The sequence below is a fragment of the Pyrus communis genome, chromosome 13 (assembly GCF_041283825.1).
Source record: "Pyrus communis isolate YQ-2024b chromosome 13, ASM4128382v1, whole genome shotgun sequence".
NCBI lineage: Eukaryota > Viridiplantae > Streptophyta > Magnoliopsida > Rosales > Rosaceae > Pyrus > Pyrus communis.
The window spans coordinates 4,613,972-4,758,150 of NC_142577.1; the positions used below are offsets into that span (position 1 = coordinate 4,613,972).

Consider the following 144,179-nt stretch of genomic DNA (forward strand, 5'->3'; position numbering starts at 1 on the left):
GGCACAAACCTTCTCCTGAACAACTCTCGGAATAGATCCCAATCAGTCTTCTCAGCTGGAGTCAAACGATGAAGTTCCTGCTCCCACTAGGATGCAGAATCCTTACCCAAAAACCAAGATGTCATCTCTACCCACTTCTCAACAGGGAGATTCCCCTGATTATGCAAAACACGAAAGGTCTTCTCAATATGCTCTAGTCACCGCTCCGCACCCTCAAAACCCTCGTTGCCTTCGAACTTATCCAACTTCAGATTATACATAGTCTCTAGAGGAGTCCTCTGGGGAGGGCGGAGCGTCGAATGAATAGCTGTAGCAATAGCTTCCCCCAGCTGGGCTACATCGGGGAAACTAGGCTCAGCAGAGCGACGTGGTTTCCGATGAGGCGGCATAATTCTGACAAAAGACACCAAAACCATTAGAATACTCACAAAAAAATACAGGACTGCGAAACCTAGGCTCTGATACCAAACTGACACACCTCGACCGAGATCAGGGCATGCTGGCCGTCACGTGGAAGTGACGTAACCATGTGCACAATGCGGAAGCTAATAAAATAATAATAAAAGTACGAATAAATAAAAACCAGCTTTACACAAAGTAAGAACATACATGTGCAAGCGTAAGTGTGAAAAACAAAGTTCAGAGCTCGAAAACCTAATGCAGTCCGGGAGAAACAACACTACGTAAACACACCCGAAGGTGGTCCTACACTGGTGATAATCTGTCAGATATGCCGGGGAAATCCTCTGGGGAGCCACGAAAAGTGCTAGCCAACTAGAACCTGGAGGGGCGCAAAACAAAAGCGTGAGTGGGCAAAAACAAAGCTTTTCAAAAACCATTTCAAAAACAAGATTCTAACCCCTCGCCGTAAAACCTGTATACTTCCCAAAAAAGTAGAATATACATATATATAAGTCATGCTCGGGAATATGCCATACCAAATGTCTCTCAATAGAATGCAAGTGCTTAGGAATGTCAAATCAATGTTATGTAATCTGTTAGCCAGAATCACCTAACGTGACCTGTACGGCGGAATCTAGAGCTCAATCTCCATCTCACTAACTATACCTGCACACGAGTCGGAACCACCTAAAGTGGTCTGTACGACAGGACTGGGTGTAATATATATACGCTCAAGTGCTACGATCACGTGAAGGCTGGGCGACGAATCGCGGGTCACCTACGAGTCGGAACCACCTAAAGTGGTCTGTACGACAGGACTGTGCACCTAACTTGGATCCATGATGAGCGTGTGGTGTGGGAGGTGAACATCACGTGAAGGACTGTGCCCAGCTCTGGGCGTGAGCACTAACACCGGGGGTGCAGGTTATGAGCTCTCTATGCATCTCAAATCGCTACTGAACGTAACATAAAACATAACTCACTTGGCACTTACCTGTACGTCCGCAGCACCAAACATATATATATATACAACTAATAATGCGTAAATAAATGGCAACCAATAAATATGGCATATAAACGAATAAACGTTTCAAATCAATTTCTGGGAAAAACATGAGTATATATAGGTATATACGGAAAACCAAAAGCCCACTCACTGGTATGTAGAAGGGTCGTAACCCCCTTGCCTTGTGTGACCGCGCTCGTCCTCAGGATATGTCTCACCTATATGCGAAACAACTATAAAAATGTTAATTTTTCTGACAAGCCCTTTGGTTGAGAATCTCCTCCCAACAGTTGGAAAACATTTCTGGATGTCTCTTTCTCAACTACCCGCATGATACTTCTGTGAACTTCTTATTCCTTTTTCTCTATTCTTCTGATCAATTCTTGATCAATAATAACTCCTGATGCTGGCACTTCTAACTCACATTCACACTGGCACTTGCTACATGACACTAACCCTTTAACTGTGGCTGCTTTGGGTTTCTCAGGCTGCTTCATAGTTCCTTCTATTGGTCTGTCAACTTGCCTTATTTTTGTTTTCACTTCCCAGGTGGCTTTTCCTTTCCCTTTTTCAGCTTAAGTTAAGTTGATCATGTTAATTTGGGCGTCTAAGAAAGGATCCATGTCAATCATCATATTGGCCTGGAGTTTCTCCAAAAGCAACTTTCCCTTGACTATGAAGTCTTGTATCCAATCCCTGAACTGGACACAGTTGGCTATAGAGTGGTTAACAGTGTAATACAGCTTGCAATACTTCTTTCCTCTTAGGTTTCTGGTTTAGGCATCTTTTTGGTGTTATCAGGCATAATCACTCTTGCCCACACGAACTCTTCATAGATCTCCGAGGCATTGGTTAAATCAAAAGAATAACTCTTATATTTAGGGGGCTTCATAGGGACAAATCGACCATCATTCATCACCACTTTCTAATCCTTGATTGGTTTCACTATTAAAGGTTTGAAGGGGGTAGTCATCTCTGCCACACACATGTCTATTCCTTCTCTTCCATGGCCATCATTTTGTTCTGGCTCAGCTCATTCAAACTCCACTTGGTGAATTGCAGCTTTATTTTTGTAAAAATGAGGAACCTTCGATGAGTGCTTCACTTGCTGTTCCTCAAGCAACAGTTTTTTGTACTTCGTGGCAGCAATTACCAACTCTTGTAACTTGTTGAACTATACATCATAGAACTTTTTCCTTAAAGGCAGCCTCAAAGCCTTCTGAGCAATGGATATGAGTTGGGCATGATTAATAGGGAATTGACACCTCATTCTTGTCCTTCTGAACCTCATCATGAAGTCTTCGGTATACTCATGTTCATATTGCTTCACCTCCACTAAGTCATTAAAAGACATCTCGGGCTCTATCCTATAAAACTGTTCATGAAAAGCTATCTCCATTTGCCTTGTGAGATCCCACATTGACCAACGGAGAGGGGGTGATGTGCTTTATATGTGCATGCTTCTGTCCCTATAGCACGAGGCCTTTTGGGAACTCACCAGTTTCGGATTCCATCAGAACTCTGAAATTAAGCGAGTTCGGGGAAGAACAATCCTACAATGTTGTGACCCACTGGGAAGTTCTCATTTGAGTTCCCAGAAACAAATTCGTGAGGGAATGGTAAGCCCAAAGTAGATAATATCGTGCTACGGCGGAGCCTAAACTGGGATGTGACAATTTGGTATCAAAGCCACTTTGTCATTCGGTGCGGATGTGCCAGCGAGGACTCCGGGCTCCCCTTAAGTGGAGTTAATTGTGAGATCCCACATAGACCAACAAAGAAGGGTTGATGTGCCTTATATGTACATGCTCCCCTCCCTATAGCATGAGGCCTTTTAGGAACTCATTGGCTTTGGATTTCATTGGAACTCCAAAGTTAAGCGAGTTCGGGCAAGAGCAATCCTAGGATGGGTGACCCACTGGAAGTTCTCATCTGAGTTCCCATAAACAAATCTGTGAGGGAATGGTAAGCCTAGAGTGGACAATATCATGCTACAGCGGAGCCAAGACTGGGATGTGACATGCCCCCAGTTAGCAATAGAATTAAGGGGCAAAAGAGAGTACCATTGAGATGCTAAAGCCATCAATGAGTTCCCAAACAATCTGAACTTATAATTGGGATTGTCCTCGAATGCCATGCAATGGTTGAAGAACTTGAAAATGTGATCTCTAGAAGACACACTGCCATCTTCTCCAGTAAAAGTGGGGAGCGCGGACATCTTGAAGTTGAGTGGAAAAGGATTCTGCTCATCGATATTTTCTGGGTATGGCTTCTGGTAAGTGATCCTGAATAGTGGGCAAGCCTGAGATTGAGCATTATGGGTCACCATCCTTCTTAATTCAGCTAACATGTCTGAGCTACTGGTTAGCTGTATTGTTGTATGGGGTATGTAGGGCTCCCCATTTCGGGTTGCGATCATTGCCCGATAAGGTTTCCTTCCTTGGGTCAGGCTATCTCCATTTGGCATCCCCTCCCTTATTGGCCAATGGTAGGGGCTTGTACGGAGAAGGCTTTGTCTGCCTTGGCAAGCTCGCCTTTTCCACTGGATTCTCCGATTAACTGGGGCATCCCATGCTTCTTTCTTTCTTGCCCACTCTGCCCCTTACTATTTAGTGAAAATAATAGGAGGTCAGGCAATTCCACTTTTAGGATTTCCTCCAATACTAGCAGACTAGTTCTAGATCCTTTCTTATTTTTTTTCTTTATCCCTCTTCCCTAGCATAACCATTTTTTTGGAGTAGAGTACTCTAGATCTAATCTTCTTTGCAAACTCCCTGTTAAGGAATAGAGTCTGCTTACTTCTCCTTTGGTTTCCAAAGTGATCTTCTCCATACTTTTCAGCACTTGTACAATGGTGGCTTGGAAATCTTCATTGGTTCTCTTCCCTCCTGACTTCTCGAATGAAGTCGGGTTTTCTAGGATAGCTAGTCCTTATAGGGAAGGAAAATCCTCTGGATGATTTGTCATGCTTGATCTTGGTAGACACTGGGGTGGCCCGTATTTTGTGTTCCACTTGTGGGTTTTCTCCTTCCTTCTTGTTCTTGGCATACAAGACTTTGAATATTCCACCGGACATGCCAAAACTATGTTCGGGCAAAGATTTTTCTGGAAAGGGATCCTTAGACCTCAGTATAGTTCCCCAAGGGATTGGCACTTTGGATGTGTAGTCGGGCTCTTGCTTGTTGATGTGCTACAAGAAGAAGATAAAGTTAGTTCTGAAAGGTGCCTTAGTGGGCCTTAGGTGTAGGCCTTAAGGCTCACAATCAAAACAAACTGAGTGCTAGGCATGCCATTGCTATCTCAATGTAGCAGATGTAGAATAAGAGTGTTTTAAGTCGATTACTTACGCCCCAAGTTACTTGGACTTCTTGTTATCAAAGGATTGTCGTGGATGGGTGTTTGGGCCCAAAATATTATGATTGGGCCGAGCAGCAAGATGTGCTCGGCCCAAGGTAATGACATGCTATGGGCCAAATAATGGAACCCGGACCAGCTGGCAGGGTCGGCCAGATCCTATCTTAAGTAGTCCAGATAAATGAGAAAAGGTCAAGGAAATCCTGGTGCGACCAGGATTCTCGACCAGCAAGGGATAAAGCCTCAAAAGGAGGAGAATTCAGAATCCCAGTAGGACGAGGATTGTTCGAGTTAAAGGTAAAACGGGACAAGGATTCCCAGTCCAAATCAGATTGGGATTCAAGGAGCGAGGTGCTATAAATACAAGAAATCACGCAATAGAAAGCCCTTCACAATCAGCATACAATTGCCCTGCGCAAAACCTCTCAAACACCTTGAGATTTTTCCTTTTCTTTTCTTGCCGACACACCTTCAGTTTGGATAAACAGCACTGTGGAAGCAACCGGTGAGCACCTTCAGTTTGGATAAACAGCACTGCTGCCGCAGAATCAGCCGACCGAGAAACACCTTCAGTTTGGATAAACAGCACTGCGTCGAGGTCGACCGATTATCTATCTAAGTCTCGGCCGAGAAGGGTTTTCGAACCTTTGTTGGTGGAGGTCATCTAACTAAGCCTTTTCGGCATAGTTGGGTGTTACGAGTTGCATTGCTCGGCGCATTGGACGTCGAGTGAGTTTATGATTGGATACTCGCAAGTAAGTTTTAGGGTTCGGCATTCCGACGGCCGAACTACGTTTACCATCAAGACGTACATCACATTCGAGTACTTGTGCCCATATAGTTTGGTCTCGATTCGGCGTGCTTATACTCTTACGAATATAATCACAGTGACCGAATCAGGGTCTGACGACCTGTGAACTCCGTAGAATTAGTAGCCTTGTCTTCAGGCTATAGAACCCAGAGACCGAGAGCGTTCCTTCCTCGGTCGCAATCGCAAGATACAGAAGTCGACAGCGCACCCAACGCGACATCACATTTTACTCTTCGCCCGAGCTCGGCCGACGAGTTGGCACGCCCCGCATTCAACCGAAGGACGTAGTTAGCTCATTAGTTACTCGGCCTGCGCGCCACGTAGGTTTTGTAATTTTTGTAGTCAACATTTTGGCACACCCGGTGGGACACAGTGCTAAAACTACGAAGTTCATATGACCGTTGAGACACGGTCTACCAAGAAGAAAACAACCATGGGGAAGTCAACAGCTGACTTACCAGTGCAAGGCCTTGGGCAGGATTCGCACCCAGCAAAAAATCCGATAATTGCCGCGCCGCCCGAGGCTACAAGTGTGACGCGCCGAGAAAACGAAATTTGTCTCGGCGGGCAACCACAAAACACGGCGATCCCGAATCAAACGACAGGTATATTCGTGGAAGGGATAGTGGAAGATTGCGACGACGATGGTGGAGAAGGCTCTGATCCACCAACTAGGTCGTTTCTTCGGAGACGACTTGATGAACAGTATCGTCAGGTCGAGCACTCGATTGGTCAAAGGATGAATGATTTGCTAGAAGCAATACGGAGTAACAATGATACACTTCGAAGATGGCCCGGTTGGCCAACCTCGGCAGCTCTCGACGAATGTTCCCATACCAGCCGAAAGAGGGTCCGCTCGGCCGCAACCAGTTACCTTAGAAAGAAGGGGACCAGGAAACAGATCCGAGGGACCGAGCCAGGGAGAAGAAGCCGCTTCCGTGAACATGACCGAGGTCCAGAGAATGATTGATTCGGCCTTGAAGAAATGGCCGAAGTTTCCAAAATTCATTCATCCATACCCAGCTTACGTAGAAAGGTTTGAATACCCACGAGGGTTTAAGATCCCTGATTTCAGCCTCTTCGCCGGGGAATCGTCTTTGTCCTCATTAGAACATGTGGCTCGTTTCACAGCGCAGTGTGGGGACGTCAATAGCGACTTCTACAAACTACGTTTGTTCAATTTTTCATTGACAGGCTCCGCCTTCGCCTGGTACATTAATCTTCCACCCAATTCTGTGCAGAGTTGGGAAGAGTTGGTCGAAAAATTCCATGAACAATTCTATCGGCCAGGGATGGAGATGTCCGTATCATCCTTGGCCAGGATGGCTCAAGCATCTGACGAATCTCCAATGGAGTACCTAACAAGGTTCAAGTCGGCCAGGAATTGGTGCCGAGTACCACTCCCCGAAGTGGAATTCGTCAGGATTGCTCTCAACGGATTAGACGTGGAGTACAAAAAGAAGTTCTTGGGGGCAAACATTCGCGATATGTACGAACTTGCTCAACACGTCGAACAGTATGATTATCTGCTCCGAGAAGAAAAGATATCAAAGTCGCCTTCACGGGGAACATTGTATAAGAACCCCACGGTTAGCTATGCCTCGGCTGAAAGCGGGGACCATCAGTGTGTTAGTGTGGATGCGGCCGAGATAGTAATAGACAAACCATACGTCTACAAGGCTCTGGCTCAAGTAAATGGCAAAGACACCAAAGCCCATTCGGTCGCTGAGGAAATGAATAAGTCTTCGAAAGTCTATACTTTCGATATTACCAAGGCCGATGCAATTTTTGATCAATTATTGGCAGCAAAGATCATCAAGCTTCGGCCAGGACATATTATCCCTAAGGCCGATGAATTGAAGGGAAAGGTATACTGCAAGTATCATAACTCTAATAAGCATGCGACCAATAATTGTGTCGTATTCCGGGATACAATCCAAAGTTGGATCGAGAAAGGAAAGTTGAAATTTCCAGAAAAGCAGATGGCGGTCGACGTCAATCCCTTCCCGTCAACAACAATTGGCATGGTGGATGCTCATCTTCCAAAAAACAAAGGGAAGGCCGAATACGTCCCGGTGCAGCATATCCGTAAAGGGAGTGGTCGAACAAGGCTAAAAATCGATCTCTTTTCGAATGCACCACCCACAGAACAATCGGGACCACCTGCCTGCGAGCCTACGACGCGGTCAAATACCGACGATTCTCATGGATCAAAGATTTTATGTGACCATTGTAAAACACCAGTTGAGCCGGAGAAGAAAACATCTTCAACATCACCCAAGGCCCTTACCGCGCCAGTGACATCACCAAAGGAAGTTGGTCCGCGACGTCAAGTGTTCGATCGACTCGGCCCACGAGTACGGCCGAAAGACCAGGCCTCAGTCAGGCGGCGTCTTGACTTCGACGTACCTTTCTATAATGAGGATTACTACTCGCACAATACCAACAGTTCCAGCTCGTCAGCCGATCGCAAAACCTTCAAACCACCCAGAACATCGGATCAACGCTGGTACAGTTACAACTCCCCGACTGGTTTATATACAGCGCTGTCTAAGTCCCAAAAACGTCGCCGTCAACGGATTGATTGCATGGCTCGGCGATGAGAAGCGCAGGCCAGCACTGCCAACCAGTGGCAACCAAAGAAGGCCGCGGAAAGCATAAGTGAACGGCCAACCCCAACTATCATGACCGAATTGGCCGAAGGGAAGCAAGTAGCCGCTGCCGGTTTTGAAACCACCGTTGAGGATGCTGAGAAACGTATCAAAATCCTTCTCCGGCCTGGGGAAACGAGAGCTCGTCTAGAACACTTCACACAAGAGGCCGAAAGGAAACTTTCCCCATTACCACCACGCGAACCGTTTATCAAAGTACGGCGCAACCTACATCCCCCATTCCTCGGTGAATCCTTGGAATACATGCGAGAATTTCATAAGAAATACTCCGCCAATGACTTGTACGGACTACCCAAAGCGTGTCAGGAAGCCCTCGACCTCGCTCTCACTTGCCCTAGTTCGCATCAAATTTCTGAAATCATACATTTCCCTAATAACCCTAGCCGCAAAACCCCATCCTTTTTCTCACATCATGCAGCCACAAAACCTATTTTACAATTAAGCCGTGCCTCCCATTTTATTTGATCCTAATATTCAGCCCATATCCCATTTATTGATAGCAGCCGCATATATTCTTCAAAACCGTGCAGATTCCAGGGCCACAATCCCATTCTAGCTTAAAAAACCGTGCAGCCATTCTTTCCAATTATTCAGCCATATTCTTTTATTCCCTCAATTCCCCCCACACCCTTATTCCTCCATTTTAAACCTAATACAATAAAACAGCCGCAAGACATTCATCCCAATTTTATTAAATCTGCCGCAGCCACCAGAATTTCCGAGAACCTGTCCATTTTCCCCATCCAGCCGTGCAGCAACCTAATTATCCATAATTCATCCTTCACGCAGCCACCAAGCCACCATTATTCTCACCAAAACCCGTGCATATCCCCTTAAATTCCAGCCGCCATCTCCACCACATCATCCATCCATCCAGCAGCCACATTCACATATTTTTAACCCATTGCAGCGGCAGCAACCATTTTTCCCAAATTCTGTCTAGCCGTGCCATCTCCACCACTCCCCTTCACAGCCGCAATTTTCCCACACCATTCCACCACCATTGCCGCCCACTTTAACACCCTAAATCCATCCCAAAGTCAGAAAAATCACCCAAATAAACCTAGACTTTCACTGTCGCAGCAAGGAGAAGAAGAAGGAGGGCTTAGACGCGCAGAAATTCAAGTGGATTCATCGTGCGTTCTAGGTGTAATCAATCCTTTGTTCTTTATGTTTAAATTCAATTGTATTTCTCTTTTTGCGAATATGAGAGGCTAAATCCCCCTAGTTAGCTAGGGGGTGATTCGAAACCATGTTTATGCTTGCAATATGAATTGATTATATTTGGTTGGAATTTCATGAATGGTGAATTCAATTTGTTTAACTGCTTGATCGATAACTTATTTATGTATGTTGATTAAGAGTGCACGCTTAATTTTCATGCATGAATATGACGCTAGAATATAAGTGAGTTTCACCTAATAGTTATGAACTTATATTCACAAGTAGTGGAGGTTGCTTATAAACAATCGCGTTAAATGAATTCTTGGCACTAGTTTCATGCTCATCATAGTAACGAATGCCTCGTCAACACTTATAGTTTTCATGTTGCTTAATGATCTTTGATTGTATCTTTATTGTGCCCTACTTGCATCTTTACTACAATTGTCACAAGAGGGTTTTAATTTGTGTGCTTACTTAGTTCGCATCAAATTTTTGGCGCCGTTGCCGGGGATTAGGAGGGATTACTAAATCACTTGGAAACTGACTCAAAAACGTAAAACAAACGTTAAAAAACACTAAACTAGACTCAAAGAATGTAAAACTAAACAATAAAATACTAAAACAAATCAAAGGACTCAAAGAATACAAAACACTTATAAACACAAACTAAGACACTTTCTAACTAAATTAGACACTAAGGTAAAGGGGGATTGAGATTTTGACGAAAACAAATTAAATGCACAAATTGTAATTTAAATGCAGAATTTAAATATGAATGTGATGAAATATGGAATGAATGCTAGCTAGAAGGTTCTTCTCCACACATGTCACACTTGCATACAAAATGATTTTCAGTTGGTCTTTCGATGAATTATGAAACTCAACACCCCGGGTTAATTAGGTCCGCTTAAATTAACCGTCAAGTTTTCCTTAAGTTAATGAATTGGATGGGTTAGCGCAACGCAATTCAAAACATTCTCCAAAAGTCCTTTACGTGAAAAGCACAATAAAGATACAATCAAAGATCATTAAGCAACATGAAAACTATAAGTGTTGACGAGGCATTCGTTACTATGATGAGCATGAAACTAGTGCCAAGAATTCATTTAACGCGATTGTTTATAAGCAACCTCCACTACTTGTGAATATAAGTTCATAACTATTAGGTGAAACTCACTTATATTCTAGCGTCATATTCATGCATGAAAATTAAGCGTGCACTCTCAATCAACATACATAAATAAGTTATCGATCAAGCAGTTAAACAAATTGAATTCACCATTCATGAAATTCCAACCAAATATAATCAATTCATATTGCAAGCATAAACATGGTTTCGAATCACCCCCTAGCTAACTAGGGGGATTTAGCCTCTCATATTCGCAAAAAGAGAAATACAATTGAATTTAAACATAAAGAACAAAGGATGGATTACACCTAGAACGCCCAACGACTCCACTTGAATTTCTGCGCGTCTAAGTCCCTTTTTCCTCTTCTCCTTGCTGCGACAGTGAAGTTAAATGGTGTTTTTGGTTGATTTTCTGGTTTGGGAATGGGTTTAGGGTAGTGTGGTGGTGCGGCAAGGTGGTGGAGTGATGGAGGAAAGGTTGTATGGTGGCTGGAATGGTGGGAAGGCTGCGGACAGGTTTGGAATTTTATGGGATGGTGGTTGCACGGCTGGCCAGTTTTTTTTGGGAAGTCACGGCTTAAGGGGGGCGAATGGATGGAATTATGGAGAGAATATTAGGGTCAAATGGTGGCTGCATGAAGATGGGGGAAGATCATTGGTAGTGCACGGATTAGGGTGGAAAAAATGGGCCAAATGCGGCTAAGAAGAAAATATATAAATATGGTGGCTACGGCTTTTGTTTAAGGGAATTAGGTTTTTTTTTTATGAAATCCATCAATGGCAGCGGCTTAGGTTAGATTAATGGGATAATGGGCTGCACGGATGATGGTAGAAAAATGGGAAAAAGTGGTTGATTAAAAAAATGGACAATGGGAACCCACGGCTTATGAGAAGAATAATGGGATGGTTTAAATGTGGAAGTGGCTGCATGGTAAATAGAATTAGGGAGAATGTGGTTTTGCGGCTAGGGTTAGGAAAATGTATGATTTCAGAAAACTAACCCTAGCTTATTTAAAATTAAATCAAAGGCTTACGAAAATAGGAAATTAAAACATAAATATAAAGGTGCGGCTAGGAAGGGAAATAGGGCTAGGGCCTTGGTTTTGTGTCCTAAAGTGCCTATAAGGCCGTCAAAGTGGCTAGAAAATACGGACGTTTAAGTTTAGGAAAGGTTACCAAAACGGGAAACTTAGGGTTAACTTTCCTAAAATAGGAAACCTTGTTTGAGTAGGATTCCTCGTTTTGGTAAGAATTCATCGTTGGAGTATGATTTCATCGTTTCTTCAAGTCTTCAACTCATTCGTTCCTCTTTCGCTCCAAAAGACTCCAATTTGCATCTTCTTGCACACTTTGGCCTTATAATCTGAAAATACACAAAAGTGGCCTTAAACACTAAAACAACTAAGTAAACACAACATAAATGCACGAGAACAAGCTAATTAAGTCGCATGAATATGCTCCTATCAACGGACTACCCAAAGCGTGTCAGGAAGCCCTCGACCTCGCTCTCACTTGCCCTGATGCCGAGCAAATCATTCAGAAAACTTCCGATCCAGCAATTAAAGCAAGATTCCAACATATACGGGAGGCTCGGGTACTTGGTTTTGAAGTCGATCCCTATACAGATATCGACACCTCCGAATTACCTTTTTCGCTCGATGACCTTCAGCATTTGCGCTATCATTTCGAAGTTTTTTCGGCTGTATCACTCTTCGGCCTCACGGCCGACGAGGAAAAACGGATAGCACGTTTGGATGCATATCTGGACACGAGGAACGCCCGTATTGCCTATGAGGAACGAGCCCGTATAACGAAGGACCAACCTAAGTCTTCAACAGTCCACATGGTCGAGGAAAATAGCCCACCCACACTCGACTTGGTTAATACGTCTCGGATACCGGCTCTTACCGAGGAACTCAAAAGTCTGATCGAGGATGTTCCACCGACCGATACTATGGTTAGTTCCGCAGAAGACGACGACCACGATCCAATGGGTCCCTCGATCCTCGAACAAATGGAGATCAGTATGGTCCACGTCTTACCAGCCGAATTCCAACCAAGTACCCCCTAGTCGAATTTCTTGGATGGGGATGTGGTCGCCGAGGAGGCAACACAAGTCGATTTCGTCGCAAACGACGACGACCGAGAAACCCGAAGCACGGACAACCTTAAGGCGGCTTTGGCCGAGCTATTTCCTCGCTCCCCTTCGGTTAATCTCCAACACCTGAAGCCGTTGTACATCACGGCTCACATCGAAGGATTCCCTATTTCCAAAGTGTTTGTCGACTGTGGAGCCACAGTCAACATTATGCCAATATCTGTCATGAAGGCTTTGTGCCGTTCTGATAATGAACTCATTCCGTCAGGGATCACTATGAGCAGCTTCGTTGGTGACAAGTCTCAGACCAAAGGAGTGCTACCATTGGAAGTTAGCATTGCCGGTCGTCAACACATGACGGCATTCTTCATAATTGATTCCAAGACCGACTATAACGCATTACTCGGCCGAGACTGGATCCACCAAACCAGTTGCATTCCTTCATCACTATACCAAGTTCTCATCTTTTGGGACGGCAAATCGGTCACCGTCCATCCAGCTGATAATCAACCATTTGAGACCAACATGATTCAGGCTCGCTATTATGACGATCACGTCGGCTACATCACCCTCCAAGGCCTTAACGAGGATGGGCGGCCGACGCGAATTTCAGTGCAGAAAGTGATTGAGGTCGGCGCCGAGACTGTCCAACAGGATTCGGCGAGACTTGGCTTGGCAGATTTAGTCACCAATGCCGATGATTGAGCACACCAAGCAAGAACAGCGTCAGGCCGCGGTTTCGTCAACAATGGAACGTCTGCTGGCCCATTGGTACGCCATTACCAAGCAACCACATTCCGGCATAAATTTAATTGAATTTTTGGCCGAAGCAGATGACGGCCCTGTTTTGTCTCTTGATAAAGTTCGGGCTGCACCGGCCGAACTCGAGGACCATCGGCCTCAAGTCAAGGACCCATTAGAAGAAGTTAACGTCGGCACTGCCGATGATCCTCGCATATTGTTTATAAGCGCGTTACTCCCACCGGCCACGAAGGTCGAACTCCATAAGTTACTCCGGGAATTTAAAGATTGTTTCGCATGGAGTTACCATGAAATGCCAGGCCTCGATCGAAACTTGGTCGAACATGAGTTACGCATCAAAGATGGCTGTAAACCATTTCGGCAACCTCCTCGCCGATTTTCGACTGAGGTACAACTCGGCATTAAGGAGGAATTGGTTCGGCTTCTTAAGGCCGGATTTATTAGGACCGCTCGGTACGTCGAATGGTTGGCCAATATCGTCCCCGTGTTGAAGAAGAACGGTGCCCTCCGCATCTGCATCGATTTCCGTAACCTAAATCTGGCTACTCCCAAGGACGAATATACAATGCCAATCTCAGATTTGCTCATTGATGCCGCAGCTAATCATGAACTACTATCTTTTATGGACGGTCATGCGGGATACAACCAGATTTTCATCGCCGAAGCCGACGTCCACAAAACGGCTTTCCGTTGCCCAGGGGCACTCGGCACGTACGAATGGGTAGTCATGCCATTCGGCCTCAAGAATGCCGGCGCCACATACCAACGAGCCATGAATATGATCTTCCACGACTTAATTGGGACCATCGTTGAAGTTTATATCGACGATGTGGTGGTAAAGTCGAAACGCCGCCAAACACACCTGGATGACCTGCGACAAGCGTTCCTTCGCATGCGCAAGAATAATCTCAAGATGAACCCAGCCAAGTGTGCTTTCGGTGTTTCGGCCGGCAATTTCCTAGGGTTTTTGGTGCACCATCGCGGCATCGAAGTCAACGCCAATAAAGCCAGCGCCATCATTAGCGCCCCACCTCCCATAACAAAGAAACAGTTGCAGTCGTTACTCGGGCAGATCAACTTCCTCCGCCGTTTCATCGCCAATTCGGCAGGTAAAATGAAGGCATTCTCCACCCTCCTTAAACTTAAAGATACCGATAAATTTGTTTGGCGCGAAGAACATCAGAGTGCATTCACGCAAATCAAGGTGGCCCTTTCAACCCCACCCGTGCTGGTTCCGCCTTGTCGCACCAAACCCCTTAAATTGTACATTTCGGCAGCCGCCGAATCCATTGGGTGTCTCCTCGCGCAAGACAACACTGTAGGACGTGAACAAGCTGTCTTTTATCTTAGCCGAAATCTGAATTCCCCAGAGCTCAATTATTCACCCGTCGAAAAACTTTGCTTAGCTTTGTTTTTCGCCGCATCTAAGCTTCGGCATTACATGCTCCCATCAGTTACGCAGGTCATTGCTCAAACAGACGTAATTCGGTACATGCTCACTCGACCTATCGTCAAAGGCCGAATCGGGAAATGGACGCTCGCCTTATCCGAGTTCAGCCTACAGTACGTACCCCAAAAGGCCATCAAAGGGCAGGCTCTCGCTGACTTCTTGGCCCAACATCCCTCCCCATACGGTTTTGAAGGAAGCGATGTCGACATCGGTCTAGTCACCATACGCGATAACCATTGGACCATGCATTTCGATGGCTCCAGCACTTCGACTTCGACGGGTGTCGGCATTGCAATTCAGTTGCCCAACCACTGCCGATGGTATTTTTCTCTGAAGTTGGATTTCAGTTGCACGAATAATCAGGCCGAATATGAAGCCCTCATTATCGGCCTACACGTTTTACACGATCTATGGGCCTCTCGTGTTCTTGTCCTCGGTGATTCCAAACTTGTGATTAACCAATTGAACGGCATTTTTCGTTGCATGAGTTGTACTTTAGCGCCTTATCACATGGTCACCACATACCTGGCCGAGTTATTCGAACGGATCACGTTTGAACACATTTCACGAGTCCACAATACCAATGCCGATGAACTCGCCCAGATCGCCTCTGGAGCACAACTCATGGGGGGCAAGCTCGGCCGAATCGCAGCCACAGGCCTGCAATCGGACCCGGCCTTGATCAATCGGCAAACTCTCCAGCGCACACACGTAATACGTACCAGGGTAATGTCGCTCCCATCCCTACTAGAACGAGGAGACCCCGTAGAAATGTGTGCTGTCGAGGTAGAACCAGATGATTGGAGAAAAACGATGTTACGGTACCTCGATAATCCCAACGGGAAACACAACCGGAGAACAAAGGTCCTCGCCACGAATTACGTGTCGTATCAAAATGAATTATATCGCAAGGGCGAGGATGGGTTACTGCTATTGTGCCTCGGCCCAGACGAAGCTGCCCAAGCAATGGCCGAGGTACATGAAGGAATTTGCGGAGCACACCAGTCTGGACGAAAGATGCATTGGTTGCTCCGACGACACGGTTACTTTTGGCCCAATATATTAAAGGATTGCATCGAATATGCACGGAGATGCGTACCATGCCAAATTCATGGACACGTACAGAGAGCCCCGGCCGAATTGCTACATTCGGTCACTAAACCATGGCCGTTCAGAGGTTGGGCAATGGACGTGATTGGCAAAATCACGCCATCATCGGGGGCAGCGAAACACGCGTGGATTATGGTAGCAACTGACTATTTCACTAAGTGGGTCGAGGCAAGATCATATGCCGAATTAACGGCCAAGGAGGTATGCAATTTCGTAGAGGAAAATATTGTGACCAGATTCGGCATGCCAGAAACGATCATAACTGATAATGGCACTATATTCAGGGCTGATAGGTTTAAGGAATACGCGGCAAGTTTGAACATCCGACTCGAGCAATCTACGCCGTACTACCCACAGGCAAACGGGCAGGCCGAGGCAAGCAATAAAGTGTTGATCGACATCCTTGAAAAAATGGTAAAAGAGAAACCTGGGTTGTGGCACTTGAAGTTAAATGAAGCATTATGGACATACCGAACTTCACCCCGATCGGCCACTGGAACCACCCCTTACGCATTAACTTATGGACACGACGCCATGTTACCAGTCGAGTTGAGTATAAGTTCGTTACAAGTGATCGAGCAGAGTGACTTGTTCAGTATTGAATATTGTTAAGCGATGCGGCAAGAATTAGAAGATTTAGAAGAAAGCCGAATCGACGCGGGTAACTTATTGGTAGCGCAAAAGAAAATTGCCGAACGAGCTTATAACCAGCGTGTAAGACAAAAAACGTTCGGTGAAGGAGAATTGGTTTGGCAAACTGTGTTGCCTGTTGGGATTAAAGACCCAAGATTTGGGAAGTGGTCGCTGAATTGGGAAGGGCCATTCGTCGTTCACAAAGTCCTCGGCAAGGGGGCGTATCATCTCAGAGATCGGACGGGTTCAGTTCACAAATTACCGATTAATGGAAAGTTTTTAAAGAAGTACTATCCAATTACATGGGAAATGCAAGAGTAAGACCATTGTATCGATATCAAAACGACCATTGTATTAATATCAAAAAGATTATTACAAGAACAAATACAAATACAATGATAGACCGGCTAAGGGGTCGAGGGGAGAAAAGTCTCAAGGGCAGCTTTTAGCTCCAGCCACTTCGCCTCACCCAGGATGATCTCAGCCTGCCTGGTCTTCTTGTTAAGCTGCAACTGCTAGACATGCCGTGCACCGGCAGCAAAGGCCGTCAGCCGAGCCTTGCTAGCCTCGAAGTCCTTCTCAAGCTCGACAGCGGCAACGGACCTTTGCCGTTGAAGGTCAGAAATTTGACGCTGGAGGTCAAAAATCTGGCGATCAAACTCAGTCAGCTTCGCCTTCTTAGCTTTGAGTGCCTCCATCTCAGCTCGGCCAGCCTCTTGCGCGACCTTGGCAGCCTTCAAGTCATCCTCGGCTTGAAGGGCTCGCTCGAAGATGTAGAAGTGTTGCCGAGTTCGCTCCAGGAGGTCGGTCAGAAAAGAGATACCCTCCGAGCTCAGATGACCACCGCTGGCGAGGTCATTGAGACACTCTCCAACAGAGTCGAGGCCTTTGCACCGGAGAGCTTGGGAGGCAGTCAGAGACAAGACTTCGTGCAGCTTCACGAAGACTTCGGCAGGCGTAGCTCCCGCCGATTCGGCCGGAGCAGCAGAAGAACCGGCCTCACCGGTCGTGCTCTGAAGAAGGGCATCAAGCTCCACTTCCCACGACGGCTGCACATAAAAGGAGAACTTTGTGAAGAAAAGACAGACGTCGTGATATAGTGCATAAAGGAAAAGGGGATTGTTTTAGACCTGCCGAGAGGAGACTTCGGCCATGCCCTCTGGGTCATTGCTCGAACCCAGGGAACTTAATGGCCGAGCCCAGTGCCTTAGACCGTTACGCAATTCACGCGGCCGATGGAGGTTATCTATATTTGATGGCCACGACGGCGGCCAGGAAATATAAACAACACCCCTCGGCGCATAAAATTGCCGGTGAAATGAATGATCGGGCACCTGACATTTTAATAATCTTTTAAGAACATGTGTCATTGGAAAATTAATGCAAAAAAGAGAAGACTTACATAGGCCGAGGTGAATTCCTGCGGAGGAATGGGGAGATCTTCATCCTGGGGGTGGATCGGCGACTCGGCCGTAGCCTCAGGCTCGGCCATGGGTCGCTTGCCGCGATCCGCCGGAGGAGTCGGTCGAGCGGCCGCCTCGACTGTCGGAGGAGGACGGACGGGAGGGGAGCTAACCGGTCGGCGACGACGTTGCAGGGGGATCTCCCCGCTCTCGCTCTCGACATCCTGAACAAAAAGAAAAAACGTTGTGTTACGACCAAAAAAAAAAAAAAAAAAAAAAAAAAAAAAAAAACCTAAAGGAAAAAGGGTAAAGGCAGAATTGTACCTCCAGGATGACCGTTGGAGAAGAAGGTCCCTCGACAGGGGCAGCCGACTTTCCCGTGGCCTCAGGAGGGGAGACGCCCGGAGGAGTCGGGCCACCCGGCAAAGGAGGTGAGCCGGCAGGAGCAGCCGTCCCTGTGGTGTCACTAGGGACGACATGAATTTCCCGGTCGCCCTTCTTCGCCAATTTCTTGACGCGTTTAGAAGGGCGAGGGGCATCAACCTCCGGCTCGGCCGCTCGGTGGGGGCGTTTGGCTGGAACTGCCCGCTCGGCGGCGATGGGCTTCTGCACCTTCTTCGCCTTCGCCACCGCGGCGACCACCTCTACCTTCCTCGGCGCATGACCCCCTGAAATGGCAAAATAATTGTTAAACAAGGGCAAGTTTTTTGAAATAGCAAAGTAATTAGTCAGCAATATACCTTGAGCCGACTCCTTAGGTTGGGTCGAGGGCGCTAACCCGGGCCGATCGCCAAAGACTCTGCTCACCACGTCTTCGACCAAGGCGCCGAAGAAGTCGCCGGTATACTCATCCCACCAATCCCCAAAGGTATCGGTGCCCAAGGATTCCGGAACGGTTGGCCGAAGACGGAATTTCTTGCACCGATCTTGGAATTCTTGCTCCGTCGACCGGCATTCCCTCTCGGAAGAACCAGAAAGACGCCCTCGGCTCAAGAGGGAACGGGAGGTGAGCAAGGGAACCGGGCAACCTTGGAGGTAGCCGAGTTGCCGGGCGACGAAGTGGGGATGGTAGACCTCCCAGCCAGCTCGACGGGCGTCGCAACCAAGGGGAAGGTCGCGAGCCAGTACGATTGACCCCCAGGACTGACGGAGGCCCGCATCCTCGGTCTCGGCCCAAGCTGCCGTCGGGAGCCTGATCGAGGCAGGGTACTCCTGGCGCCGGCACACCAAAAACTCGTCGTCCGAAAGGACGTCGAGGCCAAAAAAGTGCCTAAGGACCTCGTCGGCCCGGTGAGGAGGAGCTGGTCGAGAGGCCAGTTGGGGGCCGAGGGCGGCCGAGCGCTGGAAGGCAGGGACTTCAGGCCGAAGAGTGGAGAAGTAGACCTGCAGCCAGAGTTGGAAGACCCAGAGGGGCCCATTCTGATGCGGGTCAATTTTGTTGATGGTCGTCTCGGCCAAGCAACGGAAAAGGTTGGCGAGAATAGCCGGGCTGAGCGCCAGAGGGTGACCACTAGCCAGAGCCTGGGCCACTGGCATATTCTCGACCAAGCATTTGTTCGATCTGGTACAACAAATAAATTTGTTGTACCAGTAGAAGAGGAAGGCTTCATGTTCCCCCTTCCTGAGACTCTCCTCACCCCGGCTGGCGAAATGGAGGATGAGAGTATTATAATTGAAGAAGTTTTTGTGAAGCTTGTGAACTTCTTCCCTCGAAGGCTCCCGATCACCTCGGCGGAGCGTTTCGACGGCCCGCTCGTCGAAAAGCGCCTTCAGGTCGAGAAGGGAGGGGCGTCCTGAAAGGGCGGCATCGATTGGGAGGCCGGATGGAGAAGTCCCAAGGATTGCCGAAATATCAAGGACCGTTGGGCCGAGGGGGCCGAATGGAAGGATCATAGTGTTGGTGGCCGAACACCAAAGAGTCAAGGCCGCCATAAGCAGCTCCTTGTCCATGGTAATCTCCATGGTCGAGAGCAGGATGGCATCATAGATACCAAGGGCTTTCCACTCCTCGCCGAAGAAAGATCTCATTCGATCCACCCAGGCGGCCCAAGCCGTGGTGGTCGAGGGCCAAGCTCCCTGAGGCCGCGCCAGGGCCCACTTCGACCAATCGAACCCCTGCAGCAAGGGTGTTAGGCACTGCTCCTTGAGCAGGTCGGTGACAGACGACGGCACTGCGTCTCTGAAGAGGGGACCCAGAATTTGGTGGGTGGTGGCCATATCCTCTTTAAATCGCAGCGTCTTGATAGCGTTCCGATCGATGAAATCCTTACACTTATTGATTTCATCAGAAAGCTTCACGATGAAGGAGGCCATTAGAGTAATCTGGAAGAACTGGAAAGATTGCAGAAAGGAAAACTAGAGGGTTTGGTCTGAACAAGCAAGTATGATTAAAAGTTGAGAGTTTGGGATTTCTGAAAGCGTAAGATACAAATAGAGTAAAGTGTGGGTATTTATAGGCTTTTCAGATAGAAGATCAAACGCCTGAATTTCGAAAGGCATTGGAATTCGAAAAGTGTTCGTTCAAAAGTGGGGGGAAATTTAACCGGGAAAGCCTGCAATCATTTCGGATATTTTGGGAACCTGCGAAAATGGGATCGAAGAGTCGAAAATCCAGGACGCACGATGGCGTGCGGCGACATGTTCAATGTATTAATAAGGATAAGACGGTTTAATTAGTGCACGGTTTCGAGGCCCATGATTGAAGCTTTTAAGAGCGGCGGAAGATTGACACATGGCCACGCGTTGGGGGCAACGAGGAAGGTGCAATCATGTCTCATAAATGTGCAGGAATAATGGTCATTAATGAAGTAAGGTCCAACAAAGCAATAAATGTTTTCGCTTCTTCAAGGCCGAGGCTCGACCAAGGGTTGACAGTCGACGACCTCAAAAGCGAGGGGGCAATGTTTGGGCCCAAAATATTATGATTGGGCCGAGCAGCAAGATGTGCTCGGCCCAAGGTAATGACATGCTATGGGCCAAATAATGGAACCCGGACCAACTGGCAGGGTCGGCCAGATCCTATCTTAAGTAGTCCAGATAAATGAGAAAAGGTCAAGGAAATCCTGGTGCGACCAGGATTCTCGACCAGCAAGGGATAAAGCCTCAAAAGGAGGAGAATTCAGAATCCCAGTAGGACGAGGATTGTTCGAGTTAAAGGTAAAACGGGACAAGGATTCCCAGTCCAAATCAGATTGGGATTCAAGGAGCGAGGTGCTATAAATACAAGAAATCACGCAATAGAAAGCCCTTCACAATCAGCATACAATTGCCCTGCGCAAAACCTCTCAAACACCTTGAGATTTTTCCTTTTCTTTTCCTGCCGACACACCTTCAGTTTGGATAAACAGCACTGTGGAAGCAACCGGTGAGCACCTTCAGTTTGGATAAACAGCACTGCTGCCGCAGAATCAGCCGACCGAGAAACACCTTCAGTTTGGATAAACAGCACTGCGTCGAGGTCGACCGATTATCTATCTAAGTCTCGGCCGAGAAGGGTTTTCGAACCTTTGTTGGTGGAGGTCATCTAACTAAGCCTTTTCGGCATAGTTGGGTGTTACGAGTTGCATTGCTCGGCGCATTGGACGTCGAGTGAGTTTATGATTGGATACTCGCAAGTAAGTTTTAGGGTTCGGCATTCCGACAGCCGAACTACGTTTACCATCAAGACGTACATCACATTCGAGTACTTGTGCCCATATAGTTTGGTCTCGATTCGGCGTGCTTATACTCTTACGAATATAATCACAGTGACCGAATCAGGGTCTGACGACCTGTGAACTCCGTAGAATTAGTAGCCTTGTCTTTAGGCTATAGAACCCAGAGACCGAGAGCGTTCCTTCCTCGGTCGCAATCGCAAGATACAGAAGTCGACAGCGCACCCAACGCGACATCACATTTTACTCTTCGGCCGAGCTCGACCGACGAGTTGGCACGCCCCGCATTCAACCGAAGGACGTAGTTAGCTCATTAGTTACTCGGCCTGCGCGCCACGTAGGTTTTGTAATTTTTGTAGTCAACAATGGGTTAAGTCCACATTAAGTTCTTTTTCTTGCCTTGTGAACAAGGAATTTTAGTTCATAGTCTTGTATGTTCGAGTGAAGAGACTCCAGAGCCCTCTAAGTCATTTACTTGGTTCTTGATTGATTATAATGAAGACATATCCATTAAACTAACTAGATCCAGATGCAAATAAGACTCTTAAAGTAGGAAAGCAGGTCGATATGACTTGATACATACTGGAGAATGCATTAAGTAATAGATCTACAAATTTATAAAACAAACAAATAGCCTCGGGCAAGATTTCACCTTGTATGGCAAGGTTGAACTTCTTGCAGTTACTTCTCTTTGAAATTACAGGGTTTATATGTTAAAGAGGGATGGATGGTAAACAAGTTTACACGAGGGAATAGATACTATGATGCTAGAAGGTAGCAGAGCTTTAAACTAGAGAACGATAGGCTTTCGAAGGAAATCTAGACAAGAGATAGCTTGTTGCTAAAAGGATCTGAGATCTAGGCTGATTATAGCTTTTGGATGCAAATCTGGCTTGAGAGCAGAGTTTGTATGTTTGTTTGTTTAATTGGTTAAGTGTCTTTGTCTCTGGGGCCTTTTCCTCATTTTATAGGTAAATCAGCCCAATTACTGTGACTTTGATCTTGCCCGAAAGCCTCTGAAGGGTAGTGAGTCATCAACTTTTTACATGTAATGCCACTGAAAAGTGTTCTTTGGCTAGTAGTAGGTTAGTCTCCATCACTTGTCACTTTAATGGTAAGCATGTGGCTTGCTTTTTGGCTGAGAAGGCTTCAATTTGCTTCTGGGCTTGGTGCTGGGCTTCAGGCAAGTCTCCTTTAATTAGGTATTCTTGGGCTTTTCTTCATCTAAGTTCAATGATAAAATATTAACCCAAACACATCTACCACTCTTCTGCGATGTCCTCTTTCATCATCTAGCACCCTTAAACAGTAATATTAACATGCTCATAAATCTCTATCTGTGTGCTTTCATGTACCCACTGATGTATATTTGAGCCCAAAATTGTGGATAATAGAAATTGTATCCTGCCTTGATGAACCATCCTTTGTGCTACTTAGATCACTGAAAGGTAAAATGTGTGTATTAGGAATTTGGTGAATGGTATGTAATAATTTTCATGGGAGAGAGTGTGAGTGAATGGGTCTAAGTGGAACAGAAGCTTCTCAGTAAACACCCTGTGAGTATTTCTGAACCTCAATTTTGTTCTTGCACTCCAAACTGCCTAATCTCATGAATGTAGAGGAATGGATGATGAATGTGCTGGGGGACTGAATGTTGATTGCACGCCCTTAGTTGGATTTATGCCAAATCAATTCCAAATGCAACCTGCAACCACAAATCAAAACGTAATTAGATAAGTAAAGAAAGATAACAAGAATAAAAAAAACTGCATTTGTTTTTTCAATTTGCTGATTTTTTTTTTCTTGTGATTGAAATAAAAGCAAGAAAATAAAATAAACGAAAATAAAAAGAAAAGAGTTAGAAAAATTGGATTGCCTCCTAATTAGCACTTTAGTTAACGTCTATAATTAGACTGAGTGAAAGGTTGGTGATCACGTCACTTGTTCTTGTAGAGTCAACCAATCTTTAACAACATCATATAACAACAGTAGGCATGGAATGAGTTGATATTTATCAATTATGTGTTTCAGTTCAGTGGTTGAATCTTTTATATTTGCCTTTCTATGTGAATGAATCTTTGTAGTCAAATAAGGTTGTTTCCAGTGAGGTTTATGTTTCCGTCGAGTTGCCTTGAACCTTGTATTTAACACTCATAATCTCTGTATTGGCCGAAATTTCTTGATGAGGAATTTGGCAATCATTAAGCTTTTTCTTCTTCCAGTTGTAAATATTAGCCTTCTTGAAGGACTTGCCTAGATTATCTTTAAAGTTGATGGACTGTGTTGTTGGAGTATCCAATTCAGCAACCAAAATTTTGTGATCAGTAGCCTATTGCTTTGGATCCAAAATAGTAAAAGCGGTCAAAAATAGATCATGTGATGTCTCATATCATGATTTTGTATGAATAGCTTCATCCAACACATCAATTTTAATGAATTCCTGCAGCTTAGTGGGTTGCGTTGCAACTTATGCATAGGGTGTGTGTGGCTTATAAACTTGCGTAGTAATTAGATCTGTGGGAATTTCAAGATCAGCATGTGTTGTTTCCTCCATTAGGCATGTGTCATTGACTTGGGTTTCTTCAATTTCAGATTCGTCCATCCTATCATTGGTTTTTTCCCATCTTGATCAACATAACACTCTTCTGAAACTTGTTGGTTGGCAATTGGTTGAGTAGGAAAAATTGAATCGGAATCGTTTCCTTGCTCTACCAGTTGATATGTGAGCTGCCCAATTTGCTGCCCCAGATTGTTGGTTGAATATATATTCTCCAACTTTTGGGTGCTACTCTCCATAAGCAACCTAGAGGACTCCTCCACCTTAGCAATTTGGTCCTCCAAAGAAAGTTTCTATGGCACATAGGGCTGCTGAAAAGCCTGTTGATTGCTTACCCACATGGTAGGATGCTCTGTCCACCGATTGTAAGAGTTTGAATATGGATCGTTCTCATTTTCTATGAATTGATACGCAAGTTGTCCATCTTGCTCTTCCATTATCTTTACTAATGGCTTGGTATGTGGCATGCTATCAACAAATTACTTGACACACTCTGCCAATTCATCAAGTTTGTCATCTAGAGAAGGTCTTTGTGGTACAGTTGGCTATTCAAAGGGTTGTTGATTACCCATCCATATAGAACTAGGTTGCTCAGTCCATCTTGGATTGTAAAATTCTGCAGAGGGATCACACCTAGGCCTTTGAGAGTTCCTCGTATTGATATAATTCCATAAAGGAAACCCTCATGTTGGTGGTGATTACCAACCCATCGTTGAGCTGCTCTCAAAACCAACCACTACTACAATATTAGCTTTAGGTGTCAGATGATAATGGCGGTTTAATAAGCCATTATGTCGGATAAAAGATATCCGACACATCATTCAGTTAGTGTCAGATAACAATGAAATCCTGTCGGTTATATTCGACATAAATTCCTGGCAAATATTTAATGTTGGATGCAACCGCCAGAAAATTATTATAACCACCAGTATTTTTTAATTCCTTTTTTTTTTTTTTGAATATTTTTAATATATTCTGGCGGTTTTTAAGTTAATGGTGGCGGTTATAACCGACATAAATTGTCTATTTTATTATTTTAGTTTCTGGCTATTATTATTTTAGTATTATGGCGGCTATTGTGACATCCCACGTTGCCCAAGGGAATGGATCCTCTAAGTCTTATATATATATATATATATATATATATATATCTTCCCATCTCTACCTAGCACAAGGCCTTTTGGGAGCTCACTGGCTTCGGGTTCCATGGGAACTCCGAAGTTAAGCAAGTAGCGCGCGAGAGCACTCCCAGGATAGGTGACCCATTGGGAAGTTCTCATGTGAGTTCCCAGAAACAAAACCGTGAAGGAGTGGTCGGGGCCCAAAGCGGACAATATCGTGCTACGGTGAAGTCGAGCCCGAGATGTGGTGGGGGCCTGGGCCGAGATGTGACAGTTATAACCGAAAGAAATTGACTATTTTATTATTTTAGAATGTTATATTGATTAAAAATAAATAAATAAACACATGGTCCTATCGGATATAACTGACAGGAAGAAAGCAAAACCCTCACCCATTCTCATTTTAGCTTTTGATAACCTTGAGCCTAGAGCCCACATGACTCTCTCCTTCTGCGAATGTCCACAGTGTCCTCGGTAAGCCCATAGGCTTAGGATGCGCACATGTATCGTGCATCAGGAAAAGGATCTCCTTAGGATTCCAAATGAAAAGTCATAGGTTTCTCTCATTGCTTTCATCTGAGTTTAATTAGAAACCCTAGGTCTTTCTCTCTCTAGAAACCGAAAAAGGTCTTCTCATTTCTCGCAGCCCTTTCTCAAATCAACACAAACCCTAGGTAGAAGCCATAGCCGCTCCTCCATCACCCATGAGAAATGTCTTCATAACTCTCGACCTACACACAATCTAGTCTTCATTGATGTTCAACACAAACCCTTCGCCTCCATTTCTCTCGATCTGAAACTATAATCCATGCCACCATGGCTCTTGGTCCCGTTCATGGAAGCCATCATCTGCACTAGATCTCGGTAGCGAAACCCCTAAGTCAAAGGTAAATATCTCATTTTGCTGCCATGGAGTTCCATTGAGTTTATTGTCATGGAAAAATCAAAGAACTAACACATCGATGCAACAATTTTTTTTTTTTGCGAGATTACACGAATCTACAACAAGGGAGGCGCACCAACACCCAAAAGTTCCAGATCCATGGCGGATTGTCCAAGACTCCCGCATCTTTAGGTAAAAATACAATCACCCCCAAATTTCAATTTTGATGTTATTTTCAAAGTTTTTTTGTGCTGTGTTTTTTACACCCATCCGTGTTTTGATGTATGCACAAAAGCATACTCCAAAGCTTGGATACAGCATTACGCAAGAGAGACAAAACACGGATCAAAATCCAAATTAAAGATTCATGCCCTCAGTTGATTGTGTTGGTTTTGCCTGTTGAAGATCTGTTGATTTGCAAGAATGATAAAGTTTGGGGGTAGTTTGTGTAGGGTGCTCACGGATCCATTCGATGATTGTTTTGTTGCAGGAATACTTGAGATCCGTTCGCTGGAAAATGCAGTCAATGTAGGGGAGGCCAACTTGAAAGGGAAAGAAATGATTCAGAAAGTGATTTATATTTTTTTATTAATATAATTTCTATTGGTTTTATCTGACAAATAATGCTTTTATTTATTCATTATTAATAAATTCTTTGTCGGTTATATCTGAGATAATTTATGTCGGTTTTAGAGTATTTTTTGTCGGAAAATTCATTTCCTGACGTTGGCAATTCTATCGCTTATTATATTCGTCACTACATCCATTTTCTGTCTGATTTTGCTTAAAATCCGACAGTAATATACGTTTCTTGTTGATAAATAGTTTCGTAGTAGTGAACAAAACATAAGCTACAAAGATAAAAATAAATTCAACAAGTAAAAAGATATATACAAAAATAATTAACTAAGAATATGATAAACACAAATTATTTGAAACAATCCCCAATGATGGTGCCAATTTCTTGATAGGATTTTTACCACCTGCAAAAGTAGGGATAAAAACCAACTCTTAATTAATTATTTAAAACAAAGTTTGGAAAATATTGATTTTGAGATTTAAAGTAATAAAAACGAATTTAAATTAAAAACAATTAAATAAATCAACTAGAAACCAATTTAAAAAGACACTATTTGTAAAAGCACTAGGGTTCCGCCGTCACCTTAACAATCCTACGCAGTTCTTTTAATTACTTACGAATTACCCATGCATATTTCGAAGGTTAGGTTTTCCTAGTATATATCCTACTTGGAACCTCCAACATAGAACGTATATCTAACATACAACCCGTCCGGACATTCAAATCAAATATGAACATGAAAGACTCATTATGTTTTATGAAAACCTTTTGAAAAATCATGCAACCCTTAAGACGTGGTGTTCATCCTAAATGAAATTACAATTATTAACCACAAGAAGCCAGCGTCAATTTCAGGAAACTTTCCGACCAAAATTGCATCAATTTACTTTTCTAAATATTCTAATGGTTGCGAATAAGTAAGACAATTATATAGTTTATGACACACCCCAACCTAAATTGAGGCTTGTTGGCCGTCACGTGAGGGTGATGCAGCCATGTGCGTGGTGCAGAAGTGATAGTAATATGAAAGTGTGAGTAAATAAAAACCAAACTAGCTAACTCGTACTAGACAAGTATATAAATGCGAGTGAAGCTATTTAAAGTGTAGATACACATATTCAAAGTATAGGTAGCCTAAGTGCAATTCAACAGGCTAAAGTATTAATTATACAGGATATGAAAGAAAGTTCCTACATTAATTGAAGTCTGTCAGAACCGTCATAGAATCCTTGTAAGCCACCAACATGAATGTCTAACTAGAACTTGGAAGGGCACAAAACAGAAAACGTGAGTGGGCAAAAGCAAAGCTTTAGAAAAAAAACCATTTCTCTTTCCAAACATAACAACCCCTCACCATGAAACCTGTATAATTTCCCAGAAATAATAATACATACGTATATAGAAATCATGCTCGAAAGTAGCGAAAACCAAATATATGCCATGTCAAGTATCTCAGCATGGAAATAAGAAAGCCAAGTGAAGTAAATCAATGTAACATGATATGCCAGCTGAAGTCACCTAACATGACCTTTAGAGCTAAACCTATAGCTCATTAAGTATGCTTGCACACGAGTCAAAACCACCTATTGTGGTCTGTATAACAAGGTTGGGTGTAAATAAGTATGCTCAAGTGCTACGATCACGTGAAGGCTGTGCGAATAATCACGGGTCACCTATGAGTCGAAACCACTGAATGTGGTCTATACGACTGGGCTGTGCACCAAACTTGGATCCAAGGTGAGTGTGTGGTGTGGGAGGTGAACATTATGTGAAGGATTGTGCCCTGGCCACAGGCGGGAGCACTAACACCAGGGTGCAGGATAATGAGCTCTAAATGCATCTATGCATAATCATAAACAATGCAACCACTATCATCAATATACACTCACCTGAAACTTACCTGAGCGTCCGCAGCGTCAAACAACAACATGCATATCTATACTAATGCATATTCTAAAATGTAATGTAATTGACATGACATTTAAAATCGTAAATCCATTTAAAACAATTTTTGAGAAAACATAAAGCATCTATACATATATATAGAAAACCAAAAGCCCATTCACTGGTATGTAGTAGGTCGTAACCCCCGAGTCTCACCTGGCTACGTTGTCCTCTAGAAACGTCTCACCCATATGTGAAACAACTATTTTAACGTTAATTCGAAGAACATAACCAAAACCGTGTAATAACTTCTCATACATTACTCAATTGGGGTGTTTGAATATACCATTATGGCTTACTCAACACCACGAGCATCCCCATATTTTAAAAAAAAAAATTTCGATGTCCCACGTGCCCTCACGTGTCGACCAAGGCACTGCCATATGCGCCAGCCATGAGTGGGCACGTGCCTAGCACGTTGGACGGAAACCCTAACGACGTTAGGGAATATCCCATTAAATAGTAGCATATACCATTAAATTTACCTGACGTCGTCAGTATATTCTATCAAAGTTAACGGAATATGCTCCTTTCTTCTACAGTGCCTCGCTGGGATCCGTCACCAACCGCCGTTGCGTCACAAGAAACTGGAAATTCCTAAAACCTTAGTTTCTACTTTGTTCCAACACCAAAATTCACAAATTTTATATGGAATCGAAGCTCTCAACTAGGAGAATATAACCATACTTCTTTGAGGTCCTAAAATAAACTAAAAATGATTGGAAAATCCTTCGATATTTCGGCTAAGTCTGTAACTCGATAAACCCGAGTGTCTCGACATCCAAACCACTCCAAAATTGTTCCAAGATGCTAAGGAAGTTGTATAGGCACTACCACGAGTCTTAAATCCTTAGATAAATCCCACGATCACGTCAAAGTAGTTTAGCTCCTCGCCGAAGTTTATGGAATCTTGAATTCTCGAAGTCAAGTTGCTAATCCCTTGGATTGTATTTTCTGTTTATTTTATTTTTGTTAAGTTTCTGACCTAATTTTGTTTTCCTTGTTTTAGGTACTAGTGCATGACTCGGAGTTCTCAACCGATTCGTGAGCAGATCTCAGACTTTGACAGTGACTTTGAGAGAACTTTGAGACGAAGGAAGAAGCATCACGAATCAAATCCGCCAAGCCCGGAACATGAGCTTGACGAACAAGGCCAAGAAGAGGAAGAAGAGGCCACGGCAAGGATCTTTGAGGAACCCACAGCAAGGGTATTTGAAGAGCCACAAGAAATGGCTGTAGACACCCGGACACTTAAGGAGCTTTCCGCCTCAGGTTTGGATAATGCCGCACCCTTGTGCATTCAATACCCCCCACCTGCCCAAGGTAAGACGGATGAGTTTGAATTAAAGTCAAGTTTACTTCATCATATTCCTAAATACCATGGCTTGTCCATGGAAGATCCTAACAAACATTTGAAAGAATTTGAAGTAGTTTGCTCTAGTATGACTCCCGTCAACGTCGATGGAAGCATATTGAAGATGAAGGCTTTTCCATTCTCTTTGATGGATAAAGCCAAAGATTGGTTATATGAGTTAGCTCCCGGAACCGTCACATCGTGGGAGAGCATGAAGAGGGCCTTTCTGGAGAAGTTTTTCCCAACTTCTCGAATCATCCTTTTACGAAAAAGGATAAGTGGTATACAGCAAGAAGATGGTGAGTCTTTTCCTACGTATTACGAACGTTTTAAATCTCTTGTTGCTTCTTGTCCACAGCACCAGATGAAGGAGGAGTTGCTTCTGCAATACTTCTACGAGGGGTTCCTGCCAATTGAACGACAAATGCTTGACGCATCGGCGGGTGGAGCATTGGTGGACAAGACACCCATGGCGGCCAAGGTTTTGATTGCGAACCGAGCATTGAATGCTCAACAGTATGAGGGAGTAGGCCAAAGAGGACCTCCACGGCACCAAGTACATGAGGTAAGTTCAACGTCCGATCTTCATTCACAATTGGCTAATCTTACTTCTATTGTTTCACAGATGGCCGAGGGAATGAAGATGCAAGGACCTGTGGTATGTGGCGTATGTTCTATTCAAGGACATGCCTCCGAAAAGTGTCCTCAACTCATTGAGAATGGCGGATGGGAGAGTGCGAATACCATTGGGTTTCAAAGCCAAAATCAGTCAAGACATGATCCGTACTCCAACACGTATAATCCGGGGTGGCGAGACCACCCAAATTTCAAGTGGAGGGATTCCCAGCAACCTCAGAACCAAGGAGGCTTTAGGCAACAACCCCCGGGGTTCTTTCCTAAACCCTACGGCCCACCCCAAAATCAAGCCCAATCCGGCCCAAGTGCCTCAGGTACGTCTCTTGACAGTGATGCACTTCTTAAAATACTAACTAAGTTGTCTAATGGGCAGGAAGATCAAGCGAAGGCTATGCAAAACCAAGATAAGAGGGTGGATCAACTTGAGAAACAAATTGGGCAGATTGCCGAGTTTGTAGGTAAGTTTCGAGATCCCGGACAACTCCCTAGTTCCACCATTCCAAATCCGAAGGGAGGTTTCGAAAGCGCAAAGGCCATACTTTTGAGAAGTGGAAAAGAAGTCGGGGCAGGTCCTACACCATCATCATCAAGCCCCGAAGAGGATGAAAAACGAAGAATTGAAAAGGAAGAAACAAGGTTGCCCACGGCAAAGGTGGACATACCTTTGCCGCAAGTCTCAATGGTCCCAACTCTGCCCAATTCTGCCAATAAAGGTAAAAATGTGTTAAATTCAGTTCCTACTAATGATTTCCCTTCAAATGTTCCTTTTCCTAGTAGGTTCAGGCAAACGAAGAAAGAAGAAGCCGAAAAGGACATCCTTGAGACGTTTCGGAAAGTGCAAGTAAACATACCCCTTTTGGATGCAATAAAGCAAGTCCTGAGGTATGCCAAGTTTTTAAAGGAGCTTTGCACCACAAGGAAGAGGATGTCAACCAAGGAAGTGGTAAAGGTAGGTGAAAATGTCTCTGCCATCTTGCAACGCAAACTACCTCCCAAATGCAAGGATCCAGGTAGTTTTACCATTCCTTGTGTCATTGGGAATACTAGATTTGAATCTGCCATGCTTGATTTAGGTGCTTCTATAAATGTTATGCCATATTCCATTTATGCATCTATGAATTTAGGAGCATTGAAAAATGATGGTGTAATAATACAATTGGCCGATAGATCTAACGCTTATCCAAAGGGAGTTTTGGAAGATGTGTTAGTGCAGGTAAAAGGTTTAATCTTTCCGGCGGACTTCTATGTGCTCGAGATGGATGAATCTGACCATGCCCCTTCGTTGCCAATCCTACTAGGCCGGCCATTCATGAAGACGGCGAGGACGAAGATTGACGTGTTTAATGGAACATTATCCATGGAATTTGATGGGGAAGTTGTTAATTTTAGTCTTTCAGATTCTATTAAGTATCCTAGTGAGGATCACTCATGTTTCTCCATTGATGTAATTGATTCTTTGGCGCAGGGATATATGGAAGATTTGAATGCCGATGCGCTTGAAAACGTCATTACAAGGAGCATGGAGCTCAAAACCAAGGGAGGGGAGCTTTTGCTAGGCCACGGCATACAAGAGTCCTCCCATGCCGTGGCCCCTAGTGAGGAATGTATGGAGTTGGTGGCTGCCCTAGAGTCACTTCCTAGGTACGAGGGTAAGTTTTCTAAAATTGAGTCGATTCCCGTTTCGACTAACAAGTTGTTACCATCCATAGTTCAGGCACCTACCCTTGATCTCAAACCACTACCGGGCCATTTGAAGTACATTTTCTTGCGGGAAGAGGAGACATTACCGGCCATCATTTCTTCATCACTCACGGCACAAGAAGAGGACAAACTAGTGCGTGTGTTGAAGGAGTTCAAATCTGCCATAGGGTGGACGTTGGCCGATATCAAAGGTATTAGTCCCGCCACATGTATGCATCATATATTTCTTGAGGAGGGGGCCAAACCAACTAGAGAGGCTCAACGCCGTCTTAACCCTCCGATGATGGAAGTTGTGAAGAAGGAAATAATCAAGCTGTTAGATTGTGGAGTTATCTATCCTATCTCGGATAGTAAGTGGGTGTCACCGATCCAATGTGTGCCGAAGAAATCTGGAGTAACGGTTGTGGAGAACGCGGAGAATGAGCTAGTGCCCACTCGAATCCAAACTGGTTGGCGCGTATGCACTGATTATAGGAAGATAAACGCCACCACAAGGAAGGACCACTTCCCATTGCCGTTCTTAGATCAAATGTTGGAAAGGTTAGCGGGTCATTCATTTTATTGTTTTCTTGATGGATATTCTGGTTATAACCAAATTGTGATTGCCCCGGATGATCAAGAAAAGACCACTTTTACATGTCCCTTTGGTACATTTGCTTATCGTCGCATGCCATTTGGTTTATGTAATGCACCTGCTACATTTCAAAGATGCATGATGAGCATATTTTCTGATTATGTCGAGAAAATTATTGAGGTTTTTATGGATGATTTCAGTGTGTTTGGTAATTCATTTGATGGTTGTTTGAGTAATCTTAGTTTGATTTTGAATCGTTGTGTTGAAACAAATCTTGTGCTTAATTGGGAAAAATGTCACTTCATGGTTAAACAAGGTATTGTTTTAGGACATATTATTTCTGAAAAAGGCATTGAAGTAGATAAATCTAAGGTAGACCTTGTTCGTCACTTACCCGCTCCAACTTCGGTTAGAGAGGTTCGTTCGTTTCTTGGTCATGCAGGTTTTTATAGGTGGTTCATAAAGGATTTCTCAAAGATTGCACAGCCACTATGCCGATTGCTGCAAAAAGAGGTGGCGTTTGAGTTTGATGATGCATGCTCCACGGCATTCAAGCACCTCAAGGAGGCTCTCACTTCGGCTCCCATTATCACACCCCCAGATTGGAGCCTTCCATTCGAGTTGATGTGCGATGCTTCGGACTATGCGATTGGTGCTGTTTTGGGGCAGCGAAAGGACAAACAACCTCATGTTATTTATTATGCGTCTAGAACATTAAATGATGCTCAATTAAATTACTCAACCACTGAAAAAGAATTACTTGCTGTGGTATTTGCATTAGATAAGTTTCGGTCGTACTTACTTGGGACTAAAGTTATTATTTTTACTGATCATGCAGCTCTCAAGTATTTGCTCACGAAGAAGGAGGCCAAGCCTAGACTAATTCGATGGCTTTTGCTCTTACAAGAGTTTGACATTGAGATTCGGGATAAGAAGGGCGTGGAGAATGTGGTGGTTGACCACCTGAGTCGGATGATACATGAGGAAGCAACGCCAATTTCTGAAACCTTTCCCGATGAGCAATTAATGTCTATCCAGGTAAGTGAGCCTTGGTATGCAGATTTGGTGAACTTTTTGGTAACTAAACATACCCCTAGCACATTTAATAGGAATCAATGTGATAAGCTTAAAAAGGATGCTAAGTGTTATGTTTGGGATGACCCATATCTTTGGAAATTTTGTCCCGATCAGATTGTACGACGTTGTGTGAATGAATCTGAGTTTCAATCTATTTTAACATTCTGTCATTCATATGCATGTGGGGGACATTTTGGCACCCAACGTACTGCCCGTAAAGTCTTAGAATGTGGGTTTTATTGGCCAACCATTTTTAGGGATGCTAGGACATTTTGCCTTACATGTGATCGTTGTCAACGAATGGGTAATATAAGTGTTAAGGATCAAATGCCACAACACCCTATACTTTCTGTTGAAATATTTGATGTGTGGGGAATTGATTTTATGGGTCCTTTTCCTTCATCACATGGTTTTCTTTATATCTTGTTGGCAGTGGATTATGTTTCCAAATGGGTGGAAGCAAAAGCCACCCGGACTAATGATTCAAAAGTGGTTGCAGATTTTGTGAAGTCTAACATTTTTGCTAGGTTTGGAATGCCTCGAGTCCTTATAAGTGATGGAGGTTCTCATTTTTGCAATCGCACAATCGAGGCACTGCTCAAGAAGTATAACGTGACGCATAGGGTTTCTACACCCTATCATCCTCAAACAAGCGGGCAAGCCGAGGTGTCGAATCGGGAGGTAAAACAGATTCTTGAGAAGACGGTTGGGCCAAGAAGAAAAGATTGGAGCTTGAGGTTAGAGGATGCATTGTGGGCTTATAGGACCGCCTACAAAACACCCATAGGAATGTCCCCCTTTCGGCTTGTGTATGGTAAACCATGTCACTTACCTGTGGAGTTGGAGCACAAGGCTCATTGGGCCGTGAGGAAGTTCAACATGGATTTAGACGAGGCGGGAATTCATCGTAAGCTTCAATTGAATGAACTTGAGGAAATACGGAATGACGCTTACGAGAATGCTCGACTTTACAAGGAAAAGACGAAGGCCTTTCATGACAAGATGATTCGCACAAAGTCCTTCTCTGTTGGACAAAAAGTGTTGTTGTTTAATTCTCGTCTTCGTTTATTTCCGGGTAAGCTACGTTCACGTTGGTTTGGACCCTTTGTTATTACTAATGTTTTTCCTCATGGTGCAGTCCAAGTTCGTAGTTTCAAAACAGGTCAAGAGTTCAAGGTGAATGGGCATCGCTTGAAGCCTTACTACGAGAGCTTTGTAGAACATGATGTGGAGGAGACAACCCACTATGCCGTGGGTTCCTATGAAGGTTGAGCAATGTGGCATCGTCCGGCTGGAAGACGTTAAAGCAAGCGCTACTTGGGAGGCAACCCATGCCATCAACAAAGGAAGAACTTGGGAATCGCTCCACACTCAGATTTGCGTCCCTAAACCCTTCCCTTTGTTGCTTACTTTATGCTTTGTGTAATGTTTTTAATTGTGTTTAAAACATTGAGGACAATGTTTAGTTTAAGTGTGGGGGGGTAACATTCTGTTTTGAGATATTTGTGCATGAAATTCGTAGGGTATTACCACCTAACATGTTTAAACTTGTTCTTTGCTGTTTTTAAGTGTTTTTAAGCTATTTTAGGGTGTTTTAGAGTTGGTTGTCTTAAAAATCCGAAAATACCATAAAAATTTGAAAAATTGTTTTGAAAAACCCAAAAAGAGTTGTTTTTGTGTGTTTGTTTGTGTCGTAGGTCACCTTCCAACACAATGATGAGGATTTGGTTTTTAATTGCATGATGGTTAAAGAAAGTTACAAACATGGTTGGACGTTTGATATACTCTTGGTTTATGCTTGTTTGTAGTTATAGTTTACGAATTCACATGTAATCACAAATGATAAAAATCAGTTTTTGTAACATGCTTGAAGGAAGGAACTCAAACTAACGCTACATCCCTGTGAGACTTGAGCCTAAACGTTATTTGGAGAGTTAAAATCTGTGCATTATTGTTTTCTAAAGTCGTTGCATGATCTCATTATTCATTGCTTGGTTACTACTTAGAAGGCGTTTTATCACTTAGTTCCAAATGCTAGAACTCATGCCCATTTCATTCAAAGCATGTCATTGATATGCATAACACATATTCAAGATGAAGTTGTGTAGTGACCACCACCATAGCCAAACAGCCATGTGCCCTTCACTCATTTTGTGTTTAAGTTTAACCCCATTGAGCCGTGTTAGCCCATATTCTTTGTAACCCGCATTATCTTCACCTAGCCTAGATTAGGACCATCCTTACCCTTGTTCTTGAAGCATAGTAAGCAATGAATTCCTTTTGAGTAATGTGTTGCAGGAAATAAGTGTGGGGGAAAGATTATTGATGTGAGTTTATGTGCCATAGGCACGGTTAAAAAAAAAAAAAAAAAAAAAAAAAAAAAAAAAAAAAGAAAGAAAGAAAGAAAGAAAAAAAAAAGAGAAAAAAAGAATAAAAAAAAAAAAAAAAAAAAAAAGTGAAAAAGAGTTCCAAAGTATTGGTTGTTGAAGTAAGGGCCCAAAACAATGAATTAGGCCCTAAGAGTTGTTTGAATCTTCCCTATTTGTTTAAAAGTTGATTTCTGCATTCTAAGGGAATTCTAGGTCTTAATTTCTTTACTTTACTCACTATTGCTTAAAGAACTTTTGTTTATCCCTACCTTTCCTTGTTAGCCAATACCCCAAGCCCCGTTACAACCCTTGACTTCTATCTTGAGTGTTGTGCATTTCAATTGTGGAGTTTGAATTTGGTATGAGCATATGGTGTCACTGGTTCTCGCATCTAAGTAGTAGCATTCCATTCATGAGATCATATCCAAACACGTTTAATTACTCTAGAAATTGCTTTCTTGGTTATAACATATGTGAGTACTAGTCTTTCATGTTCACATCAATCTTCTCACATATAACTAGTGTAGGGTGTGTAGTCAGAAAATCTGAGTGAAAATTGAGTGCATAACTAGTGAGGAATTGAGGGAATTCTCTAAGGCATGTTACTACATTCAAAATGTGTTTTATTTGATTAAATGCGAACTAGTGAATGGTGACTATGATTAAGGATGTGCTTAAGGGGAAGTAAGACTAAAAGCTATGTGAGTAATGATTTTTGACATGTCATGTTTCATTGGAAATCCCTGAGGCAAACGTTGGAAGGTTTAGGTTATGTTTTGTTTGTTGTTTCGTCTTGTTTTCTTTAGTTGTTTTGTTTTGCTCGAGGACTAGCAAAAGTTAAGTGTGGGGGAATTTGATAGGAGCATATTCATGCGACTTAATTAGCTTGTTCTCGTGCATTTATGTTGTGTTTACTTATCTATGTTAGTGTTTAAGGCCACTTTTGTGTATTTTCAGATTATAAGGCCAAAGTGTGCAAGAAGATGCAAATTGGAGCCTTTTGGAGCGAAAGAGGAATGAATGAGTTGAAGACGTGAAGAAACGACGAATTCCTATTCCAACGATGAATTCTTACCAAAACGAGGAATCCTACTCAAACAAGGTTTCCTATTTTAGGAAAGTTAACCCAAAGTTTCCCGTTTTGGTAACCTTTCCTAATCTTAAACGTCCGTATTTTCTAGCCATTTTGTAACCCTAGGCCGTAGCATCCATCTCCCATATTCTATTCCATCCGTAGCCACCATATCCCATTTATTCTAATCAGCCACAATTTTTCATTCCATTCATTATTCACCTTTTTCTCCATTCCATCCACAAATTCATCATACATGCCATTCCTTTGTTTTTTAGCCGCATGCACCCATACACCATAATTGGCAAGCCGTGCAGTCCATAACCTAATTAATTTCACAAACAGCCGCATATTATAACCTAAAAACCATGCAGCCACAAAATATCATTTTTCTTCTCTGCCGTGGCCCCCCCCATTAATCATTCAACCTAATACAATAATCACCCAATATATCATATAATTCCTTGCTGCCGCAAGACATCTCCATACCCTAACACATTCCAGCCGCAACACCTTCCCACATATAAACATCAGCCGCACCATTCTCCCATTATTCCAATCTGCCGCAGCCATCATTCTGTCCCCAAAAACTGTCCAGCCGTGCATTCCTACCCTACTCCATAATTCCCAACCTGTCAGCCGTGCCTTTCCCCATCACAGCCGCAGCAACCTTTTCAATTCCAGCCGCAACTTCAAGCCATTTTTCCAACCTGCCGCAGCCTTTCTCCACCCTTCCAGCCACCATACCAACCTTCCTCCATCACTCCACCACCTTGCCGCACCACCACACTACCCTAAACCCATTCCCAAACCAGAAAATCAACCAAAAACACCATTTAACCTCACTGTCGCAGCAAGGAGAAGAGGAAAGAGGAGCTTCGACGCGCAGAAATTCAAGTGGATTCGTTGGGCGTTCTAGGTGTAATCAATCCTTTGTGCTTTATGTTTAAATTCAATTGTATTTCTCTTTTTGCGAATATGAGAGGCTAAATCCCCCTAGTTAGCTAGGGGGTGATTCAAAACCATGTGTATGCTTGCAATATGAATTGATTACTTTTAGTTGGAATTTCATGAATGATTGATTCAATTCGTTTAACTGTGTGATTGATAACTTGTTTGTGTATGTTTATTGAGAGTGCACGCTTAATGTTCATGCATGAATTTGACGCTAGAATATAAGTGAGTTTCACCTAATAGTTATGAACTTATATTCACAAGTAGTGGAGGTTGCTTATAAACAATCGCGTTAAATGAATTCTTGGCACTAGTTTCATGCTCATCATAGTAACGAATGCCTCGTCAATACTTATAGTTTTCATGATGCTTAATGATCTTTGATTGTATCTTTATTGTGCTTTTCACGTAAAGGACTTTTGGAGAATGTTTTGAATTGCGTTGCGCTAACCCATCCAATTCATTAACTTAAGGAGAACTTGACGGTTAATTTAAGCGGACCTAATTAACCCGGGGTATTGAGTTTCATAATTTATCGAAAGACCAACTGAAAATCATTTTGTATGCAAGTGTAACATGTGTGGAGAAGAACCTTCTAGCTAGCATTCATTCCATATTTCATCACATTCATATTTAAATTCTGTCTTTAAATTACAATTTGTGCATTTAATTTATTTTCGTCAAAATCTCAATCCCCCTTTACCGTAGTGTCTAATTTAGTTAGAAAGTGTCTTAATTCGTGTTTATAAGTGTTTTGTATTCTTTGAGTCTTTTGGTTTGTTTTAGTGTTTTATTGTTTAGTTTTGCATTCTTTGAGTCTAGTTTAGTGTTTTTAACGTTTGTTTTACGTTTTTGAGTCAGTGTCCAAGTGATTTAGTAATCCCTCCTAATCCCCGGTCTAGAACGATCCCTACTTGCATCTTTACTACAATTGTCACAAGAGGGTTTTAATTTGCCAAAAATTTGATGCGAACTAAGTAAGCACACAAATTAAAACCCTCTTGTGACAATTGTAGTAAAGATGCAAGTAGGGATCGTTCTAGACCGGGGATTAGGAGGGATTACTAAATCACTTGGACACTGACTCAAAAACGTAAAACAAACGTTAAAAACACTAAACTAGACTCAAAGAATGCAAAACTAAACAATAAAACACTAAAACAAACCAAAAGACTCAAAGAATACAAAACACTTATAAACACGAATTAAGACACTTTCTAACTAAATTAGACACTACGGTAAAGGGGGATTGAGATTTTGACGAAAATAAATTAAATGCACAAATTGTAATTTAAAGACAGAATTTAAATATGAATGTGATGAAATATGGAATGAATGCTAGCTAGAAGGTTCTTCTCCACACATGTTACACTTGCATACAAAATGATTTTCAGTTGGTCTTTCGATAAATTATGAAACTCAACACCCCGGGTTAATTAGGTCCGCTTAAATTAACCGTCAAGTTCTCCTTAAGTTAATGAATTGGATGGGTTAGCGCAACGCAATTCAAAACATTCTCCAAAAGTCCTTTACGTGAAAAGCACAATAAAGATACAATCAAAGATCATTAAGCATCATGAAAACTATAAGTATTGATGAGGCATTCGTTACTATGATGAGCATGAAACTAGTGCCAAGAATTCATTTAACGCGATTGTTTATAAGCAACCTCCACTACTTGTGAATATAAGTTCATAACTATTAGGTGAAACTCACTTATATTCTAGCGTCAAATTCATGCATGAACATTAAGCGTGCACTCTCAATAAACATACACAAACAAGTTATCAATCACACAGTTAAACGAATTGAATCAATCATTCATGAAATTCCAACTAAAAGTAATCAATTCATATTGCAAGCATACACATGGTTTTGAATCACCCCCTAGCTAACTAGGGGGATTTAGCCTCTCATATTCGCAAAAAGAGAAATACAATTGAATTTAAACATAAAGCACAAAGGATTGATTACACCTAGAACGCCCAACGAATCCACTTGAATTTCTGCGCGTCGAAGCTCCTCTTTCCTCTTCTCCTTGCTGCGACAGTGAGGTTAAATGGTGTTTTTGGTTGATTTTCTGGTTTGGGAATGGGTTTAGGGTAGTGTGGTGGTGCGGTAAGGTGGTGGAGTGATGGAGGAAGGTTGGTATGGTGGCTGGAAGGGTGGAGAAAGGCTGCGGCAGGTTGGAAAAATGGCTTGAAGTTGCGGCTGGAATTGAAAAGGTTGCTGCGGCTGTGATGGGGAAAGGCACGGCTGACAGGTTGGGAATTATGGAGTAGGGTAGGAATGCACGGCTGGACAGTTTTTGGGGACAGAATGATGGCTGCGGCAGATTGGAATAATGGGAGAATGGTGCGGCTGATGTTTATATGTGGGAAGGTGTTGCGGCTGGAATGTGTTAGGGTATGGAGATGTCTTGCGGCAGCAAGGAATTATATGATATATTGGGTGATTATTGTATTAGGTTGAATGATTAATGGGGGGGGCCACGGCAGAGAAGAAAAATGATATTTTGTGGCTGCATGGTTTTTAGGTTATAATATGCGGCTGTTTGTGAAATTAATTAGGTTATGGACTGCACGGCTTGCCAATTATGGTGTATGGGTGCATGCGGCTAAAAAACAAAGGAATGGCATGTATGATGAATTTGTGGATGGAATGGAGAAAAAGGTGAATAATGAATGGAATGAAAAATTGTGGCTGATTAGAATAAATGGGATATGGTGGCTACGGATGGAATAGAATATGGGAGATGGATGCTACGGCCTAGGGTTACAAAATGGCTAGAAAATACGGACGTTTAAGATTAGGAAAGGTTACCAAAACGGGAAACTTTGGGTTAACTTTCCTAAAATAGGAAACCTTGTTTGAGTAGGATTCCTCGTTTTGGTAAGAATTCATCGTTGGAATAGGAATTCGTCGTTTCTTCACGTCTTCAACTCATTCATTCCTCTTTCGCTCCAAAAGGCTCCAATTTGCATCTTCTTGCACACTTTGGCCTTATAATCTGAAAATACACAAAAGTGGCCTTAAACACTAACATAGATAAGTAAACACAACATAAATGCACGAGAACAAGCTAATTAAGTCGCATGAATATGCTCCTATCACAAATCACCAAACAAAAGGTATCACCAGATTCTAGAGCTCGAGATGAGTAGGAATCTTGAAACATTAAGCTCGATCCTTAGAGTTTTGGTTTAGTTTGAGGGTAAGTGCTCTCGGTTGTACGGACGGAAGGAATTTTCGAGAACAGAAGAGAGAAGAAGGTTGCACGTGTGTGTAGGGGTTACGGGATTGGTAGAAAGAAGAAAGAAAATAAAACCTAATTGGGCCCAAGGAGGTAGGAGCCCAAAATAATTGGTCTGCAACTTACCCATTTACGCGCATTACTAATCGTAACTTTCTCGTTACAACTCCGGTTCGACCCTAACTCACATCAACGCGCTCGTGACGTCGAGTACAATATAATTACTTAGTGGAAAAAATAATAATTTAGAACTATATACGTACATCCACGTCACCAAGCCAATAAAGGAAAAATTTTGTCCTAGCTAAGAACATGTAAGAACATTTGAATACATATGCAAACTAATAACACTTTAAAGTAGGCATGCATTCAAAAACAATTCATAAAACCCATGACTTTCAAAGCCTAGTATATGGTGAACCATAAGACTCTTTAACAATATTAAAGAGAATAAGAATTTTGAGATTCTTTACCCTTGAAGCTCATCCTTGATTGCACAAGGGATTCACCCAAGTGGAGGGCCTTCAAGTCACCTCCTTGCTCCTTGGATCTTCCTTGTGATTTCCTCCCTTTTAGTGCTCCTTTTCTTCTTTGAGGATTTGAGGATTTTTTCTCCAAAACACCAAAGGTTTGGTGTCTCTAAGTCTCCACACCAAAGATGTAGTGTGAAGATGAAATGGATGACTTAGGGAAGAAAAGATTGCTAGATGTTCCTCCCCTAAGTGGCCGGCCTCTATGTAGAAAATGAGAGAATATGTTTCACCCAAATTCAATTAGAAAACCTTAATTAGAAACAAAGCTATAAAGATGACTTTATACTTCATCTCTTAGGTTAGTGGCAAACTTGCAATTAAGCAAGTTCCCACTACCCTTGATATGGCCGGCCCTTCAAGTGTTATTGGGCTTAATTGCCCATTTTGTTTTAGTTGTCATACAACTTAAACATAATGGGCCTTGTGGACCAAAACGTTTTTGTGCCCCGAAGCCCAAAACTAACTTAAACGCCCAATACGAACGTTTCGTATAATTAATTAACTATTTAATTAATCTTGACCATTCTTCAATTAAACCATTTAATCGCTTATCCATTTCATATAATTTCTTCACTTATATCCTTACTCGGTGTACGATCCATTAGGTTCCAATTAGCGAGGTAGTGGGCGATGTTACTCTTAACGATCGATTGTGAATTGAAACCACATTTCAATTCTCCCTTAAAATTAGTGTTTGCTAATCTTTAGGGCTTCCACAAACCATGGGTGACGCCTAGCAGCATGTCATGGTTACCCAAGCTAAGTAGAAGTGGTTGGAGAACCTATCCAGTTACAACTACATTGCAATACGGTCCTTCTCTAATACAATACTCTTAATCACATTGTTTAAGTGATAGTTTGTTTCATGTCTACTATCCAATGTGATACTTCTCTATATGATTCAATTGAATAAGATTTGGAACAAGCTTCCTAAGTCATATTCATATGCTTTGGCCAAAGACTCTCGAATCATATCTTAGAGTATTCTCCTTCCACCATGGAAGGTTAGAGATCCCTTGTTGTGCATTCATATGCCTACATGACTAGATAGCTTGACCCCAACAATGCCGTTGACATAATCAAAGATCAAGGACCTAACCATTAGACATCAATGATGCCTCAGGTCAAAGGACTACTTTGCATATTGCAACTATTGAGTTCTCACATGACATGTATGTTCGAACTCTCGTTTGATCGTTGTTCAGTGTACTCGATTACTCTTTCGAGCACCTATGTGTTTGCCTTAGTGTCCAACACCAAATGACTTGAGACTAGTTCATACTCACGCTTGAGTCGACAGAACACATACTAACCTTAGCGGATTGTCAATGCCCAATTGGCAATCCTATGGCTAGGAACGTTTTAGGAATGAACATAAGAGAAAGGTCTCGTTAATTTAACTAACTTAAATCACTTGTCTCTTAGATCAAATACATTCCTTGGATTCCCTTATTGCTTAAACACAAGATACAATAAATAGTGATTAACAATAAGTTTTGCCCTTCATTAAACATATAAAAGTTTAACACAATAAGTATTCCAAAAAGCTATTACATCAAATGAGTGGCTTTGTGAGCATACTTCCAACAATCTCCCACTTGCACTCAAAGCCATCTTCCCATGTATCTAATACCCATCTTTTCCATATGACGGTCAAGCTGGATTTGAGACATTGGCTTTGTTAGTGGATCTGCTACGTTATCGGCTGAAGCAACTTTGAGGATGTTAACTTTCCCCTCGGCAGCATATCTTCTAATGATATTAAAGCACCTATCAAAATGCTTGTTCTTTTGATGTGCCCTGGGTTCCTTTGCTTGAGCTATCGCCCCATTATTATCACAGTACAAAGTTACTGGTGATGTAATGGTTGGAACCACTCCAAGTTCAGTGATGAACTTCTTCATCCAGAACGTTTCTTTGCCGGCTTCAGCTGCAGCGACATATTCAGCCTCTGTCGTGGAATCAGCAATTACACTTTGTTTCTTGCTTTTCCAGCTGACAGCCCCACCATTCAGAGTGAATACATATTCGGAGTTGGAACTTCTATCATCGACGTCAGATTGGAAATCTGCGTCTGTATAGCCTTCCACTCGTAACTCTGTCGCTCCTCCATAAACGAGGAACATGTCCTTAGTTCTTCTTAAGTACTTAAGGACCGTCTTGACAGCTGCCCAGTGTTCTGATCCTGGGTTAGATTGATATCGACTAGTAATGCTCACAGCATATGCGATATCAGGCCTTGTGCATATCATGGCATACATGAGACTTCCTATGGCAGAAGCATAAGGAATAGTATTTATTTGCCGTATCTCTTCAGGAGTCTTAGGTCCCATGGACTTAGAAAGGTGAATTCCATGTCTCACAGGAAGAAAACCTTTCTTAGATTGTTCCATCTGGAACCTACTTAGCACCTTATCAATGTACATAGATTGGGATAATCCAATTAATTTTCTGGATCTATCACGATAGAGCTTTATCCCAAGTACATAAGATGCATCTCCTAAATCTTTCATGTGGAAGGTTTTGGACAACCACACTTTTACAGAAGAAAGTACTGCAGTGTCATTTCCGAATAGTAATATGTCATCTACATATAACACTAGGAATACAACTGCTTCCCCAACGACTTTTTGATAAACACAATTGTCGTCTTCGTTTTGAGTAAAACCAAACGATTTGATTTCAGTATCAAAACGAATGTTCCAGCTACTGGAGGCTTGCTTAAGTCCATAAATGGACCTCTGAAGCTTGCATACCTTAGTCTTTTCAGACTTGGACACGAAACCTTCGGGTTGAGCAATATAAAGCTCTTCCTCTAGGTAGCCGTTCAGAAAGGCTGTCTTCACGTCCATTTGCCAGATTTCATAATCATGGTACGCAGCTATAGCAAGCAAAATCCGAATGGACTTAATCATGGCTACAGGAGAGAAAGTTTCTTCATAGTCAATCCCTTCTCGTTGCCTGTAACCCTTGGCTACTAGTCTAGCCTTATAAGTCTCCACGTTCCCATCAACGCCTATCTTCCTCTTGAATACCCATTTATTTCCAACAGGTACTATACCTTCTGGAGGGTCTACAAGAGTCCAGACCTGATTTTGATACATGGAATCCATCTCGGATTTCATGGCCTCATGCCATCTCTTTGAATCAATGTCGGACATTGCTTCATTGTAGTCTCTAGGGTCCTTCTTTGTGTCATTGTCACCTAGAAGGTGCAATTCCTCAAAGTCATTGTCTAAGCCATACCTCCTAGGTGGCTTACTAACCCGTTCAGATCTACGTGGAGCTAGGGGTTCAGGAACAGGGTTGTCAACTTGTCGAGTGCTTGTTTGTGGTTCATCATTAATCTCATTAATTTCCTTCAATTCTATCTTGCTAGTTCCTTTAAGAACTAATTCATCCTCCATGAATATAGCAGTTCTGGCGACAAAGACTTTCTGGTCGTCAGGGTGATAGAATTCGTATCCATAGGTTTGTTTAGGATACCCCACAAAATAGCATTTAATGGATCTCGCTTCAAGCTTTCCAGCATCTTGTTTCTTAACGTATGCTGGACAACCCCAAATCTTAAGATGTTTAAGACTTGGCTTCTTTCCATACCATATCTCATATGGTGTTTGTGGAACAGATTTATAAGGCACTGCATTTAGCAAATAAGCTGCTGTGTGTAGTGCATATCCCCAGAATGATATTGGTAGATCAGCGGAACTCATCATAGAACGAACCATGTTCATCAAGGTTCGGTTTCTCCTCTCAGAAACTCCGTTATGTTGAGGAGTTCCTGGTGGAGTCCACTGTGATACAATTCCACACTCTTTGAGATAATCTAGGAACTCGTTACTCAGATATTCACCCCCTCGATCCGATCTTAAGGTCTTTATCTGTTTCCCAGTTTGCTTCTCAACTTCATTCTTGAATTCTTTGAACCTTACAAAGGATTCTGACTTGTACTTCATAAGATACAAATAGCCAAACCGAGAGTGATCGTCGGTGAATGTGATATAGTAGGAGAAGCCTCCTCTCGACGTAGTAGACATAGGTCCACATACGTCAGTGTGGATTAACCCTAGAATTTCAGTGGCACGCTCTCCTTTCCCAGTGAATGGAGATTTGGTCATCTTCCCCAGTAGACAAGTTCACAAGTTCCCATGAGGTCATTACCTAATGGGCTAAGATATCCATCTTTCGACATCTTGCAAATCTTATCCTGGTTTACATGTCCAAGTTTAAGATGCCAAAGTCTAACTTGGTTAACTTCTTCTCTAGCCCTTTTGGGTTTTGAGGTATTCCCGCTTTCAATACAGTGCATCCCACTATTCGTCTCTAGGTGAAAAAGTCCCTCTATCATATTACCATGAGAGATAATACGACCGTTCAAGTATAAAGTGCAACTCATTTTGTCAAACAATACTGAGTGCCCATCTCGTAAAAGCTTAGAGATAGAAATCAAATTCTTTATACATGAAGGAAAATATAAACAATTTTTAAGTTCCAGGACTTCCCCAGAGGGTAGGTTAAGCATGTAGGTGCCTATTGCTTTTGCAGAGATTTTAGCGCCGTTCCCAACTCGCACAACCATCTCCCCATTGCGTAGTGTCTTGCTCTCTGCTAGTCCCTGCATCGTATTACAGATATGTTGACTAGCGCCTGAATCAAATATCCAGGAATTGGAGCTCACTGTAAAAGCACTTTCTATGACCGAAATAGTCTCTTCAAAAGTTCGTGTCATAAGGCTCGCAATGCGCACCCTGTATTTCTTCTTCCAACGTTCATCCTTTCCACAATGAAAGCATGTTCCTTTGGATTTCTTTGCCTTCTTCTTATGTAACCTTTTCCTTATTTTTGCATCCTCACTCCCACTGTCCTTTTTGAAACATTTTTCAAATTTACAGCACATGTCAATCATCTCGTTAAAAGTATGATCGAATCTATTCACTTTATAGTTTACAATAAACTTAGTGAAATCATCCGAGAGATATGCAAGGAAAAAGTCTTGGGCCATTTTGTCAAGTATAATGGTGGGTAGTATTTTAGGCATGTCGTTAACTACATAACATAACAGAAATCGTATTAGATTGTTGATTAACTACTTGATTGGGTCTTGAATCAAATAGTACCACCCACTATTTTTGGCAAATTCCATATCCCTCAATAGAATCCGAGAGTTATGTTGAACTCTTAGCGGGGTATGGGAGACTCACCATTACCAAGCCCACCTCAGAATTATATCATGTTGGTTAGCAAAAATAATGATGAGAGAATAACACTTTAGTCATTTACAACTCTTGTAATTACCCATCTAGTTTGGCCTCTAGAGAATGAATGCCTCAGAATTATATCATGTTGGCACCATTGCACTTAGTTAAGTTATTCCCACCATGCTTAGTTTATGTAGAGGTTCAAGCACAACCTCAGAATTATATCATGTTGGTCATACTCGTTGTCTACACTCACCTCATCATATGTTTATGGACTCCTCCTGGATGTAAGCCCATACTTTGTACTTCCCCATTATAGGGTGAAGCCGGTGCATGAGTCACAAACGATTGGAGCCCACCACGGTGGAAGGCCTACGAAGAAATGTTCAAAACATCTCTCGTTTATCAACTTAATATTCGTTTGTTGAGGGAGTAGTTTTGGGCTACATCAAAAACATTTTAATCATATTAAAAGAACATGGCCCTATCATAACTATTGGTCCAAGTTAATATGATTTAGTAGCATATAATACTCCCACTGTTTCGTTGAAACAAGCGAGACTATATGGAACTACTAACGAACGCATTGCATCCTCATATGGACTATATAGTCATATTAGGTTTTAGGATGATTATGAACCGTTTGATTTGATCCAACACGAGCCTTGTGTTGGACCTTGGGTTTAAGGTAGATAGTTGTTGATTTTAGTTACGTGTTTAATCCAATTAAACCGTTATTTCCTATTGGGCGTTGGACCCAACTATTCCAATTTGCATACATATAAACAAAGAGGAATACATGAAATAATAAGAAGGGCTTATGCCCTTTTACAACACAAATAATGGGCTTATGCCCTTTACAACAACTTGAATTAATCAAATTACATTCAAATCTACATTACTTAAAACCCAAGCATTCATAATGTAAATCGGCCAATCACATAGCTCAATTATCGAGGCCTTTGGTTCATAATCACCCTTTTCTTAATTAACTAAATTAACTAAGAAAGCAACTTTAAACAATTGGTTTTTGGATCCATAGAATTGATTTAAATGAAACTAAATATAATGAAAATCAAATTCTCATTAAAGAGACAAAACAATTTTTGTTCTCATTTTATTTGGGCCATTTTGCAAAAACACAAACTTTTGGACCAAAATACAAATACACAAAAGTATCAAAACTTTATATAATTGCACAAAAGTACCCCACTAGAGGGGTTGGCCGGCCAAGGATAGAAACATTGAGATTTTTGATAAAAAAAAATTTTGTAAGTGGATTTTGGTGGGTGAGATTAAAGATGGTGGGGATGGTTTGAAAAGAAAATATATCTTTGATATAATTAAAGCCATATAATCATTTCTCACCAATAATCATCACCCATCAACTAATATTCAAAAATATATCTTTGACATAATTAAAGCCATTTAATCATTTCTCACCAATAATCATCACCCATCAACTAATAATCAAAACTTTATGAAAAACATAAAACTTTTGAATCAAAACTTCAAAACTTTTTGTTCTTGGTAAGAACTTCAAGAAATATGAAGAACATACATGAAAACTCATAATAGCTCCATGGATGTTTTCACTTACCAAAACTCAATTTTTCACAACTCAAAAGAGGGTTAATATCCTAGGGTACTTGGGGGTTCCAAAAAGCACTTTAAAACCATTTTAACAAGCCTAACATGAACCCAAAAAACCACCCTTTGGATTTGGCCGAAAATCCCAAAACACTTGGCACCAAATTTTAGTTCCATTATTCATGCTTTAATGAAATACATCTACAACATTTGAGATGCTAAATTTTCAAGTAAAATTTATATTCAAAGCAAGAACAAAGCTTGTAACATTTACAACACTTAAATCACAAAATATGAAAAATCACAAAACCCAAAAGGATCCACCATAAACTAGGCCTAGGCTCTGATACCACTTGAAGGAAAAATTTTGTCCTAGCTAAGAACATGTAAGAACATTTGAATACATATGCAAACTAATAACACTTTAAAGTAGGCATGCATTCAAAAACAATTCATAAAACCCATGACTTTCAAAGCCTAGTATATGGTGAACCATAAGACTCTTTAACAATATTAAAGAGAATAAGAATTTTGAGATTCTTTACCCTTGAAGCTCATCCTTGATTGCACAAGGGATTCACCCAAGTGGAGGGCCTTCAAGTCACCTCCTTGCTCCTTGGATCTTCCTTGTGATTTCCTCCCTTTTAGTGCTCCTTTTCTTCTTTGAGGATTTGAGGATTTGTTCTCCAAAACACCAAAGGTTTGGTGTCTCTAAGTCTCCACACCAAAGATGTAGTGTGAAGATGAAATGGATGACTTAGGGAAGAAAAGATTGCTAGATGTTCCTCCCCTAAGTGGCCGGCCTCTATGTAGAAAATGAGAGAATATGTTTCACCCAAATTCAATTAGAAAACCCTAATTAGAAACAAAGCTATAAAGATGACTTTATACTTCATCTCTTAGGTTAGTGGCAAACTTGCAATTAAGCAAGTTCCCACTACCCTTGATATGGCCGGCCCTTCAAGTGTTATTGGGCTTAATTGCCCATTTTGTTTTAGTTGTTATACAACTTAAACATAATGGGCCTTGTGGACCAAAACGTTTTTGTGCCCCGAAGCCCAAAACTAACTTAAACGCCCAATACGAACGTTTCGTATAATTAATTAACTATTTAATTAATCTTGACCATTCTTCAATTAAACCATTTAATCGCTTATCCATTTCATATAATTTCTTCACTTATATCCTTACTCGGTGTACGATCCATTAGGTTCCAATTAGCGAGGTAGTGGGCGATGTTACTCTTAACGATCGATTGTGAATTGAAACCACATTTCAATTCTCCCTTAAAATTAGTGTTTGCTAATCTTTAGGGCTTCCACAAACCATGGGTGACGCCTAGCAGCATGTCATGGTTACCCAAGCTAAGTAGAAGTGGTTGGAGAACCTATCCAGTTACAACTACAATGCAATACGGTCCATCTCTAATACAATACTCTTAATCACATTGTTTAAGTGATAGTTTGTTTCATGTCTACTATCCAATGTGATACTTCTCTATATGATTCAATTGAATAAGATTTGGAACAAGCTTCCTAAGTCATATTCATATGCTTTGGCCAAAGACTCTCGAATCATATCTTAGAGTATTCTCCTTCCACCATGGAAGGTTAGAGATCCCTTGTTGTGCATTCATATGCCTACATGACTAGATAGCTTGACCCCAACAATGCCGTGGACACTCCAATGGAATGCCGTTGACATAATCAAAGATCAAGGACCTAACCATTAGACATCAATGATGCCTCAGGTCAAAGGACTACTTTGCATATTGCAACTATTGAGTTCTCACATGACATGTATGTTCGAACTCTCGTTTGATCGTTGTTCAGTGTACTCGATTACTCTTTCGAGCACCTATGTGTTTGCCTTAGTGTCCAACACCAAATGACTTGAGACTAGTTCATACTCACGCTTGAGTCGACATAACACATACTAACCTTAGCGGATTGTCAATGCCCAATTGGCAATCCTATGGCTAGGAACGTTTTAGGAATGAACATAAGAGAAAGGTCTCGTTAATTTAACTAACTTAAATCACTTGTCTCTTAGATCAAATACATTCCTTGGATTCCCTTATTGCTTAAACACAAGATACAATAAATAGTGATTAACAATAAGTTTTGCCCTTCATTAAACATATAAAAGTTTAACACAATAAGTATTCCAAAAAGCTATTACATCATATGAGTGGCTTTGTGAGCATACTTCCAACAGCCAATGAGGGCATAAACGTCATTTTACATAAGAAAATATATATTTATTCGGGACGGATCATTACACTTTAAAATGGTGATTAATAATTCAAAACAAGCATGCATAATATCATAAGTAAATTGAAAAGAAACTACATATTCTTGCTAAGGCTCAATGCCTCGCAAAAGAAACTAGCTACGAACAATCATAAAACAAAATATTATTAAGAACATGAAAAGAAAATACCTTGAAAGAAGAGTACAAATCCTCTAAAGGTAGTGCGTGCATTTCCCCTCCTCTCCTTCTCTCTAATACCCTAATGGCTAAATATCTTTATTTATACTACTACAAAATAAAACCCTAAAAGGTCTTAGAATAAAACTAGGAAACATAATAAAATAGAAAATAAAAGGTTTCCTATTTGAACTAAAATTCGGACTTCTCAGAAAATCAGTTTTTTGACCGAACAAATCAACTCCGATTTGGTTTCAAAAGGTCTCTTTTGAAAGCTAAAAACGTCCCCTATAAATCCTCAGAAGGAATCTTCCTCAAAATATGCTATCTTAATCTCCAAAATACCCAAAATGTCCAGAAACGTCAAACTGGAGAAGCTGCGCGCTGGGCCTTTGTTTCTTTGCCACGGTCAAACGGCTTGGTAGAAAAATGTGAAACTTTGATACAATCATCTTGAAGGACTCATGAACATCCTTCAATTGGAATCACTCTAAAATTCATCCATTTGAATACTTTATGCTCAAGAGGAAGTTGAATATCCTACATTAGAAATATAATTCAAAGTATTAAAATCTCACCAAAATAATCAATAAATTAATACAAAAATTAGGCTAAAATATATAGTAAAATATTGACTCATCATCTTCCTTAATCCCTCAGCTTGGGGAGGATTAGAAAATGCTTGAAGATTCTTACAAAATATTTACAAACTATATAGTACTGAATTTAAAATCTAGGTCTGAAAGAGACCAACCTTATTTGATAAATGTGAGATACCTCTTTTGAGTGCCGACTGGAGATCTGGGTTCCCTTTATCTAAAGTCCTAGGGCTCGATACCTCAGCTTGAATTGCAGGCATTTTCGTAAATGTTTTATCAGGTCAGATATTGCACCAGTAATCGCAACCGATGCCTGCTGCTTGGCACCTTGTGCTATTTGTGTGGTGACATTAACAATGTCAGTTTGTAGGCGAGGTTGTTTGACAACATTCTTATGATCCAAGTGCTTGACCAATATATGAAGTAATAGATGGGAATTATCTCCTGATTTTCAAGCAAACAACATATATCAATTACATCCACAAAAGGATTGTTATGGGGGGAAAAGAAAAAAAAAACAAAACGATGCTAAAAATTTCAAACCTGATTCCTGTAACAGTGACTGCAGATACATTAAAACATTACAGGCAAGTCGTTTTTCTGTGGACCAATGGTTCTCAGCATCAGAACATTGAAAAAGGGTCTCAATCACTCGACGCATTGTAGAACCTATGATAGGAGCATATTTAGGCGACTTACTTAGCTTGTTTTCGTGCATCTATGTTGTTAATTCATAGTTGTTTTAGTAGTTTAAGCCATTTTCGTGTGTTTTTAGGTTCATATGGCTAAGGAAGCAAAAAGATGCATTTTGGAGCATTTTGGAGCAAAATTGGGCTTGGAATGGATAGCATATGATTGGAGCCAAAGTGTTGGACGAATTTGAAGGCCTTGTATTCATTTTGGACATAAAACAAAGGGCCTAGCCCATTCTCTCTTAAACCAACCCCAAGGCCATGCATTTCCTTCCAATTCCAAAGCCCACAATCACTTCAAAAGCCATGCAAAGAACCATCCATTCCATCAAAAACAATCCATCAATTCACATGCAAAACCACCATTAACACACATGCACCCAAACAAAGCCAACCTAGCTAACCCTACATGCATTCTTTATGCAACTCTTCATCATTCCACCATTCATTCTTTATTCCACAAACAAGTCACATGCATTTCCACCTTCCTACTTCATCATTTCACCACATTCTCCCTCTTTAACTCATTTCATTATTCATTCACTTTGCATTCATTCAATTCCACCCCACATGCACCCTTTATTCTTCATCATTGCAACCATGGCACATTTACACCAACAAAACAACTCCCATGCCATGGCCTACTCATATTCCCATTTCCTTTCCAACATCTCACATGCATTTCCACCTTCCTACTTCATCATTTCACCACATTTTCCCTTTAATTTCCACATGCAATTCTTCATCATTGTAGCCACAAACACCTTAAACAAATAGCCATATACATCTCCACTCCTCCTATAAATACCCTTGCATTCATTCATTCACAAATCATCTCATTTCATACACAACACACCACAAACATTTCCATTCTCTCCTTAGCCGTGAGTCTCCCTTAGAATCCAAAAACCATCTTCCATTTCCACCACTCCTCATCCATTTCCATAATTTCCCAACACTTCCATCCCCCCAACCAACTATCCCTAGACCTTATGCTACAATAAAGAGGAAGATAAGAGGGCCTAAACGTTCATACAATTCAAGATTGAGTTGTTGGAATGTTTAGGCATTTCTTTGATTTCAATGTTTAATTTCAATTCTCTTTGTTTTGTACGTATGAGGAAATAAACCCCCTTTAGCTAGGGGGTGATTCGAAACTATGCTTATGTTTGTAATATGATTTGATTACTTTTAATTACGTTTCATAAGTTGTGAATTCAATTTGTTTAACTGTTTAATTGATAACCTATTTATGTATGTTTATTAAGAATGAACGCTTAATTTTCATGCATGAATTTGACGCTAGAATATAAGTGAGTTTCACGTAATAGTTATGAACTTATATTCACAAGTAGTGGAGGTTGCTTATAAACAATCGTGTTAAACATATTCTTGGCATAAGTTTCATGCAATCATAGTAACGAATGCCTCGTCAACACTTATAGTTTTCATGATGCTTAATGATTCTTGCTTGTATCTCTATTATGCAATTCATGTAGGGAACTTGTGAGGAATGCTTTGGATTGTCGTATGCAATCATCCAATTCATTAACTTAAGGAAAACTTGACGGTTAATTTAAGCGGACCTAATTAACCCAGGGCGTTGAGAATTCATGGTTTATTGAAAAGCAATTAGACATCGTTTTGTATGCAAGTATAACATATGTGGAGATGAACCCCTTAGCTAGCTTCCCATCCATTCATTTCCGTCAAATCCATATTTACAATTTGTTTTATTTCCAAGTTTCCATTTTTAGTTTAAAGTCGTCCAAATCCAATCCCCCTTTACTTTATTGTTCAATTTAGTTAGAAATCAATTTAGTTTGTGTTTTTAAAGCATTTTGAGTCTTTTGGTTTGTCTTAGTGTTTTAACGTTTAGTTTCACATTCTTTGAGTCTAGTTTAGTGTTTTATCTTGTTTTTACGTTTTTGAGTCAGTTTCCAAGGTTTTAGCAATCCCTCCTAATCCCCGGTCCAAAACGATCCCTACTTATACTTATACTACAATTGACAAAAAGAGGGTTTAATTTGTGTGCGTATAAATCTCGCATCAACCTACCGTTGCCAATTTTGCTATATTAAGCAAGCAAACCCTAGACCAGTAAGAGGGGCTTTTGTTGGTATCACTGAGACAATGGCACATGAATCAAATAACGTTAAGACAATATTTAATGTTTATAAGAAAAAAAAGAACTAACATCTTGGGATCCAAAACAGGGTTTTCCGGACTTGGTACCGAAGGAACCTTCTGACTAATAACTGGTAAAGATGAATCATGAACTTCTTCTTTTAGCACTCCATTAACCCACTGGCCTTGAGACTTATAATATTGTTTGTCTTCCTTCAGACTCCCAGGCTTAGGATAGATATCCACGTAGTTTTCCAATGTCACTGATATGATCTATTCCAGAACAGGAAAATTCATAACAAAGTCAACTGAAGGCATTGGACATGTTTCAATATTGAACTATATACTTCGTAGAACATAGCCAATAGAGATTATTACTTGTCTTATCAAAATGAAAATTTTCAAGATCGCCAGACTATCACATGTTGTTTTATGTCAAAAATAGAAATAACAAAAGCCACACAAGGTTCAGACTACTCACAGCATCGAAGTCCATTGAAATATGAGAGTGCTCACCCATGAACCACACCTGCAAACAAATAGTGCAGTATAAAGAGAAGAGAAATCATAATGTGTGATAGAAGTAAATTAATAAAAGCTGACACTAAACTTCAGGAAAAGAAAATAAGGAATACTAATAAAAAGGGCTTGAAAAATTTTAGTTTTAATAAAAAAACCATGTTATAAGTTTTGTTTAATGATTAGTACAAGACTCATATTAAAGTAGTCCAACTAAAAATGGCCCAACTATAATAAATTATGATTTGTCGATTTTACCCCAAACTTTTTTAGGTTGAGTTCCAGATTTTCGTCGTTAATAGAGTTCATCATTGTTTTGCAAACCTTCTTCTTTTTCTTTGAAACGATCCTCAGGCTATTTAATTTATATTTTGTATAATTTCGTTGAAATGTGATCGTTGTTATTATTCATGGTATATTCGAGGTACTGTTTTTCAATTTTCATCATTAGTGGAATTCATCGTTTGTTTCTCCAAAAAAATAATTTTGAGATCTACATGTTATTCAATAATAACGACGGGTCATTGTTTCTGGACTGTAAAAATAAACTGTTTCTAGATTTTAAGTAACACTGTTTCTAGAATCCAAGTCACTGTTTCTGAAATCCAAGTCACTGTTTCTGAAATCTAAGTCACTGTTTCTAGATCCAAATGAAATAGACACACTGTTTCTTAAATGTAAGTTTGAAAATAAATAGTGAAATTCACTGTATGTGGATTCAAAACAAAACAAGTATCATGTTTCTTAAATATAATCAACTGATGCATGAAAGAAAAGATAACCTTTGACTGTTTCTGGAACTAAGTTATTGTTTCTAGAATATAAGTTAGTATTTTTGGAATTTAAGTCACTATTTCTGGATTTTGGTTCTTTTCTTTCCAGATATATTGTTTGTTTGTGCGACACTATATTTGATTTTTTTTTCAAAAACAGTGTTATGTTTTGGGTTATCCAAAAACAGTTTTATGTTTTGGTTCTTTTTTTTTTTTCCAAACACGCTTTCGCTAGTTTCTGCCATTAAACTTCTTTCAGCAGCTTTGTTTCGATGAATGCTTCCTTTTTCAACTTTGATTTGAACTTTGATTTGGTTGTTTTTGAAATGGGGGAATTCGATTTGATAGGAATAAAGAGAGTTATTATGGTGGTTTTGCGTTGGGTTGAGGTTGGTGAAGAGTCAAGACAATATCAAATCATTTAGAGGTATTTACGGAAGTGTAGATTTGTAGTAGGTTGGACTTGTAAGTTTGGCCCGTGGACAATAGCTTTGGATGGGTTTTTATTAAACTTTGAGCCCTTGTGGTTAAATAACATTTTGGGATGATTTTTGGTTAAATATTTGTTAGCCCAAGCCCTTTCAAAATGAAAATTTTCAAGATCGCCAGACTATCACATGTTGTTTATGTCAAAAATAGAAATAACAAAAGCCACACAAGGTTCAGACTACTCATAGGGTCAAAGTCCATTTAAACATGAGAGTGCTCACCCATGAATAGGGATGGACAAATACCCATCGGTTATGGGTAACCGCGATTATCCGCCCATTTAAATTTCTCAGTTACAGTTATGGGTAACCGTTTAGATAATTAAATGGTTATGGGTATAACCGATTACTTGTAAAATTTAAATGGGTGGTTATGGGTATTAACCACGGTTATAACGGTTACCCGTTTACCTGTTTATTTTAATAGATATATAAAATTCTCATGCTTTGAACCATTTGCTAGTATTCACCTCTCGGTATTTCTGGATTAGGAAATTGGTCCACAATATATCAAGTTGGCATGCATTCAAACTTAGTAACATTCCTTGGAATCTTTCAGGAAAGCTGAAGATTTTAAATTTCTGTTTCTCTTAACGTTGCACTGAGGATTGCTGAAAATTTTGGATGTAGACTACACTTCTGAGTCCTTGTCTTGCCAAATTTGCATACTTTATTACATGAATGGATGTAGATTATAGTTCTGAGTCATTCTGACTTCGAATGATATATCAAGGGTTCATGTAATCTTTTCTCAAAGTTTTGATGGAGATTAGTAATTTCATTGTAAATTCTCATGTTGTTTTTTGTGATAATGACTACCTTGAGTTTTTAGAAACTTTACTTTGTAATCATATGGATGTTATAATTGAATACTTGCTTGGGTATAGAAGAAAAATATGTCGAAAATACATGAATTTTCTTTCCAATATGCTTGCTTAGGACTGGCCTTGAGGGTAGCCCAAGTAGGCGCCCGCCTAGGGCCCCCACTTCGGACCCCCACTTCGGAAGGGCCTCCAAAAAATAATTTTACGTTTTTATTTTATTTTAAAAGTGTGAATTTACGAAAATACCTTAGAGGCAAATATTTTGACTTACATTGACCATCGTCTAGAGATACGTATGACTTATTCTTTTAACATATTCTCGTAGTACTCGTTGGTGTGGACGCATAGGCTTAAGCCGTTTACGAGTCCGGATTATAACGGTATAGTTATGGACATTTGAAAATGGTTATTTAAAGTTTAGTTATAAATTATTTGAATTCCCACCTTGTGGGAAAGTATCAGATTTTAGGCACAAATAGGAAGGACCAATCAAGTATAAGGTCAAGGAACCAATTAGAATTAGATGGGGAGGGTAAGACCCAATCAGAAAAGAAAGAAAGAAAAAAAAAAAATGGGAAAGCTTCTCGTGCACCCATGCCCAACCCTGTGTGACCACCCATTTTCCAAGGCCGATTCCGGCCAACTCCGATGGATTTTTTCGATGCCACCGCCACCATCTTGAAGCTCTCATTTCCCTTTACAAAATCACCCAAGAACCACCTTGATTAACCATGGTATATGGCGGTTGGAGGCCAAGAAAGTCGACGAAAATCAACAGTGCTCCGGCCACTCTTTTCAATTTTTCGGCAAATTGGCAAAGCGATGGCCGATGCCACCACTTGGACTTTGTAGCCGATCATCCTAGGAGCAAAACCCAACCAACCTTGACCCCGTTGGACCCCTGTAGAAGACGAATCGACACCGGGAAGTTTTAGGCACCCACCGGCTTTGTGGGAAAAATTGACCATCTTCCGTCCACTTTTGGACTTCATGGCAGGTATGAAAGTTGCTCCACTCACTGAGATCTTCATTTCTCTGAAGTTTGAGAATTTTTGGAAATAGTGGAATTTTCCGGCAAGTCAGGGTGGCCGCCCACCAGCCACGGTGGCGCGTGGCCAGTGGGTCGCCAATGCTATTTTAAGGCTATGTTGAACATCTTGAATTCAGTTTTGATATTTGAATGACGTAGGGTGATCGTTGGAACCTAAATTCGTTACGATATGTTACTTGATAAAAATGTGAATCAACGATCCGGCTGTTAGATCGTCACCAAAATTGGATACATTGTATTACATAATATTTAAAGATTATAGGAATTTATGGATCAGGAATCCGACGTATGGATCTTCCCGAATTGGATTTGTAAGTTTGTAAAATAAATGTTCACGGCCGCTTGTTTTGGGCAATTGGTGGAGATCCGACCGTTGGATCGTAATGAAATTTTAATATGTTATTCTAGAAGCATATTGTGGATCTTTGGGAGTTGTGGATTGGAAATCTGATATGCGGATCTTTCGGGTCGAGTTATACAGGGTGTAGACCCTACCGTTGATCTTTGATCGATGGTTGACTTGTGGTCAATGGGTCTTGAACTATTTTAGAATGTCCTTGAGGATGTGTTTTACTTGAATTACGTATTCTATTGATAAGAGTTCTGAGATGTGATTCGATAATTGGTCACAAGTGCCAATCATTCGGGACGCCTCGATGCGTGCAATAGGAATCATAGCGTGGACTCCAAGTGAGTGGATCTTTTCCTTTTATCGTACATATTATTGATAGTTCCATCGACACTTTTAAATTGATTAGGTATATTACCATCATATAATTATTGTGAATGCTTGAAGTGCTAATATGAACTACGAATGGCTTGATCCTTGTTTAGGGTGCGTAGGCAGTCTAACAAGACGTTAGATGCATCCATAATATATTTGAGACAAAAGCCTTATTTGGGAAATTGAGTAATGCGAAGGAAATTGGTAAAGGCAAGTTTTAGTTTTGTGAATTAGTTAGTTAAATTAGTGTTCATTGGGTTTGTCACGGATAATTATCCCTGAAAATAGGTAGTTCGGGAGTAGGGTGTTATTGATTGTACATTTTACACCGTATTGTATATAATTGAAAATGCTACGACATGGTTGAGTATTAGATTGCATCATGGTATATCCATATGTATATCACTTGCACATAATTATTGGGAATGCTTTCAAGTGCAAAGGTGAACGCAGAACACCCAGGTAAGTTCAGGTGAGTTTATGGTATTAGTTGAATCGATGGAGTTATAACATGACTACATTTATGTGTTAGGCAACTCCGATATTGTTGTACTGGTTGCCATGAGTTGCACATGTTATATTGAGATGCATTGAGAGCTCATAAACTTGCACCCCGGTGTTAGTGCTCCCGCCCGTGGCCAGGGCATAGTCCTTCATGTGATGTTCACCTCTCGCACTTTACGCTTACCTTGGACTCAAGGTAGATGGACAGGCTTGTCATACAGACCACCATAGGTGGTTCCGACTCGTAGGTGACCCGCGATTATTCGCCCAGTCTTCAATTGATTGTAGCACTTGATCGTACTTATTTACACCTAATCCTGTCGTACAGACCACTAGAGGTGGTTTTGACTCGTGTGCAGGGATGTTTGATGAGCTATAGATTAAGTCGTACAGGTCACTATAAGTAACTCCCGACTTGTATACTAGTATTGATTGATGAGATATGGATATCTGCACCTCGGTGTTAGTGCTCCCGCACGTGGCCAGGGCACAGTCCTTCACGTGATGTTCACCTCTCGCACCTTACGCTCACCTTGGACTCAAGGTAGGTGCACAAGCCTGTCGTACATACCACTATAGGTGGTTACGACTCGTAGGTGACCCGCGATTATTCGCACAGTCTTCACGTGATCGTAGCACTTGAGCGTACTTATTTACACCCAGTCTTGTCGTACAGACCACTAGACGTGGTTCCAACTCATGTGCAAGGATGATTGATGACATATTTATAAGTCGTACAGGTCACTAGAGGTGACTCCCGACTTATAGGCTAGCATTGATTGATGAGATATGAGTACAGTCGTACGAGTCACGTTAGGTGATTTCGGCTGATGTATCATTTTATATTGATTAAGTTCATTTGGCCTACTTGTTAATGCATTGTAGAGTCTATGGACATGGCATACCCGTGGTTTTGGCCATTTTTGAGCATGGGTGGATATATATATATATATATATATATGTGTGTGTGTGTGTGTGTGTGTAGTACTGTCCTATAGAAAACGATAAGAAAATTACAATGAGGGTTTATTACTGTTAGAAAGGTAATAGTTTTGGGAAGCTTGGTTTTACCGCTTACTCACACTTTCTGTTTTGTACCCCTTCAGGTTTTAATTGCTGAGTTCGTATCGACGAGGATATATGGCTAATCTTAGTATTGGTGGCTACTTTTAAGGGTATGATTCTTACCCACACTACTATACTTTACTTATGCTCTGACATCGCATGTGAAATGGGTTCGCTCCCACTCATAGTGCATTCTGGTATTTAGACACTTTTAGGTTCAAATTTATTCACATTTATACACTATCACACTTTATGGCTTCGTCACCTTCCAGGTGTCGGCCAACACAGCTCGATTTGGGGTCCTAGTGGACATTCCGAGTCGGGGTGTGTCATTTTATATCTTGTAATTAACATATAAATATAAAAAAAATATAAAAAAAGTAAGAAATATCATTTTTCATTTGTTAGTACAGTGGAAATGTTGGCTTCATTTTTCTTTGGGGTGTTGAGTTCGAAACACGAAGCTGCCTTTCGGTAACTAGATTTTTCTTGTTTTTCAAATTTACTGCCAATCCATCTGTCCAAATACATATAAAGTTATAAAACTCAAGTCTCTTTGCAATCTTTTTTCTTTCAACTTCTCATTCTCTCAATTTCTATCGAATGTTTAAACCAATTTCTCATTTTCTTCATTTCTATTGAATGTTTAAATCAATTATCATATGCTCTTAAAGATTGTACTTTAAGGTAATCAAAACTTTGAATTTATATTTTTCTTTTCAATAACTTTTTATTCAATGAATTATTTTAATATTCAATTCGTTAGTGTGATATTGATTTTAGAAGAAAAAAACACAAGAGAAACAATTGTCGTTGAATTTATTATACTCGTCAATCAACTTTTATTGTTCTTCACTCTCAATTTTAGACTCTTGACTGCAAACATTTAGTACATTTATGTCCAAAAACGTGAATCGTGTAATGTTTAAATAATGTTTGTATATTTATCTTCTTTTGATATTAATTTTTAATGATATTTGATGTGAAAATAGAACTTTTTATTTATTTAGCGAATTCTTTTTTATACAAATCAATATACAAAGAATCGGAAATCAGAGAATTTTAGGGCGCCACTTCGAAGGCTCACCTAGGGCCTCCAAATTCTCAGGGCCGGCCCTGTGCTTGCTCAAGTAATGAGAGGTATTTTGTTAATAAAAAATCAATTATTAGCAAATATATTGTAATACCTTGATTGATTAAAACTATCGTTCGTTCTTATTATTTCAATTATTGGAGTTGTATACGGTTACGGTTAAAAAAAATATGTAAATAGGCGCAAAAAAGGGTAAATGGGTTAAAAAATAGATAAACGGGCATGGATAAACAGGTATACGGTTACGGTTAAATGAGTATGGTTAACAGTTTATAAACGGTTATGGATATGGGTATAACCGTTTAGGCAATTACCCAATAAGTAAACAGTTATGCGGGTATGAGTATAAACGGTTATGCATAAATAACCACGGTTACCCGTCCGTGATAATCATTGCCCAACCCTACCCATGAACCGCACCTGCAAACAAATAGTGCAGTATAAAGAGGAGAAGTCATAATGCGTGATAGACGTAATCAGGCTTTCTAGGTCAATTAATAAAAGCTGACACTAAACATCAGGAAAAGAAAATATGGTTGATGAAAGAAAGATGATAACTGGAAAGTCATATCAAATAATAACCATATAAAAAAGTCCACAATAATAGAAGGAATCAGTAAAATAAATAATAAATAGCTATCAATCAACTCTCATTAAAGTCAGAAACATTAAGCATAAATCTAAAATGGTTTAAATATAGTACAACCCTAATGATGATAGGACAATCCAAATCACCCCTAGACAAAGTAGGAAATTTCTCAAATTTCTCTGTTCTAATTATAGTATACTTTCACAATAATAACTGTGAATAAGAAGAAAGTGAAAATCACCAAGTGAGATTTATGTGCTTTTAAAATAAAAAGGAAATAAAGAGAGTTGACGTGCAAACACAATTACTAAGGCCATGAAATTCAGTCTGAATGTATAAATGTTGGGTACTTTTAGAGTGATCGAGATTCAAGATAAAATAATAGAATATCCAATGTGAATGATGCATGCATACAAGACTTAATAAGACAAGCTGGGCTAGAAAAAATGAAACTACCATAAAAGCCAGAGATTGCATTCCAGCTGAACGTAATCGTAGAGCTCTTTCATTAGCTCCCGCTTCTTGAGCCATTTGACAAAGTTTAGGAATAAGGCCCTCTAGGCTGAACATGCGTGTACTGTCAGTCTAAATTTATTTCCAAATAACAGTTTCAATCAACCAATGGGAAAAGCAGAGCATAGAATCAATGGTATGCCTTACATAAGCTAAACCTAGAGCCAATATAACTCGGCATACAATGTTGCAAACTTCTTCTTTGTATTTATCATTTACCTGCTTTTGTATAAAGTCAACCAGAGTATTGCAACCCAGAATCCGTGTTTCATCATGTCGTGTTTGTTCCAAAAGAATCCGGACAATTCCTATAGTAAACTACCGGCAAATAGTGGCCTGTAACCATTGAAGAGCACAGGTGAATGTCATAAAAATATATATGCTCCCGAAGAAGCAAAAAAAAAAAAATTTAGGAAACCAAGCGTATTAGAACACCCAATGTTAAGATATATAGCCTTTTTTAAATTACAGGATAAAAATATAAATATCAGGACAAGCATATGAGTGATGCATTCCTTCTTGATGCATAAGTTAAATCACAACCATGGTTGAAATAATAAAACAATCCACATGGGGTTCTGGATAACTAATACATAGTGAATTTTTGTCGCAACGGCTTCACTCACAATCCCCCCAACAGAAGTCCTAAACACTCAGAAGGTTTAGGGCAGCAACTATGTACCTACATCTGGAGGGAAGGGGACCACACTAATCAAATATCTGCGCTTAGCAGGCCCAAATGATGCTTTGTAATCTATTCTAGAAAAGATTAAGTGCAGATACCAAATGAATCAATAGAGTCCTGAGGATCAGAGAATGTACCATAACAATATTCACTTATCAGATAACTACAGCCAAAATAACCACGCTAATCCAATATTCAATTAGTCCTTATGAGAGTCCATCCTGCTCGGATTTTTTATAACCCGTCAGAAACAATATTGTAGATATTACTCTGCATCAAATATACTTACTGAATTGCTACACGGAAAAACGGGCCACAATGAGTGGTAATGAATAGACTGAAAAGTTAGAATCAAGCAGGGGCTACAGGACAAAAAATGGAACAGTTCCATCGAACACCCATTGTTCTAGCTCTATTAGATGATGCAGAACCGGTAAAACCAATTTGATTGATTCATCAATCCGAGTGGGAAAGTAACCCATCCGATCTTATATGCTGTCAACCAAAAATTACAGTTTCCCAAAGAAATACCATCACAATTTTATTATAAGAAACAAAGGTTATCTTTCATCATTTAAAAGCTTCCCTTTGCTGAAATCCCATTTCTGTTACAAGATTAACCTACTTCGGACTTACATATGCTCCTTACATGAAGATAACAGCTTCCTATAAATGCATAGCACCATTTTAACAGATCCAAGGTTCTCATTCCGCAAATCCTTGTAACATCTTTGCTCCAAGCTATCAGTGATCTGTGGGGAGAAAAATGGAAACATCTGTTATGGAATATAGAAATAATTTCTTTTAAAAGTGTGCACTTAAAGCAAAAGTATAGAATTGGACATGAACATGATTTTTCCTATTATAACAGAATTCTAAAACAGACGGATTGTCTTCATATTTGAACTTAATGCCATTTCAAACAGTTCACAAAGCAAAATTAACATCTGCCAATGTTTTTAGAGTTTGAAAACCAACAAAGTGTCTTTGTATGTGAGGTTAGTACCATTTCAAACAGTTTCCGAACAAAAACTAACATCTGGCAGAGATTAGATCTTAAATATAACTAGCTCTAGAATATAAAATCAATGGTTCGTTATTAGATGGAAAAAAAGTATGAATTAGAAAAGATTATGGAATTAACTTTGAACTTTAAACTCCAGACCAAACTCATCAAAGAGACTATTCGAAATCCAATATCAACACTACGTAAAAAGAAAATGTAAGCAAAGAAAGTCTTGTCACTCAAAAAACAATAGAATAAAACCCAAAGCATTACCTTGGGAATTCGCAGTGGGTTCTTCAAAGCATATTCACAAAATTTCCCAATTTTCTGGTCATTTGGTTCAGCATCCTGCCAAGCATAGTTTTGAGAATAAGCAATTTACCAGGTGTCTCAACAATGCTTCAAACTATTCAAAGTCTCACCCAAGACCAACAAAATAACTTATTAAAAGCAGTCACGGCTGCTGTAGCCTACAGTAATTACACTTGCACGATTAGATTGAAAGAACTTGGAACGAGCATGAAGAAATTAACGATACTTCTTTATCTTTTGAGTTGTTTTGCCGGATCGGTCGCTCAAGACTTTTGGTCTCTACCCCAAGCCGATGAAAAAAATGGGATCACTTCTTATGGACTCGTTGAGAATGATTCTTATCTAGTTCATAGCCTATTAGAAGCAGAAGGAGCTACGGGGGGATCCTCGCGGACAGAAAAAGATTGCAGTCAGTTTGATAATGATCGAGTGACATAGCTCTGGTTGTTTGCCGTTCAAGAATTCTTGTTTAGGCAGTTCATACCATCCATACATAAAGTTTTGATTTAAGATTTCAATTCTTCCATGTTTCAGCAGTAGTTAGTATATTGTTCCATGTACATATGTCTATATCTGGGATAAATGGAAATTTTATTGATAAAACCTTTTCAATTGTAGCCAATATCTTATTATGAATAATTCTGACAACTTGGGGAGAAAAAGAGGCATTCACCTATTACAAAGATGGTGCAATTTGATTATTTATTTATTTATTTTCTTTTCTATTTTTTATTGTTCTCAGACTTAAGAGAAAGACAACATTATTCGGGATAGGAAAAAAAATTATTGAAATAAATCTATGCTTGTTGAAGGTGAAGTTTGTAAATAAAGCAAACCCTTCTATCGTGTATCCCCGATTAATGTAGCCTCAGATGCTACAATTGTCAATTCTAGAGTGTTGAGCAGGAGGTTACACCTATAGGTTAGGTCTCCACCAATAAAGGGCATAGGGGAAGAAGCACTACTCCTAGGAATCAACACACGAAAACTTTGTTACAAATTATGACATGCCCGACCCTGATATCCTCCAATCACAGGGGTAGGCACTTGCTGGCCGACACCCGAAGGTGACGAAGCTATACTAACATGCATAAGAACCAAAGAATATAAATAAGACTTATAAATTTAAATATAATTATTATGCAAATGAGGAATGTGCTCAAAACATACAACTAATTTAGAACACTAAAAAGAAATAATATACAATTGAATGAACAAAGGAATGGGTCCTACACCGATAGGACTCGAAGATGCTGATGCGGAAGTGCCTTGACGCTGGGATTGTATGCCTCAATTCTAAGTCCTGAGGGGGCGCAAAACAAAACATGAGGGAACCAAGTTGATATATATATAAGTAATACTGAAACAGTTATTCATTAATGTACTAACCGTCAAAGTTTATGAAAACTCAATAGTATAATATGTAATAGGTTTACAGAAAACCCTAGCATGCCATAAAACCTTTCATAAAACATATATCATATATAGTGTGATTAGTAGTGGTATATATATAAGGCATATACATATATATAATATTTCATTCGCCAGAAGGCATATAGAACACTTCTTCATTCATTCGAAGGTTCTACATCATGCAACTGTAGGCAAGTCATTCGCCCATAGGCAGATCATATGCCCGTAGCCAGAACATACACGTAGGTAGAACATACGCCCCTAGGCACCAACCAAACGCCCCACTGTAGGCAATAATATATCTCCCACCCTTAGGCACCAACCAAACGCCTCGTCGAAGCCACCAACCTACGCCTGGCCAAAGCCAATATAAATATCAATTGCTCGTAGGCTCCTAGAACACCCACCTGAACGCATATAAGTACCAATCGCTTGTAGGCAGGACCGTTTGAATAACCTCTAAGTAAGTACGTAAGGACATTAACATAATCTTTCTAATATATATATATATATATATATATATCTTAATCATAGTTCAGTAGCTAAAACGTCATATTGTAAAGCCTATTTGTAGTATATAGTTATCAATCATATATACTACGAAGAACATAAAATCGATAAAGCATGAACATCATAAAGTGCAAATCCAATTTACTCATAAACGTTTCATAACATGTAACCATTAAATCATGCTTTTCATGTATGCATTTCTAATAGAAAAATATGCATTTTAGAAGGGGTCCACTCAAAGATACTCTATCATCAAAGAGCCGTGCGAAATAGGAAGGACGAAATTGCCGCTAATAATCACACCTAAGTACATAAAAGTACCAATTATTAAAACTCTATCAAAATGATTGAATTTGGGAAAATGGATGTTGGAAATGGATTTAGGACATTGAAATTAGCCTAGGAGGGATTCCATCCGAAACCTGAAAAAATTAATAAAAAGTCAATGTTGACGGGTCAACGGTCAACGTTGATCGGAAGTCAACGGTTAACGTTGATCGGAAGTCAATGGTCAACAGGTTGGTCAAACGGGTCAAATGGGTTGGGTTAGATCCGGTTAGGGTTTAGGGTTTTGGACTTGGGTTAGGTTTAGGTTAGTGGGTTAGAGCCTAGGCTAATGGGCTGTCAGGCCTAAAGGTTTTGGCCTAGGCTACAAGGGTTTTGGGTTTGTGGGTTCTAATTTAAAATGGGTTGGGCTTGGATTTGGGATGGTTACTCGGCCCAAGGTTTAGGCCGGTTCATTGGGTTGGCCCAGCAACTAGGTTGGGCTCCTAATTGGGCTGTGGGTCGTAACAGCCTAATTGTTTTGTGGGCCGTTGGAACTACGAAGGAGAAGGCCCGAGAAGTTGCTGGGAATTCTCGAGCTCCTTCATAAGGGCAAGTCGTGGTTGGAAAGCGGCCCAAAAACCTCTGCAACTCGCAGGCCAGTCATCGGGAAACTGGGAAATGCTTCCCCGAAGATATCTCTGCGTTCAAACATTCTAAGTTTCTAAAAAACAAACCTAATCTAACCTATAACAACAACTAAAGAGGTCTAAGGTGCTTACCTTGGTCGGGACACCCAAAATCTCATTGGAGAAATAAAAACACCATGCGCACAATGTTATGCAAGGAGAGAAAGTGAGAGCGCAGGGTGGTGAGGAAGAAGGAAAAGGGATCCAAGTGAGGGTGATGATGATATGGTAGCTGTGGTGTGTTTGTATGTGTGTGTGTGTGTGTGGGATCTAGCCGAAGAGGAGAGCATCGAGAGAGGGAGAGCATCGAGAGAGAGAGAGAGAGCAAGATAGAAAACTGGGAGTGGGTTGGGAGATAAGAACGGGATCCGAGGGTTTATTGGAGGACACGTGGGAACTATAGATAGGAGTAGGGGGAAACCGGGGAATCAATAGGGAAGAGGGGCCCATAAGGCACACAATTTAAGATCTAAAAGTACAAATAAAAAATATATTCCAAACCAAAGTGAAAATACGAAAATACCCTTTCATTCCGTAAATCCTGGGAAGGGCTGTTACAATCTACCTCCGTCAAGAAAATTTTGTCCAAAAATTTGAAATAACTTGCTTTACTGAAATACTCGAAAATGGGAAGAGGAATATATATATATATATAAATATATATATATATGTAGCAAAGAAAATCAAGTTAGAGTGTTTGCATGAAAGGGAAAATGCCACACTGTCTCGATTTGAGTGCAATGATTCCATCTTTTGTGCCTCCAGGCTCAAACCTTCTTCCCCCGTTAGTGTAAAAGCAGAAACATACTTTATTAAGATATAAGATCAAAAACATATAATAGTGTAGGGTCAAAAGTATGTACGTAATATACGATAACGTCAAAATAGATATGTAATAACATAGAGGTCGAAAACTCGTGCTGAACTTAAAATTGAAAACGGAAAGGACTTTCCCCAAAACATTTGTAACGTCAAAAAAACACATATATAACTATAATAAGGTATAACAAAATAATCATACTGAAAATCAAAATAAAAAATGGAGGTATGTCCCGCCCAAGCATTCGAAACGTCACGTACTCTAAGAATAGATGTGTCTTTGGGTCAAGCCCCTAATAATAACTAAACAGTAACCATTATCATAGACGGGTCTACCCGCCCACTTGCTTAACAAACCCAACGAATATGTCATCGATATTACAATCGGCTGCCAGCGATATCGACAAAACATTGTTGTCTCGACAACAGGTAATAATTTCCTAAGGGTGCAAACATACCAATTTGTCCAATCCCAAGTCAACAACAACACCAGTACACAATTTCTCATAACGCAAAGAAATCAAACATCCATAAACCAATGCGTAAAACTCCATTGTCCAACCAGTGCTGCCAATAAAATCTATCAAACCAAGTCTCAAATAGTGCCATACACAAGCTGAAAATAACAACTATCTTCCAAACTACTCCAAAAGAGATCGGTGCGAAATCTACTCATTCAGAAACCTCAAATTAAAAGAATACAACACATATCATAAACGTGTATTTCGTGACTAATCTTGATCATCGTTTTCCTGGCCGAGAAGTACAAGATTCGAAACCTATATTAGAAGGACAATCACTTAGACTTCGTGGTTGTTGTAAGTTGAAATCTCAGCCTTAGATTTGCTCAGATTAAGCTCTGCTTTCACAAGTGTCTTTTGTCCTTGTTTGGACAGAAAAATCCGGCTGCTCTAATGTTAAAACCCTAGATGCATCCCTTATTTCTGTTGCTAGAACATTTTACCATCTTCAAAAAATGGGTTTGAGCTTTATGCCTTCTCGTCTAATTGCCCAGCCACAAAACTATTATTTTGCATTTAACCTCAAGATCATTGTGCAACTAGGTTGCATTAGTCTTTTTAGTTTGTGTTGTGTTCTTGATCTAGTTTGTGAATTGATTTCTCAATTAGATCAAGTTAAGATTATAGTCGTTTCTTCCTTCAAATGTTTAATTGGAGAATCTAACTGGTGTTTAAATCCACCATCATCATATCATTTGCATTGATTATGTTGGTTCTCGGTGCCACAAGGTGATGAACTTAAGAGGAGCTGCTACTTCGTGAAGACCGAAGGAGTTCGTCTCGTGTAAGACAAGGTTACACAAAGGTAAAGATGCTCCTTAGATAGGGTTCTAGGAATTGGGTTTTGTATGGATCCTTGTATAAACCTTTGTTTACACTAGTGGTATCAATTTCAGTGATAATATTAGGTAGTTTACAGATATAGTCCAACCTTGTATTTCATAATACCAAAATCCAAGTCTACCCAGGGAAGTGACTGTTGAGGAGATATGGGAAGCTACTAAGAGCATTGGGAGCTTAAAGCCTCCTGGAATGAGATGGTATATGGGTAAGGAAAAACTCAATTATGGGTCCAAAACATAATGTTTTTGCCATTACCTATTGTCCATCTTATTCCCATGTGAATTACATCTTTACTAATAACGATCTCTTTCCAGGCCATTGAGTGGTTCGTTTAAATTTTGTTTTGTGGAGAAAAAATTAATCCAAAAATCATGGAGCTAACAGGTGAATTATTTCTCAAAAAGGACAAGATGAGGAGTGAGCATTCTCATTCACCATGCGCAGCTGAGGTAGAGCAGGCAAAGATCAACGAATGCTCAAGGCAACCCCTGCCCGTAGAAAAAGTCAAAAGTATTTATGATAGGATAATTCCTTATTCTTATCATAAACACATTCCTAATCAGAGAAGACTTCTTTCCGGTGCGTAATTCTAATTCCATTTATTTAAGATATTTACCTGCTAAACACATTCTTTTCAAAATTCTAACTTTAGCATCAAAGATTCTTTGGCTAAAGCAACCCAACCCACCCCCCCCCCCGGCCCACCAAAAAAAATCCATCGTGGGCGCATGAGGTTTTTTGCCTTAACCTTAGGTGTTATTATTTTGCAGGTGCATTTTTCTCAAAGGAAGAGACAGTGGAAATTTGCATCCACATGTTTCAACTGATTGACTTAGTAAGGTCGCGGTATCTCACTTCTCGCGTGCTTCCTTTAGGTTATGGTCTAGATCTTTCTGGTTGCTGGTGTTGTTTGATGGAGCTTCCTTCATCAGTCTTGGGGGTTTCTGTGTCTTGATTTCTACCGTTTTCTAGGGGTGCAAGATCAGGCTGGGTGCTCTGGTGGTGGAACATGCAGTTGGCTGCTAGGTTTTTGGTTGTTTGTTGTCGTGGGCTCTAATCCTTGTGTTGGATTGGGCTTTTTTCTTATACTGCTTTGGAGGTCCATTATTTTGCTTTGTAGTTACTTTGTAATTGGGCCTTCATTTGTGTAAATTTATTGTGTTGATAATGAAATTTACCTTTTCTCCGAAAAAAAAAGAAAAATAAAAAAAGAAAAAGAAAGGTTGCTCCCAAAGTAGGCATGTTTAAAAATTGCATTGAAAGTGTTGTTCAGGAATTGAGTTATGATGTTGTAGATTAGATGTATGGATTGTATTAAACTTAAACTAGTGGTCTCCTTTTTAGTGTTGAATTATATATCTTAAGATTAAAGGGATTCAAAGGGATTAAACCCTAGTGTTGATATATGGGGATCAATTAAAAAAAAAGCCTTATAGGTGGGATTTTGGATTTCTTATGGACAGACTCTAAGGTCAATGTCAATATAAAAATACAAGGGACCCCTACACACCTAATGTGTAGCACAAATTTTCCTTCTCCCAATTGAGTATGTGACAACCCGTTCCAAATTTTACGTTTTTATTTTATTTTAAAAGCATGAATTTACAAAATTGCCCTAGAGGCAAGGACTTTGACTTCAGTTGACCATCGACTCGAGAGATGTGAGACTTATTCTTTTAGCATATCCTCGTAGTACTTATTGGTACGAACGTATAGGCGAAAGCTGTTTGCGAGTCCGGATTATAACGGTATAGTTACAGACGTTCGAAATTGGTTATTCAATGTTTAACGTTTATTTAAATTAAATCCCCCCCTTGTGGGGAAAAGCCCAATCAGAATTGGAAGAAAGAAAAGGCAAAAAAAAAAAAAAAGAAAAAAAGAAGGAAGTGGGTTTTCGTCCACCCGCACCCACCGCGGGTTCCCATTTTCCAAGGCCGATTCCGGCCAAGTTCCGTGAAGTTTTTCGATGCCACCACCACCATCTTGAAGCTCTCATTCCCCTCTACAAAACCCACCCAAGAACCACCTTGATTAACCATGGGATGTGGAGGTTTGAGGCCACGAAAGTTGACGAAAATCAATGGTGCTCCGGCCACCCTTCTCGATTTTCCGGCAAATCGGCAAAGCAATGGCCGATGCCACCACTTGGGCTTTGTAGCCCATCATCCCAGCAGCAAAACCCAACCAACATTGACCCCGTTGGACCACTGTAGACGACGAATCGACGTCGGGAAGTTTTAGGCACCCGCCGGCTTCGTGGGCAAAATTGGCCATCTTCCGTCCACTTTTGGACTTTGTGGCAGGTATGAAAGTTGCTCCACTCACTGAGATGTTCATTTCTGTGAAGTTTGAGAATTTTTGGAAATAGTTGGATTTTCCGGCGAGTTGGGGCGGCCGACCGCCACTCGCGGCGGCGCGTGGCCAGTGAGCCGCCAATGCTATTTTTAGGCTATGTCAAATGTTTTGAATTCACTTTTGTCATTTGAATGACGTAGGTTGATCGTTGGAACCTAAATTCGTTATGATACGTTACTTGATAAAAATGTGAATCGATGATCCGACCGTTGGATCGTCACCAAAATTGGATACATTATAATACATAATATTTAAAGATCATAGGAATTTACGGATCAGGAATCCAATTTACGGATCTTCTTGAATTGGATTTGTAAGTTAGTAAAATAAATGTTCACGGCCACTTGTTTTAGGCAATTGGCGGAGATCTGACCGTTGGATCGTAATGAAATTTTAATATGTTATTCTAGAAACATATTGTGGATCGTTTGGAGTTGCAGATTGGAAATCTGATATGCGGATCTTCCGGGTCAAGTTATACAGGGTTGTAAACCCTACCGTCGATTTTTGATCGACGGTTGACTTGTGGTCAATGGGTATCAAACTATTTTAGAATGTCGTTGAGGTTGTGTTTTATGTGAATTACGTATTCTACGGATAAGAGTTCTGAGATGGGATTTGATAATTGGCCACAGGGACCGATCATTCAGGACGCTTCGATGCGTACGCTAGAGAAGTATAGCGTGGACTCCAGGTGAGTGGATCTTTTCCTTTTTATTGTGCATATTATTGAGAGTTCTATCGACACTTTTAAATTGATTAGGTATATTACCTTCATATAATTATTGTGAATGCTTGAAGTACCTATATGAACTACGAATGGCTTGATCCCTATTTAGGGTACGTAGGCAGTCTAACGAGACGTTAGATGCAGCCATAAAATATTTGAGACAAAAGCCTTGCTTGGGAAATTGAGTAATGCGAAGGAAATTGGTAAAGACAAGTTTTAGCTTTGTGAATTAGTTAGTTAAATTAGAGTTAATTGGGTTGTCATGGATAATTATCCCTGAAAATAAGTAGTTTGGGAGTAGGGCGTTACTGATTGTACACTTCACATCATATTGTTTATAATTGAAAATGCTACGACATGGTTGAGTAGTAGATTGCATCATGATATATCCATATGTATATTACTTGCATATAATTATTGGGAATGCTTTCAAGTGCAAAGGTGAACTCAGGACACCCAGGTAAGTTCAGGTGAGTTTATGGTACTAGATTGCGTTATAGCATGACTACAGTTATGAGTTAGGCAACTTCGACACTGTCGTACTGGTTGCCATGAGTTGCACATGTTATATTGAGATGCATTGAAAACTTATAAACCTGCACCCCGGTGTTAGTGCTCCCGCCCGTGGCCAGCGCACAGTCCTTCAAGTGATGTTCACCTCCCGCACCTTACGCTCACCTTGGATCCAAGGTAGGTGCACAGTCCTGTCGTACAGACCACTTTAGGTGGTTCCGACTCGTAGGTTACCCGCGATTATTCGCCCACTCTTAACGTGATCGTAGCACTCGAGTGTATTTATTTACACCCAATCCTGTCGTACAGACCACTTTAGGTGGTTCCGACTCGTGTGCAGGTATACTTATTGAGCTATATGCTAGCCAGGATTGATGAGATATGGATAAGTTGTACAGGTCACTATAGGTGACTCCGACTTATATTCTAGCCAGTATTGATGAGATATGGATAAGTCGTACAGGTCACTATAGGTGACTCCGACTTATATGCTAGCCATGATTGATGAGATACGAATAAGTTGTACATGTCATTTTAGATGACTCTGACTGATATATCACTTTGTATTGATATAGTTCATTTGGCCTACTTATTAATGTATGGTGGATTTGATGGCAAACCGTGGTTTTGGTCATTTCTGAGTATGGTTTGGATATATGTATATATGTTGTACTGTCTTATGAAAAACGATACGGGTTTTGCATGCATTACTTTTAGAGAGGTAGTAACTTTGGGAAGCTTGGTTTTATTGCTTACTCACACCTTCTGTTTGGTGCCCTCCAGGTTTTAGCTGCTGAGTTTGTATCGACAAGAATCTGTGGCGAATCTTAGTATTGATGGATATTTTTGAGGGTATGATTCTTACCCACATTACTGTACCTTACTTATGCTCTGACATCGCGTGTGAAATGGGTTCGCTCCCACTCGTAGCGCACTCTGGTATTTAGACACTTTTAGATTCAAATTCATTCACTTTTTATACACTATCACATTTTATGGCTTCGTCACCTTCCAGGTGTCGGCCAACACAGCTCGATTCAGGGTCCAAGTGGACTTTCTGGGTCGGGGTGTGTCAGAGTAGTTGCATGAACTGTCAGTATTGTGTAGAGGATTTTATTGAAGTTTAGTAACCGTTGGCAGCTGCAATTCTATTCAACGTCTTAGATTCTCCAAGTAACTATTATGACTGTGTTTTTAATTGTTTATGGAAAAAAAAAAATAATCTAATAGAAAAGAAGTGTTTTTGAACTTTTCGTTAGTTTTTCTTAGAAAGAGAGTTTTAACAAAACACTTCCGGTGCTGTTCACTTTTAACGAAAAATCACATTTTTACCTTTCCTTGGTACTATTCACTATATCTTTATTTGTCATTTTTCATTAAAATTAAAGTTTTTTTAGACTTTTCGTTAGTTTTTTTAAAAAAATAATGAGACTGAAGAGTAATTTATATTTCAAGGCATGAAAAATACTATTTCGAGGTATGAAGGTGCACTATGAGCAATTGAAGTTTCGCCACTGATTTCTAAAATCACCTAAAATGTGTAGGGTAGAAAATGCAGTTAGCCTTTTTTATTGTGTAAATAGATAATTCAGTCACTTAATACTACAGTCTAATGATATTTCTATTCACTTGTAAGTGAGAGATTTTTTGTTCGATTCTCACCAAAGACGAATTTGAATCACATTATTATTGTCCATTGTGAGGATAAGCCCATCCCTTCTCTTTTAGTGTAGACAATATTGTTTGGTATAAAAAAAAAATAATAATTTACCAAAAAAAAAATCATACATACTCCGTTAATAAGTGTCAAATTAATACTTAGTTAATATATCAATATAAAATCTGACATTGTGTTATGCATAAACATCAGCCCTTATAGCTCAGTGGTAGAGCGTCAGTCTTGTAAACTGAAGGTCCGCAGTTCGATCCTGCGTGAGGGCACTTTTTTAAACTAATATTGCGCGAATTTCAAATCATGTTTTCCTTTTTGTCCAAACCTTTTAACTCTTAAATTTAATTTGTAATTTTTACACAAAAAAAAATTGAATTTGTAATTTAACATAACGCTAAATGTTAAAACAATTCAAATGCTCCATGATAATCATTTAAATTGCTTGCAGAAGTTGTAGGGCCGCTCTTCAACACAGAAATCCAGTTTCTAGAAGACCAAAGTGCAGTAGCAATGACAAACATGAGCAAACAGAAAATTGCTAGTCTATAACTAAAAGATATAAATAAATACATTGACTTGATATTAGCTCATACATTAACTTGATATTAGCTCAATCAGTTAAGATCGTTACCTCTTTGTACCAAAGAGTTAGAACTGGATAAACAAAAGAACTGATTGTCCCAAAATACAAAGTGTCAGTCATAATAAAAATAGTCCAGAAAAGTGGCAGTCATCCTCCAATAAACTAAATGCAAACCTGCCAACATTAATCAAATCAAAGATTTTGATCATCTTATTACTTTCTGCTTGGCAAGTTCTAAAAGTTGTGCTGCAAGAATAACTTCTCTTGAGGTGATGCAAGTCCAATCTCTTCTTCCAAGCTACTCAAACGATCACCACCACTCCCACTATTGCCTAAAGTTCTAGCTTCTGTTGTCTTCCTGTCAGCATCAGCAGCATCTGGGACTGTGGACTTCCTCCTTTGGGAAGAAGCAACACTTGGACATGTGATCCATGAAGGAGCTTGGAATTCATACCGTTATGCACCTTCCGATTCTACCACATCATAGTCCACTGACCTGTTTTAAGATCTCTGGGATGACTTATTGTGCATTCTGCTACTTCCCAATACCACCTCGGTTGCAAAATAGGTTGCTTGTTACACGGGCTACCCATCAACATCGCAAGAGCTCGTTCTACTGCTGTCGTCACTTTGTCCATTGTTGACGTCTCCTTCTGTGAAGAAATGCAAAGTTCGAGTTTCTTCTTGTTGTTGATCGAATTAGGGTTACAATATTATATAGGGTCACCTATCAATTCGAATCCTACACTAAAGCCTATAAACAAGGCAGTCAAATACAAAACAAGTAAGTGAATAACTAATTAACTATTTACAATATTTACTTAATCAATCTAAGATTCATTCCTTAACACTCCCCCTCGAGTTGGAGTGTATGTTAATGACACCCAACTTGCTGAGTAGTGTTCCAAACTATGTTGAACTCAATGGCTTGGTAAAGATGTCAGCTGGTTGATCAGATGTTCGTATGTAGGCTGTACAAACCATTCCTCCTTTAATCTTCTCTCTTACCAGATGACAATCAATTTCTATATGTTTTGTCCGTTCATGAAACACTGGATTCGAAGCAATATACATGGCTGCTTGATTGTCACAAAACAATGTGACTGGTTGTGGATGACTCACATTCAAATCCTTTAAAATGTTCTTCAACCAAGTAATCTCACAACATGTAGTGGCAATGGAACGGTGTTCGACCTCTGCACTGGAGCGAGATACAGTGGTTTGTTTCTTTGTTTTCCAAGAAATCGGTGCTTGACCAAGCTGAATGCAGTAACCAATTATTGACCTCCTTGTATCTTTGCATCTAGCCCAGTCAACATCACAAAATGCCTTTAATTGTAATGATCCTGTGGAAGGTAGAAAAATACCTTGTCCCGGTGCACTTTTGATATATTTGAGAACCTTGTGTGCTGCTTCAAGATGTGGTTGTTGAGGCTTTTCCATGAATTGACTCAACATATGGACGGCATAGGCTAGGTCTGGCCTCGTTATGGTCAAGTAGATTAATCTACCGACAAGCCTTCTGTATGGTGATGCATCAATTAGCAGCTTTCCTTCTGTCTCCGTGAGAGAAATGTTCTGTTCTATGGAAAATCTTGAAGATTTGGCACCCAAAAACCCCGCATCATCTAATATATCCAATGCATACTTCCGTTGACACAAAGTTCTGCCATGTTTGGACCGCGCAACCTTTATCCCCAAGAAATATTTAAGTTGGCCCAAGTCTTTCAATTTGAATTGTTGCGAGAGAAACCGCTTTGCATCTTCAATTTCTTGCAAATATTTCCTGCCAGTATTACATCATCAACATAGATAGCAAAGCGATGAAGTTACCTTGACGACTTCGGACGAATAGTGAGTAATCAGACCATGATTGGTGAAATCCGGCAACCTTGAGAGCATTGGAGAGTTTAAGAAACCGTTGCCTCGAAGCTTGTTTTAAGCCATATAAGGATTTATGTAACTGGCATACACGAGTCTCCCCTTTTCGGACGAAACCAGTAGGCAAGTGCATGAAAACTTCCTCGTCGAGGTCACCAAGTAAAAAGGCATTGTTGACGTCAAGTTGGTGCAAGTGCCACCCATGGACAACAGCCACATTAAGTAGGATACGAACAGTGGTCAATTTGGCAACAGGAGCAAATGTTTCTTGGTAATCAACACCTTTAATTTGACTATAGCCCTTCGCAATTAACCGTGCTTTGTACCGCTCGATAGTCCCATCAGGTTTCAGTTTGACCTTATACACCCATTTACAACCAATGGGTCGTTTGTAGTGTGGCAAACGAACGAGGGACCAAGTGTTGTTGGCCTGAAGAGCCTCAATTTCGTGCTTCATGGCAGCATGCCAATTTGGATTTTGGACAGCCTGCAAAAAAGTGGTAGGTTCTTGGATGGCTGTTACGTTAGTGAAAAAAGCTTTATGGGTTAGAGATATGCGGTGGTAAGATAAGTAGTGAGAGAGAGGGTGAGAGGTACCTGAGGACTTGACCACGTTCGTGGAAGAGGAATGATCAGGTCTTGACGGGAGAGAAGTCTCGACATGAAAATCCTGCAAAAATGTGGAAATTTTGGTGGGGTGTGTACCTCAACGTGGTGTCGGTAGTGCAACAACCACGAGGCAGTCTGGGGTGGGGTTTGGAGGTGATGTGGCTGATGACTGTGGGGTTGTGATGTTGTTGTCGAGAGAGTTAGATGAAGATGGCATATGATTTGAAGTTGAGTCGGTGCGAAGTGGTGTAGCGGTGGAAGGTAAATGGTGCATAGGAAGTGAGGTATTGATGGAAGTTGGATGTTGCATGGGAACAAAGTGGGATTCGGTTGGACGTGCATGGGATGGCAAGATAGGAGACGTGTCAAAAGAGGAGGAGGGAGGTGCAACATCCATGTCAAAGTGTGATAGTGAAGAAGTGAGATTAGGCAAGGAACTAGGGGCAGCGGAAATATCTGAAGTGTGGTAGGGAAAATGGTCTTCAAAGAATGTTACATCCCGTGACACAAAAACCTTTTGAAGTGTGATATCAAACAACCTATAACCCTTTTGACCATAAGGATAACCAAGAAAGATACAACGACGTGCACGAGGGTCAAATTTTGAAGGTTTTTGTGCATGGGTGGACGCAAAACACAAACAACCAAAGACACGTGGGTGTGCGATTGATGAGATAGGCCGAAGTAAGGATGGCATCCCCCCAAAACCATTTAGGAAGATTGGCTTGAAATAGTAGGGCTCGAGCAACATTGAGCAAGTGTCGATGCTTGCGTTCAGCAACACCATTTTGTTGTGGTGTGTTGATGCAACTAGTTTGGTGAAGGATACCTTTGAGAGTATAAAATGTGTCAAGTTTGAACTCAGGACCATTGTTACTTCGAATCATTTTGACCTTAGTGTTGAATTGATTTTCTACCATGTGAATGAACTGAACAAGGAGATGTTTGGTATCAGATTTGTGTTTCATCAAATAAACCCATGTGCACTAGTATGATCATCTACAATGGTGAGAAAATATTTGGCACCTGAAATGGACGCAACTTGATAACCACCCCAAATATCAACATGTATTAATTCAAAACATGACTTAGTAGATATATAACTCAATGAAAATGGGGATCTTGTTTGTTTGGCCAATGGACAAATAAAACATTTATTTGAATCACAAGATTTATTGTGCAAAAAGGAAAATAACATCGACACTTTGTGTGATGGATGCCCAAGGCGTTGGTGCCAAAATGTAGAAGATAGGGTTATAACAGTGTTGCATGTTCCTTTCTTTGGTGGGTCGAGATAACAGAGTCCCTCCCGTTCAATTCCCGTCCCAATCATCTTCTCGAGCGTAGGTCCTGTATGGTACAAAATTGATTTAGAAAAATGGTGATGTATAAAGAATCATAGGCTAGTTTGCTAATGGATATTAAGTTTAATTGAAAAAATGGTACACATAAAACATTGTCAAGGATGAGATTGCGAGAGAAAACAACTTGTCCGACATGAGTGACCGTAGCAAGGGATCCGTTGGGTAACTCGACAATATGGTTTTCAACAGGTTTCGAGGATGTGAGGAAGTTAGGGCTACATACTATGTGGTCTGTTGCTCCACTATCCAAAATCGAAACTGTTTTCTGTCCATTACATATGAAAGAGAAGGCTTTACCTGAAAATTCTTCATGGTTTGAGGAATTACCCACTTGATTGGCGAAGGAAGAGGACTTGCTCTTGTTCAACAGTTGTAGAATCTGCTTGCAATCTTCTTGGGAGAAAGGGAAGTTTGGCATTATATCCCTTTTGTCAGTCGTCATGACTTGGTTGCCTTTAGAAGGGTGACCTTGTTCGACCTCAGCAGCCGCTTTCCGTTTACGACAAAAATCAAAGGTGAGACCCTTCCATCCACAAAATGTGCACTGTAGATGCGCCCGACAATTTTTGGTGGTGTGGTTCGTCTTGTTGCATTTTCCACTTTGAGGCCCATGATCCTCGGACTCGGCTTCTCGGCTTGTGGATTTCACGGCAAACACTGCTGCCTCTGGGTGGGCAGCACCTTTCCCATTAGAGACTTCCACTTGACGCTCATGATGAAGAACCAAAGAGTAAGCTTTGTTCATCGTGGGCAGTGGCTCGAGAAGAAGGGTGTTGCCACGAACAGTGGCATACGAGTCATTCAAACCCATGAGAAATTTCATGGTTTTCTGAGTCTTCACATAAGAAGCAATCTCCTTCTTTGTTTCACAATTACAAGGTGGGATTGAGCACAAGACGTCCTGTTCGTCCCAAAGACTCTTCAATCACGGTCATGGTGCCTTGTACACAATCGTGAATTTCGTTTTCTATATGAAAAAGTTGTACGATATTCACATGCGAAAATCTTTCTTGCAAATCAAGCCACATTTATCGAGCATCCTTACAATTGATAACGCTTCCTAAAATTTCCTTTGACATCGACCCTAATAGCCATGTCTTGACCAAATTGTTGCAACTCTTCATGTCTGTCATCACTTGGTTTCTTAACTATGCCATCAATGAGCCCAAGCTTGTTCTTGACCGTTAAGGCCATTGTCATGGACTGAACCCATGTACTATGATTATCTTCCACCAATGGCTGCGGTACAAGCACTGCACCAGGCTGGTCCGAATGGTGAAGGTAGAGTGGGTGGTTTGGATTTTCCCACTTTAGATGTGACTGTGTTTCTGATTTGTCACCCATGGCTACGTTGGCTTGGGTGGCGTGTTGTGTTTTGCTGTTTTTCCCAGATTAACCTGGCTCTGATACCATGTGAAGAAATGCAAAGTCTGAGTTTCTTGTTATTGATCGAATTAGGGTTACAATATTATATAGAGTCACCTATCAATTCGGATCCTACACTAAAGCCTATAAACAAGGCAGTCAAATACAAAACAAGTAAGTGAATAACAAATTAACTATTTACAATATTTACTTAATCAATCTAAGATTCATTCCTTAACACCTTCCCTCTCATTTTCACGCACTTGCAGGCTACATTGGCAATTCTTTTCAAGTCAGGAGACATTAACGCATATCAATAGATTTTCTGCCACTAAGAATCTTCACAAGTAAAACACCAAAACTATAAAAATCAGATTTGGTTGTAAGGTAATGTAGTCTGTAGTACTCAGGATCAAGATACCTTAGATCGTTCTAGCTGGTAGCTCCGCCAATGAGGAGCCACTGTTTGCAGGTTCCAGTAATGACAAACCAAAATCAGCCACCCAAGCTTGTGCTCCTCATCAATGAGAATGTTTGAAGACAATGTCTCGATGAATCACTGTTAGGCAAGCATACAGTATTCACAAACATTCGCAAATGTTTACATCCATTTATAAAGTTCATAAATTTTGAAATAAAGTATAAATTTTGAAATAAAGTGATACATCTTGGCTCTTTGTTATGTACATTTGCAGCTTCTCATGGATCAGTTGCTTCTTTGTTGTCAGCCACCGAAGAATTCTTGGGATGGATGCTGGATCAATCATCTTGCAAGAGTGAAATGGCTTCCTTAGTTGGGGAATTATTTCTTATGCCCACATCTGCACGTACACTGAACTAGTACTCAATCATAATTTAACCAAATTTAATACTCAATCAAAGCAACATATAGTACCTAAAAAGCATAACTAAACCCTTTGTAGCCCTATCCGAATCTCTGTCTCCTCTTACTTCCCCTGCCTTCTTCATTTTCTTCCTCCTCATCTCCTTCCACATCACCATCCACTCTTCCTCTCCCTATCCTAGAAGCAGCAAAAAAGAGGCTATCCTACAATTGTCCAAAGATATTGCACCCCATGGATAATTGTTGAACCTACCCATGTCGTCTATGAGGTCGAAGTAGTCTAGGTTCATAGCCACATTACTCTTCGCCCTTATCAAGACACCCTCGACGAACTATACCAGCCTAATCTTCAATGCTTCCCCTTCATTTTTTAATTCTTTAAAAGCCCTTTCAAGCTCGGCACAAGTCACCAAAACCTTTTTGCTACCTTTCTTTAGGGCAGTCTTCGCTTTACCTTTGCCCTACCTACCCTTACCCTTGCAACTCTCTCCAACAAAACCAAATTTCTTAGGCAAATACTTAGTGAAAAACCTGATGTTGGATGGCTTGACCTCTATATCATAGGGTTCGTCATAACGAAGCCTTGTAATGAGGCAAAAGTCCTTCTTTATGAACCGGGTCACCTCACAGCCAATTAAATACATGCCTCTAGGTCCTTCACCCATTCATTAGCCACTCTACAGAGTTACAATTGATGCACCAATTGGCCACTAAAGGCTAGTTTATCGATATTCTCTAAGTGTCCAAAGCATGACTCCTAGCACATGACTTGTTTGAGAAAGGTTGTTAACCCTTCCCCTTTACAATTCTTCCTCTCTTGTTGTTCGTTGAACCCTCTGAGTTGCCATCTCTTGTGCACACAACAATACAAGAATTCAACACGACAAATTCAACAATATATACCCTGATAACAGCCAAATTCAACAATGTATAACATTAACAACACCTATCAACAAGTTTTCATAACAATACATTTATAGTGAAAAAAGCTTCATGACGTAAGCAATATTAAGTTAATTCATAAAATTAAAAAAGATTTCATCAGGACAAATCATTCCCAACTCAACAATAGAACTTCAACAAAATAAAATTGAATGACCTATCCTTTATACACAACGTGCCAACACCATTTCATCAACCCACATCCTACCCAAATTTCCCAAAAATGTCCACCAATGTCAACTAATTTCATCAACCAACATGCATAATTAACCTTAAACATTAAATAAATTAATCAAATTTACATAAATACCAAAATTTATTTCTAGGGTTCTAAATTTCCAAATCACCAAATTTCAAATTTACTTTGAAAAATGAAGTATGAAGTTGACTACTGGGGAAGTAAGGACTCTGAAGCCAACTTCAATCAAGCAAGCACCACGTCTTTTCTGTGGAACCGACTGCACACGCTTATGCCATACTCGCTTGAATTTCAAAACTTCTGTGTGGAAGTGTAATGAGGCCGGAGACAACAAGCACAACACAACTACAATTGAATTTCGAACGGCAAGAAACATTTTGAACTGTAAACAGGTTTTCGACTGGAAAGATGTTTGAGGGCTTGGGGAGATAGAGAGTTTTGGGATGAGAAGAAAAATTTAAGATGGTAACTGTGGATGCAAATTAGGTTTTGGAGAAAATGAGTGGCTATATATAGGGGTGTGGCCAGCCCTATTAGGACAATTGGCCACATTTGGTTGATTTGTGGGATTGATTGCAAGATATTATGTAAAATAATATCTTGCAATTAGTTTTGTAATTAATCAATTAATTAGAAAATTAATCAATTGATTTTGGCAATTAATCCTAATTTGAAAAGAATGATTGGGAGTTACCTTGTGGGTGAGGATTTGATGAGGAGTGATGAAAGGGTTTAAAAGAATACCATTTTGATCACCTTTGACCTTGATTGAGCCGTTATTGTCCGTTGCATGCGCATGGGAATCCCAGTGTGTCTTGAGGGTAATTTTGTCTTCTTCACCCAAAAGTCCACGTGTCGCCTTTGTGATTTTCTTGATTATTTTTGGCTCCACAAATGTCCCCACACCTATTGGGTTGCTCGCAGGAAAGGGCAGTAGGTGTTGAGATCTCCAACTTTGATGCAAATTCCCCCTTGAACTTGGAATTCGATTCTTCTAGGAAAGGGAAATCAATCGTCTCTAAAGCCTATTTTAGCCTACCTTAAGTAGGGGATTAAATGAATTTCGGTGGGCAATTATTTATCCCTACAAGAAAGAGAGAAAACTAGAGGATATATGTTCCCCCCTCCCTTAGCACTCTTCTTTGCTTGCCCGTGCAAAGAATCGTCTTTCGTTGATTTCTTTGTCATCTCTGCGCTGCACCAATGTAAGAAAAACTTAATTTTCTTTGTTTTCTTCTTGGGTGGTGTTGTCACAGGGCAACTGTCAGGATGATGTAGCACGTTGGCTGGCAGGGGCTGAGGAGCTGGCGTGGCAAGGGTTAGAGCTTATGTTGCACGGTTTGACTGAAGCCAAGGGCTGAGGAAGTGGTGTAGGATGCCACGTCTGGGCTGTTTGCCAAAAATGAGGAAACTACTTGAGTTTGATTTCTTAGCTGCTATAGATGGATCAAACAAGGATGGAGCTGCCAAGATCGAAGTTGCTGAAGATAAAGTGAGCGCGAAGTAGCTGCTGCCCCCTAACCATTTGTTACTTAGCTGGTTTTCAAGTGTAGGATCTTTTGAGTTATGTGGCCTTCTCGCATTGGATATCTTACCCAGATGGGTGTCGAGGAATTAGTTTACCCTCTCGCACTGAAGAGCTTACCCATATGGGTGTCGGGGAAGTGGTTTACCCTATCGCACTGGAGAGCATACCCATATGGGTGTCAGAGAATTGGTTGACGCTCTCGCACTGCAGAGTAATTAGTTTAACCTCTCGCATTGGAGAGTTGACCTATATGAGTGTTGGGGAATTGGTTTACCCTCTCGCATTGGAGAGCAATTATTTTAACCTCTCACACCGGAGAACAAATTCATATGGGTGTCCGGGAATTGATTTACCCTCTTGCACTAGAGAGCAATTAATTTATCATCTCGCAGTGGAGAGCAGACCTAAATGGGTCTCGGGGAATTGGTTTACTCTCTGCACTGGAGAGCAATTAGTTTAACCTCTCGCACTGAGAGTAGACCTATATGGGTGTCCGGGAATAGGTTTACCTTCTGGCACTGGAAAGTAATTAGTTTAACCTCTCACACTGAGAGCAGATCCATATGGGTGTCCGGGAATTGGTTTACCCTTTCGCACTAGAGAGTAATTAGTTTATCCTTTCACATTGGAGAGTAGACCCAAATGGATGTCATGGAATTGGTTTACCTTCTCGCACTGGAAAATGAAAATGAAAATGTCCTAACAAAGAAGATGGTTAAGAATCATTCATCTCCAGAGGCACACACCTATTAATAGAATCAAGAACCTCATCAAAGGGTAAATAGCCATTGGACGATAACATATTTGAGAAATAATCTGTGACCATATGTTGAATATGTTCTAGACTTGTGCGCCATATACCCTGGGCATCAAACAGACCCTTTGTACAATTTTTTCGATTTCGATTTTAGGTTTTTGGTGGACGTATCTGCCATTCCTGTCTCCATTGCGTAGCCAAGGCACCTTTGAACATCGGCGCCAATATGCTTCCTCCTAAGAGATGAGGGAAATGAGTTTTTCATGAAGGCCACTCCCAAGTGCCCTAGAGTCTGGACTTGTGGGTTATTGAAAGAGTACCCCTAGTTGATCACTCACCAAATTCATCTAATCTTTCATCGAGGAGAGTGACCACTTCCGTTTCAATAGTTCATCATGAGTACCCAAAATTTTCTCATACACTCACCCTGCATCTGCATAAGTTTGGACCCCCCTGCTACCACTTGTTCAGAATCTTCACATTAGGCCAAGCCTCCTCAAAATGAAATTGTTTGTGTTTCCTTTTGTTCTACTCCTGGATTTGTGTGACCGCCAACAAGATGGGTAATTGATCAGATGTTAGAAGAGGAAGATGAGTTACCTTTGAGTGACTAAACACCATCCACCATGCCGAATTGGCTAGACATCGATCGAGGCAGCATTTTGTGATTGAGTTAGCCCAGGTAAACACATCCACGTTGAACCCCAAATCCACCAAGTTGTAGTGGCCCACAACATCTCGGAAACCCTACATCTGAGAAGTAGTACGAGACCAACCCCTTTCTTTTTCAGAAGCTAATAGGATTTCATTAAAATTGCCAAATATTACCCAAGGCAAAAAGCTTTGATCATGAAGTAATTGAACAAGATCCCATGATATATGGTGATCCGAAGAGGCTGCATAACCATATAAACCAGTAATTCTCCAAGGAAGGTTGTCGTCGAACACCCCTCTCTAAATTTCTGCATCAATATGGTGCTCATAAGAGTTTACAATTCGGACATGCAAATCATCCACCCAAAAGATTGCGAGATCTCCTAAACGAAAATGAATGACCAAAATCTAGTTTACGTTGCACAAACATAACCCTCTTACTATAGCACTTTGTTTCACATAGAAAGAGGATGTGGGAAACTTGTTGGAAATTTAAAATTTCCAATGCTTGAACTATTGGATCGTTCCCAAGTCCATAATAGTTCCAAGCTAGGCAGTTCATGGCGTCCAGTGGTGCTGCAAATCTGTAGCCTCCACTGATGAGTTGAAAACAAAAGGTGAGGAGGATAAAATTCGACCTCGTTTTGAAGTAGCCAAGCTAGCTTCTAGCAGTGGGTCGCCGTGCCATTTCTCACCAACCTTTAGGATAGTTGCCACAGGTCACCATGATTTGAAGCTGCGACGCCCACAAAATACGCTAGAAAGCAATTCGGTTTGCTGAGACAAAGGAGCAGTGAGTAGTACCTATAACCTGGTGAATGAAGGGACTTAAATTAAATGGATCCGAGTTCAAAATGGTGGGTAGGTTTTGGGGGAAGCCAACAGCAAGGCCCAAGTTGGGGAGTCTCAATTAGGCCAGTGGGTCCACAATTCATGGGCTCAGGATCATTAAAAAGCTCCCAGAGAGTACGGGGTCAGGCACGTGAACTAAAGACAAGGCATTATTAATGGGGCCAAGTTTGGTCTGGGTCATTGATTAACAAGTTTAAATCAAGAATAATTGGTGCCAAGTCAACGCGAGGATCTCCCATTTTCAAACCCAGATAAAATAGAGTGAAACCCTTAGAATCCTGCTGATTGAAGGAATGTCGTGATTAGAGACCAAAGCTTCCATATTCGGAATGCCACCATGAATGCTGGGATTTGAGGGAGGAGCTGGCGGAAAAACATCTTCTAGTGTTTGTTCATCGTCAGAGGGAACATCAAAGGCATCGTTTTAATCTAGTCTATACCGATGACCTCGCCAACTGCGTCTAATGGCCCTACGCACTTACCCCTGTAACCACGAGCCATAAAAAGCTTTAAAGGGATTGATAGTTCCTCCATCATAGCAATGACAACCTGACCCAATGTGATTGAAACACCCATATAAAAAGCAGTATGCATGGAGCTTTTCATAGAGCAAATCAACTTCTACCCTCTCACTATTAGGGAGACGAAGGAAGAGAACTCCACGAAGGGGTTGGAAAACATCTAGTCCCACTTTGACATGGAGAAAATCCCCCAAGCAGTCGCCATTCCTGTTCTGATCCACCTTCTGCGCATTTCCCTGACGACTTGCAATAAATTCAACCATCTTTGGTAGTTCAACCATCTTTGGTAACATATAAAGAAGTGGAAGGCCAAAAATATGGACCCAATACTACTCCGTTTGAAGCGGAATTTGTTGTCGAACATCCTCATCATGAACCACTGTAAGAATCAAAAGCATTTTCTTAAAGTTCCACAGGCCACCTTTTGTGCTTAGGAATCTAACGTGAAAGTTTTCTACATCAAACTAGTTCATCAATATTATCGTGCAATCAGGTTCTTTCAAAACAATGATTTTTATCTCGATATTTTTGCAGCCCTAATAGCATGAACATTCACTATAATGCATGACCCAACTTTACGTTTTTGGAATTTTAGATTCTACATAAATTGTGTATGCGTTATATCCATGATTGATTGAATTATGTAAATTGATATTGCCATGAATTGCATCATATATCTCCTCACGCATTAAATTATTTGATTAAATATGTAATTGAATTAAATTTATAATTTGGAATTAAGTTAAAAAAATGAAAATTAGGATTTTTCCATGAAACCCACCCCGTGAGCCGCGGGCTTCTAAGCCACGTCACGTCGAGCCACCAGCCTCAGGCCTGCAGCCTGTGTGGCTGATCGAGCCGCGAGACCATGAAGCCAGATTCATACACTTTTGGTTTGAAACCCAGAAAAAAAAGTGACGCCTTATATGGCATATTCTCCCTCATAGGTGGGCTTATAGCCCAATCCTTACCTTCGGGTTCTCGTCTTGACGACATGAAGAACGTCCCTCGATGAATTTTGCTTGAGATTCGTTTTGAATCTCATTGGTTTCTTCAAAATTCTGATTCAATTTTTTTAGGGTTTTCTAAAACATTGAGAGTTTTCACTCTTCATTCACCCTTATAGGTCACCAACGAACCCATGGTTCTTTTACTGTGATTTTTATGCCACGACACAACCACCTGAAGCAGTGGCACTAGTCCTCTTCTCCAGTGAAATTCACCTAGCTAGCACTGGGTCTCTAGTTCGAAACCCAAGCCACTTGGGCTTGGCCTGTTCTCGATGAGCACCAGCCAGTTGGGCTTTGAAGCTCTTCTCGACCCAACACCGGCCGTTTTGGCCAAGGTGTTCTTGTGTGCCGCACCATAGAAGAACCCAGCCCCACATGGCTATCCTAGTTCCTATGCTCCGCATTGCACCAGATCCCAACCCAGGTGTTGGTGTATCTGTGTCTACGTTGCACAAGATCCTAGCCCATGTGTTGGTGTATCTATGTACGCATCTCACCAAATCAGAGCCCTTCACGGGCCTCTGTTTTTGGACTTGCGCCTCCAACCCACTTAATTTGTGATGCTGGGCCTACCTGCATGCTAGGCTCGGGCCCAATCTAGCCTAGTTTTTTAGCCTGGACCATAGCACCAATTTGGTCAACCCACTTGTGGGTTTTGGTCCTTGTTTTTGGGCACTAAGCTTAATTTATTTATTTTTAAACAATTGGAGTTTTATAATTTTCACCCATACTTTAATTTTGGCCCGAAATCCAAATAATTAATTCAATTATTATAAGAAACCTGAAGTTCTACTTGCATATTTCTGTATATATATTTATGTTTGTCTGCAGGAACATATGAACTTGAAGTTCATAATTCTTTTGAAACCTAAAGTTCTAGAAACATGCCTTATTTGAAAATCTAAAGTTTTCCCTTTAAAAATATTACCCATGAAAACTTGAAGTTTTTTCATTTAAATTTAAACCAATAAATGTCTATTAGAACCTAAATGTGTCTACTCCTATGTGAATGGATTGATTTTTTCTCCATTACACTAACCACATTCTTGTCCATTTATTTTGTGATAGGGACATGTTGAATTTGAACAAACTCGACTTCACCATTTTAGAGGTTTTGGAAGAAACTACCTTAAGTGGGTCTAAGATGTGAAGCTCCACCTCACCGCAAAAAATTTGCATCCCGCCATTAAAGATGAGACGGATAACTTGGTTGGCAAAGTTAAGAAAACCACTACCATGATCTTCCTTCGAAGATACATTCATGATGCATTGGAAACCGAGTACCTTGTTGAGGAAGATCCACAAGCACTTTGGGTCGCTTTGGCTAATCGCTTTGATCACCAAAATTACATCTTCTTGCCTGAAGCAAGACATGACTAGCAGCACCTACACTTCCAAGACTTTAAGTTTGTGAATGAAGATCATTATGAAGTTTGTCGAATACGATCGTTTCTCAAGTGTTGTAACGAGAACTAGACTGAAGATGATCTTTTGGAGAAGACCTATTCGACCTTCTCTGTCACTAATATTGTCCTGTAGCAACAATATAGGGCTCATAAGTTCACTAAGTTTTCGGATTTGATCTCTGTTTTACTTCTCTCTGAAAAACATAAACAGTTGTTGTTGAAAAATTATTAAACTTGACCTACTAGGGCGACTGCTGTGCCTGATGCACATTATAAAACAAACCAACACCCAAAATGCTAGCATAGGTGTGGCAGGGGCAGCTAGAAGCCACCTTGTCAAGGTCAACAGAGCCAAGGCCCATCTAAGGGAGGAAACCGAGCCCAGAAATGCCGTAACCTCGCTTCCAAGGCCCCAAACTTCAATAACAAGGGCAAACCACCTGAAACCATGGATGCAGACATGTGCTACAATTGTGGTTCCAAGGACCTGGTCTTACAGTTTCCGTGCTCCCTAGAAGGTTGTACCTGAACATCATTCTCGTCATAAGAGGTTTGAATCAAACTTTATGCAAGTGGATGAACTGGAGAGTACCAAGATGGAGCTTTCTGACTTTCAAGAGGCTATCACCCCTATGGAAGATTAGAATCTTAGACATAAACTATTTTTAGTTGAATTTATAACACCTAGGGCCGAATTCCACCTAGTGGTCGACGGCCTGTACCCCCCCCCCCCCCCGGCCTGGGTTTTTGGTTTAATTTTGCACAATTGTCCTTTATGTTTGGATTATTTGTTGGTGATTTGTTTTTTAGATATTAAGTTTTTAATTAAGTACCACCCTTGAATACTTAAATTATTTTCAATGCATATTTGTTTTAGAACTTTTATGCATGTGACCAATTTCAAATTAATTTTTATTTCTAGGTATGACTAGTGGGAAAGTTAGTTGTTTGGCAGATAGTGCAACCACACACACCGTTTTGCGTGAATGCATCTATGTCACTAACTTCATACCTAAGAATGCACCAAATAATGTTGTCCAATGGTACAATCTTGAACATTGATGAGGCACTTTATTCTCCACGCTCCGGAACAACATCGTTGAGTTTCAAGGACATTAGAGTTAATAATTACCACGCTGAAACCTATGTAGAAAACAGAGTTGAATTTATATGCATAACTTCCTATGAATATGGCCAGAAACGTATTCTTAAGAAGATGGAGCATACCTTGAGTGGTCTAAAGGAAATATTTGGGAAAACTAGTTCATTTGAGCAACATCTATGCATGCAATTAACAACTAAAAGGTGGAATCACGCTTGTATGCACTTAAAAACAAAACTTTAGCATGAAATTCAAAGCCTAGTAGTTATGGTGAACCAAGACTCAACTTAAGATCTAAGAGAAAAAGGTGAGATTTCTTTATACCTTTGAAGCACCTCTTTGCTTAGCAAAGGTTAATCACCCATATGAGAGAGGGCCTTCATTCCTTACTTCTTAGCTCCATGGATTTCTTGGAGGAGGATGGATGAATGGATTCTCCAGGTTCCGAAAATAGAGAACGTCTAAGTCTCCACACCAAGGAGAGCATTGATGAAGAGATGAGTGACCTAGGATAGATGCTAGTAATCTCTTCCTAGGGTGACCGGCCTTCAATAGAGAAGAGGGAGCTTTTGTGTTCTCTTCTCTTCCCTTAGAAAACCCTAATGATGAAAATGTTATAAAGTCCTTTATATAGTCCCTTCAACTAAGTGACCTAAAAAAAAAAAAACAAAACCCATTCCTTCTCTATATGGCCGCCTCCTTGTGCCTTTGGGCTGTTTGGGCCCTTTTGAGTTTTTAGTCACTAAGTTGTCATACAACCTATGTTAATGGGCTTGACGTTCAAATCCCATTGGGCCTTGAGGCCCAAAACTAACCCGAGGTCTATAACGAACTTATTCGTTTGATTAATTAACATATTAATTAATCATAGCCATAAACAATTAAACCAATTAATTATCCTTACTCATCTCCATGGTTTCTTCAATCTCTACCTTACTCGGTGCACGATTCATTAGGTTCCTTTTAGCGAGGCAATGGGCGATTAGAACTCTTCAAATCGATTGTGAATTGAAACTTACTTTCAATTTTCCCTTTGGTGATTATGCACCTTTAGGGCTTCCACAAACCATGAGCGACACCTAGTAGTATGTCATGGCTACCCAAGCTAATCAGAAGAGGTGGATAACCTATTCATTTTAGGATTACAATGCTATACGGTCTTTCTCTAATACAATACTCTTGACCACATTGTTTGTTTTGATAATTTATTCATGTCTATTATCCAATGTGATTCTCTAATACAATACTCTTGCCAGAGATTCTTAATCATATCATAGAGTATTCTCCCTCAAATGGTTTGAAGGTTAGAGATCCCTTGTTGTGCATTCATTGACCTCCATGGCTAAGTGGCTTGACCCCAACTATATCGTGGACACCCTCTAACAGAGTGACTTTGAAATTGTCAAAGATCAAGGTCCTAACCACAAGATAACTATGATGCCTCAGGTCAAAGGACTACTTTGCATTATCCTAACCATGAGTTCTCGTGTGACATGAGTATGAGAACTCCTTGTTGATCGTGTTTAGTGGACTCATTCTCTATTGAGCACCTATATGCTTGTCTTGGTGTCAGTCACACAAATGTCCCAAGACCAGTCACTCTCTCTAAGAGAAGACATAACATGTACTGATCTTAACGAACTGCCAATGCCTAGTTGGCAATCCTATGTTTAGGAACTTTTAGGATATGTATATGAAAGAGAATGGTACTGATCTTAATGAACTGCCAATGCCTAGTTGGCAATCCTATGTTCAGGAACTTTTAGGATATGTATATGAAAGAGAATGGTCTCATGAATCTAACTTCTTTAGATGATATTCTCCCAATTACATATTCCTTGGACTTATCCTTTAAGCATATAACATTTATATAAGACGACTTCAAACAATAATCTTTGCCCTGTATATTAAACTAGATTAGTTTAACACGTGAAATGTCTGTAATATATCATCATATGATTGGCTATAGGGCATATTTCCAACAATCTCCCACTTGCAGTAGAGCCATTCAGCTTAGTCATCAATGACGATACCTCTTCTGAATTCATTTCAAAAATGGTTGAGTAGTAAGCCTAGACAATGGATATCTATATGTTAACTATAGAAGCAACCTTGAGAATAAGGACATCACCATTATACATGATTCTTAATCATGTGGTTCAGTCTCTCATTTGAGTTCGGATCTTGATGAGACCTTGATTCCCTGGCTTGAGCTATTGCCCCATTAGTGTCGTAGTGTCAGTACACTAAGGACACTTTCTGGTTGGAACCGAATGTAGAGTTCATAAATGAACTTTCCCATCCAAACAACATTGTTGTAAGTTTCTATATGGCGATATATTTTGCATGCACGATGGAGCACACCAAAGTCATTATTTATAACGTTTCCACCCAAATATCTCTTTAGTCATAATAAAAAGATATCATATTATCTCTTCATTCATAATGTAGAGACATCCAATGATGGATATGATATTGGATTCATAATGTAGAGACTTCCATTGCGTTAATCTAATTCTTCCTCATTCTTGAGGAATCTATCCTTTAGTATTTCTTAAATACTTAAGGACGCACTTGACAGTTGCCATGGTTCTGATCCTAGGCTTGTACTGATATCATCTTGTACCGATCTTGGTATAACTCATATCTACATTTTTCATACAATATGAAATACGTAAATCACCTTTCTGCGTATGCATAAAGGATTCTATTCATGCATTATGCTTCTTTGGGAGTCAAAAAGGTACATTCCCTTTTAGAAGAGCAATTTCTCAGTTTGACTAGAATTGTCCTTTCATTTGAAGTTTGTTATTCAAAAAACTTCCTACATTTGTCATCTATCAATAGGGATTTAGATAATCCAATTATATCTTGAAATCTATCATTATAGATTTCCATCCCATGTATATAGACTATGTCTCCCATATACATTCTATCGTTATAGAATGTTTAAAGTCATAACTTTAACAAAGAAGAATTCCTAAAATTAATATATCATATATATATGTTCAAATTTAGGAATATGATTAACTCCCACTAATCTTTTGTAAACCTAGTAAACAAAAGATTCATTTACATCTTATGAGGAATCAAACGATTTGATCTTTCTCTCATAAGATGCTTATAGCTCTCACTAGCTTGCTAAGATTCATGATGGATGGATCTCTACAAGTTACAAGTCTTGTAATTCCTAGTCTTAGACATATATTATCAATAGTATCTTGATAATGGTTTCAGAAACCCATATTATGTCCAAAAATTGAATCACATTTTAGTTGTGGTTAGTAATCTTCGAATTAACAGAAACCAAGACTACATCAAATATGGTTTCTTCCCAGTCAACCAATCTCTTTGATTGTAGTCATCTTAAGCTACCAATTAGCTATGAAGGTTTCACTATTTCGGGTCAAATGGTGCTATACCATTTCCTTGAATATATGTCGCATATACACTCAATGTAGTCATAAGGATTTTCATTCTTTTTTCTTTTGAATTAAGAGGTGTAACTCTATGACATAGTCATAAAGTTCAAACCATTCAACTGAGATGGCTTATAGATCCTTCTTGACTACAGATTTGTTGATTATCATCTTGTCTCTCAAAGAACCCATTCTTTGAATTCTATCTCGCGTTCATTTGCTTTATCTTAGGCAAATCCTATTGTAAGATTACAATGAACTACCCAACAAACAACATTTGTTAGTTGTTAGTGATATCCAAAAGTTAATTTAAGGATATCCCACAAGATTGTTCTCAAACCAATATTGCTTATTAGCACACAACCACAAATCTGAACACGATTAAGACTTGTTTTTCTTTCCAACTACATCCTATGGAGTCATGAAAATTTTGGAAGATCTTCTAATTGACAATCATATTGTCTTAGAAGTATTTATCCCATATATGGGTATTTGATGCTACTTGATATCTTTCAAGGAAACTCTTCTCCAGTGTTATTTTTCCTTGGATCAAATCTAAGGAGGTAAATACTTTAGATGTCTTACTCATCAACTTAGATTCTTGAATTCTTTGAAACCTTTTGCGAAGTATTCAGACTTGTGTTTATTCAAAATAAACGGTCCAACCGAGAGCGATCTTCGGTGAATGTCATACAACATGAGTAGTATTATGTTGTGGACAAGTGCCACTAACATCTAAGTGAATTAACCTCAACAACTTTGTGATTTTTTTGTTCTTTTCAAAAGAATAAAGATTTGAACATTTCGCCTCTATACAATTTTAACAAGAGGGCATTGGATCTGGATCTTACGATCCAAAGCATCCATGTACGACCAACTTGTAATTTATGTTTTAGAGGTGTCACAACTCCGTGGGATTAGTCACTACCTTGCAACCTTTTGGGTTTTAAGCATCGTTATATTCTAAACAGTTAACTCTACCACATCATCTCTACTATAGAGACAATCAATTAGATTACAATAATCCAATCATTCATAAAGAACAATGTTTTATCAAACAAAACATCCATCCATCTCTTATAATGACGGAATTAAGTTCCTTATTCAAATTGGAATGTAAAGACAATCTTTGATTTTCCAATTTCTTTGGTAGTTGAAATGAGGAAGTAAGTACTATTTGCTTTTGCTGAGATCTATATTTTATTCACATTCCAAATGTGAAGTACTTTCTCTTCTCTCATTAATCTTCTACTTTTTATTAGCGACACTTTTACAACGATTGTAAAACAAAGTTACTAATACGAAATCAAGCATTCAAGTAGAAGAACCAACTATTTTGAATTATCCAAGAACAATTTACAACACCTTCGAAAGGTGTGTTCTTGACACTTGCAAGACATTTCTTGCAAATACCACTTCCAAAGTCCATCCTTTCATAAAGAAAGTTTGTTCCCTTGGAGTTATTTTGCCTTCTTCATTTGACTTCTCCATTGACTACAATAGTCATGGTCCCTTAAACTCCCACTATCTCTCTTGAAACTTATTTCAATTGTGTTATTATACACATCAAACAATTTGGAGAGCATGCGGTTATTGTTCCCTATAAAGTTTAAAATAAACTTAGTGAACCAATTGGATAGGGAGACAAAGGTGAAGTCCTTGCCTAGTTTCCGTCTCCTGAAGTGGTTTAACACTTCAACACTCAATGATTAAAAAATCATCATAAGTCCATTTTGATGGACAATTTTTGTCAATCAACCATTATGTTCTAAGGATGATTACAAACTTTCAAGAATTGTTCAAGGCAACTCTCATTTCTTCATACGACAATTTGTAAATGGAGAATCATGGCACATAAGGTGTCCATGCCCTTGTGCTTACTTCTTAAGTTCATTGTTCATTTAACATAGAAACAAGCACTAGTGTTTGTGTTAACTAAGGGTTGTTCAAAGCAACTCTTATTTCTTCATATAACAATTTGTAAGTGAAGAGTTATGTCACTAAAAGTGTCCATGTGTTTGTGCTAATCTTCTCAAGTTCCTTTGTTCATACAACAAAGGAATAAGCACTTGTTGTTTGTGTTGTCCACTTTATGATAGACTTATCTAACATGTTCTTCCAATGATACGTTATCAATAGGAAGATTGTGAGGATGAGACTACTTAGGTACATTACAATCAAATCAAGACAATCCATGGGATTGTGGCACCAAGTATGGAAACTAAAGCCTTCGGCTTTTCTTTATCAAGTTTTGGATAGCGTTTGCAAATATATCGGCAAACAAATACATAACGAATATAAATTGATTGATTTTAAGTCATTTGATCCAGGTCTTCAAATCAAATAGCACCACCCACTATTTTTGGCGAATTCCATATCCCTCATTGGAATTCGAGAGTTTTGGGAGGCTCACTGCTACCAAGCCCACCTTACAATTATATGATGTTGGCTAGCGTTAATAATAATGAGAGAGTACACTTACTCATTTACATCTCATGTAAGTACCCATCTAGTTTGGCCTATAGAGAATGATGCCTCATAATTATATCATGTTGACGTCATTGCATTTAGTCAAGTCATTCCCACTGTGCCAGTTCGTGTAGGGGTTCAAGCATAGCCTCAGAATTATATCACAGTAGCTAAACTCGTTGCCTACCTCACTTCATCATGTATGTATATAGACTTCTCCTGAGTGTAAGCACATACTTTGACCTTCCCCATTATAGGGTGAAGATGGTGTATGAGTCACAAACGATCAGACCCTACCACAGTGGAAGGCCACGAAAGAGTGTTCAAAGCACTCTCACGCTTGTCAACTTAATAATGGTTTGGTTGAGGATTTCTAGGTCTCATCATATATAAGCATGCATTTTAATCTCATTAAAACAATTTGGTCCCATTGCAACTATTGGTCCATGTGATTGATTTAGTAGTATATGATACTCCCACTATGCTTGTTAAACCGTTTTTAAAGCAAGAGTATATGGTACTAATAACATAAGCTTTGCATTCATTGATAGACTATATAGTTGCCTTAGGGCCTTAGGATGACTATGAACCTTTGATTCGATCCAACATAAGCCTAGTGTTGGATCTTGGTCTAGGGATGGTGATTGATTTTAGTTATGCGTTTAATCACATTAAGGCATGTTTTTTTATTGGGCATTAGACCCTACTACTCCAATTTCACGCTATCAAATAAAACAAGAAAGGAGTACTTCAAAGTAAAGAATAGCTTATGCTCTTTTACAACATTTGATCAAAACAAATTACTTTAAAGTAAAGAAGAGCTTATGCTTTTTTACAACATTTGATTATATCAATTTACAACCAAAATCTTATCTACACATTCCCATGGTTCAAGCAAATGTGAGAGACGGCCTTTCACATAGCTCAATTATCATAGGCTTAGGTTCATAATCACCCTTTCTTTAATTAATTAACACTTTAACTAATTAAACTTGAATGCAACATTGTCATTTGGTTTTTGTATCCATAGAATTGATTTAGATAGAGCTAAATGAAATAAAAATACTATTCTCATTTAAAGATACAAAACTATTTTGTTCTCAACTAATTTGGGCCAAAATTGCAATAACCTCAACTTTTGGGCTATATAGCAAAAAAAAACTTTTGAGGTCACTTTGTAAAAACACAAAAGTCCACTACTTCATGTAATTACAACTAGAACCCAAAAATTTCAACAAATGCAAAAACTTTTTAAAAGGAGCAAAATTTTTGTCCTTTAGTGATTTTGGGCCTTTATGTAGAAACGTAAACTTTCGGGTCAAAGTGCAAATACATAAAAGTATCAAAACTTTATGTAATTGCATAAAAGCCTCAATAGTACCCTACTTGTAGGGTGGCCGGTTTTAGGTGAGAAGGAGTGAGGGTTGGTTTTTGTTGAAAATTCAAAATCTTAAAGTGTATTGAATAAGTGAAAGGTATGGGTTGAAAAGTTGATTGCCATGGTTGAAAAGTTTGATTGGTATGGGTTGAAAGATATAGGTAAGATGTAGCATTTATCAAATAATAAAACACAAATCATCCATCACAAATCAATAACAAACCAAAACTCTATGAAAAACAACAAACACATTGAATCAAAACACCAAACATTTTTGTTATTTGCAAGAACATAAAAAGAACAATGAAGAACATCCATGAAAACCCATAAGAGCCCTATGAACATTTTTTGTCACATCCCGGCCCGAGCCCCACCACATCCCGAGCTTGACTCTGCTGTAGCACAATATTGTCCGCTTTAGGCCCCGACCATGCCCTCATGGTTTTGTTTCTGGGAACTCACACAAGAACTTCCCAGTGGGTCACCCATCCTGGGATTGCTCTCGCACGAAATCGCTTAACTTTGGAGTTCCGATGGAACCCGAAGCCATATAAGGTTTACAGGATCCACTCCCCTTGACAATGTGGGATGTTACAATTCACTTGCCTTAAGGGCCCAACACACTTCTAGCAAAGGATTGGCTCTGATGCCACATTGTCACATCCCGGCCCGAGCCCCACCACATACCGGGCTCAACTCTGCCGTAACACGATATTGTTTACTTTAGGCCCCGACCATGCCCTCATGATTTTTTTTCTGGGAACTCACACGAGAGCTTCCTAGTGGGTCACCCATCCTAAGATTGCTCTCGCACGAACTCACTTAACTTTGGAGTTCCGATGGAACCCGAACCCAGTGAGCTCCTAAAAAGCCTCGTGCTAGGTAGAGATGGGAATAAACATATAAGGTTTACAGGATCCACTCCCTTGGGCTATGTGGGATGTTACATTTTTCAACCAAAGACACCCCAAAAACTCTCAAACTTAAGGGAAATAACATATTACCATACTAGGGTACTTAGGGGTTCCAAAAGTCACTGTAAAACACTTTTAACAAGGCAAACATGAACCCAAAAATCCACCCTTCGGATTTGGCCGAATTTCCCCATTAACATAGCACCAAATTTTAGCTCCAAAATTCATGCTCATATGAACTACATCTACAACATTTGAGATGGCAAATTTTTTAACAAAATTTACATAAGAAGCAAGAATAAAGCTTACAACAATTACAACATTCAAATCATAAACTATGAAAATACAAAGCCCAAAAGGATTCACCAACTACTAGAGCTAGGCTCTTGATACCACTGGAAGGAAATGTTTGGGAAAACTAGTTCATTTGAGCAACATCTATGCATGCAATTAACAATTAAAAGGCGGAATCATGCTTGTATGCACTTAAAAACAAAACTTTACCCATGAAATTCAAAGCCTAGTAGTTATGGTGAACCAAGACTCAACTCAAGATCTAAGAGAAAGAGTTGAGATTTCTTTATACCTTTAAAGCACCTCTTTGCTTAGCAAAGGTTAATCACCCATGTGAGAGAGGACCTTCATTCCTTACTTCTTAGCTTCATGGATTTCTTGGAGGAGGATGGATCAACGGATTCTCCAAGTTCCCAAAATAGAGAACCTCTAAGTCTCCACACCAATGAGAGCTTTGATGAAGAGATGAGTGACCTAGGATAGATGCTAGTAATCTCTCCCTAGGGTGGCCGACCTTCATTAGAGAAGAGAGAGCTTTTGTGTTCTCTTCTTTTCCCTTAGAAAACCCTAATGATGAAAATGTTATAAAGTCCTTTATATAGTCCCTTCAACTAAGTGACAAAAAAAAAAAACAAAAAAAACAACAAAACCCATTTCCTTTTCTATATGGACGGCCTCCTTGTGCCTTTGGGCTGTATGGGCCCTTTTGAGTTTTTAGCCACTAAGTTGTCATACAACTTGTGTTAATGGGCTTGATGATCAAATCCCATTGGGCCTTGAGGCCCAAAACTAACTTGAGGTCTATAACGAACTTACTCGTTTGATTAATTAGCATGTTAATTAATCCTAGCCATAAACAATTAAACCATTTAATTATCCTTACTCATCTCTGTGGTTTCTTCAATCTCTACCTTACTCCGTGTCCGATCCATTAGGTTCATTTTAGTGAGGCAGTAAGCAATTAGAACTGTTCAAATCGATTGTCATTTGAAACTTACTTTCAATTCTCCGTTTAGTGATTATACACCTTTAGGGCTTCCACAAACCATGAGTGACACCTAGTAGTATGTCATGGCTACCCAAGCTAATCAAAAGAGGTGGAGAACCTATTCAGTTTAGGATTACAATGCAATACAGTCGTTCTTTAATTCAATACTCTTGACCACATTGTTTGGTTTGATAGTTTATTCATATCTACTATCCAATTTGATTATCTTACTTATATGATTACTTTGAACATGATTTGGAACAACTTCCTAAATCTCATTCATACTTTGCCCAGAAATTCTTAATCATATCATAGAGTATTCTCCGTTAAACGGTTAGAAGGTTAGAGATCCCTAATTATGTATTCACTTGCCTCCATGGCTAAGTGGCTTGAACCCAACTATGTCGTGGACACCCTTTGATGGAATGACTTTGATATAGTCAAAGATCAAAGACCTAACCACAAGACAACTATGATGCCTCAGGTCAAAGGACTACTATGAGTTTTCATGTGACATGAGTATGAGAAATCCTTGTTGATCGTGTTTAGTGGACTCATTCTCTATTGAGTACCTACATGCTTGTCCTGGTGTCCGTCACACCAATGACTCGAGACCAGTCACTCTCCCTAATAAAAGACATAGCACGTACTGATCTTAACAGACTGTCAATGTCCAATTGGCAATCCTATGATCAGGAACATTTAGGATATGTATACGAAAGAGAATGGTCTCATGAATCTAACTTCTTTAGATCACATTCTCCCAATTACATATTCCTTGGACTTATCGTTTAAGAACATAACATTTATATGAGACGGCTTCAAACAATAATCTTTGCCCTTTATATTAAACTAGATTAGGTTAACATGTGAAATGTCTGTAATGTATCATCATATGATTGGCTTTAGGGCACATTTCCAACATGGTCTGTCTACTACAACCATACGCCCTATAGAATGCCACTACGTGGCCAGCCCTACCTTTGGGACCACGCATAAAATTACACTTTGGCATGATCGTTTAGGACACCCTGGATGAACAGCGATGCATTGTATCCTTAAATTATCACACGGGCATCCACTAACCCGAAGTTTAGATCTGATTCAAGGAATCACAGGTCAAACCGTCTCTATAGGAAAGCCTATTATTAAGCCTTCTTATGACAAGATTCGTTCGAATCCTCCTATTTTTCTACAAAGGATTCAATGGGACATTTATGGACTAATTCACCCTCCCTGTGGACCATTTAGATATTTTATGGTTTTGGTTGACGCTTCCACACGTTGGTCACACGTGTGCTTGTTGTCCACAAAGAACGTTGCATTCTCCAAACTGTTAGCTCAGGTTATCAAGCTTAAGGCTCATTACCCTGATTATCCGATCAAATCTATTTGATTGGATAATGCTGGAAAATTGACATCTAAAACTTTTGATGATTGTTGTATGTTAGTTGGGATTGAAGTTGAACATCCAGTATCCCAAGTTCACACCCAGAATGGCCTGGTAAAGTCATTCATTAAACAATTACAAATGATTGCTCGATCGTTGATCATACGTACAAAGCTCTCGTTCGCTGCTTGAGGCCATGCAATATTGCACGCAGCCATGTTTGTCTGCCTGCGGTTTGTTGTGACCCAACCATATAGCGCCCTTTGGTTGGTTATTGAATACGAACCCGACATATCGCATCTACATGTTTTTAGTTGTGCGGTCTATGTGCCAATTTTGCCTTCCTTACATACAAAAACGAGACCTCAGTGAAGGATAGGAATCTATGTCGGATATGGTTCTCTTTCAATCATTTATTACTTAAGAACCTTTAATAGACGATCTGCTTACCACTTGTTTCTTAGATTGTCACTTTTATGAGACAATTTTCCCGTCATTAAGGGAGATAAGAACGTCAACTTTCTTGAAGAATGATGCAAATTATCGTGGACGACTCCCACTTTGTCTCATTTAGACCCCCGTACCACTCAGTTTGAAACTGAAGTGCAGCACATATTAGATCTTCAAAGCATAGCTTAGAGCATACCAGATGTTTTCACCAATCTAGTGCGAATGACAAGATCACATATTCCATCTACAAATATGCCTGCAAAGATGGATATACCAAATGTACGATAGACTTCCCTCTTAGGGGCCCGGGATGCCACTTTGGCCGATCCACGTACATTAGCGGCTAGCCAATCATCTGCCCATACATAGAAGCATGGCAGACCACTTGGTTCAAAGGATTCACACCCCCGGAAAAGGAAACCCACAACACAAGCTCTTCATAAGCCTACCGTGAATCCCAATGTCGCCTACTCATTCTATCCAACTCATAAGGAAATTCTAGATTACAGAAGTGTCCTTGAAGAGACAAATCCACCTCCTGAGAATTATCAGATTTCGGTCCATTATGCTAGCTTGGATGATGTTTGGTGTAGAAATAAGGTGATGTTTGGTGTAGAAATGAGGTGATCATCGATGATGTATTATCATATGCAGTAGCTACTAAGATCATGTTGAGCAATGACATTGAATCCCGTTCCGTTGATGAATGTCGACGTAGAATTGATTGGTCAAACTAGAAATAAGCAATCCAAGTTGAACTCGATTCACTTGCCAAACATAAGGTGTTTAGATTTGTAGCTTCGACTCCTCCACATGTGAAGCCTATTAGCTACAAATGGGTTTTCGTTCGGAAGCATAATGAGAAGAATGAAATTATGTGTTACAAAGCTTGTCTTGTTGTACAAGGCTTATCACAACGCCCCAGGATTGACTATGACGAAACTTATTCAACCATTATGAATGTGATTACTTTTCGCTACCTTATCAGTTTGGTACTTTCTGAAAAATTGATTATACAGCTGATGGATATGGTAACTGTGCATCTCTATAGGGTTCTTGATACAAAAATTTATACAAAAGTTCCTGAATGACTTACATTGACTAGATCAAATATTTCCAAACCTTGGAACATGTTCTCAATTCGGTTGAGGCGTTCACCTTACAGCTTGAAGAAATCCAAAAGAATGTGGTATAACCGTTTGAGTGAGTATTTGACTAGTCAGGGATATGTGAACAACGACCTATGCCCTTGTGTGTTCATTAAGAAGTCATATTCCAATTTTGCGATTGTTGCAGTTTATGTCGACGACATGAACCTCATCGGAACTCATGAAGAGCTTGAGAGAAATGCTACGCAGCTTAAGTCAAATTTGAGATGAAAGATCTAGGAAAGACTCGAGACTGTCTCGGTCTTGAGATAAAGTACCATTCGGATGGAATCCTAGTACATCAATCGAACTACACCCATAAGGTGTTGCGTGGCTTTAACAAGGATAAAGCGAAGCCTTCGAGTACTCCTATGGTTGTTCGATTGTTAGATGCAAAACGAGATCCCTTTCGTTCAAATGAGAATGATGAAGAGATCTTGGAGCCTGAAGTTCTTTATTTAAGTGTGATAGGCGTTTATTGTACTTAGCTGAATGTACTAGACCCAACATCTCCTTCGCTAGTAATCTTTTGGCAAGATACAGTAATGCACCAACATGTAGACACTTGACTAGTATTAAAGACATATTCTATTACCTTAAGGGTACTACGAATTTGGGCTTCTTGTATTCCTACGAATCCTTGAGTGATGCTGCATCCCCTTATCTTGAGTTGATTCTTGCCTTGTTAGTTATGCTGATGTTGGATACTTATCTCATCCGCACAAGGCGTGTTCTCAAACAGGTTATGTCTTTATCATTGGAAGCACCACAATCTCTTAGAGGTCAACTAAATAGACCTTAGTTGCCACTTCATCTAACAATGCTAGAATTCTCACCTTACACAAAGCAACTCAGGAATGCTTTTGGCTGAGAGCAGTTGTGGGTCATATTCAAAACTACTGCGATCTTTACCTCATTGTTGACGTCCCGACGACGATCTATGAAGACAACACAGCATGCATCGAACAGCTCAAGAAGAGTTACATCAAAGGAGACAACACCAAGCACATTGCGCCGAAGTTCTTTTTCTCAAATCAACAGTAAGAGCATTAGAAGATTGAAGTAATGCAAATCCGTTCACAAGACAATCTAGCCGACCTTTTCACCAAATCACTATTGAAGATGACATTTTTGAAGCTTCTTAAAGGAATAGGCATGCGTAAACTTTCTGAGTTGTAACATTGTTAGTTTTCTTTGGAATTATGTCGAACTCAGGGGAAGTATCCTGAAGTATACTTGTTTGATCTTAATGTACTCTTTTTTCTTGCGATTAGGAGCATTTTTCCCACTGAGTTTTTGCTACCTAGCGAGGTTTTGACGAGGCAACCACATTGGGTTGATCATATCCTTGATGACGTCCTGTAGACGTTTCATTTGACTTTCCATTTCTCATGCATTTTTCCTTAGCCTATGGATTTTGTCCCTACTTGGTTTTACCATAGCCATTGCGTTTTTATGAGACTTAGTTCCTTATGAAAGTTCCTACTTCACTTTGAGACTAACATGTTCCCAAAATCAATGCCGACAAGTCGACTTCCTTAACTCTACATGATGCCAAATCTACTTAAGTATTTACACACTCAAGGGGGAGTGTTATAAACTTTTTATTTAAGTGTGATTGTGTAAATCCTAGATTAGATTTGATTCTAGTTATTCTTCCTTATTTGGATTTGTATTTCTTGGAAAAGAAGGATTTATTCTCTCCCTTATTACTATAAATAAAGGCACTGCGTAGGGGGAATAACACATCCTCTACACAACCCTATAAGCACATATCTCTCTTTACATTTTCTTTATGCCGTGGCCCCATCTCCCTGTCAGTTAAATATAGGCCATAACAAACACAATATTTAAATATATATTTGAGGTTAAATTTAAAATAATAATGGTTGGAAAAATAAGATTTTAATTTTTAACTTTTTTGTAATGACCCGTACCCAAAAACTACGGTTTTTATAATTTTAAAATGTGAAATTTTGAAAATGCCCTTCCAGGCAAATGCATTGACTTTTGTTGACCACCTTGTTGAGTCACTTAGATCTATTTTCTTAGCGTATCCTTGTAGTACTCATTGGTACGAACACGTGGGCGCAAACGGAACGTAATTTGGAGTTATTAACGAATGAAGTCGAGGGCAAAATTGTAAATTTATTATTTTCTGGAATGCTCCAGATTTTTGCAGCAAAATCTGGAAAGCCACATGTGTGGCCCAAATTAAAGGAAAGAAAAGATGGGCGGTGGAGATGGAAGATAAAGGAGAGAAAGGTGGGGGAACTGGACCAGTTAGGAAAGGGAGAAAATGAGAGAACCAATGGGGGAGGAGAAAAAGGAAGGCAAAGGAGAAAGTTAAGCGGGCAGCCGATCGGATCCCCAACTCATTTCCATGTCCCGACCTGATCTCCAACCTCATGTTCTGCGACTTTTCCGATCCCTTTCACGGCGTTTTACTATCTTTTCATGGCCAACCATCACTTGTAAACATCACTACGACGTCCTTGCCATGAATTCCACCCCAAACTCGACGAGATTTGGTTTCATTCCGTGAAGAATAGCACCTGTGGGTGCGATAGGTCTCATGGTGGCGTTCTGCCATTCCTGAAGCAAACTCAACCAACTGTTGGAAATGTGCCCTAAAACCAATCATATGATGATACTTTACGGACATTTCAAACTAATGTAGTTTAAATGTAAAGGGCAAAGATTATTGTTTGAGCCGTCTCATATAAATGTTATATGCTTAAACGATAAGTTCAAGGAATATGTGATTGGAAGAATGCGATCTAAAGAAGTTAGATTCATGAGACCATTCTTTCGTTGACACATCCTAAACGTTCCTGATCATAGGATTGTCAATTGGGCATTGACAGTCCGTTAAGATCAGTACGTGCTATGTCTTCTCTCAGGGAGAGTGACTAGTCTCGAGTCATTGGTGTGTGTGACATCAAGACAAGTACGTAGGTGCTCAATAGAGAATGAGTTCACTGAACACGATCAACGAAGAGTTCTCATATTCATGTCACATGAGAACTCATGGTTGGGATAATGCAAATTAGTCTTTTAACCTGAGGCATCACAGTTGTCTTGTGGTTAGGTCCTTAATCTTTGATTATGTCAAAGTCACTCCATCAGGAGGGTGTCCATGGCATCGTTGGGGTTAAGCCACTTAGCCATGGAGGCAAGTGAATGCGCAACAAGGGATCTCTAACCTTCAAACTGTTTGAGGGAGAATACTCTATGATATGATTAAGAATCTTTGGCCAAAGTATGAATGGGATTTAGGAATGTGTTCCAAATCACATTCAAGGTAATCATATAAGCACAAGACTCACATTGGATAGTAGACATGAATAAACTATCAAACCAAACAATGTGGTCAAGAGTATTGTATTAGAGAAAGACCGTATTGCATTTGTAATCCTAAAACTGAATAGGTTCTCCACCTCTTCTGATTAGCTTGGGTAACCATGACATGCTGCTAGGCGTCAACCATGGTTTGTGGAAGCCCTAAAAGTGTATTATCACTAACGGGAGAATTGAAAGTAAGTTTCAATTCACAATCGATTTGAAAGAGTTTGAATCGCCCACTGCCTCGCTAAAAGGAACCTAATGGATCGTACACCGTGTAAGGTAGAGATTGAAGATTCAACGGAGATGAGTAAGAATAATTAAATGGTTTAATTATTTATGGCAAGGATTAATTAATATGATTATTAATCAAACAAATAAGTTCGTTGAAGACCTCGGGATAGTTTTGGACCTTAAGGCCCAATGGGCTTCGAACGTCAAGTCCATTGACTTAAGTTGTCTGACAACTTAATGAATAATGATTCACAAAGGCCCAAATAGCCCAATGAATACCCTAAGGCCAGCCATTTAGAGAAAGAGTGGGTTTTGACTTATTTACAAGTTTGCCACTCAAATGAATTAAGGTATAAGTGTGACTTAATAGCCAAAATTCATTAAGGGTTATTTTTGGGGAAAGGATGAGAAAACAAGCTCTCCTTTCTCTCTAAAATTTCGGCCACCCTTGAGGATAACATCTAGCAATCTTACTTCCTCAAGGTCAATCATTTCTTCTTCAATCTTACCTTGGTGTGGAGACTTAGAGGTTCTCAATTTTGGGAACTTGGAGAAACCTTTTCATCCATCCAAATCCATGGATCTAAGATGCAAGGAATGAAGACCCTCTCTTTGGGTGATTAGCCTTTGCTTATGCAAAGAGGAATCTACAAAGGTATTGATTTCTCAACTCACTTTGTTTTGAGTTGAGTCTTGGTTCACCTATCTACTAGGCTTTGAAGTTCATGGGTTAAGTTTTGTTTTTGAGTGCATATAAACATGATTCCGCCTTTTAATTGTTAATTGCATGTTGTTGATGTTGCTCAAATGAACTTGTTTTTAACAAATCTTCCTTCACCAACCACCACCACTAATAGACTCTCCTCAATCTCAAGAACAAAGCCCATGCATTGGTTTTTTTTTTTGGTGGGGGGGGAGGGGAGCTTGTTTGGAGTTGAATCAAAACCACCCATTTCTAAGGTTTCGTACAGGTTTGTGCAGATTTAAGGCTTTTGATGGTCAAATTGGACTTGGCCTTAGGTATGAAACTTGCTCTACTCATTGAGATCTTCATTTTCATGAAATTTGAGACTTACTAGAAATAGTTGATTTTTCCGGCGAGTCGGGTGGTCGACCACCGTGTGCGGTGGTGCGTGGGCCGAGACCCCACCTAACCTTCCTAAGCTAAGTTTGATACTCCAATTTCATAGGTGAATTCTGATTAATGAAATTCCATTGTTTGGGAATCCGACGTGCGGATCTTCCCGAATTGGATTCCTAAGTACGAAAAATAAAATGTTTACCGCCACTTGAATTTACAACTGGCAAAGATTCGACCGTTGGATCGTAATAAAAATTTAGTATGATATTTTAGAAGCATAATGTGGATCTTTGGAAGTTACAGATCGAAAATCTGTGATGCAGATCTTCCAGATAGAGTTACGTAGGGTTGTGGATCCTACCGTCTATCTTTGATCGACGGTTGACTTTTGGTCAATGGGTCTCAAATCATTCTAGAACATCCTTGGTGATGTATTTTATGTAAGTTAAGTGTTCTATCAATAAGAATTCTGAGACATGACTGAATATTCGTTCTAGGCGACGATCGTTTGTGATGCCTCCATATTCATGCTAGGGAGTTGTAGCACGGACCTCAAGTGAGTGGGTCTTTTTCCTTTTTATAGTATATGTATATGTGTGTGTGTGTGTGTGTGTGTCTGTGTATGTAAACTTTATGGCCTCTAGAAATGTTTTAAATTGAGTATTGCATTTCATGCCATGTCTAGAAAATGTATTATTTTTAAATGTTGCATTGTTATGAAATATGTTTGTGTTAAATGATCCTACGGAGGAGCGTGTAAGCTTCAGGTGAGTATTATGTGATTGAATGGGTTGTATTGAATTGGTATGCACACATTTATTTAGAGCTCATCATGGTTGCACCCTGGTATTAGGGCTCCCGCCCGGGGCTAGGGCCAGCCTTCACGTGATTGTTCACCTCCCACACTACAGACTCACCTTGGATCCAAGTTTGGTACCAACCTATCGTACAGGCCACAATAGGTGGTTTCAACTCATAGGTGACCCACAAATTATCACACATCATTCACATGATTGTAGCACTTAAGCGTACATATTTATACCCAGCCTACTCCGACTCGTATGCTAGCCTAGATTGATAAGCTATAGCCCCAGTCGTACAAGTCACGTTAGGTGACTCTGACTACCATACTATTTTATATTGGTTTCATACCTAGCTTACAATTATTATCGCTGCTCTTGTGCATTGGTTTTTATACCTACGTAGTAGTATTATTTTCTGGAAACTATATAGGTTTTACGGCGAAGGGTTATAGTGCATTCAAAAGGTTTTTATTAAAACTATATTTTTAGGCCCACTCACGCTTGTTTTTCGCCCTTCCAGGTTTTAGCTGCTGAACAGTTGTATCGACGAGGATTCATAGTGAATCTCAGTATTAGTGGCTACTTCTGAGGGTATAATCCTTATCCACTCTGCTGTACTTTACTTATGCTCTGAGGTCACTTGTGAAATGGGTTCATTCCCGCTCACCAGCACACTCTTATATTTAGGCACTTATAGGTTCAAATTTATTCACATTTTCCACATCACTACACTTTATGGCTTCGTCACTTTCTAGTGTCGGCCAACACAGCTTGATTCAAAGTCCTAGTTGACATTGCGGATCGGGGTGTGTCATTTTTGTGGTGTGTGAAGAGATAAGACATTGTGGTTCGTAAAAAAACATGATTAAAGGTCTTCTAATTTCATTTGTAGGGTCAAATGAAATTTCAAAGACATAATTGTATAAGGATAAAGCTAGGAAGGCCAAATTTTTCAAACCAAATTTGCAAGCTAATGATGTGGTTGTTGATGATTGGATTATTACTTAAATGTTAATTAACATACTTATTTTCTATTGATGACACATTATTTGGTCTGTTTTGGTTTAAAATTTTGGTCTCCCTATCATTACCCATTATACAAATTATTAAGGTTAGCTGTAGTCAATGCCCCTATATTAGCTCTACCATTGAACGACACTCTTTTTTAATCAACAGTCACATTTTTTTATTAACAGTGACATTTTTAAATTGAAAACTGAAAATGGCATCAAATGCATCAGTGATTATTAGGGCCCAGCTCACTCCAAGCCGCACTCCCACACACCAAACAAACAACAATTATAAATTACATCAACGTGTTTTTGCAAACTGTAAATTAATCATTATGTTATAAACATTGTATTAAAGTGTGATTGTGTAAATCCTAGATTAGATTTGATACTAGTTATTCTTCCCTATTAGGACTTGTATTCCTTGGAGGAGAAGGATTCATCCCTTCCTTACACAACCCTACAAACACATCTCTCTCTCTACTTTACTACCGCACCCCTCTCGTTCCCTTGTCAAATAAAATAAAGGTTGGTTTGGTATAGTTGGGCTTTGAAAAAAAACTGCTTCTGCTGTGTTGTGAGAATAAGCAGCTGTGAAATAAAGCAGTAGAGTGTTTGGTAAACTTTTTTTGTAAAAGTGCTTTTGGAAAAAGAAAATTAAAGCAGTATGATAGTGTTTGGTAAACTTTTATGTAAAACAGCTATATGTGCCATTAATTTAATTTTCTTAACAAATAAAGATGAGTTACTAAATATACTTTATCTTTTGAACATTGCTCACTGCTTGAGTCTTAATATTGTTAATTAACTTGAGCGTTGGATATTCTTTGGCCAATATCATGCTGATATATTGAGCTCGTAATAGACTACCAATACAATTTGCTATTTTCTTACATGTGGTGGATTACTCCAATAGTTAAGGCATTCATGTTCAACTCACTGTGTCCTGGACTCACTACATCACTACCAGTATAGTTCTCAGCCAAGTTTGAAACTCGCTCCTAGTTCAGATTTAGTGTAGATCACTGCTTGGATACAAACAAAACAACCAACCTTTATTACCTCAAGCTTGCTAACACAACCAGACCCGGAATGTCCACTAGGACTCCGAATCCAGCTATGCTAGCCGACACCTAGAAGGTGACGAAGCCATAAGGTATAGTGATGTGGAAAATGTGAATAAATTTAAACCTAAAAGTGCCTAAAGACAAGAGTGCGTTGTGAGCGGGAATGAACCCATTTCACACGCAACGTCAGAGCATAAGTAAAGTACAGTAGTGTGGGCAATGATCATGCCCTTAGAGGTAGCCACCTATACTGAGATTTGCCAAAAATCCTAATCAATACGAAGTTTCAGCAACTAAAATCTGGAGGGGCAAAAAACAAGGGTGAGTGGGCTTGAGAAAAAAGTTTTAATAAAAACCTTTTGAAAACGTTATAACCGCGCGCTGTAAAACTCGTTTAGTTTCCAGAAAATAATAATACAAACGTATGTAGAAATCATGCTCAAGAGTAGTGAAAACCAAGTATATGCCATGTTAAGTATCTCAGCAATGAAATAAGTAAGCCAGGTGAAATAAATCAATGTAAACAGATATGTCAGCCAGAGTCACCTAACGTGACCTGTACGGCTGAGCCTATAGCTCATCTACCAATTCCTGCACATGAGTCGGAACCACCTAATGTGATGTGTATGACAGGTTGGGTGTAAATAGATACGCTCAAATGCTAAAATCAAGTGAAGGCTATGCGAAGTATCGCAAGTCACCTACGAGTTAGAACCACCTAATGTGGTCTGTACGACAAGCTCGCACCTGCCTTGGATCCAAGGTGAGCGTGTGGTGCGAGAGGTGAATGATCACGTGAAGGTTAGGCCCTGGCCTCGATTGGAGCATTAAAACCGAGCAGAATAATGTTAAGCCCTGGCCTCGGGCGGAGCACTAACACCGGGAAGGATAATGAGCACTAAATGCATCCAAACATGACCATACACTGCAATTACTATCATCAATATGCACCCACCTGAAGCTTACCTAGGTGTCCGCAGCGTCATGCAATACTATGCATATCTATACTAATGCATATACTAAAAACATAAAACCATTTAAAACCATTTATGGGAAAATGGAAAACATATATACGTATATATAGGAAACCAAAAGCCCACTCACCTAGAGTCCACGCTACAACTCCCTAGCACGAATATCAAGGCGTCGCGAACGATCGGTACCTAGAACAATTATCAAACCACATCTCAGAATCCTTATCAATAGAACATGTAACTTACATAAAACATATCCCCAAGGACGTTCTATAATGATCTAAGACCCATTCACCAAAAATCAAATGTTGGTCAAAGGTCGACGGTAAGGTCTATAACCCCATATAACATAATCTGGAAGATCTGCACCTTGAATTTATGATCCATAACTTCCAATGATCCACATTATGCTTCTAGAATAACATACTAAAATTTTACCACGATCCGACAGTTGGATCTCCGCCACTCACAAATTCATGTGCCGGCCAATTAGCCAATGAACTATGAAACTACATTAAAACATTAGAATTTCACTAAATAGATGTCAAAAATGGATTCAGGACGTCGAATTATCCTAATTTAGATCCTGGGCCAAAACTCGAAAAGAATCAACAAAAGTCAACAGCCAAAGCAAGGAATATTGCAAAGAATATTCCTCTTCTTGAACCTTTCTGGTCGCCAGATTCTGCAGAAATTTTCTGGCAATCTTTAGAATTCCATATCTCACTCGTTTCTCAACCAAATTTGACCCATAATGTACCAAAATGAAGTTAGAGAAGTGTAGAACAAGATTATACCTTCTTGGAGTCCAAATGGTGGCCGGAGGTGGCCGAAAAATGGTCTGAAAGACGGCTGTCCAAGGAAAAATTAGGTTCTCGCCGGAATTTCTGGGCAACCTTTAAACGTCCATAACTTTGTCAATACTCAACTAAATTGAGTGATTCAAAAACAGAAATCATAGCTTGGAATGAGACGAACAAATTGGTACCTTCCCTGGCAGCTAACGCAGTTTGGGAGGAAAATGGTCTGGAAGGTCATGGGTTCGCCGTAAACTGGGCAAACCTTAAATCGTTATAAGTTTCTCATTTTTCAACCAAATCACATGATCCAAAGATGAAAATTTATCTAATCGACTACAGGAATCGATTTATACCTGTTTTGAGTTCAAAAGATTGCTAAAAATTGTCTGAAGCACGCCTAGAAGTCTCGACCCAAAACCTTGTTCTTCGAACTCGTGTTTTAGGTTCTTTTTCAATGAAACAAAAATCACAACGGAGTTTATGATGGTGAGGACATGCAGATAATGGTGGTTTTGATGTTCAACAAGCCAAAATTTTGGTGGCTGTGGTGGTTTGTTTCATGGGAAGAAAGGGAGAGCCGAGAGAGAGTGAGAGAACTATCGAGAGAAAGAGAGGATGGGAGAGAAAAAGGAGGAGAGAGAGTTTCAGAATTTTTGGGTGCCCACATGGTACTCACCCAATGGATAGACAAAAATATCACATGCCCAATTAATTATCAATTTTATCAAAATATCCTCGACGTTCAAAACCTCATAAAATCTTCGTTATAACTCCGAATCACATTCTGTTTGTGTCCACACGTTTGTAGTAACGAATACTACGAGGATACACCAAGAAAATAGATCTTACCTGACATGACAAGATGATCAAACAAAGTCAACGCATTTGCCTCGAAGGACATTTTCATAAATTCACTTATTAAAATTATAGAAACCGTAAAATTGGGAATGGGTGGTCATTACATTGCAGTTGGAGGATGAATCCAATTCAAAAATAACAAATAACATTTGGGGATAAAGAATTAATTTTACTAGTTACATTTTTTATACACCAAAACTAGATTACCTATGTGGGTGAATCAATTCAACCAAAAATAATAGATTACAATGGATTACACTTGCCCATGCCTTGATTACATCTGAGAATGATCCGGCTTAACTACGTGCCCGTGATCTGTTGGTACACCGGCATTCATTTCCCTGAGCTGCTCAATTACGCCGAGCAGAAGATTCTTCCCACTCCACATCTTCTTCCCACTAAGTAGCATTATGCATATTAGATCATATCTCATTCAATTAGAATTCAAGTCATTATTCCTTAAAAATCTGTTTTTAGATTCGCGTTTCTAAACAATTTGAGGGAGAAAAGAAAACATTTAAGATTAGAGCTAACCCTGTAACCTCTACGAAGAAATTGCAGTGAGCTTCCTTGTTCCTCTTGCAGTCCCAGGACCCTCAAAAGTTCTTCTTTTGTCTTAACAGTACACACAGAATCAGCCTTAAAGCATAACAAATTATGTCTAGCAACTAACAGAAAGTGACTGACGATTGGAGGTTTAGACAGAAATATACTTCACCCAGAGTAAAGCGTGTTGCACTCTCTGCTACGCAAGCATAAGAACCATCGGCTTGTTTGAGCATTACCTGCCAAGGCCCTGCACAAAATGAAGAAAATACCCATTGAGAAAAATCAGAGGATTTTCAGAAAAATAAAGTGCCAACAAAATCATGGTTAGCAACACAAACAAGCTGACTGTACAGCAGAACCTTCGTGGATAAAGAAACGTTGGGGTTACAAGCGCATTGATAATGAAAAACATAAAATCAAAAGGAGACAAAATGTTAAGAGTTTAAAGTAGCAGACACAAGAATGAAGATATTGATCATTAAGCAAATGAACAATGCATTGCATTTGCACACAAAGTAGAGCTATTATATAAGCATGCAATTACAATGCACGATCAAATGATATATAAACATTTAAAATAACAACAATCAATTGAATTGAAAGAACATCAACAATAACAAGAAATTGAATCCAATTCATTTTTAAATTAAACACAAACCAACACAATTAGGAATTGTATCTCGCCTAAAGATCATCGATCAAACAAAATAAAAGCAACCCATTAATCTTACCACCAAACCATGGCGATGGCAATCAGCAGCGTCCACTAAGATTAAAACACAAAATTCAAAATTTAACAATCACACCAAAATCAATCGATTGCAGAACAAAAACAAGAAACCGAGAAAAATCCATCAATGATTCGATCCCAATTCTCCAAATTAACCAAAGAACCTCAGAATTGAAAAACCGATTCAATACAAGAACAATTACAAAAAAAAAAAAAAAAAAAAAAAAAAAAAAAAAAAGGAAGAATTGAATTGAACCGAGCTGTGGGTTTTGGAAACTTGGGATAGGTCGAATTGGGGATGAAATTTAAATTAGCAAAATCAAAATTAGCACACAGATCGAAATGGTACTCATAGGCAATAAAGAACAATGCACAGACAAGAGAAATTAAAAATATATAAGTATGAAAACGACTACCTCTTGCTTCGCTCTCTCTCTCTCTCTCTCTCTCTCTCTCTCTATATATATATATATATATATATATATATATATCTCCTACCTCTTTTAGGGTTTGTTTCCTCCACAAACCCTAATTTTTTCCCCAATTTTTTCCCTAATTGTTTCCTCCATCCCCAGTTTTTTTTCCCGACACCCATACACATCATCCCTTCACTCTTCCCACCCCTCTTTCACTCACTCTCCTCATCCCCAAATTTAAAAATCCAAACAAATAAATAACAAAATTTTAGACAAGAGAAACTTACCAGAGGAAGGAAGGAAGGCGACGACAATAGAATGAGGGAAGGCGACGGCGGTGTCTGTGGCGCTGAGACTGATGGAAAGAGACGAAAAGGAAGAGGAGGAAGAGGTGCAGTGGTAGGCAATAGAGGAAGAGAGCGTGTGAGAGAGAGTCTAGGTTTTGCGAGAAGGCGTGTGAGAGAGAGTCTGAAAGTGTGAGGAAGGCAGGAGAAAGGAGAAAGGAGGGCAATGTTGGCAAATTGAAAAATTGATAGGAGCATATTTATGCGACTTAGTTTGCTTGTTTTTGTACATTTATGTTATTAGTTCTTAGTTATTTTAGTTCTTTAAGCTTCTTTTGTGTGTTTTCAGGTTCATAAGACGTATTTGGCGAAATGATGCATTTTGGAGCACTTTTGGGCACAAATTGGATAGCTTATGCTTGGAGCAAAAGGAATGGACGAAATTGAAGAGTTGATGTCGCAAGGATTCCTACTACGACAAGGATTCCTACAATGACAAGGATTCCTACTACGATGAGGATTCCAATTACGAGATGGTTTCCAAATTGAAGGAGGTTTCCCACTCACATGAGGATTCCTAGTTGGACGAGGATTCCTAATCACACAAGGATTCCTACTTGAAGTAGGAAAGTTAAGCCAAAGTTTCCTATTTTGGTTGACCTTTCCTAAATCAAGAACGCTCTAACTTTTAGCACTTAAGATGGCTCCCGAGCACCCTTGGACAACAAACAAAGGTTCTTTGCAAATTTTCCCTTCCTTGCTGTGCAAAGAAGGTGGTTTCCCTTTCTTTGTGCAAAGTTCCCTATTTTTCACATGTGTTAGGACCTTTCCCTTATTCTAACACCTCTTGTTTGGTGCCTTACCTTTCCCTAAACCTTATCCGCACATCCCCTTATGTTTCCTGATTTCAAACTCTTATTTCCTAGTTTAATTCACTTTCCTAGTTCTAAAACTTTCCCTAAAGTCCTAATTTCTGATTTCTTGCAAGGAATTGACTTTTCCTTCCTTCTTTTGCACCAATTTCGTTTCTTACCTTAAATCCCCTTTCCTTGCTGTGCAAGGGGTTTAATTTCTGATTCCTTGCATTCCTTGCAAGGCAAGGACATTCCCTATTTGTTTAAATTCGTGCATCCCCTTTTTCTGAAATTATTTGGACTTTATTCACTTACCTTTTCTATTTAGACTAGGAAATCTGAATTCAAACTTAATTAGGTATGTTATTAACTTCCTAAAACACATATATTCAGCCCTTGGCCGAACCCTAGAGGGGGATTCACACAGAAATTCGTCCATAGAGAACCTAGGCAGCAAAACACCCCAAAAACACCATTCTAACACCATTTCCAGCTTTCCCCCTTCATAAAACAATCAGCCACACTTCCACATGCATTCCCTCTTTAATCATTCACTCCCTAGCTGTCATTCCACATGCATTCCCTCTTTAATCATTCACTCCCTAGCTGTCATTCCACATGCGTTCCCTCTTTAAACAATCAGCCACACTTCCACATGCATTCCCTCTTTAAACAATCAGCCACACTTCCACATGCATTCCCTTTTTAATCATTCACGCCCTAGCTGTCATTCCACATGCATTCCCTCTTTAATCATTCAGCCACCTATAAATAAACATCCTTGTTGCAGCCACAAACCATTCATTCATTCACCATTCACGCCAGAAATTCATCCCCTCTCTATAACACATCCCTACTTCACCATTCTTCATATTTTCTGCCCAAAAATAAGCCTTGAAGTCCCCTACATCCATCCCTATCCTAAACACATCATTCTACATCATCCATAACCCCCAAAACTCACAACAAACCCTTGTGCCGCAACAAAGAGGAGGAGAAAAGGGCTTAAACGTTCATACAATTCAAGTTTGAGTTGTTGGAATTTTTAGGTGTTTTCCTCTCCTTGATTTCAATGGTTAAATTTACTTATCTTTGTCTTGTACGTATGAGGAACTAAACCCCCCTTGGCTAGGGGGGGATTCGAAATACATGTTTATGCTTGCAATATGATTTGATTACTTCCAATTGCGTTTCATAAGTTGTGAATTCAATTTACTTATCTATGTGAATTACACTGATTTGTGTGTGTTGGTTGAGAGTGCACGCTTAATTATCATGCATAAATTGGATGCTAGGATATAAGGAAGTTTAACCTAATCGTTACAAACTTATATTCACAAGTAGTAAAGGTTGATGATCTCAATCGCGTTAAGTAAATTCTTGGCATAAGTTTCATGCAATCATAGTAACAAGTGCTTCGTCAACGCTTATGGTTTTCATAGAACTTAATGATTCTTGCTTGTATCTCTATTATGCAATCATGTAGGGGACTTGTGGGGAACGTTTTGGGTTGTCGTATGCAATCATCCAATTCAATAACGTTAGGAAAATCTGAGGGTTAATTAGTGCAATTCACGGTTAATCTGGGGCGTTGAGATTAGTGCAATTCACGGTTAATCTGGGGCGTTGAGAATTCATGGTTTATTGAAAAGCAATTAGAAATCGTTTTGTGTGCAAGTATAACATGTGTGGAGATGAACCCCTTAGCTAGCTTCCCATCCATTCAATTCCATCAAATTCGTTTTTACAATCTGTTCTAATTCAAAAAGTTTGTTTTGTTTTTAAATTCGTCCAAAACCAATCCCCCTTTACTTTGTTGAGTCATAGTAGTTAGAAATCACTTTAGTTTGTGTTTATAAGTGTCTTAGGTCAAGTTAAAACCAATTTTCATCCAAAGTTGTGTCTAGTGTTCAAAACTGCCCAGATTGTGTTTTTAAGGCAGTTTTGAGTGTTTTGGTGCTGTTTTGAGTCTTTTGGTTTGTTTTGGTGTTTTAAAGTTTAGTTTTGCATTCTTTGAGTCTAGTATAGTGTTTTATATTGTGTTTTTACGTTTTTGAGTCAAATCCAAGTGATTAACAATCCCTCCTAATCCCCGGTCCAGAACGATCCCTACTTACATTCTTCACTACAATTGATAAAAAGAGGGTTTAATTTGTGTGCGTATAATTCTCACATAAAATTTTGGCGCCGTTGTCGGGGATTAGCAACTTTGCTAATCCCTTGGATTATTACTTCCTGTTTAGTTTTATTTTGTTTCTGTGTATATATTTTAGTTCTGTTTTGTTGATTTTAGGTACTAGAGAAGCAAGACATGGCACTTGATAGTGCTTCTCTTTTGTCACAGCTCATGGAAAGGTCCCAAATGCAAAGAGTTGGTACATTTGATCATAATCAATCTAGGAATGACGTGTTTTCCAATACTTACAATTCAGATTGGAGTGATCATTCAAACTCTATGTGGTGGGAACCTCAACATATTCAACAAGAAGGATATTGGCAGCCATATGAGGAGTTCTATTCAACGTCTATGCATCCACCACAACCTCATATACAATATGCCCAACTAAACTCAGGTTTGTCAATAGATTATAATCAATTTCTTAATGAATTAATTTCTTTGGTGCAGGGCTCACAAAACCAAGTCAAGGAGGCTCAACAAGGAGAATATTGGCAACTATATGAGGAGTTCTATACAACACCTATGCAGCCACCACAACCTGCCTAAACAAATTCAAGTAAGTCTTTGTATAATGATACGGTTAGTAAGTTACTCACCAATTTGTCTCAGGGGCAAGAAGATCAAAACAAAGAAATGCAAAATCAAGACAAAAGGTTGGACCACTTGGAAAAGCAAATTGGGCAGATAGCGGAGTTCGTAGGACAATTTCAAGACCAAGGCAAACTCCCTAGTTCAACCATTGCAAATCCGAATGAAGGATTTGAAACTGCCAAGGAAATCATCTTGAGAAGTAGCAAGGAGGTTGGAACAGACCCTAAACCATCAAAATCAAATTACAAGGAAGATGAAAGATTGCAATTTGAGGAAGAGGAACACACGCAACCTATGGCAAGGGTGGAAACACCTTTGTTGCAGGCACCTATTGCTCCTACGCCATCCAATTCAGGTAAGGTTGTTCCAAATTTAATTATTTCTAACCCCGTTCCACCGAATGTCCCTATGCCTTGCAGGATCATGCAATCCAAGGAAGAAGAGGGTGAGAAAGGCATCTTCGAATCCTTTCCAAAGAATCAAGAGCAAGATGTGACTGGGGAATGTCTAGAATTCATCAAAGAGGATATACTTGAGACAACAATTCGCAAAGAAATTGGATTTTATGACACAGGACAAGTCATAACTCTCAAAACACCAAATCTAGCTGAATTTTCTAGTCCTACAACTTTCGAAGGGGTGTTTATTCTTGAGTTTATGTCGGAGCACACAGGTAAGCCACCTCCCCGAATTTCAATTTTGTTTTATACTAATATGTTGTTACTGATCCAGGCACCCACTCTAGAATTTAAACCATTACCAGATCATCTCAAGTATCACCTCCCATTCAAAGATCAATTCCATGTCGTGGGTCCTAAGTGAGAAAAGAAGTTCTTCGTCCGGCTGCAACACGTAAAAGAAAGCGCTACTTGGGAGGCAACCCAATACACTGAATAAAACAAAGCATGTTCATTGATCTCCGAGAAATTTCAAGTGAGTGCCAAAAAAAAAAAAAAAAAGAGAGAAAGATGGAGCCTTCACAAAGGTTGTTTACGTGAAGCCCCACTACGTGGCAAAACTCTAGGAGCGGGAGGCATCGGAGCAAAAGGCATCGGAGCAGGAGGCATCGAAGCGGGAGGCATCGGAGCGGGAGGCATCGAAGATAGACCATTCGAGGCCTTAATACTTGGTGGAACGCTAGATGACGCAGGAAAAAGGTGCCTCTGGAAGAAAGCCGCAAGCCTTTGACGGTCACTTTGAATTCGACCTTCAGATTCTTGCAGCTCATCAAGCTTCCTCTTCATGCCTGTCGAATAATTATTTGCAAGCACGTGCAAACTTCTATTCTCGTGCTTAAGCTGTTTGATCTCTTGCTTGAGATCTTCCACCTCCGCCATCAATGATTCAACTTGACGGGATCGAGCAAGTAGGCGTTGGCCCATGTTGGAAACAGAGCCAGCACACTGAACACTGAGAGCTAGGGACTCTTGAACGGCCAACTCATCGAACCGTCCTGAAAGCAGCTGACTATCTTTAGGAGTGAGGAGGTTCCGAGCTACTATCGTAGCTGTTGTTGCATCCGTCATCACAGAGTCTTCAACTGTAAGAGGGCCATTCGAAGATAAGAAAGACGGGCACCATACCTTATCCTGACGCGGCGCAACCGGATCACTACTGAGACTCAAATCTAAGCAAATGTTAGATGGGTTAGATGGGTTAGCCATTTTTCAAAAAGTTAAAAGAGAAGGGTTTGATGGAGTAAAATCTCAAAGGGCCGGAGACGATTTTCACGGATGGGCAATCTTCAAAGTGTGCATGTTAGAGGTGATCGATCACCTCTATAAAGGGAGAGGCGGCACAACCACCGATTCAAAATTGAAGAGACACCACTCTTCAAAGCCGGATTTTCCTGCGTAAAGTTCGCAAACTCTTCAGACGCAATCCCGGCTTTTCAGATAAAGCGTGCAACTTTGTCAAAAGATCTCTGACAAGGTTGAAGACGCGTGGAGGCCGAGAATGCAGCTACACATTTTTGCCGACAAGCGTGGGTGAAAAAGCCGCAATCCCGGCTTTTCAGATAACGCGTGCAACTTTGTCAAAAGATCTCTGACAAAGTTGAAGACGCGTGGAGGTCATTGCCGCATCCGCACTACTACTTGCCATTACAATTCCTATATACATCAACATTCATGGCAAGGCATACACCCAAAAACGCATGACTTTTCTTCTTGGCCGAGAATGTAGCTGCAACCAAACCTCTCAACATGCTCAGTTTTATTCTTCTCTTGAGAACACCTATTTAACCATTGATGTACCCCCAAAGAAGATACCAGATACCTGGAGTACAGATGAGGCAGGAGGAAACGGTAGATCGAAGCATGTGGAGACAAGCGCAACAAATATATGTGCTGATTCATTCGCTGCTTCTTCAAAAGCAAAAGTATCTCATATCATCAAGGGCGAAAGCAAAGGTATCTCATATCATGCTCTTTCCCTGTCTTTTCCTTTGTCCTTGTTCTTACTCGCATGGCAAAGTGAAAAGAGCAATCAGTCGGCACTTGGAGTCAGTCTTCCGATCTGGAACCGACTACCTGGAATTTATTCCCTGGTTGCTTACCTAGCGTTGCTCTCGAGTAGTCATCTTCGACGGTTGATACACTTCCAGAGAAGGGACCACATCTGCTTGGAGAACAGCTAAGACGAGTGATAATGAAACATCAATCTTGTGGATAGTCAGCAAACGCAACAACTGCATATGCTGAGTTATCCTCTAACCCTCTTCAATACGAATTGGAAAGATTGAACAAAGAAACAGGTCATCACCTCCACGTCGTGCTTGCCTGCCATGTGTCAGAATCCTCCAACCCAGTTCAAGATTAGCCTGTGGAAAAACTCAAGATCAAGCCTCAATGCAATCACCAAGGAGAAGATGGAATTTACACTCCATAACCAGATTTGCGTCCCTAAACTCTTCTCTTTGTTAGATACATTCTGCCATGTTTAGTATGTTTAGTTGCTGTTTATGTGTTTACTTTTGTTTGGTGTGAATTTAGGCTTAAAACATTGAGGACAATGTTTGATTGAAGTGTGGGGGGGTAACTAAGTATGTTGATGCAAATTCGTTGGATTTTATCACCCATAACTTCAAGTGTTATTCCTTGCTGTTTTAAAATGTTTTTAAGCTAACTTGGAGTGTTTTAGTATGTTTTGTTTTATAACTCCAAAAATCACATAAAAATTTGAAAAACATGTTTTGAAAAGCCTAAAAGGAGTGTTTTGAGTCGTTTTTGTGTGTTTGTGTCTTAGGGTACCTTCCAACACAATGATGAGGATTTGGTTTTTAATTGCATGACTGTTAAGAAAGAGTTATAAACATGGAGAAAAGTTTGATATACTCTTGGTATATGCTTGGTTATGGTTATAATGTATGACTTCACATGCAATCCTAAAAGAAAAATTAGTTTTTGTAACATGCTTGAAGGAAGGAACTCAAACAAACGCTACAACCTTGTGAGACTTGAGCCTTCAACATTCTTTGGAGAGTATTAATCTGTGATTCTTGTTTTCAAACTCGTTGCATGATCTCATTATTCTTGCTTGGTTGCTAATTAGAAGGCGTTTCATCATTTAGTTCCAAATGCTAGAACTTGCATCCAGTCCATTCAAAGCATGATTGCATAATATATATCAAGATGAAGTGTGTAGTGAAGCCATCAACCAAACAGCCAACCCATGCACTATATATTGTAGGTCATACCCCCATTGAGCCATTGTTAGCCTTTGTTCTTTGTTTACCCATATCATTCCTACCTAGCCTAGATTAGGACCACCCATACCCTTGTTCTTGAAGCATAGTAAGCATGACTTAGAGGGACTCCTTTCAATTTTGCAAAACAACAAGTGTGGGGGAATTTGTGTGTGTGTGTTGATATGCCACGAAAAGAAATAAGGCATGAAAAAAAAAAAAAAAAAAAGAAAAAAAAAATTCGTGGAAAAAAGAAAAAGAAAAGAAAAAGTTGTGAAAAGAAAGAAAAAGAGTATGAAATAAATGAAAATAAGCTCACATGTTTGTGGTAGTTGAAGAAAGGGTCCAAAACGTTGAATATGGCCCTAAGAGTTGTGTGAATTGTTCCCTTGTGTGTCTAAGTGAGTTTCTGCAATCATAAGTGTTTCTAAGTGTCAAATTTCATTACTTTGCTTGCTATTGCTTAAAGAACGTTTGTTATCCTTACCTTTCATTGTTAGCCAATCACCCTTAAACCGTTTCAACCCTTATGCTTCAATCTTGATCATTATGTTTTCAGTAATGTGGAGTTTGGAATTGATGTAAGCATATGGTATCCCTGGTTCTCGCATCTAATTAGTAGCATTCCTTTCATGAGATCATATTCATATACATTCCAGAAAAGTGCTTTCCTTGTTATAAACATATGTGAGTGTTTAGTTTCATATTTACATCAATCGTCTCACATATACTTAGTGTAGGGTGTGTAATCAGAAATTCTGTGTGAAAATAAGAGAGTACCTTGTAAGGAATTAAGTGAATTCTCTAAGGCATGTTACTACATTCAAATGTTGTTTTAATTTGATTAAATGAGAACTAGTAAGTAGTGATTATGATTACGTATGTGCCTAAGCGTAAGGATGACTAAAATCTATGTGAGTAATGATCTTGAACATGTCTTGTGCATGAAGAATCCCTGAAACCATTGTTGGAAGGTTTAGGTTTTGTTTTGTTTTTCTGTTTTGCTCGAGGACTAGCAAAAGCTAAGTGTGGGGGAATTTGATAGGAGCATATTTATGCGACTTAGTTTGCTTGTTTTTGTACATTTATGTTATTAGTTCTTAGTTATTTTAGTTCTTTAAGCTTCTTTTGTGTGTTTTCAGGTTCATAAGACGTATTTGGCGAAAGGATGCATTTTGGAGCATTTTGGAGCACTTTTGGGCACAATTTGGATAGCTTATGCTTGGAGCAAAAGGAATGGACGAAATTGAAGAGTTGATGTCGCAAGGATTCCTACTACGACAAGGATTCCTACTATGACAAGGATTCCTACAACGATGAGGATTCCAATTATGAGATGGTTTCCAAATTGAAGGAGGTTTCCCACTCACATGAGGATTCCTAGTTGGACGAGGATTCCTAATCACACAAGGATTCCTACTTGAAGTAGGAAAGTTAAGCCAAAGTTTCCTATTTTGGTTGACCTTTCCTAAATCAAGAACGCTCTAACTTTTAGCACTTAAGATGGCTCCCGAGCACCCTTGGACAACAAACAAAGGTTCTTTGCAAATTTTCCCTTCCTTGCCGTGCAAAGAAGGTGGTTTCCCTTTCTTTGTGCAAAGTTCCCTATTTTTCACATGTGTTAGGACCTTTCCCTTATTCTAACACCTCTTGTTTGGTGCCTTTCCTTTCCCTAAACCTTATGCCGCACCTCCCCTTATGTTTCCTGATTTCAAACTCTTATTTCCTAGTTTAATTCACTTTCCTAGTTCTAAAACTTTCCCTAAAGTCCTAATTTTTGATTTCTTGCAAGGAATTGACTTTTCCTTCCTTCTTTTGCACCAATTTCGTTTCTTACCTTAAATCCCCTTTCCTTGCTGTGCAAGGGGTTTAATTTCTGATTCACTCCCTAGCTGTCATTCCACATGCATTCCCTCTTTAATCATTCAACCACCTATAAATAAACATCCTTGTTGCAGCCACAAACCATTCATTCATTCACCATTCACGCCAGAAATTCATCCCCTCTCTATAACACATCCATACTTCACCATTCTTCATATTTTCTGCCCAAAAATAAGCCTTAAAGTCCCCTACATCCATCCCTATCCTCAACACATCATTCTACATCATCCATAACCCCCAAAACTCACAACAAACCCTTGTGCCGCAACAAAGAAGAGGAGAAAAGGGCTTAAACGTTCATACAATTCAAGTTTGAGTTGTTGGAATTTTTAGGTGTTTTCCTCTCCTTGATTTCAATGGTTAAATTTACTTATCTTTGTCTTGTACGTATGAGGAACTAAACCCCCCTTGGCTAGGGGGGGATTCGAAATACATGTTTATGCTTGCAATATGATTTGATTACTTCCAATTTCGTTTCATAAGTTGTGAATTCAATTTACTTATCTATGTGAATTACATTGATTTGTGTGTGTTGGTTGAGAGTGCACGCTTAATTATCATGCATAAATTGGATGCTAGGATATAAGGAAGTTTCACCTAATCGTTACAAACTTATATTCACAAGTAGTAAAGGTTGATGATCTCAATCGCGTTAAGTAAATTCTTGGCATAAGTTTCATGCAATCATAGTAACAAGTGCTTCGTCAACGCTTATGGTTTTCATAGAACTTAATGATTCTTGCTTGTATCTCTATTATGCAATCATGTAGGGGACTTGTGGGGAATGTTTTGGGTTGTCGTATGCAATCATCCAATTCAATAACGTTAGGAAAATCTGAGGGTTAATTAGTGCAATTCACGGGTAATCTGGGGCGTTGAGAATTCATGGTTTATTGAAAAACAATTAGAAATCGTTTTGTGTGCAAGTATAACATGTGTGGAGATGAACCCCTTAGCTAGCTTCCCATCCATTCAATTCCATCAAATTCGTTTTTACAATCTGTTCTAATTCAAAAAGTTTGTTTTGTTTTTAAATTCGTCCAAAACCAATCCCCCTTTACTTTGTTGAGTCATAGTAGTTAGAAATCACTTTAGTTTGTGTTTATAAGTGTCTTAGGTCAAGTTAAAACCAATTTTCATCCAAAGTTGTGTCTAGTGTTCAAAACTGCCCAGATTGTGTTTTTAAAGCAGTTTTGAGTGTTTTGGTGCTGTTTTGAGTCTTTTGGTTTGTTTTGGTGTTTTAAAGTTTAGTTTTGCATTCTTTGAGTCTAGTATAGTGTTTTATATTGTGTTTTTACGTTTTTGAGTCAAATCCAAGTGATTAACAATCCCTCCTAATCCCCGGTCCAGAACGATCCCTACTTACATTCTTCACTACAATTGATAAAAAGAGGGTTTAATTTGTGTGCGTATAATTCTCACATAAAAAATTCATTAAAAAGATTACTGTAGCTCCGTGTTTCTCAAATAAGCTGCTTTTTGAAGCTGCAAAATGCAACTTTCTATTTTTAGCTTTTTTTCATCTGAAACTTTGAAATAAAGCATATTTGGGGTGTTTACCAAACACCAAAAACTCTCTCAACATTTTTTCATACCAGTTTTTTTTTATAAATCACCTCAATACCAAACTTTACCTAAGCCACAACACATTAATATTGTTGTGGCCTATATTTAACTGAGGGGTGCGGCATGGAGAGAAAGAGAGTGGAGAATAGACTTGAGGAATTGTGTGTTAATTCTCTAGTCCTTGTGCCTATATTTATAGTAATAAGGAGGAGAGAAACTTGCTCTCCAAGTAATACAAAGTCTATTAGGAAAGACTTTCTAGGTCCCAAAGGATTCCTAATCTATCTTTACTTAGGATTTACACAATCACAATATGTAGTAGAACATATGTCACAACACTCTTCCTTGAGTATGCAAATACTCAAGTAGATGGTGCATCAAATCTTTTGGCAAATGTAGAAGCAGTTGATGAAGTTGTCTCGTCTAGTCGGCACAAGTAACGAAAACAAGTCTCAAAACAAACTGAAGAATGCATGGGTGGTAAAACTCACAAAACCTTGCTATGGCAAAACCTAAGGTGGGACAAAAGCCTATAGCTAAAGGAGAAAGGTGAGAAGTTGCATTAGGTAAAAAATATAGGTCTTTGGGACGCAAGTTAACATACACAAGGGTATGACCAACCCATGATAGGTGCCTCATCAAAACCTAGTCAGGTAGCAAAAACCCAGTGAGAAAAATGCTTTTAAGCATAGGGAAAAAAAGTACATTAAGGTCAAATGAGTATACGTATGGATACTCCATCTAAGTTTGACAGAACTTCCAAATGAAACTACAAGCATTGCAAATGAGAAAGTTACGTATACTAATTCCTTGGACAAGCTTCTGGAAGGTAGACTTTGGTAGTGATGTGCAGAGGTTGGCAATGTTGTCTAGGATCCGGCTGCTTAACTTCAAACTTCTGATGCTCATGCTGATGTAGACACAATATGCTTGGCGTTAAGTTGTTGGATGTATCATGATCTGGTCGATACATACAACGTTGTCTTCATGGATCGTTATTGGGACTCAACGATGGATGAAAATCGCAGGGACTTCGAATATGCTCAACAAGAGTTCTCGACCATATCTCTCATGTGATGACATACAGTGAGTCTTGGAATAATTCAAAGTTTTTGCACCAAAAGGTCTATCTAGTTGACCTCCAAGATATTGTAGTGTTCCTTAATAGTAAAGACATAACCATTTGGGAATGTACCTTATGCGGTCAAATAGATAGTCTGATTCAGCGAATTGATAGGATTTTTACCACTTGCCAAAGTAGGGATAAAACACTAAAAAATACTTGCAAGAGTACAAGGTTATCATAGTATAACAGCTCAAGCAAAGTCGTTTTCCATAGGGATTGTGTCACATCCCGGGCTCGGCCCCCACCATATCCCGGGCTCGACTTCACCGTAGCACGATATTGTCCAATTTGGACCCTACCACACCCTCACGGTTTTGTTTCTGGGAACTCACACGAGAACTTCCCAGTAGGTCACCCATTTTGGGATTGCTCTCGCGTAAACTCGCTTAACTTCAGAGTTCTGATGGAACCTGAAGCCAGTGAGCTCCCAAAAAGCCTCGTGCTAGGTAGAGATGGGAATATACATATAAGGCTTACAAGATCCACTCCCCTGGGCAATGTCTGATACCAAATTGTCACATCTTGGTCCGGGCCCCCACCACATCCCAGGCTCGACTCCATCGTAGCACAATATTGCTTGCTTTGGGCCCCTACCACACCCTCAAGGTTTTGTTTCTGGGAACTCACACAAGAACTTCCCAGTGCGTCACCCATCCTGAGATTGCTCTCGCACGAACTCGCTTAACTTCGAAGTTCCGATGGAACCCAAACCCAATGAGCTCCCAAAAGGCCTCATGCTAGTTAGAGATGGGAATATACATATAAGGCTTACAGGATCCACTCCCTTAGGCGATGTGGGATGTTAAAGATTGAATGAATAATTTGTATTTAAACTAATTCTTAATTAATTATTTGAAACAAGGTTTGAAAAAGATTGATTTTGGAATTTTAAATAATAAAAATGAATTTTAAATAAAAACAATTAAAGAAATTAGCAAAGTAAAGAAAACAAAAGAAAACGTTTTTGAAAATTAAAGTTGTGAAAGCCTAGGATTCCGCTGTCACCTTAACAATCCTATGTAGTTATACCAATTACTTATGAATTACACATGCAACTTTGAAGGTTAGATTTTCCTAGTGCATATTAACCTCATGATATTCAAGTAAGAACGTATATCTAACATGTCACATCCCCGCCTAGACCTCCACCACATCCCAGGCTAGACTCCACCGTAGCATGATATTGTCCACTTTGGGCCCCAACCATGCCCTCGCAGTTTTGTTTCTGGGAACTCACACGTGAACTTCCCAGTGGGTCACCCCATCCTGGGAATGCTCTCGCGTGAACTCGCTTAACTTTGGATTTCCGATGGAACCCAAAGCCAATGAGCTCCCAAAAGGCCTCGTGCTAAGTACATATGGGAATATACATATAAGGCTTACAGGATCCACTTCCCCAGGCGATGTGGGATGTTACATAACATGCAACCCGTCTGTGATATTCAGATCAAATATAAACATGCAAGACTCATTAAGTTTTGTGAAAACTCTTTGAAAAACCATGAAAACCCCTAAGAGCGTGATATTCGCCTTGAGTGAAATTACAATTATTAACCACAAGAAGCAATACTCAATCCTCCGATGATTTTTCGACCGAATTGCATTTGATTACTTATCTAAATATCGTAATGGTAGATAAGCATTAAGACATAGAGACAGTTTAAGCACAATGATTAATAATTCAAAGTACACATGCATAACATCATAAGCAATTGAATATATATTCATGCTAAGCCTCGTGGCCTCACCATAGCGAAACGAAAATTAGTTACGAACAACCAACAAAGAAAAGGAATTTTATTGAAAATAGAAAATTAGTTACGAACAACCCTAAACACCTTGAAAGAAAATACAAAATTGTCAAACCCTAGCCAAGTTCTCCAATTTGATGCGTTCCCCCTCCTAATGGCTAAATAGCCTTATTTATACTAATGTAAAATAAAACCCTACCTAGAAAAGGTCTTAGCATAAGACTAGGAAACATAATAAAATAATAAAACAACTAATAAAAGTTTCCTATTTAAAATAAAATTCGGACTTCTCAGAAAATCACACTTTTGACCGAACAAATCAACTCTGATTTGGTCCCAAAATGTCTCTTTTGAAAGCTTAAGTCGTCCCCTACAAATCCTCAGAAGGAGTCTTCCTCAAAATATGCTATCTTGACCTCCAAAATATTTAGAAACGCTAATCAGGAAAAGTTGTGCGCTGGGTCTTCTTTTCTTCGCCACGGAGAAACGGCATAGTAGAAAAATCTGACACTTTGTTACAATCATATTGAAAGAATCTTGAATATCCTCCAATTGGACTTGATTCACAATGCATCTGTTTGATTACTTTATGCTCAATAGGAAGTCAAGTGTTGTACATTAGAAATATAATTCAAAGTATCAAAATCTCAACAAAATAATCAATAAATTAATACTAAGAATAGGAATAAGGTAAAATATATGGTACAATATCAACTCATCACAAATCTCACAAGGTAGGCATCATTCCGAAGATCAAGGGGTATGATCTATTATGAGATGTATATGGATAGATAAGCCCAAATCGGTAGTAACGGAAAAATGTCTTTAACACCAAATTTAGTGGTGGCGTGTAGGTATAGTGCTGCTTTATGCCAAAAGATTATCAGCACATAAGATGTCTGACCTAGTGCATTGAGCTAAGTATAACAAACGCCAATTGTACTTAGATATGGTTACCTCACATTCCAATATGGAACCTTATGCTCCATATCCTTCGTAAATGTCTCATTTGCATCTAGCGTACAGATGATTAGGGTATACTTGGACATAAAGCCTTCTGGGTCTAGTTCGACTGGTGGACCAGAATACCATTAGAACTAGCTTGAAACCTCAAGTTGAAGTAATGTCGAATTTTCCCAAGATCATTCATCTTAAAGTCTAATTTCAAGTGTGAGTCAATTTTCTCAACTCTAGGAATTTTGGATTTTGTACATGCAGGGGCATATATGCCTAACTAATCAAATATTCACTTAGACAGGTATACCACATCAACCTTGATAGTTCTACATCAGCAAAGTGAAGGCCTCATCAGAACCGAGAGGGTGTTCTTGTGGTCTAGAACTATTGGAATCAGTACATGTAAGTCCTTTGGAAACTCCATGCAGGTTTTGTATCAAGATCCCAGAGATACTATAACCACGTTTGTAATGCTGCAATCAATCACATGGCGTATGAGAGAAGCCTTGCACCACAAGTCGACATATCACACTATGTTATTCATCTCATTCATCATGGATTGATTCTTCTAGTTAACCAATCAATTTTACATTGACACTAATCAACGGAATGCGGTTCGTTATCGTCGCTTTTCATTTATGTTGATAGTAACCATATAAATGAAACATCATCTATGATAATCTCATTCCAATTCCATATCTCATCCAAACTAGTATACTAGACCAAGAACTTCAGATCTGGGGAGTAATCCAGAATTAATCTCATGAGATAGAAAGGATTTAGACATCGATCAAGGGGCGGATTCGTTCGTGCCATGTTCCTCCACTTTCGGAGAGGTGAATCCTTCAAACTGAGTGATCTACCATGCTTCTAGTTCATGACATATTGATTGGCTAGCCACCAATGTACAAGGGTTGGCCATAGTAGTGGCATTTCTGCTTTCGGGGACAAAGGTCCATCATACATTTGGTACATTCATCTTTGTAGGCATATTTGCAACTGGTATATGTGATCTCATCACGTTTGCTAGATCAAAGGAAGTGTCTAGTTATACTCTGATGATCTAGATTGGGATCGAGATGAGACATAGTGAGGACATCCACGATAGTTTGTGTCATTTTTTACGAACATTGACATTCGTATCTCCCCCGAACGGCGGGAAGACTGTCTCATAAAAGTGACAATCTGCAAAACGAACAAGAAATAGATCGTCTGTTAAAGGTTCTAAGTAACAAATATTAGAAAGAAGAATCATAACCAACATAGAGTTTTTCCTCTCTGAGGACCTATTTTTGTACGTAAAGGTGACCTAAATGGCACATAGACTGCACAACCAAAGACGCGCAGATGTGATATGTCGGTTCGTATCTAGTAACCAACTAACATGCACTTTATAAAGTTGGGTCATGATGGGCCTCAGGCAGACCAACTTGGCTACTGGCAATATTGTATGGCCCCAAACAGAGATCGGGAACTTGGTACGTATGACCAACGATCGCGCAAGCATTTGAAGGCGTTTAATGAATGCTTATACTAGGCCATTCTAGGTATGAACATGGGGTACTGGCTGTCCAACTTCAAAACCCAACCGACCTGTAATATCCATCAAAAGTTTTAGATGTAAATTCTCCGACTTATCCAATTGAATAGATTTGATCAGATAACCATGGTGGTAAGCCCTGAGCTTATTAATCTGAGCCACCAGTATGGAGAATGCAGCTTGTGGATAGCAGCCACACATGTGACCAACGTGTACAAGCATCAACCAATATCATAAAGTATATAAATGGTCCGTATGGTGGTTGAATTAGTCCACAAATGTCCCCTTGAATCCTTTGTAGAAAAGATGGAGGGTGCTAAGGCATAGTACGCTTCCAAGTATGATGTCCTTACTTCTGGTAAGAGGATGCCCAAAATGGTGCATCACGGATCATCCTAGATATCCCAATCGTACTGTAATGACCCGTCCCCAAAAATTATGGTTTTTATAATTTTAAATGTGAAATTATGAAAAATGCCCTTTAAGGCAAAGACGTTGACTTTTGTTGAACGTCTTATCGTGTCACGTAATGATAGGAGCATATTTAGGCAATTTAGCTAGCTTATTCTTGTGCATTTGTGTTATTATTTCTTAGTTAATGTAGTATTTCAACTCATTTTCGTGTGTTTGTAGGTCCAAAGGGTTAAAGTACCAAGAAAGTGCATTTTGGTGCATTTTGGAGCAATTTTGGGCACTAAGTGGATAGCTTGTATATGGGCCAACATGGATGGACGAATTTGGAGTTCAAAGGCTAGAAATTTGATAAGAAGATGAAGAAATTAAACTCAAGACAAAGTGGATAAGGAATTAGCTCAAAAGAGGAAACATTATCCAAAACCTTATCCAACATTATCCAAAACCTTATCTTATCTTATCCTATCCTAACCTAATCTTGTTCCACCTTAATCCTAGCTGCAAGTGGACCTAAAAACATCATTTCTAGAAGCCTTATCTAACCCTAAAAGGGTGCTGCACCCTTCCCCCTTTTATCTCTTCTAGAAAACCCAAAATCAGCCACAAAACACCTAGTTTCTAGAAGGCCCAATTTTGGACGAATTTCCTAAACCTTTTTCCTTTTGGATTCTAATTTATTGGGCCTCATTCCTTGTGGATTTGGGTTACCCAAATCCTTTTATGAAACTAATTGGGCCAAACCCTCTCCTAAGTGGATTTAACTCACTTGTGCCGAACCCTAGGGCCCTAATCCAATAAATATGCTAAGTGTAACCCTAATCTAATTAACCCTATGACTATATAAATATATTTTCAGCCACAAATTCGGATGAACCCCTTATGCCATTCAGAAAATCCTTGCCGCAAGCCCTAGCCTCCATTCTCCATCATTCATTCACTCCATACATTTCCATATACAACCTGCCGCACTCTACCACCATAATCAGCCATTATTCATCATCCCAAGCAAGAATACATTGTTCATAACCCCCAAAACCATCACCCACACCAAGTGCCGCAGCAAGGAAGAAGGAGGAGACGTGCATGCCATTCGACTTGGAATTGCTGGAACGTTTTAGGTGTAATCTTTCTTGTGTTTTTCAATGTTTAATTTCAAGAATCTTTGCTTTGTGAGTATGAGGAACTAATCCCCTCTTGGCTAGGGGGAATTTCGAAACCATGGCTATATTTGCATTATGATTTGATTACTTCCAGTTGTGATTTTATCAATTGTGAATTCAATTTACTTATCTATTTGAATTAAAACTTGTTTATGTATATGGATTGAGAGTGCACACTTAATTTGCATGCATAAATCTGATGCTAGGATATAAGGAAATTCACCTAATCGTTGGGAACTTATATTCATAAGTGATAGGAGCATATTTAGGCGACTTACTTAGCTTGTTTTCGTGCATCTATGTTGTTAATTCATAGTTGTTTTAGTAGTTTAAGCCATTTTCGTGTGTTTTTAGGTTCATATGTCTAAGGAAGCAAAAAGATGCATTTTGGAGCATTTTGGAGCAAAATTGGGCTTGGAATGGATAGCATATGATTGGAGCCAAAGTGTTGGACGAATTTGAAGGCCTTGTATTCATTTTGGACATAAAACAAAGGGCCTAGCCCATTCTCTCTTAAACCAACCCCAAGGCCATGCATTTCCTTCCAATTCCAAAGCCCACAATCACTTCAAAAGCCATGCAAAGAACCATCCATTCCATAAAAAACAATCCATCAATTCACATGCAAAACCACCATTAACACACATGCACCCAAACAAAGCCAACCTAGCTAACCCTACATGCATTCTTTATGCAACTCTTCATCATTCCACCATTCATTCTTTATTCCACAAACAAGTCACATGCATTTCCACCTTCCTTCATCATTTCACCACATTCTCCCTCTTTAACTCATTTCATTAATCATTCACTTTGCATTCATTCAATTCCACCCCACATGCACCCTTTATTCTTCATCATTGCAACCATGGCACATTTACACCAACAAAACAACTCCCATGCCATGGCCTACTCATATTCCCATTTCCTTTCCAACATCTCACATGCATTTCCACCTTACTACTTCATCATTTCACCACATTTTCCCTTTTATTTCCACATGCAATTCTTCATCATTGCAGCCACAAACACCTTAAACAAATAGCCATATACATCTCCACTCATCCTATAAATACCCTTGCATTCATTCATTCAAAAATCATCTCATTTCATACACAACACACCACAAACACTTCCATCTTCTCCCTAGCCGTGAGTTTCTCTCCATTTCCCTTCCATTTCTCCTCCATTTCTTCCATTTCCATAATCCCCCAATCCATTCAACACACCAACAACATCCCTTAGTCCTTGTGCCACAATAAAGAGGAAGATAAGAGGGCCTAAACATTCATACAATTCACGTTTGAGTTGTTGGAATGTTTACGCGTTTCTTTGATTTCAATGTTTAAATTCAATTCTCTTTGTTTTGTAATATGAGGAATGGAAGAGAAGAGTGCCTAAACGTTCATACAATTCAAGTTTGAGTTGTTGGAATGTTTAGGTGTTTCTTTGATTTCAAAGTTATGAGGAACTAAACCCTTTTTGGCTAGGGGTGATTTCAATACCATGATTATTTATGTAATATGAATTGATGAATTCTGGTTATGAACTCTTGATTCGTGAATGCAATTGGCTTAACTATTTGATGATTAACTTATTTGTGTTTGTTGATTGAGGGTCGACACTTAATTAGCATGCATGAATATGTGGCTAAAGTTTAAGAAGGTTTCACATAATCGTTACTAACTTATACTTGAAAGTAGTGAAGGTCGCTTGTCACGATCGCGTTAAGTTTAATTCTTAGCATGAGTAACATGATGTCATAGTTGCAAATGCTTTGTCAATGCTTATGGTTTTCATTATTCTTAATGATCTTCGATTGTATCTCTATTATGATGACATGTAGGGAACTTTTGAGAATATTTTGGGTTGTCGAATGATGCCATCCAATCCAATAATATAAGGAAAATCTGAGGGTTAACTAGTGATGTCACGGTTAATTTGGGGCATTGTCGTTCATAATTCAATGAAGGAATAACTGGAAATTGATTCATATGCATAAATATCATGTGTGGAGAAAGAACCTCTAGCTAATTTACCAACCATCTTATTTCATCAATTACATTCTGTCTAGTTATTAACTTGTTTCGTTATTTCAATTTTCATCAAACCTCAATCCCCCTTTTGCTTTAATGTTCAATATAGTTAGAAATCAATTTAGTTTGTGTTTTTAAAGCATTTTGATTCTTTTGGTTTGTCTTAGTGTTTTAACGTTTAGTTTCACATTCTTTGAGTCTAGTTTAGTGTTTTATATTGTTTTTACGTTTTTAAGTCAATTTAGAAGGTTTTAGCAAGCCCTCCTAATCCCCGGTTTAGAACGATCCCTCACTTATCCATTCTACTACAATTGTCAAACGAGGGTTTAATTTGAGTGTCAAGTAATTCTCGCATCAATAAGTAGTAAAGGTTGTTAGTCACAATCATGTTAAGAAAATTCTTGGCATAAGTATCATGCGCTTTCATAGTTACGAATGCCTCATCAACACTTATGATTTTCATATAATTTAATGATCTTTGATTGTTTCTCTATTTTGCGCTTTCATGTAGAGAACTTTTGAGGAATGATTTGATTGCAATGCGTTAATTCCATTCAATTCAATGACTTAAGGAAAATCTGAGGGTTAATTTAAGCGTACCTAATTAACTTGGGGTGTTGAGGTTCATGGTTCATTGAATAAGCAATTGGAGATTGTTTTGTATGCAAGTATGTCATGTGTGGAGAAAGACCTCCTAGCTAACCCATCATCCATCTAATTTCACCCAATTCGTGCAAATCTGCATAGTTTAAAGTCTTGTTTTTGTTTACTTTATTTTCGTCCAAAACCAAATCCCCATTTAGTTTAGAGTGTCTAACTAGTTAAAATCTGTTTTAGATTGTGTTTTCAAGTGTTTTGAGTCAAGTTAGAACCAAAATTCGTCCAAATTTGTGTTTAGAGTCAAATCTGCCCAGTTTGTGTTTTTAGGCAGTTTTGAGTGTTTTTAGCTTATTTTGAGTCTTGTGAACTTGTTTTGAGTCTTTGAAGTTGAGTTAAGTGTTTTAAAGTTTAGTTTTAGTTATTTGAGTCAGTTTAAAGTGTTTAGCAATCCCTCATAATCCCCGGTTTAAGAACGATCCCTACTTACTTATATACTACAATTCTCAAAAGAGGGTTGATTTGTGTGTTAAGTTAATTTTTGCATCACGTAAAAATCCTTTTCTTGGTGTATTTGGATAGTACTCGTCACTACGAACGTGTGGGCATAAACGGAATGTCGTTTGGAGTTATAATGAAGGAGGTATTAACAAATGAAGTTGAGGGAAAATTTGTAAATTTATTGTTTTCTGGAATGCTCCAGATTTTTGGAGCAAAATCTAGAAAGCCATATGTGTGGCCTAGAATAAAGGGAAGAAAAGTTGGGCGGTGAAGATGAAAGATAAAGGAGAGGAAGGAGGATGGGCACTGCCCAATTAAGAGAAGTGAGAGAAGTGAGTGACCAATGAGAAAGAGAATAAAGGGAAAGAAAGGAGAGAGTGAGGGACCACTGGATCATCCTTGACCCAATTCTTCCCGCTCGACCCGGCCCATTCCGCAGCCATTCCGACAGTTTTCCGTTGACTTTTCCACCAAATTGCAGCCATTCACCACCTGGGAGCTTCTCACCGGCCCTTCTTCTACAATTTCCACCCATGATTGACAAGTTTTTGACCCTAGTTTCACAAGAACACCCACGTCGGCTCCGAGGGGTGCACAACGGCGAATCTGCCATTCCTGCAATGATTTCTTTCAATTTTCACCACCAATAGCCCTCCCTTAAGCTCAAGAACAATGCCCAATCATTAGTTGAAGCGTCGAAGTTGATTTGAGGACAAATCAAGAACACCTAAAATCTAGGGTTCCGAGGGGTTCATGGTGATTTGAAGCTTTTCTCAACCAAATTGGACTTGGCCATAGGTATAAAACTTACTCTACTCATTGAGATCTTCATTTTTGTGAAGTTTGAAAGTTTTTAGAAATAGTTGATTTTTCCGGCGACTTGTGGCGGCCAACAGCCATGTACAACGACGTGTGGGCTGAGGCATCCCCTGACCTTCCCTAGGCTAAATTTGATTCTCCAATTCCATACATGAAGTTCGATCGATGAATTTCCATTTTTTGAACCTAGTTCCATTAAGGTCCGCCACTTGATTATTATAGTAATCGACGATCCGATCGTTGGATTGTCACTAAACTTTGATACGTTATAGTACATAACATTTGAGGATATTAGAAACTTACGGATCAGGAATCTGACATACGCATCTTCCCAAATAGGATATGTAAGTTACGTGTTCTATTGATAAGAATTCTGAGACGTGATTTGATAATTATTCTAGGCATCGATCATTCGTGATGCCTCGATATTCGTGTTAGGGAGTTGTAGTGCGGACCTCAGGTGAGTGGGTCTTTTTCCTTTTTATAGTATATATATATATATACACCTTACGACTTTCCAGAAATGTTTTAAATTGATTATGCAGAGCATGCCATGATTTAAATGAGTTATATTTAAATATTGCACTGTGATAAGATTTGTGGTCATGCCAAATGATCATATGGAGGTGCAGCTAAGTTCAGGTGAGTTATTATGTGATTGAAATGGTTGAATTATATGAGCATGCGTATATTCATTTAGAGCTGATCATTGCTACACCTGCGGATTCAATAATATTATTAATTATTATTTCAATATTGAAATATTTCAATTCAGGGTTCTAGTTAGTTTAACAAAGGGAGAGACCAACCAAATGCAATAAAATAAGGTATAGTGCTCTGAACCAACGCTAGGCAAGCTTCCTCAAATATAGCCAAGTTCGGTAGGTAAGGAATAACAACAAGCCGGTGTTAGTGCTCACGCCCTGGGCCAAGGCACAGCATTCACGTGATTGTTCACCTCCCACACCGCACACTCGCCTTTGATCTAAGTTAGGTGCTAGCTTGTCGTACATGTCGCATTAGGTGACTCCGACTCGTAGGTGACCTGCGCATAGCGCTAGCTTTGACATGATCGTAGCATTAGAACAGACATATTTACACCCAGCCTATCGTACAGGTCACATTAGGTGACTTTGACTCGTGTGCTAGCATAGACTGATGAGCAATAAGTCCAGTTGTACAAGTCACATCAGATAACTCTGACTGGCATGTTAGTTTAGACTAATCTCACACCTAGCTTACATTTATTATTGCTGAGATATTGTGGCATGCTATGCTTCTGTTTTTACTGCACCTATGCATTCATTTTTTGTACCTACATAGTATTATTTTCTGGAAACTATACGGGTTTTACGGTGAGGGGTTATAATGCTTTCAAAAGGTTTTTATTAAAACTTTATTTTCAGGCCCACTCATCCTTGTTTTTCGTCCTTCCAGGTTCTAATAGCAGAGTTTTCATACCAACAAGGATTATCGACAAATCTTGGGGTAGACGATTACCATCGATGGTATAATTGTCAACCTATTATACTATACTGTACTTATGCTCTGTCATCACATGTGAAATGGGTTCATACCCACTCACCACGCACTCTTGTACTTAGCCACTTTTAGGTTTAAATTTATTCACATCTTCCATATCAATACACTTTATGGCTTCGTCACCTTCCAGGTGTCGGCCAACACAGCTCGATTCGGAGTTCTAGTGGACATCCTGGGCCGAGGAGTGTCACGTACATCCACAACGAAAATTCATTTAGAATCTCAGGCTTTTAGCTGAGCATATAGTGCGCCTAAATGGGTGTAATCCACTCATTAAAAGATTAAGAGTTCCATCTTTTTTAAAATACGCTTCTGGCTATATTCGTAGGTAGTGCTAAGGAATTTTACTCCATTTTCTACATTGGTTTCAATATGGTAATAGTTCTCTCGAATATCCTTAAAGCTAAAAAAGAAAAAGCATTCTTTCAGAACGAAGTGAGTATAAGGCTTCCCATTATGGTAAAATTAGTACCATTGGACAATATAAGGCAGTGCCATGTCCCACAATCAAGTTGGATAGGCCTGAAAGGGTTGTCAGGGGGTGATTAGGTATGAAGTTAGCATAGCACCATACAGTTAACTAGTCACATCCGGACCTTGACTCTGCCGTAGCACGATATTGTTTGCTTTGGGCCCCAACCACGCCTTCACGGTTTTGTTTCAAAGAACTCGTATGAGAACTTCCCAGTGGGTCACTCATCCTAGGAATGCTCTCGCCTGAACTTGCTTAACTTCAGAGTTTTGATGGAATCTGAAGCTAGTTAGCTCCTAAAAGGCCTTGTGTTATATGAAGGTAGGCATGTACATAGAAGGCACATCATCCCCTCTCCGTTGGTTGATATGGGATGTTACAATCCATCCCCCTTAGGGGCCCGACATCCTCGTCGGCACACTCGCACTACACGGCAGAGTGGCTCTAATACCATTTTGTCACATCCCAGTCTTGACTCTGCCATAGCACGACAGCACATCCTCACGGTTTTATTTCTGGGAACTCACACGAGAACTTCCTAGTGGGTCACCCATCCTGGGAATGCTCTTGCCCAAACTCACTTAACTTCGGAGTTCCGATGGAATCCGAAGCCAGTGGTCTCCCAAAAGGCCTCATGCTATATGGAGGTGGGCATGTACATATAAAGCACATCACCACCTTTCCATTGGTTGACATATAAGGCACATCACTGATAGGAGCATATTCATGCCACTTAATTAGCTTGTTCTAGTGCATTTATGTTGTGTTTCCTTAGTTATTTTAGTGTTTAAAGCCACTTTTGTGTATTTTCAGATTATAAGGCTGATAGGAGCATATTTAGGCAACTTAGTTGGCTTGTTCTTGTGCATTTACGTTGTTATTTCTTAGTTCTTTAAGTCTTTTAAGTTATTTTCGTATGTTTTCAGGTTCTCAGGGCTAAAGGAGCAAAAAAGTGCATTTTGGAGCCTTTTGGAGCACTTTTGGGCTAAGAATGGATAGCTTATGCTTGGAGCCAAAGTGTTGGACGAAATTGAAGGCCTTATATGCACTTTAGGACATAAAACAAAGGGCCTAGCCCAATCAAACAATCCTTTGAGCCATGCAAAACCTCTAGCCCAATCAAACAATCCATCAAAGCCATGCAAAACCACCATTCACACACACTTCACACAAACAACACCTTGCCGTGCATTTCACATCCACTTTCCAGCATTCCATTTCATTATTGCAGCCACCATTCACTCTTTAATCCACATGCATTCATCATCATTCACCCTAGCTTTAATTCACATGCATTTTCAGCACCAAAGAAGCCATTGACGTGCATAATCCATTCCATTTTTCCAGCATTTCCCATATCCAACCCGTGCATCCCCCTTCCACTTTCCAGCCATTCCATTTCATTATTGCAGCCATCATTCACTCTCTAATCCACATGCATTCATCATCATTCACCCTAGCTTTAATTCACATGCAAACACATTCATTTCCAACAACACAACCCCTTTGCCGTGCATCACACATCCATTCCAGCTTTTCTCCTTCATTGCAGCCACACTTTCACATGCATTCACTCTTTAATCATTCTTTTCCTAGCTGTTTTTCCATCATTATTTCAGCCACATGCACTCTTAATCATAAGAGCCACATGCACTCTTAAACAATCAACCACATATTCCCCCATTCCCCCTATAAAAACCCATGCATTCATACACATTTGAGAGACAACAACAACCATCTTCCCCTTAGAACACTCCCTAGCCGTGGCTTCCCCAACCATTTCCAGCATCTCCTCTTCCATTTCCACCACTCCCCATCCCTCCAAAACACTATCCAACCATCAACCTATCCTTCAACCTTGTGCTACAACAAAGAGGAGGAGAAGAGTGCCTAAACGTTCATACAATTCAAGTTTGAGTTGTTGGAATTTTGAGGTGTTTCTTTTCCTCGATTTCAATGGTTAAATTTACTTATCTTTGTTTTGTACGTATGAGGAACTAAACCCCCCATTAGCTAGGGGGTGATTCGAAACCATGTTTATGCTTGCAATATGAATTGATTACCTTTGGTTGGAATTTCATGAGTTGTGGATTCAATTTGTTAACTGTTCGATTGATAACTTATTTATGTATGTTTATTGAGAGTGCACGCTTAATTTTCATGCATGAATATGACGCTAGAATATAAGTGAGTTTCACCTACTAGTTATGAACTTATATTCACAAGTAGTGGAGGTTGCTTATAAACAATCGCGTTAAATGAATTCTTGGCACTAGTTTCATGCTCATCATAGTAACGAATGCCTCGTCAACACTTATAGTTTTCATGATGCTTAATGATTCTTGCTTGTATCTTTATTATGCAATTCATGTAGGGAACTTGTGGGGAATGCTTTGGGTTGTCGCATGCAATCATCCAATTCATTAACTTAAGGAAAACTTGATGGTTAATTTAAGCGGACCTAATTAACCCGGGGTGTTGAGTTTCATAATTCATCGAAAGACCAACCGAAAATCATCTTGTATGCAAGTGTAATATGTGTGGAGAAGAACCTTCTAGCTAGCATTCATCCATATTTTCATCACATTCATATTTACATTTTGCCCTTAATTACAATCTGTGCAGTTTAGTTCAATTTCGTCAAAACCTCATTCCCCCCCCCCATATTTTGTTTAGTCTTAATCTATCTTATTTTGTGTTTTTAAATATTTGGAGTCTTGTGGACTTATTTTGAGTTTTCATTAAGTGAATTAAGTGTTTAAAGATTAGTTTTATTTATTTGACTCAAGTGTTTAGCACCCCTAGTTAATCCCCGGTTAGAACGATCCCTACTTACATCATTACTACAATTGTCACAAATAGGGTTTAATTTATGTGTCACATTCGTATCGCATCAAATTTTGGCGCCGTTGCCGGGGATTAGCAAAGTTGCTAATCCCTTGTCTTGAGTCTTGTTTAAATTGTTTGGTTTCTGTTTTGTTTTAAATTTTGCACCGTGTGTATGTGTTTTGTTTTTGTGCCGTGTGTGGCAACTTATTTTCTTACTTTTGCCGAGTCTATTAAGTGGGTTACTTATCTTGTTTGCTCTTGTATGTAGGTACTAGTTTATGACCCGTAGCTCACAACCTGTTCGTGAGCATATCTCCGACTTTGACAGCGATTTCGAGAGGACTTTGAGAAGGAAAAAGAAATTGCAAGAGTCTAATCCTCCTAGTCCCGAACCTGAAGTAGAAAAGCAAGAAGTTGAGGTTGAAGAGGAGGCCACGGCAAAGTTTGAAGGGGAAGTACCAACCATGGCAACGGACAATCATGAAGGAAAAATTTTGTCCTAGCTAAGAACATGTAAGAACATTTGAATACATATGCAAACTAATAACACTTTAAAGTAGGCATGCATTCAAAAACAATTCATATAACCCATGACTTTCAAAGCCTAGTATATGGTGAACCATAAGACTCTTTAACAATATTAAAGAGAATAAGAATTTAGAGATTCTTTACCCTTGAAGCTCATCCTTGATTGCACAAGGGATTCACCCAAGTGGAGGGCCTTCAAGTCACCTCCTTGCTCCTTGGATCTTCCTTGTGATTTCCTCCCTTTTAGTGCTCCTTTTCTTCTTTGAGGATTTGAGGATTTGTTCTCCAAAACACCAAAGGTTTGGTGTCTCTAAGTCTCCACACCAAAGATGTAGTGTGAAGATGAAATGGATGACTTAGGGAAGAAAAGATTGCTAGATGTTCCTCCCCTAAGTGGCCGGCCTCTATGTTGAAAATGAGAGAAAATGTTTCACCCAAATTCTCTTAGAAAACCCTAATTTGAAACAAAGCTATAATGTTGATTTTATACTTCATTTCATGTGAGTGGCAAACTTGTAATTAATACACGTTTGCTACCCCTCACCCTTATGGCCGGCCTCTATGTTGTTATTGGGCTTAATTGCCCATTTTGTTTTAGTTGTCATACAACTTAAACATAATGGGCCTTGTGGACCAAAACGTTTTTTGTGCCCCGAAGCCCAAAACTAACTTAAACGCCCAATACGAACGTTTCGTATAATTAATTAACTATTTAATTAATCTTGACCATTCTTCAATTAAACCATTTAATTGCTTATCCATTTCATATAATTTCTTCACTTATATCTTTACTCGGTGTACGATCCATTAGGTTCCAATTAGCGAGGTAGTGGGCGATGTTACTCTTAACGATCGATTGTGAATTGAAACCACATTTCAATTCTCCCTTAAAATTAGTGTTTGCTAATCTTTAGGGCTTCCACAAACCATGGGTGATGCCTAGCAGCATGTCATGGTTACCCAAGCTAAGTAGAAGTGGTTGGAGAACCTGTCCAGTTACAACTACAATGCAATACGGTCCTTCTCTAATACAATACTCTTAATCACATTGTTTAAGTGATAGTTTGTTTCATGTCTACTATCCAATGTGATACTTCTCTATATGATTCAATTGAATAAGATTTGGAACAAGCTTCCTTAGTCATATTCATATGCTTTGGCCAAAGACTCTCCAATCATATCTTAAAGTATTCTCCTTCCACCATGGAAGGTTAGAGATCCCTTGTTGTGCATTCATATGCCTACATGACTAGATAGCTTGACCCCAACAATGCCGTGGATATTCCAATGGAATGCCGTTGACATAATCAAAGATCAAGGACCTAACCATTAGACATCAATGATGCCTCAGGTCAAAGGACTACTTTGCATATTGCAACTATTGAGTTCTCACATGACATTATGTTCGAACTCTCGTTTGATCGTTGTTCAGTGTACTCGATTACTCTTTCGAGCACCTATGTGTTTGCCTTAGTGTCCAACACCAAATGACTTGAGACTAGTTCATACTCACGCTTGAGTCGACATAACACATACTAACCTTAGCGGATTGTCAATGCGCAAT

General features: G+C 39.7%; 1 protein-coding gene, 1 long non-coding RNA gene, 1 other non-coding gene and 3 pseudogenes across 4 annotated transcripts; 2 read left to right on the plus strand and 4 right to left on the minus strand.

Moving 5' to 3' along the window:
* The first annotated feature begins 29,751 nt into the window (after window positions 1–29,751).
* LOC148691634 (uncharacterized) lies at window positions 29,752–32,206 on the plus strand. The gene is made up of 2 exons (XM_088683367.1): window positions 29,752–30,974; window positions 32,188–32,206. Exons 1-2 carry the CDS (start codon window positions 29,752–29,754, stop codon window positions 32,204–32,206), a joined length of 1,242 nt encoding a protein of 413 aa, XP_088539493.1.
* An 11,653-nt stretch (window positions 32,207–43,859) lies between these two features.
* LOC148691635 (secreted RxLR effector protein 161 pseudogene) lies at window positions 43,860–44,588 on the minus strand (annotated as a pseudogene).
* A 7,618-nt stretch (window positions 44,589–52,206) lies between these two features.
* On the minus strand, window positions 52,207–78,287 carry LOC148691636 (uncharacterized; annotated as a pseudogene).
* Window positions 75,564–75,635, plus strand: TRNAT-UGU (transfer RNA threonine (anticodon UGU)). Its single transcript has one exon. It is a non-coding gene; the product is annotated as a tRNA-Thr (tRNA).
* Window positions 78,288–79,752: 1,465 nt separating the features above from the next.
* LOC148691637 (uncharacterized) lies at window positions 79,753–80,831 on the minus strand (annotated as a pseudogene).
* A 33,289-nt stretch (window positions 80,832–114,120) lies between these two features.
* LOC148691638 (uncharacterized) lies at window positions 114,121–115,369 on the minus strand. 2 transcript variants are annotated; one of them, XR_015955297.1, is made up of 3 exons: window positions 115,301–115,369; window positions 114,319–114,401; window positions 114,121–114,220 (listed from the first exon to the last, which is right to left on the minus strand). It is a non-coding gene; the product is annotated as an uncharacterized LOC148691638 (long non-coding RNA). The 2 variants fall into 2 exon arrangements; XR_015955298.1 differs by lacking the exon at window positions 115,301–115,369 and adding an exon at window positions 114,886–115,123.
* Between the last annotated feature and the right edge of the window lie 28,810 nt (window positions 115,370–144,179).

Bases quoted from the DNA above. Each gene is read 5' to 3' on its own strand.
- LOC148691634 (XM_088683367.1), top strand. From the start codon at position 29,752: ATGACTCGGAGTTCTCAACCGATTCGTGAGCAGATCTCAGACTTTGAC.